This window comes from Dreissena polymorpha, chromosome 4, assembly GCF_020536995.1.
Source record: "Dreissena polymorpha isolate Duluth1 chromosome 4, UMN_Dpol_1.0, whole genome shotgun sequence".
Classification (NCBI taxonomy): Eukaryota; Metazoa; Mollusca; class Bivalvia; order Myida; family Dreissenidae; genus Dreissena; species Dreissena polymorpha.
In genome coordinates, this window is record NC_068358.1 from 77,029,564 (window position 1) to 77,162,382 (window position 132,819).

At 34.6% G+C, this 132,819-nt stretch overlaps 2 protein-coding genes across 3 annotated transcripts; both read left to right on the plus strand.

Annotated features, from left to right (window-relative positions):
- The first annotated feature begins 37,773 nt into the window (after positions 1 to 37,773).
- LOC127879460 (lysozyme-like) lies at positions 37,774 to 40,343 on the plus strand. The gene is made up of 3 exons (XM_052426311.1): positions 37,774 to 37,947; positions 38,809 to 38,920; positions 40,085 to 40,343. The coding sequence occupies exons 1-3, from the start codon at positions 37,789 to 37,791 to the stop codon at positions 40,291 to 40,293; spliced, it is 480 nt and encodes a 159-aa protein (XP_052282271.1). The 5' UTR covers positions 37,774 to 37,788; the 3' UTR covers positions 40,294 to 40,343.
- Positions 40,344 to 69,571: 29,228 nt separating this feature from the next.
- On the plus strand, positions 69,572 to 121,655 carry LOC127880082 (limbic system-associated membrane protein-like). 2 transcript variants are annotated; one of them, XM_052427309.1, is made up of 11 exons: positions 69,572 to 69,788; positions 76,068 to 76,370; positions 96,295 to 96,401; positions 103,197 to 103,401; positions 105,382 to 105,531; positions 105,967 to 106,032; positions 113,665 to 113,793; positions 116,239 to 116,396; positions 119,196 to 119,340; positions 120,417 to 120,644; positions 121,288 to 121,655. In XM_052427309.1, exons 2-11 carry the CDS (start codon positions 76,316 to 76,318, stop codon positions 121,392 to 121,394), a joined length of 1,350 nt encoding a protein of 449 aa, XP_052283269.1. In that variant the 5' UTR covers positions 69,572 to 69,788; positions 76,068 to 76,315; the 3' UTR covers positions 121,395 to 121,655. The 2 variants fall into 2 exon arrangements, with proteins under 2 accessions (XP_052283269.1, XP_052283270.1); XM_052427310.1 differs by lacking the exons at positions 69,572 to 69,788; positions 105,967 to 106,032 and having other exon boundaries at positions 75,793 to 76,370; positions 121,288 to 121,654.
- The last annotated feature ends 11,164 nt before the right edge of the window (positions 121,656 to 132,819 follow it).

Genomic DNA, 132,819 nt, shown 5'->3' on the forward strand with positions numbered 1-132,819 from the left:
TTCCATAAATCTTCACAGTCCACGGTGTTGTGCGATTTTCATTCGTCATATCTTATTACATAACAACTTGCATTTATGACTTCCATTGGAAGCAAAACATCTGTTAGTAACTGCCATTGGAAACCATGAATTATTTTTTTGCGTCCTAATGTAACCATAACTATATTTTGGTTCGGCGCTACGTATTTCCGGTTGTTAAAATAATGGCGACTTTGAGTGATGGCCGCCTTCGAACGTTTTCTTAAATACGGGTAATCGCAGATTTTTGCCTTGTGACTAGATACGCATTTCCGAATACAGTCTTCAATATAATGGTCAACACATTTTTTGTTAATTAAACGGTAACTTACCAACGCCTAACTATATGGTATTTATTCAGATATAAGTTAAAACAAAGGCTCTATTCAGCACCCACACTTGTACTCAAGCAATTAAAGTGCTTTGTAACTTCGTTCTTACGACACTGACTCATTTCATGACTCCAAGCCATACACGATTTTACTGCTCTTATATTGTTTGGTAGATATTTAAGCATGTACTTATATTGGAACATTACTTAGTTTTGGGTATGGCCTTTTCAGCCGTGACTATAATTAAATTTTGAACTCAAAAGGTCGATTTAAACAATTGCGTTTGCCCCGATGATAGTTTTGTACTTACTGACTGATGGTTCAATGTAAATAATAACATCTTTCATAGGTAAAGTATATTATGTTTGTGTCAAATATAGAATCGATGACTAACATATTTGACGTTGTCCCATCCACAGGAGGAAAAAAATGCTGATTACCGTAATTACTCTAAGTTTCGGACACTCTAAGTTTTTGGACACCCTCTTTTAGCACAAATAGTTTTTTTCTGACTCTTAATTTTCGGACATATGGGTGTTTGTCCATAATTAATGTCTCTTAATTTTCGGACAATATATTTTACCGCGCTTTTCTACAGACTTCGGCTCTGTTTTCACTTATCTTGCGACACTTCGATCGTAGATTTTTATAGCGGGATCAAGGTCATAAAACCTTGCAGATTCATGCCTGAGGGCAATGGACCATTTAATTCGCGTAATTTTGTAAATAACCATGTATACCGGAAGAAAGTAATGGATTCAACAAACAACATTTGAAACAGTGTCGTCCTATTAAGGAAGCAGAACGTTTTCTGTTTTTACGTTTTGTTTAATAGCATTTCAGGCAAGAGTCAGCAAATTAATTTTCTTTTATAAAATTGCCATTCTCACTCTAGATTTCATTGTGATTCTGCACCAATATAGAATTAATGATTATCTGCAACCAACACTGTAACAATTTCCATCTATCTTCACAGTCCGCGGTGTTGTGCGATTTCCGTTGGTCATATCTTATTACATAACAACTTGCATTATGACTTCAGTTGGAAGCAAAAAATCTGTAAGTAATTGACTTTGGAAACAAAGAATTGTTTATTTGCGTCCTAATGTTACCATAACGATATTTTGATTCGGCGTTACGTATTTCCGGTTGTTGCAATAATGGTGACATTGAGTGATGGCCGCCTTCGAACGTTTCCTTTAATACGGGAAATCGCAGATTTCTGTCTTGTAACTAGATACGGATGCCCGAATAACGTCTTCAATATAATGGTCAACACATTTTATTTTATTTTTACTTAAATGTTAACTTAGCAACGCCTTACTATATGGTATTTATTAAGATATAATTTTAAGCAAATGCTCTATTCAGCACCCACACTTGTACCCAAGTAACTAAGAGCAATTAAAGGGTTTGTAACTTCGTTCTTACGACATTAACTTATTACATGTCTCCAAGCCATACACATGATTTTACTGCTCTTAAAGTGTTTGGAAGATATTTAAACGTGTACTTATATTGGAAGATTACCTAGTTTTGGGTATTGCCTTTTCAACCGTCACTATAATTCAATTTTTGAACTCAAAAAGTCGATTAAAACAATTGAGTTTGCCCCGATAATAGTTGTGTACTTTCTGACTGCTGGTTCAATGTAAATAATATCTTTCATAGGTAAAGTATGCTATTTTTGTGTCGAATATAGTATCGATAACTAACGTAGTCAATGTTGCCCCATCCACAGGAGAAAAAGATTGCTGATTACCGGTATATTAATAATACAAATAATAAAACATAAGAATATATATTACTGCATGGTGGTGTATTATAATATAACTGTCTGATGGTGTAATATATTTTTTCATGGTGGTGAATACTCTTTCTTCATTGTTGTGTATTATTTAATGTATGTTTTTTTAATTAAATATTTGCATGGCGGTGTATTATATAAATGCATGGTGGTTTATTATATTAATGCATGTTGGTGTAATTTGTTACTGTATGGGGTTATATCATCCATTGTTGCATGTCTATCTTTATTCCAAGACGTCAATGATGTGTAGCCTTGCTGAAAATGACCATTTAGATTCTACATTAATTTGTAAACATTGATTGCATTATACTCTCATGTGTAAGTTATTTTTATTTTCTTTACGAATGATACAGTCAAGAAATGAAGAGTATTCGTTGGTTTTGTCATATCATATAGCTATTAAAAATCAGTTGACAAGCGTTTTATACTATGTTCATTAAGTTTCAGACAGAAGAGCATCATTGATTGTATTGTGTATCCGTTGGTTGACATGGATTAACAAATAACGCCCGAACAGCGGGCTATCTATAATATGTCAATACCAGTTACAGAATACTGAAATGAAAATCAGACAAAGCTGCTCCTGTCCATACACTTATAACCAAAGATTTTTTTTTTTAAATAACATTAACCTTCCAGTAAACACGGATAAAGAATCAGTACCTGGTCATCTTAAGGAAACGTACCCTTAACGCAGACTGAACGTTTCCACGCAATTGTAAGGCGGACTCCAAATCCACTTCCACCATGACCATAGACTTGCTTAGCAATGTCCCCAGACAGTTGCTAAACTTCCGTTCTGTTTTGACACGGGTACAATGTCAACACAATAACAGTTCTATTGACACAATTTGTCAACATTTCAAAAATGTTAATCAACCCACCTCATTTTTTAAGAGACGTGTTTAATCACAGTATCATTTTCGGAGCAATCATCATGTGCTTTCACACGCAATGCGAGGAGCTGTAGGAATATCATATGTGTCGGCAACGACAAGAAATAGAGTAAAAATTTTGACAAATATTTAACTTCATGTATTATATAAAGTAAAGACCATCTTGTTTATTTTTATCTGATCATTAGTTACGCAGTATGCATTGATATTGTTGATGTTCTTGTATACTACAAATTAGATCACATCGGAAGACTCTGACATGCATGCAGTATATCGAAATAACGAAAACATAATTATTTGAAAGAAATATACATTTTTACAAGTCTAGCATATGAGTAATTTTATTATAAAACAAAAATGGTGGTATACATTTCAAACATTTCACCAGTATTGATCGTTGTTTATCTTAAATAAATAATTTTCCTGACCGAGTCTTTTTCTTAAATATCTAAACTATTTGGTCAAAGGGGTACCCTGTAACATTATTTTTGCAGAAAATGTAAGCAGCAATACTTTGTGGATGAAGAGTTAAATTATCTGCAATCACCATTCAGCCATGTTTGTTGAAAACCTGGTAAATAATGTGCAAATGCGTATCAATTGAACAACACTCTTTCATATTGCACAGGGAACTTAAAAGTAAATTCAAATATATTTCACAACTGAATCATTGTCTGTACAGTATCAAATTTAGAATATTAATAATTCACCATTTTGCAAACGATTGGTATAGTGTAAAATGAAACCGTCTGATAGATGCATTAAAAATGATAGATATGCTAAAAGCATGTTGTCAACTCATATCATTATCAAGCTTAGAATATTAATAGTGAAAGCCATATATCATATAATGATGATTTTTATTGTTGATAAACATTCCAAGGCCAACAATTGTTTGTTTGGAACTCAGAAACTTGTAAGACCACAGTTGAATCTTTCCGCCCATTCAGACTTATAAAATCGTTTGTTTCATTGTGTTTTCTGTAACTTTCTCCAACGGACCCATTCTTCGTAAGCTGAAATACGCAACAATCATGCTCTTGTTTTGGCGTTGATTTGGAGTGCCTTGTACAACGAATAATTCCTGTGTCGGAATATTTTTAAGCTATGTATAAGCGACCATTATGTCAACGAATTCAGGAAAAGCCAAACCATAACCTATCAATGTCGTCGTATATCGTAACCGGTTGAAATTCAAATATATATGTACAACTGCCCAACTGAACGATCAGCGAAGTCATCCAACGTAACCAGTGAACAACATTTTCCTCGTACACGCGAGCGTGCTGTTTGATGTTTTGCGAAAGGAAGCCACTGTATTGCTCATTATTTACGCATAATTATTAGCGAATTAATTAGTTTTTTTTCTCAAAATACTGCGTCCTCCTCTTCCTCATCCTTACTCAAATCATTGTTATCATTGTAAGTCTAACCGATATTCTTTTCTTATAAATAATAAAACACAGACAAATTAGGCAAAGGCGATTGTATTTGACGCAGTTTTCTACAGATCAATGCAAATACAACTCTTCTGCCACTCTCATGTATTTAATGTTCAACAGCGATCAGCCCCCATGTCACCGCTCAGTTGAAGAATCTTCAATATTTCCGTAAATGTTCCGATGCCACCTAAAGCAATGTACCCGGATCGGGTTAGAGTCTCATCTGACATGGGCTTGTTACTAAACTGAACATTAAATAATACGCAATTTTATTGACAATCCACACTGAAGTACATGTGACCGATTAGTATAACACAATAATTTATAAATAAGTGGGAGGGTGGGTTTTCTTTCTCTTTGTCCTCATCCTATTGCCGTTAAATATACACCTTCAAACGGAGAATGACTAGATTTATAACGCATATAAATGAGAAAACAAAACGAGGAACTCGTCTATATTTTGCAATTAACAAAAACCGTACTGTCTAAATAAAATGCACAATACCAAAACAAAACAGTATATTTCATTTGTACACAATACCTTACGATTTGTATTTGTGATATAAGTCGGATAGACCCGCCAGTAAAATATATCAATAATATTATAATTATAAATGGATTTGAAACAATTTAATTTGTATTTCTTTATTTGGATATAGGTTAGCATACACACCTTAACTTTGCACTCAGTTCTTTATAACATTATTGCGGCGTTTTCTTGTAAACTGCGACAGTGATGTCACGTAACACGGCCTAACATGACAACTGTGGTTCACTTTTTGTTATGCTATTCTTCATATGTCCATCGATATTTAAAAAAGAGTGGTGTTTTGACTTTCTGGAAAGGACCGACAGTTTTGCAGCATTTATATATTATACATGTTTCTTTTGATTCTGTCTCATGAGTTCTTTTCTTTTTGTCCTATGTAATTATCAGTTATCAACAGTATTGTTTGGTCCCGTCATATCATTCAGCTACGAAAGAGACTTATTTCAATATTATATCATATGTTAAAAGCAGCAGAGCATCATTGATTTATCTATTGTGTAATCGTTTGTAGATATGAATAAGTAATTAAACTTCATAAGAACGATCTTTAAAACGACTTAATATATGAATAAAAGAAGACTGAACACTACCACTTAGACATGTTCCTTTTACTCACGATTTGTTCCAAGGTGTTCATAAACATTTACCCGCCGTTCTTGTGAACACTTTTGCGGATCAAACATGTTACTTCGCGGACGCAAGGGAGGCACCAAATCTACTTCGACAAAAACCATGTAATTGATGAATTAAAATTAACAGGAATGTAAAAAAAATGTTTGCATAAATACGGTGCTAGGATGAAACGTTACAATATCACCACAGGATGTCAAAATAAAAGAGGTAACATTTTATGTTCGGATGTAAAAAAATCGACAAAAATACGTGTCTATCATCCTGACTCTAAGAGAAATATGACATGATAGATCGCATCACCCATCGTTGACATTGTGGTTTCACACGTTGAGCGAGGATCTTCGGGACAACGGGGGAGCAAGTATACATAAAATATGCATAACTAAATCCCAGTATACACCTTCTCGCTAATGGGTCTCTTGTGGAGAACTCCGCACGAAACACGTCGACATAGACGGGAATTAGCGGAAATGAAATAAAACGAAATTGAAGCTAATATTAAACTATTATTCAGAATCTACAGTTACAACATAATTATTAGTTGAAAATATAGCCTTTGTTGTATTTTACAAGTTTATATTAAACGTATAATACACGCAATTAATAAGACTTATGTTAATTACTACACATACATTGAATGTGTTCCATGTAATACATAAAGTATTTTACTTAGTAAAGTGTCGGCTGCATTCTAATAAATTTTTTTTATAGTAAACACTTTTTGTTCTGACTTAAAAAAAATTCAATTGAACTTATAACCGTCAGTGATTTTATTTATCCTAGTAGCACGGCGATCGCTTATTTAAACACAAAGTCCCTAACGAGACGGCAGTGTATGGCGAGCGGTTCGACGCATAATCCCAAGAAACCAGGTTTCCAATGAAAACATAGGTTATCAGAATGAGAACTATGGTTCCCAAATGAAATCTTTGGTTCTCATGAAAACCTAGGATATCAGAGAGAACGACGCGAAAAGCTGTCGAGAACGTTGTTCTTGTGAAAACCTTGATTATCAAACGAGAACTTAAGTTCTCAGAATGAGAACATAGGTTCTCATGAAAAACCTAGTTTCTCATGAAAACCTAAGGTATGTGTCTATGAGAACCTAGGTTCTCATGAAAAACCTAGTTTCTCATGAGAACCTAGGTTCTCTAGCGTAAACTAAGGTTTTCAAATGAGAACCTAGGTTCTCATGAAAACCTAGGTTCTCATGAAAAACCTAGTTTCTCATGAGAACCCAAGTTCTCATGAAAAACCTGGTTTCTTGGGATTTCATAAACATAGTTTCTCATGAGAACCTAGGTTCTCATGAAAAACCTGGTTTCTTGGGATTATACAACAGGCATAAGCCGTCGGTGACCGCCTATTGTTCATATGTACGACGTTTTCCGTGCATGGGTGTTCTTGAGGAATGAAATTAGTAACGAAATCGGTCGACATTGGTCTGAACACATTAATAAAAAATTAAACTGTATATGAATTACATCTTGAATTGTAAATATCATTTTGAGACTAAAAATTGAAACAAATTCAGATCAATCGTTACATAGGTCATTGTTACAGCATTAAATAAGTTTCAGATATTCAGTTTCCTTGTTCGGGCTTCAAACGACTATACGGTACAGTAATGGGCTATTTTTTAGTTTTCTATTTTAAGTATGTCTGTGATATATTTAAGCAATCATTATGGTATTAATAGAAGTTTAATCTTTATTGATAATGTGTAATAATGTATTATTCAATCTTTAGATATCGGCCCACTCTGCAAGAAAAACTTATGCACTAAAGACTTTGCAAACATATTTCAATAACTTGAGATATCTGCAAAAATAAAGTTCTTAACGGCATGTTTTCATTCTGTCCAGCCCGTGTGTAATCATATGTGAACCCCATTGATCATGTGCTCTGAATAATATGTGTCCGGTATTTCAAATGAGCAAGTTTACGCCGTCCGATGCGTAATTCTGAAAACCTAGTTTCTCATGAGAACCTATGGTTCCCAAATGAAAACCACGGATTTAGTATTAAAGACGCGTAATTCTCGAAACCTATGTTCTCATGAGAACTATGGTTCCCAAATGAAAGCCACGGTTATGGCAAGCAGTTCGACGCATAATCCCAATACACTAGGTTTTTCATGAGAACCTAGGTTCTCATTCTGAGAACCTGAACCTAGGTTCTCATTCTGAGAACCTATGTTCTTACCAGAACCTTGGTTTTCAAATGAGAACCTAGGTTTTCATTTGAAAACTTGGATTCTGGAAGACATGTGCAATCTTCAATCGAGAACCTAGGTTCTCATTCTGAGAACCTAGGTTCTCATTCCGAGAACCTAGGTTCTCATGAGAAACCTAGTTCCTTGGGATTATGCGTCGAACCGCTTGCCATAGCAGTGCAACACTATAATTATTGCTCTTGAATTTTGTTCAAGCTACTAAAATGACAAAATTGATAATTCTTGATACGCAAGTATTGATGAGTATTCACACAAAAATCGGCTCACTGGGAAATCCTTGGACACTTAGACATTCTGGAAGTATATTTAAGATAAACATGCGGATAATTTATTATGCCGGACACAAGAAGCGCTCGGTAATCAATTCAACCGTCACTATAATTGAATCTTGAATTCAGTTCGTCGACGGTAACAATAGGGGTTTACCCCGAAGATTGTCGTGTAAATACTGATGATTCACTGTAAATAATAGCCCATTTCAAATGGATAGTCTATCTATTCTATATTGATTACAATACTGAAATACTAGATTATATAACTACAAAGATGATTTATAAAATCAAACTTGATTTACGTTTATATACAAACAGCAAAAGAACCTGTAAATATTTTGCGCACAAATATTTTATTTCATTAGTTTTAATTTAACGTTCACAAACTTGTAACTTTAAACTTGTTCAAAACTAAACAAGAAATATCTTTAGAAAAGATATACGGCGTTAATTGTGGTTGGAGTTTATGAAAGGTTGAATGAATGAGATCAAGGATAGCGAATGTCTTTTTCTGTGCAGTTCTTAGCTGCATCACACGCAGTACGGGATGTTACGCGGAGTTTTTGCGGCTTATTTAACATTATTACATATTGCTGGTCATAAACCTATAGATACAAAACAACAACAAAGAATAATGGAAGTGAAATTAAAACATATGAGACAACCGGCCACACGCGAATTATCCGTACATATTTTAAATATTTATACGCGCGTTCTTTAAACAAACCTGTTTTAGTGGTTTGTCGGGCATTGCTATTTGATTCGAGTATTAACAGTATCGAGAATCATCGCGCTCATGCTTAATACATTAGTCAATATGGTGGAATAATTCTTGTTAAATTAATTAAAATTAATGTTAATCATGGTATTGTTGAAAACACATTAAGAATATAATTATTGACATTCCACAATTATATCGCCTGACGAAGGTGTAGAATCTACGCACCAATTGTATTAATGTGACGAGTTGAGTGTAAAACTGTTTTATCTATCATGCCTTTTCATAAGAGATCAAATTGTTTCATGCTGAACACGCAGTAAAACAGTGTTAGAAAGACATGTTTCCAATGTTCTGGTGGAATTATCAAATCAGCCAATGGACTAAATGAAGTGTATTCATTCGTGTGTAGCCGCGGGCATTTTTATGAATGTAACCTATAGGTCACCTAAGGTCAAAAGTGACGTTAAACAGCTACGCCGAAAAAAGTTCAATGTTTATATATAAATGTTAAGAAGTCCAACGTCTCTAGAGTATGTTCTTTACATTCTTTACATAAACGCTGTGTTTATTCACTGAATTATTGTGTGATCATTTCGTAACAACGTTTAGTTATTTATTTTAAACACCTTTATTTAGATAATATTTTGCATATTGCACCATCTTTTGGAACAATTGTTCATCATGTTAATTATAATGTTTCTTGTTGATTTAAACGTGTTTTATTCAGCCCAGTTTCAGCACAAGCCAAAGGCTAAAAGAATACTAACTATCACTGTGCAATTCTTGTGAATAACCAGTACTTAGTGTCTGTTTGTAATCGCTACCTGAGGCTTGATGGTAACTGGCGCGTCTTGGTCGCCAGGCGGAAACCATGACCACAATACCAAAGATTCAGTGCTCCATAGTTAAATCCTTATTGAAATAAAATGTTGCATGATAAAAATGCAAGGTGAATTAAACTGTTATTGAAAATATACAGACCGTAGTAATACGAATATTGATTGCTTGCGATTGAATCGAGGTCAACATGATAGCTCCGTAACTGCATGGCAGTATGACACATACTAGTAGTTCGTTATTTCTTATTTACTTTATCATAATCACTTTATTAGGTAATATCCGTGTACAATATTATAATTAATTTGTCCTATCTGATTAAAAATATTTTTAGCAACAAATTATATTTTTGTTTTTAAATCATGGTAAAATGTCATTTTTAATCGAATTAAAATCAACCGTTTCTGTCGATTATTAAAAACTGTGGTTGATACGAGGACAAAGAGATATTTCTTATTTATTACAGAAGCGCTGTTTATTGTACGCAAAACATTAAACAAACATAAGTTTTAAGTAACTTTTGGTTGTTTCTTAAAACTAAGATAAATGATTAATTTGATTTTATTAAACTTTGTACATGACATACTAACCGGACGGACAATACGGACGGTATCCAATTAACTGTGATAACAACTCCTGACGTTCTATTTTACTGCTCGCTCTAGTCTCTATTACACAAAATTGTCTTTCTTTATGAGGTAAATGTATAATCAAGCTTAGATAATTAGACACGAGCATCTGCCTGTTAATACCTTGACCCAGTGTGCCCGCAGCAACTATAGAGGACACTACACACGAACTGTACTAATTTTCAAGACAAGTGTTACCATAATATCCACCAGTCGTGAGATGACAATAAGTGCAACAGACTGACTCGGTACTCAACTGAACTTCCGTGTGGTTTGATGTAGGAATGTATTAATGTCATATGATATATTTTGGTGACTACGTCACATATACGATAAGCCAATGTTTTGTAACAATTAATTCAATGACTGATTGTGTGTTGTTAAAACCCTTGTAAATTAAATGAGTCGCGTTCTGAGAAAACTGGGCATAATGCATGTGCGTAAAGTGTCGTCCCAGATTAGCCTGTGCAGTTCGCACAGGCTAATCAGGGACGACACTTTCCACTTTTATGACATTTTATGTTTAAATGAAGTCTCTTCTTAGCAAAAATCCAATTTAAGATTGAGGCCAATAAATACTCCCTTAGCTAAATCTTCAGATTTAAGTAACAGTTTATTTCTACCCAATAATTGACTGCGTCATATGAGACAGTTGATCTAAATACTGGAGCCTATCATTTTTTAAGAATCAATTTACCAAACTAGAATTTGGTGGACAGTTTGAAAAGGGTTGCTAAGGCGTCTCCTCGTTGATGGTTACGCACTAGTTGGAGGTTTACCAATGATGTTTTTCAATTCAATCAAACTTGTTCAATCGTGTTTTCCAAGCATGTCCACCAATGTTGGTAAAACAGAGACATTGTTAAAAGAACTCCGAGACGTGAATCATATATTCTCAAACACACTTTACTTGACGTTCTTTTTATGGGAACGACATATGATTGATATACGTCTATATAAATTGTACAACACTGTCTGGGCCTAACGAGATCCTCAATTGATACACATGACGAATATTAGCAGAAACATGTTTCATAAAACCAACCGATGTAATTGAAATAAAATGACCGACCGAAACAGACATGTCTTGCATAACAAGACGAATTTTATTTACGCTCGTATTTGAGATTGCACACAGTTTATGTATGGAATGTTGTATTAACTGTTTCAAAGACGTTGCGTAGACGATTCTCCATTTCTGATTATAACGAGGACAATACTGATTTTATGTTAACTTAACCCACCTATGCCTAATGGACTCTCCCATCCTTCTAAAATTGGAGCAATTCATTTCCAAAATAAGGGATGTCTAGTATATTTATTTCTATATTAAGAACATTTCTTACAGAAATACCTTTAAGCAAACAGCACAGACCCTGATGAGACGCCGCATCATGCCAAGGCCCTTTTTCAAGACGCTAGGCATAAATGGGTTAACTTCATTATTATCAAAACAATTAGAACATGAAAAATACAACTGTTCCCATGGACAAAGTTGCTCAACCATTGATTTTAATCTTGTCTGTGAACTAAATCGCGTTGGAGAATTGAACTTAAAAGTTAAACGTTTAAAAGCTATTTTTTTCTGCAGATACAATGGTCAGAAAAAAAGAGTTTATATGTCGGTATATTTATATTTAGCAAATACCAATATGACGTCCACAAAACTACTGTAATTGTCTCTAATATCCTTAAAAAAAGGAATGCGGGGTAACATATAAGATCAATTAATAAACCACACACTGCTTTATTAAAATATTAACGAACAGAAAATATCAATAAATGATTCCATGAAATAACATGAGGTCGGTATTTAAGGGTAGGTCGTGTAACAAACTCAATTGTAAGCTGAATAATATAAATTTACAATATGTTTGATAGCAAATGCAATATTTTGCTATTTTTGTAAAAGCCTACAGCGTCATGCGAAAATGGATCGTATGCCAAATGTGGCCAGCGATAAAGCGATCCTGTCCGCTATAAAGATACGCAATGCTTTGTGTTCTCATAAGCGAACAGGATAGCTTTTTACCAGCCTGTGCGAAGGATAGTCTGGATTTTACGATTGTTGCATTTGGCATAAAACCTATTATTTCTCGTGATGCGGATATCATAAAGTCGTTTAAAAGGCAACACACTAGAACCTACGATTAAAAAATATTTAGGCCGTTTGTTATATGAACATGAAAAGTGTTGTCCGCAAACTATACTGTGTATTTAAGTGAAATGTATCCATGATTTTGCGTGCATTTAATATTACATAGCAAAAACGAAGCGTGTACAAGCAAAAGACAATTTAAGTGTTGCTCAGTACAAAAGGATGTGGCATTTAGCAATAATTCTAACTGCCCACCATATCTTTCATTACCTACTACTGATTCAGTTTTTAGTTGGTCGCGTAGCGACAAGCTAATGTTGTTACTCAAAATTGTGTGTGTATCAGAGTTTATTTACAGGTCCTACCGGCCTCTTCACGAGGTCTTTGAGGTCCGACCAGGTATCGTTACTCAAAATTTCAAGTCGGTTCGGCTTATCTACGGAGAGCCTACTACCTGCCACATCCGCGCGAGAAAGAGTTGTATAATTTATGCAACAGGTTTGAGTTCTCCAACTATATTCATTCACAAATGGAAACATTTTATGAATATCGTGTTAAATGTAATAGTTTCGAACGGAGCTTATAGGAAAGAATCAATAAACAATGATTGTATTATACATGTCGCGGAAGAGATTGTTTATGAATGATTAAGATTGTTTATGAATTATTAAAAAAGCCCACTTTCTTCTGCGTCTTCATGACGTAGTATTTTTGCTCAGCCCATTCATATTCCGAGGCTATTAATAGATGCGGCTGCTGATAAACAAGGGAGAGTCCAATTGCACGGGTGATAACTGGGCAATAGTATAAGGTTACGCTTGTTAATCTGAGGCTATTAATAGATTCGGGAAAAAACAACGCAATTGTATAAGGTTACGCTTTTTTATATTTTCAATTTATAAAACGTTGATCAGGGATACGATAGACAACAACAAAAATGCTTCATAATCGCTAAAACCGAATATAAAAAACAATTAAATATAACACGAATGATCTGTTTTGTAACCTCGTTCATGCTTCTACAGCTGGTATTTATGGGAAACGTTCTTTTGTTCTCAACAGATAGCGGCGATCGCTTGTATTTACGGGTGCTAACAACGCAATAGTAGAAGGTTAAGCTTGTTTATATTCACGGTTCTCAATTTATAAAACGTTAGAAATGAGTTCACCAATTACTACAGGTATACTATAGACAACCTCAAAAATGCTTTATAATCGCTAAAACCGAAAACGACTAAATAGAACAAGAAATATTTTTTTTAAATGTAGTCGGCGTAAACGCTGACTTTGAAATAAAGTTTGCAATTTACTTTTTCTAAATAAATAAATTAAATGAATACAAAAGTGTAACTATGGTGTTTTTTTCACTTATAAGTTGCATATTCGCCGCATGAAATGTGTGTTTTCAGTGTAAAACCACACATTAGTGTAAGAAGATAAAAAATATACAACGGGAGTGCACATCATATGTGTCTTCACATGCCTTATTATGAGTATATTTCTTCACTATCGAAATATATCGTATGTTAATTTTTTTATTTAAACGCAGTTTTCTTTCGACACATTTAAATCACACTTTCATAGCCGCGCCATGCGAAAATGGGTCTTATGCGTTTCGACCAGCGTTTCTTAACCCAACATGTGCATTTGCGCAGTCTGGTCAGAGGCTATGCTGTTCGCTATAATTCACTCAATATGTTATGGTCTCAGTATGTATTTCCTGACCAGACTGAGAGATGAGCAGGCTGAGTGGGATATATATATATATATATATATATATATATATATATATATATATGGGCGCATATGGAATAAGACCCACTTTCGCATGACGAAGGTCATTAAAAATCTCATTTCAAATAGTAATGGCACATTTTAGCACAATACTTTTTGATACAAAATTGAATTCAAAATAGCAAACTTGTAAATAAGGGCAGCCTATCCAGGCGTTCAGGAACGATTTCCAGACGTGCTGAAGGAGTACGGCAAACATTGTGGTTGGATAATTAAACGATTTTTTTCTTATCGTGACACTATACTATTTTGGTAATGATTGTTTTCTCATCTGGAAAGCAAAACTGAAATTCTGCGAAAAAGATATTAACGCGTAATTGTAACTGGGCCACAATTTGTGTAGTTTGAACATTCAAAGAGTAGTCCGGAATTCCTTACACAGAACAGTGCTACATCCTTTGCGCTGAGCACAGACACAGTGATGTAGCCAAAGTTCAGAGGTTTTATCTCGAATCAGCCTATGAAATATTCGAAAATATTCGTGCATGTCTGCTGGCGTTATGTAAAAGTCATTAAGATGAAAAGCTGAGTAAAACAGCTATGCCGAAAAAGCGCATGAGTGCTCTATACCTATGTTTAGGTAAGAGTTGTTGACACCGTGTGAACTGCTAGGGTTAGAAGTAATGCATAAACAACAATGTACGGGTCAACAGGGCTGTCTTGATGACTACCTAATTCGTGAGTAAAAAGTATTGCTCGCATATTTATTATTTATTTATTTTCATCAATGATCTTCTTGTATATTTTGAATTTGTATATGGTGTCAAAACTCAAAAGTTTTGTAAAGTGAATTTTCACCATGAAATTATATTTTTAGTGAGATAGGTATTCGATATTCCAGCAATATTTATTTAATATGATGGTGAATGCACATTGTCTTTATACGCAGTTCTCACTGCCATTTTCATCATACTTTCTATGCTTTCAGAACGTCCAAAAAAAGCCATGTTGTTTTTATTTTGTTTAAGTTGTCTATGTAATAAATAGGATGCTAAAAAGTGCACACAAAGCTCGACACGTGTGTTATGACACACTCTTCATAAATGTGAATGGTTAATTTTGAAAAATGAATTACGTCTTAAATTATGCAATAGCGAACAACTTCAGTGCCTTCAGCGCTTTGATAATATAAAGATAACATGTCGTTTATGTACGAGTATTTGCCAATATTCAACAATATGAAAGGGACCTTTCACAAATATGGGCATGTATTGCAGTTTGTCATTTAATGCTTTATATTGATAAATGTAAACATTGATTTTGAAAAGCTCCAGTAAACAATAAGAATACAATTAAAGAAAGAAAAAATAGTAACCCCAACTGGGCTCGAACAACTGACCCCTGAAGTAAAAGGCTATCGCTTAGACCACTCGGTCATCCGTGCTCATAACGTGAGGGATGTATATTATACTTTATATAAGCAATCCTCGTAGTGTCACAAAATATAACGGCAACAACAAAACTCTCCACATTATTCAATCGTTTCGCGATGCAACGCTTTATAATTTTCAGGTTATTAAATCCCCAGAAGATGCATATAATGGGTATTTTAGAGCATGATAAATGTTCTGCATTACTGTTTCCTCACAAATATTAACTAAACGAAAACTTGCGAATCTGAAACAATTTTGTCAATTTACCCAAAACGTGAAAAGGTCCCTTTAAATGATGAATAGAGTAAAAGGAGCCATATACATGTTTATTATCAATGTTTCGGTAGAGAATAAATACATTAATTAAGTATTCTCCAAATATGAACAAAATGACGTTCTCATCAAATGTCAGTTAACTTGATATTGCGAAACTTTTTTACCTATTGGTCTACTTAACAAACACAGATATTTAAGCATGATTAGGTAATATGCAATCGAATCTAATACCTTTTATTGAACATACGTCGAGATTGTTCATGGTGATACTCATCAACGTATCATGTTTCAACTATCATTAAATGTGCATCATTCAACAGTTTAGTTGATAAAATTCTTCTATAAAGAGACAATAGGTAAATTGTTGAATACCCGTGTCGATCATCTTCAATAATATAAGTACGACGAATGTTATCAGTAAACTTAAATGTACCGTAACCGAGTGCTACTGTGCACGGTAAACGTTGATTACATTAAAATGATATTGTAAGCATATCTGATACTGTGTGATTGTGTTACGCAAAGGAAATGTCAATTGGGAGCAAAATCACAGGAATATTTGGTGTGATTGGAAAATGGGGAATGAAAACCTGTAGCACCTTTTGACCAAAATAATCACTGACATTATGCTCGTTAAATTGATATTATGGGCATCTAACAGTTTATAGGTGTCTATCGCAACCGTTGTTTATTTGTGGTGTTTTTACTTCATATACACATGATATCACTTTAATAAGCCTAGCGTTTCCGGTCAAAACTGAAAGTAGGCTTATTTAATATTTTAGAGATTTTTATTTTATTTGTGGCATTCAATAAAAATGACACCATATCTGGATATGGTGGGCGGAGTCTGTTTTAACGCATCATAATGCTAGCGTGGAAATAAGTTGTCATTTATACGCAAACCACATATGTCACGAAGGGACTTCTCTAAGTGGAGTCATTTTACATGAATTGCCAAGCCTATCAGGAACTATACGGCTATTTATAAAGTTCTTGTGCGATTATTAAATATGTATGATAGTTAAATAGCGAAAATATTTTGAGCAAAGTGTACAATAATTATTTCATCACGAAAACTACAACTTATTTAAAAAACAATGATCTCAAATACAATGAGCTCAACTACGTCTTATTAACGTTAAGGGTATTGCTCAAGGAACGGTAAGCTCTAAACAGAAGATCGTGGAACATTTATCAAAGTTTCTAGCAGAGACGTAGTCTGGAATTTTCAAAAAAACAGTTTCTATTGCGATCCTAAATCATGTTCAACTGTTTGGATTTACAATGCACTAAAAACAAATATGCATGAGGTTTATAATATGGCGTATTTCGGCGGAATAACGACGCACAGAAATAGAAAAACTGTTCACTGAAATGTATTCTTATTTTTAACACAACTGTTCCATGACCATAAGATATTTTAATGAAATAAGGGATACGAGTAAGACTCCCTTACAAAAGATTCCATAAGAAACAACTACAATGACTTATACTTGCTCTGGTGTGCTGGATGCCACCGGAATGCAATATATAATTTATGTGTACAATCTATAGCAAAACAAATCAAGTAATAAATGCATTCCTGTCTGTCAACCATATGTTCGCCCAAAATGCAGACTGGCGGTATATACTGGACATTAAAAACATTCCTGGCGCATTTGCACGGTTTTCTATCGGTTTTCTGTCCTGTGATGTTCCCAAAGCGATTGAATTGGCTCTTCATTCCTGAAATTGGTAAGTAGAACTTCATTTTGCACCAGCTACATTTCGTTTCGGTTTCGTACTAAGCACCTTTTTGGTGCTTTGTTGCCGAACAATTCTTTGAGTTCACCTGTTGTAGCACGTAATAACATATCAATAGTTATGTACTGTTCAAAATTTTATTTTCACAATGGACATTCATGTTATGACTGAAAAGGTACGAGTAAAAAATTAAATACTAAGGTTTCATTCAATTATAATGTTGTTTACATATAGTGAGCAGTCTCAGTTTAAAATTTAAGGAAACAAACCAATACATTAGCAATTCTGTAACTTATTTGACAATGATTTTTATTTAACACAAGAATAACGAAATTTCAGAGATATCAATATGAGAAACTTAAAAATATGTCCACGTAAATGGTAATAACTCGTCTACGTGTTGCGGGATTCTATTCCGTCAAAAGGATAAACCAACCACTGTAACACATGAAGATCACTTGATTCCCAAACTTCACACTAAGTGTGATGAAAGTGTTATCTCTATATATTTATATTTATATATAAAATCTATACATTTCATATTGTAATTTATAATCCATAGCTAGATAGCAACTATTCATACATTTATACATGATGACTGGTAATAAACAATTAAAAGCTAGTTGTTATGGTAATTTAACAACATATTAAATAAACATTTCTGAAAGATATGATAACTAATTATAACAAGAGCTGTCAGAGGACAGCGCGCTCGACTATTCGAGTGCTTGACAGTATAACGTAAGCCATCATGGGGAAATTGTTCATATTCAATAATTTATTAGACGTTCTTTCAAAAATACAAAAAGGAAAAACATTGTGGTTTTTTTTAGGGGGGGGGGGGTAGGGGGGTGACAGGGGATATAATGTGGGGTGTGGTAATTTATACGATGATGTTTAAAAAATAATATTTTTTTTTGGGGGGGGGGGGTAGGGGGGTAGAGGGGTGGGGGGGTGAGAGGGGGTATAATGTGGGGTGGGGTTATTTATTAGATGATGTTTAAAAAAAAATTGGGGAGGTCGGGGGTTGAGAGGGGGTATAATTTGGGGTGTGGTCATTTATAAGACGATTTAAAAATAAAAAAAGAAAAAACATTTTTTTTTTTTGGGGGGGGGGGGGTAGGGGGTACGGGGGTGAGAGGGGGATATAATGTGGGGTGTGGTAATTTATACGATGATGTTTAAAAAAAATTGGGGGGGGGTAGGGGGGTATGGGGTGGGTGAGAGGGGGGTATAATGTGGGGTATGGTAATTTATTAGATGATGTTTAAAAAAAAATTAGGGGGGGGTGGGGGGAAGGGATGTGGGTAAGGGCGTGGGGTATTGTTTGGATGGAATCCATTGTGGTATTCAGATAAGTGTTGTTTTGTCAAAGTAATAAAAAATGTGATCATAAATAAAGAAGGTATGGCAATTTAAGCAAAATGTTTAATTATCTAAGTGTAAAAGGGGCCAAAATTATGTCAAAATGCTTGATACAGTGGTTTGCTCTTGTTATTAGGTTGGGGTCATGTTGGTAAACAAGTATACAACATATTCAAGCAATATGTCAAAGGATATAGGGAATATTTGGGGTAGTACGCAAACTTTAATATACATTTATCAATAATATGCATTTTCTAAGTATAAAAGGGGCAATAATTATGGCAAAATGCTTGATAGAGTTGTCTGCTCTTGTTTATAGGTTGGGGTGATGTTTGTTAACAAGTATGCAAAATATGAAAGCAATATGTCAAGGGACAATGAAAATAAATGGGGTAGTACGAAAACTTTAACATTTCTGCATAAAATTATTCTAAGTGGAAAAGGGGTCATACTTATGACAAAATGCTTGATAGAGTTGTCTGCTCTTGGTTATAGGTTGGGGTTATGTTGGTAAAAAGTATGCAAAATATGAAAGCAATATGTCAAGGGACAATGAAAATAATTGGGGTAGTACGTCAACAATTTATATAAACATGAATCAGGTTTAACAAAACAAACAATTTGATACCAAGAACGTACATATTTTATTCTTGTTTAAAGTCATAAATCACAAAAACGTTTATTTAAAAAAAAATCACCACAGCAAGCACTACAATAGTAAAATGACGTCATAAATGGGACATTAAATCTTAAATATCGATATAGTCATTGCACATTGCACAGAAAGTCAAGACAACTGATAACTGTATGCTAATCCTTAACTATTTAAACAAACAATTTAACACGCTTATGTCATTATTGACACCATCATCAAAATGTCAATTTCAATACACATCTCCAAAATGGCGTCTCCAAACTATTCGGTGAAGTGTATTCTTCGATTAAAATTGTCGCTGCTGTCCATTACTGATATCCAATTTAGACGTTTATAATTAAAGCGGGTGTACTCTTCCCATTCGTAGTACAAGCAACTTTTCTTCTCTATACGATGTTTAAAATAAGCGATTATTCGTGTTGTCTTTTCGAACGCCGTTGCTACATGGTTGTCAACGTGTAAAAGCCGGATCAGCAAAATTAGCGGGGATTCCGTACATTTTAAATACAAAAATTGGATTGTTTTGCGGATTTTTAGAAAAATGTGGTATGATAAACAAAAAAACAAGGTTACTGTCCCATCGTTTTGTAATATATCAGGCTCGGCACGAATAAAATAACGGCTCGGCAAGCCTCGCCGTTATATTTTTCTAAGCCTCGCCTCATATATTAAAAAACGATGGAACAGTAACCTGTTATTCTCTATATATAATAGTCGAGCCGAAAAGTTAAACTACCCTGTAACACATGAAGATCACTTTTTATTCTCAATTTCACACTAAGTGTGATGAAAGTGTTATGAAGAATAGTGGTCATGGTATGTTCACTCATTCGTTACAAGCTGATCAAAATGGGATTAGTACTGGGGAATGATGATTTATTAAATTGATTGAAAGCCTTTATCGACGGACTATAAAAACACTGTAACGGTAAATGTTACCCTATTACATACACCCCCGCTTTAAAACAAAAGGCTCCTGACTTTTTCTTAATATATAATTATGTTTTTTAATAATGTTAATGAAAAATTATTTCATTAGATACAATCAGGCAAACATAATAACCATTATTTCAAAACCAAATGAACGTATCGTAAGGCTACAACAACAGAGTGCCCCCATCTTAGATAAACAATTCACAGCAACGTACGACAGTATAAAATATTGTTTCGAACGTATCAGCACTTTACTTAATTGGTTTCAATTAAGTAACACAACAACATCATTACTGTAGTAACATAAACCGCTTCATGAAAGCTGTACATAAGAGTATTAAATATCTCATATTCTACAGAAGTCATTATAAATAACTTCAATAAAAGCATTCTATAAAGAAGCTGCAGTAAGCCGTACTAAGTATGCAAAACTGCTAATAATCAACTATAACAACAAAAACCTGACAAAACATTTTTGTTTTGTCATAATTCAAAAGCATGGGCCATGATACATGTTGCAATTTCTATAAAACATGTGATGTCTATTTTGGCAACAACTTTAAGAATATTGTTAATTAAAATACACTCACTTAGACATGTACATGTTAATACTTGTATAATGCATGCAATTCACAATACCCCACAGTTAAATATTCACCCACAACTTTGCAGTAACAGTCACTTAATGTCAATTCACACACAAGGCGATGGATATCACATAATGCAAGTTATGTACCCAAAGTCCAATCTCCAGATACCATTAACTTAGGAGGTTTTCGTTGTCTGTTAGATCTGACCCCTTTCAATACATCCAAACTCTCTTGACTAGATGCTGCGGCACTTTTATCTTCCGAGTTGTTTAGTACACCAGACGTAATTTCCTCTTCAGATGAACTTTCGTTATCGTTTACCGCCACCTCTGTTTCCTCTTCTGTGCTTGTTATGGTCATAAACGGGAGACGTAGGTGACGATGCAAAGTCCCAGACTTTTTGTATCGTGTTCCCTCCCTTTTGACCTCATACACTGGGATGTCTTCCACTGGTTGCCGAAGAACAATGTAGGGGTGTGGTTCCCAACGGTCAGCTATCTTCTGTTTACCTCTTATTGAAACGTTCCTGAAAAGTACCCTATCTCCTGGTTGTAACATCGAACTTCTTGCCTTACTATCATACTTGCGATTGTTGTAAGCCGATGCTTTCTTTGCTACCTCTCCAGCTTTTTCGTATGCCTAATTTAGGCGGTCTTTCAACTTCAAGACGTATTCAGAGTGTATGCTGGACGACACACTGTCGTTGGGGAGGCCAAGTAAAGCGTCTATTGCCAAACGAGGTTGTCTACCAAACATCAAGAAGAAAGGAGAATATCCAGTGCTTTCATGTCGAGTGGCATTATATACATGGATCAACACAGGTATATATGACTACCAGTCTGTTTTCTTGTCTTCCTCCAATGTGCCTAGCATCTTAAGCAAGATCTGGTTGAAACGTTCAACCATACCATTCCCCATGGGCAGGTACGGTGTGGTCCTTGTTTTCTCAACAGCAGCTAAGCGACACAATTCCTTAATAACATGCAATTCGAAATTAGCTCCTTGATCGCTGTGTATTCTTGCAGGAAACCCGTAATGCACCACAAAGTTATCAAACAGGATGCGGACTGTTGTTTTAGCGGCCTGATTACGGGTCGCATACGCCTGGGAATATCTTGTAAAATGGTCTGTTAGCACTAGCACATTTTCGTAACCGCCTTTAGACTGTTCTTACGATAGAAAATCAAAACATATTATTTCCATGAGTGTTGTTGATATTATCGATGTCATTTCGGTGACGATGCCTTAAGACTTTCGGTATATGCAACGTTTACAGTTCCGAACTTGTTCTGCAATGAATGTGTCCATTCCTGGCCAATAGAAACGCTCCTTGAACAGAGCCGTAATACGGTCTCTTCCTTGATGACCAAGGTCTGTGTGCATAGCGTAAAACACTTCACATCAAAGATTCTCTGGAAGCAACAGCTGAAGTCGTTCTTCACCAGGTGTTCGTGTTTTCTTATATAACACTCCTTGTATACTTACTATGTTAGGCAATTCCTTTAGGTACGCTTTCAATTCGCGGTTCATAGGCTTAGCCAGTATGGTACCGTTGTTAAGTTTATCAGCTACCTGTGACATATCTGGATCCTGGTTCAGTGCATCATGCCAGTCTTTAGAAGACAAACTGTTGGACCGAATAACATCCTCTGGAATATGTAGTGCGGGGTTTGCCGGCACTGTGTGTGGGTCTCGCACTGTGGCTGACAAAAGATTCGTTTCTGTCATTGCTGACTGTGTATCAGCTTCAATCACGACAAATTGAATGAATCTACTCAACCCATCAGCATCCGCATTGTTTTTTACATTTCCTGTAGGTAATAGTATAGTTGCAGTTGGATATAGCTGCAAGCCATTGTTGGTCAGTGGCATCCACTTTGGCTGCACTTTTGATATAAGTGAGGGGGTTGTTATCCGTCACAACCTTTTCTTTGGGTCAGCCTTTATTCCGTCAGCCGATACTACATGCCCGAGATAGGAAGTCTCTGTTTTGAAGAATTCGCATTTACTGGGTTTGATCTTGAGGTTGAATTCTGCTTACCGCTGGAATACGTTATCTAATCTTTCAAGATGGCTGCTCATGTCACTGCTAAAAATGATGACATCAGATAGATTATGCAGTCTCTGAGGTTAAGGTTGCACATACAACGCTCCATCAGCCTCTGAAACGTCACAACCCAAATGGTATGCGGTTGCATTGATAAAAGCCCAAACCCCATACTTGAAAGGCTGTCTTTTCCTTATCTTCTTCTTCAAGTTCAACCTGCCAGTACCCTGCCTTAAGGTCAATCTTCGAGAAATATTTGGCTCCGGATAATATATGCAAAGTATCTTCAACCCTCGGGATAACATAAGCATCTTTCTTTGTGCGGTTGTTTAACTTTCTGAAATCTATGCAGAACCTTATTGAACCATCTGCTGGTTTCCTCACAATCACCACATTCGACGAAAATGGACTTTTTGACTCTTGTTTTTCTCCAATTGCAAGCATATCCTGTAGATGTCGCTTAACTTCTTGAAATAAGGCTGGTGGTATCTTCCTGTACATCGTCGGTTACCCACGACTAATTCATTCCGTTACTCTCCAGCAACCCACGACTAATTCATTCCGTTACTCTCCAGCTAATGCTGGAGAGTAACGGAATGAATTAGTCGTGGGTAACCGACGATGCTTCCGGTACGGTTCTTTGAATGGTTGCGGATTAAGTAGTTCAATCTTATGCTTCACTGCTGTTGTGTGTCCTAAATCCAGTGGCGAAGTCGGAAATATACATTTCCATTTATCAAACACTTTTAATAGTTCCACATTCTGTTCAGTACTTAGTCCAGATGTACTCACATCCACACCATATTTCGACTTGATTTCTGCTTCAGTTGTTTCAGGGTCTTTCTGTTCAGCTTCCGATGCTACATGCTGTTTGACTGATGCCGATGGACATCCTGAGGTAAATAGTTCAGAGTGTTCTGTTTTAGATTCAAAAATAGGTCAAGAGCATAAAACATTGACTTCCTGCAGTTGACATATTGAAGATTTCGCGTGTATTTTTATAACCTTGGCCAAAGGTTGCAAACCCTCACAGAAACCCGCGTTGTTTTTCCTGGCTAATCTAACGACACCACTCGTGGACACACTGTAGGTTGATGTGGACCTGCACTTTCAGTGTCTTTTGTAACAGCTGCTTCTACATGCCGATATTTTCTAACTATTCCTGTAATAGTTTTAATTTCCATAGGTTGTAAAGTAATGTCTTTTGTTGCCTTTACTAACCCCACATTGACACGTTTTGTCATTTCAAACGCGGTATTCCATTCATTTGATATGTATGTCATGTCATCTTCTTCATACAAATGAGCACATTCTCTGATAATGTTCCCATATATATCACTAAGTTTATTTATAATTTCCTCTGGTCTAGCTGATGGTTCCATTGTTTATAATACTAGTTTGGTATCACCCTTTAATGAGTTCCGTATTGCTTGTATTATGGTGTATTCAGGATAGACATTACTTTTCATACCACATTTGACCTCCATCATCCATCGATCAAAATGATGACCATCAAAGGTAGGTATCTTTTGAAAGCTGCCTTTATAAACAGAGGGATTATCACAAACAACCGTGTCTCTAATTGTTCGTTCCTGTGGAGGTTCAAGTTCATATCCAGAATTCTTCTCTGGCGTATAAAAGGATGGATTGTGTTTTCTACCCAGGTCTCTTAATCTGCGTTCCTCTCGTGGTTCAATGTCATCTTTAAAACGCTTGTCTTCTTCTACTGTTCTCATCAATTTTATTTCCTTTTCTCGAAGTAATTCTAATCGCTTGTTCAATTTCTCTTTCACTATCTGTTTTGAGAGAATTCTTTTTCAAAGCTTTTCATTCTCATTTCTTGTTCTACTAAGCAAAAGTTCCTGTGCCTCAAGAAGTTTAATTCTATTCATTAGTTCCTCTTCTGCTCTTCTTTTCATTTCAAGTTCACGTTTGAGAGTTCTTTCAGCCTCTAACATAAATTGCTTCCTCTTTTCTTCCTATAGTTGAAACTTTCTTAATTTCAAACTCTCTCTTTCATATTTTCTTGATTGACTTCTTAGTTCGACCTGTTCCAATTATATCTTTATCAGTTCATTGTCTACTTCATTCTCTCTGCCTCGAAAAGAATTGTCCGCAATTCCATGAGTTTGACTGTGTCTGTTAAATGGTGTGTATTCATAATTTTTCCAATGGAATGTTGTGACACATCTGATACATTATCTGTATGTATTTCTCTCAATGTGTTTTCTAAAATCTAAATATGATCATCGATGAATTTAAAGGGTGTGTTTTCTACGTGTTCACGTGTTGTTGAACCTCTTTCATCTGACATTTCTATGACTTTTCTTGATGTACTTTCATTAAGAAATTTGTCAATAGTGTTCAGTTCAGATAAGTCACTAAAGCGTTCCGATTCATCTGTGTAATCGCGCTCATACTGTTGAATTATTCTTGCAGAATCTTCTCTGGCATCATTATTATCTAGTGCTCTTCTATTCCTCAGTTCACGTTCAATCCTTTTCTTTTCCTTGTTGTCCTCATCTATCCTCATTTGAATCTCTGTTATCTGTTCTCTCCTTCTTCTTCGTATTTCTCTATCGTTAAAAGACTCCGTTATGACCAAGTGTTATATTCACTACACAATATGCACGTAAATATTTTTTAAACTAAAAACCACATTGATGCATGCTATGATATATCATAAGTATAACCCATATCACACACAAATGTCTTTATACTCATTGAAATACCAGTAAAAAAACGCACACTGAAATTATAACACAAATTTGATATCAATGGTACATTATATAAGTGTAATGAAGTTTGTTCACCATTATTTAAAAAAAATGTAATAACTAACAACAATGAAAAATTTAAACATGTTCAAAATAACAAATGGTTCAGTGAAGAGTGTAAATCAGCAAAAACGGAGTTTTATAACTATTGAACATATATAGGAATGACAGGTCTGACGAAAGTAGACTTCTCATGACCAGTGCACGTAGTGTATACAAATGCCTTGTTAGAAAAAATAAATATCAATATGATTCGGAACAGACACAAATTCTAGAACAAAATAGATATTCAGATGCAAAGAGATATTGGAATATGTTAAAATGATCGGTAATCCAATTAAATCAAGCAAATTGCATACAGATGACTTTGTAAGATATTTTAAATCAATAAATGATCCAAATTCACACTTCTACCAACCAGATGAAGACATAGTTTATTTTAATGAGCGGTATTTAATTGAAGAATTACACGTTATGTTTGAAGAGTTAAATATTGAGATTACACGTGAAGAAATAAAATAAAAGCATGCATTTGTTTAAAAGCTGGTAAGTCGGCTGGTCCGGATTATGTATTAAATGAGTTTTTAAAACATGGTGTTTCCGAAATTCATTTTTTGGAGGTTTTGTTTGTATTTTTTAATAAAATGTTCAACTTAAGTTATTTTCCAGAGCCATGGAGCGAAGGGTTAATTGTCCCTATACATAAGAAAGGCGATTTAGACGACACGGCAAATTGCAGAGGAATAACATTGTTTAGCACTATAGGAAAATTATTTAGTAAAATTATTAACAATCGATTGAGTATCTGGGAGGGGGGAAATATAATGTTTACCTAGAAGCCCAAGCCGGATTTCGGAAAAGCATGGGAACGGTTGATTATATATTTGTCTTACAAGGTATTATTTCTTATATTTTAAATCAAAATAAGAAACTATATACGGCATTTATTGATTTTACAAAGGCATTTGATTTTGATGTGAGAGATATTATATGGTACAAACTAATAAAACTAGGCATAAGAGGTAAAATTTTGAATATAGTAAGATCAATGTATATTGTGGTTAAATCAAAAATAAAATATAATAACGAAATCAGTAATGAATCGTTTACATGCTTTTTAGGGGTAAAGCAAGGGGAGTCATTATCGCCCTTTTTATTTTCAATGTATCTTAATGATATCGAGGAATATTTTATTCTAAACAAATCTGAAGGCGTTGATATTGGCATGTTAAAATTATTTTTATGTTGTATGCTGACGACATTGTTATCTTTGCAGAATCAGAAGCTGGTTTACAACATGGGTTAGATTTATTAGATGAGCATTGTGCAAAAAGGAAACTCTGTGTAAATATCAATAAAACAAAGATAATGATTTTTAAAAAAGGGGGACAAAATAGAAGAAATTTGAAGTTTATATATCAAGGAAATGAGCTTGAAATTGTAAATAAATTTACACATCTTGGAATAGTGTTCACAACGGGTGGACGTTTTCAGCAACATATGATGCGCTTTTGGGGCAGGCCCTAAAAGCAATTTTTAAGTTAAAATCAAATTTGATAAAATTTACAAATATCTCTGTAAGCCATAGTCTCGAATTATTTGATAAGCTTATTGAACCAATTTTAAGTTATGGCTGTGAAGTTTGGGGATTAAACAATAGCATCCAAATTGAACGAATACACCTACATTATTGTTAACAGTTGCTAGGTGTCCGATCTTAAACACAAAATAATTTCATTTACGGGGAACATGGACGTAAACCCCTAATAAATCAACGGATCGTTTATGTTTTAAAATATTGGTTAAACATATTACAATATGATGATGTTAAATATACTAAAATTGTTTATAGTATGTTATAACATGATCTTGAACTTCATCCCGAAAACAATTCTTGGGTAAAATCTGTATAACATATATTAAATACTCTAGGTTTCGGTGAGGCATGGTATTTTAAGGGAGTAGGAGACGTTACTTGTTTTATATCTATTGTAAAACAACGCATATCTGATATTTACGTTCAAGGTTGAATAACCGAGTTACAACAAACTACAAGGGGTAAAAACTATTGCATTTACGGAAATTTTAGATTTAAGCCTTATCTCAATGTTGTAAATATTTCAAAATTTAGATTCAAGTTAACGCGACTAAGAGTATCTGCTCACAGACTTGAAATCGAAGCAGGGCGATGGCACAAGCCTGAAAAGACACCGTATGATAACAGAAAATGTAAACACTGTTACGTTCTCGAAGATGAGTTTCATTTCTTACTCGAATTTCCAGTTTTTAATAGTCTTAGAAAACAATATATACAAAGATATTATTGGAATCACAAAAATATGTTAAAATTAATCGAACTCTTACAAACTGACAACGCAAAAAAAATAAAAATCTTGCATCATTTATTTTTAAAGCAGCTAAATTACGAACAGAATTGTATTATCAATAGTTTCTCTCCATGTAGTACTGTCTATTTGTAGTCATAGCAATAAACGCATTATGTATAGACTTTCTTAGAACATTCAATTATATTTGAATAAGATATGACTCTACAATATGCATATTTATATACTTACCTTAAATAACTTCGTAACGGTAAACGTTGTTATACATTTACATACCTGTTTAAAATAGCTGTTTATTTCAATATGCATGTCTTTAGAGTTGCAAATTCATGTATTGTTAAATCTAAATTTACATTGCTAAAAATTATATATGTATATGCCTGTATGTCATTAACCAATGTTGACTACATTGTGTGTTATATGTATGTATACTCATGGGCTTCAAGCCTAATGTATTTTGCAAATCAAAATTAAAAAAAAAAAACATTTATAATTCAACACTATAACCTTCAGTGAAAAACGCAAACTAAAAGTCTAACACAAATTTGACATCAATGGTACACCATAAAATTAGACACTATAACCTTCAGTAAAAAACACAAACTAAAAGTCTTACACAAATTTGGCATCAATGGTACACCATATAATTCAGCACTATAACCTTCAGTAAAAAAAGACACAAACTAAAAGTCTAACACAAATTTGGCATCAATGGGACACCATATGATTAAACACTATAACCTTAAGTAAAAAAACACAATATAAAAGTCTAACACAAATTTGGCATCAATGCTACACCATATAATTCAACACTATAACCTTCAGTAAAAAAATACTAACTAAAAGTCTAACACAAATTTGGCATCAATGGTACACCATATAATTCAACTCTATAACCGTCAGTAAAAAAAAAACACCACAAACTAAAAGTCTGACACAAATTTGGCTTCAATGGTACACCATATAATTCAACACTATAACCTTCATTAAAAAAAACACACACTAAAAGTCTAACACAAATTTGGCATCAATGGTACACCAAATAATTCAACACTATAACCTTCAGTAAAAAAAAAACACAAACTAAAAGTCTAACACAAATTTGGCATCAATGGTACACCATATAATTCAACATTATAACCTTCAGTAAAAAACACAAACTAAAAGTCTAACACAAATTTGGCTTCAATGGAACACCATATAATTCAACACTATAACCTTCATTAAAAAAAACACAAACTAAACGTCTAACACAAATTTGGCATCAATGGTATACCATATAATTCAACAATATAACCGTCAGTAAAAAAACACAAACTAAAAGCCTAACACAAATATGGCTTCAATGGTAATCCATATAATTCAATACTATATAGGTTATAAAAAAACAATTATTCAAAAAATTGGCTTATAAACTAAATACGTTATTGTTTGTGATTACATTTGTATATATTACTTACCAACACTGTTTGTCAACATAACAATCTTTTTTTCCCAATCACTTATTAAAGTTACTAGATACGATTTAATTTATCATATTGAAAAACCATTACACCGTACAAAAGATACTTAGCTATGGCATGGTTTTAAAATCGGACAAAGCTATGTACACAATCAATCAGTGTAAGATTTACTATGTAAGCACTATTTCACTTAACTGCGTACTCAATGTAAATCTTCATCTACCCTTATATTTCTAGTTGTTAACAATACACGATTGTCATTCTATGAACTTAAAGGGGCCTTTTCACAGATTTTGGCATTTTTTAACTTATTCATTAAATGCTTTATATTGATAAATGTAAACATTGGATCGTAAAAGCTCCAGTAAAAAATCAAGAATAAAATTAAAAAAAGGAAAAGAACATTGCCCGGAGCAGGTTTCGAACCAGTGACCCCTGGAGTCCTGCCAGAGTCCTGAAGTAAAAACGCTTTAGCCTACTGAGCTATTCCGCCGAGTACACATACTTGACGTATTTTATACCTTATATAAGCAATCTTTGTATTTTCACAAAATTTAACGACAAAAACAGAACTCTCCAAATTATTCAATCGTTTCGCGTTGCAACGCTTTATAATTTTTAGGTTTTAAAATCGTCAAAAGATGCATATAATGGCTATATTAGACCATGGTATATGTTCAGTAATACTGTTTCCTCACAAATATCATAACTAAAACGAAAATTTGCGAATCTGAAACAACTTTTTTCAATTTTGTCAATTTACCAAAGCGTGAAAAGATCCCTTTAAGCATGTCAACCGTGCTTGTATGTTCTAATTTAACATATTATGCTTAATAATCAACACAATATTTATATTGGGCACACAGTGTATATAATACTTAAGCCCTATAACTGTAATTATATTCGCAGCAACAATTGATACGACTTTCAAAGTTAATACATGTAAAATAATGGGAAAATTTAACATGCCTTACCAGTGATCCAAAATGTCATAAATCACACAATTATATACACTTAAAAAATAACATAAAATAAAAATTGCTACACAAGTATAGTAACGAAATTTCCACAATGTACAATTCCACTTTAAGTGTAATATTTCACAAGTTTGCACCGGTAACTGGATATCGAGTCCACGACGGTCAAAATGAGGATCACTTAACGTCGAGACTAGCCCTCCGTGCGAAAACGATCACAATTTCCACTCAATGTACATGTTCCGTCAGAGACTTCTAGGCTTCATATGTAGTAGGGCTGCAACGAATAAAAAAAAATGTTCGGATCCGAATCCGAATATGGTTTCTTCGGATTTTTTCGGATCCGGATACCTCAAATAAGAGTATAATATAATTTTCTGTCTTAATTAAAGAAATCTATGTTTTAGAAGTATAATTTGACTAAAAACATAAAACATTTTTTTAACAAAAAATATAACACATTTCTCATTCAACATTGTAGCAACGTCAAAATAAAACGAAACCTTAACACTTATTCACTTAATAGTTTGCTCGTTAACATACACTTCTCTTTGTTCATACAGTTTGATGTTTGTTTTCACAAAAAATAACATATCAACACTGTCCGGGTCCAGGCAAGCCCTATGAGCACTGACGTGGTCTCCTGCTGTGAAGAAGATTCTCTCACTGGGCACTGAAGTTCCTTGCATCACAAGATAGCATTTAAACTAAGTAAATGACGAAATATGCTTTCAAGACAAATTTACATTATGCAGGAACACAATTTGACAGGTCGCGAAATTAGGCAAAATTTACCGTAATAACATTCCAGCCACACTGAATTCACTACCGTTGATTTTTAATTCAACTCAGATAGACAATAAGGATTAAAAACGTACTTATTGCCATTCTGAATTGCATTTGTTATGTGTAAATCCTCCATGATTTCGAATTTTTTTTGCTTTCGGCGCTCATTTTAATGTCCAATGCCACTCTTATAAAATAAAAGTCGAAGGATCTCGAATGATCTGCTATATAGAGAATAACAGGTTACTGTCCCATCGTTTTGTAATATATCAGGCGAGGCTTAGAATAATATAATGGCGAGGCTTGCCGAGGGACAGTAACCTGTTTTTTATATTTATCATACCACACTTTCCTCAAAATCTGCAAGACAATCCATTTTTAATATTTAAAATGTACGCTGATTTTACTAATCCGGCTTTTACACGTTGACACACATGTAGCAACGGCGTTCGAAAGGACGACACGAACAATCGCTTATTTTTAACATCGTATGGAGAAAAAAGTTGTTTGCACTACGAATTGGAAGAGTACACCCGCTTTAATTATAAACATCTTGAATCGGAGATCAGGAATGGACTGCAGCGACAAATTTAATCGAAGAATACACTTCACCGAATAGTTTGGAGACGCCATTTTGGAGATGTGTATTGAAATTGACATTTTGATGATGGTGTCAATCTTGACATAAGCGTGTTAAATCGTTTCTTTAAATAGTTGAGGATTAGCATACAGTTATCATTCGTCTTGACTTTCTGTGCAACACTTTCGAGTGCAATAACTATATCGATATTTAAGATGTTTTGTCTCATTGATGACGTCATTTAACTTCCGTATTGCGGGCTGTGGTGATTTTTTAAAAATAAACGTTTTTGTGATTTATGACTTTAAACTAGAATAAAATATGTAGGTTCTTGGTATCAAATTTTTTGTTTTGTTGAACCTGATTCATGTTGATAGAAATTGTTGACTTTATTGCAAATTCCATGTAACTCCAAACATTGACTGATATAAGAACTTCCTGGTGACTATGATATAAAAAAATATATCAGGCAACGTTATATCAGGCAGATATCACGGCGGTGGTATGATAAATGACTGTCACACGTTTACAAATATCGACTATTATACGTATCATTTATCTTTTAAACAGAATCAGTCTGTATAAAAAACAAATCAGCGCTAGGTTACATACAACTATGAAAATAAATATTCGGAACCGAAATATCAAGGGGTTGATCCATACCCGCGAATCTGAAGTTGGATCCGATATCATCGGATATTTCGGGTACCCGTTGCAGCCATAATATGTAGAGGCAATCCTCTCCGAGTTAGTATAAGCCTTGAAGACAGAACCCACACGTTTGGCGCCAATGTCCACGTAAATGGTATTAACTCGTCTACGTGTTGCGGGATTCTATTCCATCAAAGGGATTTACCAACCACTGTAACACATGAATATCACTTTTTTCCTCAACATCACACTAAGTGTGATGAAAGTGTTATCTCTATATATTTTTATATAAAATCTTTACATTTCATTTTGTTATTTATAATCCATTGCTAGATAGCAACTATTCATACATTTATACATGATGACTGGTAATAAACACTTTAAAGCTAGTTGTAATACGATAATATAACAACATATTTAATAAACATTTCTGAAAGATATGATAACTAATTATGAAAAGTAAAACTAACCTGTAACACATGAAGATCACTTTATTCCTCAACTTCACACTAACTGTGATGAAAGTGTTATGAAGAATAGTGGTCATGGTATGTTCACTCATGCGTTACAGGCTGATCACAATGGGATTAGTACTGGGGAATGATGATTTGTTAAATTGATTGAAAGCCTTGATCGACGGACTATAAAAACACTGTAACTGTAAATGTTACCTTATGACAAATATACGTGTAGTTTTTGAGACCTAAAACTTGCAATCAATTACCAGTCTAGGAATTCTAGACTAGCTATTGGTCAAGATGAACATTCACACACAAATTTGCTCACCCGGGAATCCGAGTTCTATAATCCGTTCGGTAAATATGTTAGAAATACGGATAATTGACAATTTAGGCAAGAAGATGCACTGCATAATCAATTTTTACCGTGGCTATAATTGAATTTGGAATATTATAAGTTGACAATAACAATAGGGATTAGTCGTGTAATAACTGGTGATTTAGTATAAATAGCGACCCCTTTCGAATTGATAGTCTTTTTCTTGTGCAATGTGTAACAGATCTTACATTGCGAGCATAGTGTCTACATATGACGACAGATATAAATTATTGATAATAAAGTAATATATCAACATCGGTACTCATATCCAATTTTATACATAATCAAAACATTAAAAACATTTTACATACTAAATATTTATGTGTGAACATACGCATCTTAAGTCAGTCCGATATTTTGAATGAATGTGATCACTTTATGATAGAAGTAAAGCAATATGTATGTTATATGGAGTCTGTAATTAACCATCTACCAACGAGGTTATTAACCATAATACAATCAGTGGTAAATTCAAATAGGATGGGTCGGATATGTGTAATTTGGGTAGTATTGGTTAAACATGAATGAAAATAAAACATTCTTCTCGATAATGACGTTTTTCTTGCATTACTTTAGACAAAACATGACCCTTTCTGACCCTTCTCTGATCTTGTTTAGATTGGCATTCTAGTCAAACATTGTATAAATGCATATTTGAGGGTAAAAGGATCGAACAGAAAAATCTTACTCTTTTACAGGGGCCTTTTTACGTTTTGGTGAATTGACAAAATAAAAAAAGGGTTTTATTTTCGCAAATTTTCGTTGAAGTTATGATATTTGTGATGAAACACTAACAATTTATATTAACCATGCTTTAAAATATACATTATATGCATCTTTTGACAATTTGAAAACCTTCAAATAAAAAAGCGTTGCAACGCGAAGCGATTACAAAATTTGGAGAGTTCTGTTGTTGTCGTTATATTTTGGGATACTAAGGGGGATTGCTTATATGAAGTATAAAATATATCCATCATTCTATGGGCACGGATGGCCGAGTGGTCTAAGCGATAGACTTTTAATCCAGTGATGATTGGTTCGAGCCCAGTTAAGGGTTACTTTTTCTTCTCTCTTGAATTTCATTCTTGTTTTCTACTGTGGCGTTGTGGATCCAATGTTTTCATTTATCAATATAAAGCATTTAATGACAAACGTCAATACCTGCCAAAATCTGTGCAAAGGCCCCTTTAAATATTGTTTTTCATAATGAGAAGGGACGACACAAATTATGCGGAGCCAAAGCTATGATATTTTTATTAGTAGCATCTCTTATATAACATTTATACCATGCCGTTAGTAGTTTGGTCAATATTAGTAAGATATTGTACAAACATTAAAACAAAATGTCGATTATTCAATATTTCTTCAGCAAACAGCGCATTAATATAGTCCCCCATTATTTTATATTGAGAATGTTTGTAAAATTCAAGTTATATGGATATTCAGATGTGTAATTGGTCAATATTGAATCCAAAATAAAGTATCATGACAACAACACCTCAAAGTGTTGACACTATATGGATGTATGACCCACTCAAATGTTAGATAACTGACGAAAATATTCAACACATATTGTGTTGTAAATCTGCAAATAATAATGAACGTGTAACTTTCCGAAAAAAACAACACCATATATATGTTCCAAAATAATGCTTTGTTTAAGGAAGTGAAGATCACAGAAGCCAGCTGCCTCACTTTTGTTATAGGCTTTTGAAAGAAAATAGGACATTATCTAAATAGCAGAAGTCCAGTTTGGTATCCGCGATATCCAATATATAATGGTTATGCAATTTTGGCTCGATGATTGAGTTATACCCTTTTTACACTTTACAGTTTCATGTTATGTATTTCAACTCTAGCTAGTTGGCCAAGTACAGTATCGTTACTATCGAATGTGTTTTGCAAATCACGAACCATGAACCAACATTCACATTTAAGGAAAGATTCTTGTTGTTCCAAATACCATCGAAAAATTGGTGTATATATATATATATATATATATATATATATATATATATATATATATATATATATATATATGCGCATAGTCAAACTGTAACATCAATTACTAAAAATAAATTTGTCAAAACTTTAACATATGGAACCAATTACACATCTGTGTTGTGTATTTTTTAAAGATAAAAAGTGTTTTCGTAAAAAAAATCACAATTCTTGCAAAAAAGAAACGGGAACAAAATTCATAACAGTTGTCAACAATAACCGATACGCGATATAATTTCTTCAAAACAGGATCACAAACAAACTAGATTCGACGATAAGAACGCTGCCGTTTGATTATATGGTGGAATAGATACAGGCCAAGCCATTTATATTATGTAACATTCCGCTGCTTCTAGCGGTGGACCATATACAAATATCGGACGGTATGTGGAGCAAATTTACATAATGGATAGTTTAAGGCTAATATGTTTTTGAAATATTACCAGCGTATGTCTTGATCCCCTCTTCTTTGCGCGTTCATAGCCGACAAAGTTTGGGAATACATGCTTAATGATGCTTAAAGTAACATTTAATATTGTCCGAGGTATAGTGTTCCTAAAGAGTACAACACGAAAGCCTTCAGATCTTTGTCACTTAAGTATGGGAGGCCTTGAATGCCTGGCCCACAGATATGGTGCCCCATAAATGCATGCTGTTTCTTTGCCTGGTGACTTCTGCTCTATTGATTTTTCTGCCCGATTGTCCACAAATAAGACTCACTAAAACTATATGGTGTGTGCTCGATTGCAAAAATTTCATGCAAACGAGTGAGTTTACTTATTTTGCTCAAAACTGTTCCGACGGTAATTAATATAACGAATGCTTATCAAACACCTTCCAGCGATTACATGGCAAAGGCTGATCTCACTACATGACAATCGCCGTTGATGTGTCACATTTTATATCTGTGTCAATTACAAATATTTGAATATGTATCATCTTTGTGTAAGTAAAAGGGTCTGCTGTAAAAGTAATACAAGTTTTCGTGACAACGATAATTCGGTTATCAAGCATGGGAAATTACACCTGCCCTAATTACAGTTCCAAATGAGATAAGACTCGATGGTGTAAGTAATTTTAACTACATGGGTCATAAACGTGTTAACAAGTGCGGCGCGGCCTACTCGATCTTAATTCTCAAACAAGGAATCTGGAATTTCAAACAAAAATAGCCAACATCAACACGTTTTTCATAAAATGATTTCAATAGGAACGGACCCAGTTCAATTAAAAAAAAACAACACAAACGATAATGATAAACGATAGCGATAATGCGAAACTTAAATAATTGTTAAATGTTTTGATAATTATTTGCAATCGATATGATAATTTGTGTTATTATAAAAAACTGGGCATAAAATCATGATGTCTTTTGCGTTTTGATGTAAGTATTTATTTGAAATTCGATCTGTCCTTTTTTTGTTATTCTCAGACTAAAGTTGTACGCAATTTTTCTATGAAAACAAATAATACTTTAACTCCCTAGGCTGGTAAAGCGCGCGGGGGGGGGGGGGAACAATTGTAGGGTTTGCGTCTAGGCGAAAGCCAGCCTGGACAGTAGATTCGTAAGGAAATTAAAACCTTTCTAAAGAATGACAAATGAAAATCTAGGACTGGAACAATTTTTTATCATTATTGCAACTATTTCACCAACCTTCATGAGTGACCGTGTATTGCATTGAGGACAGAAATTCGCACAAAAAGTAAACGTGTATTATATGAAAATAGAGATGTATTTACTTATTTGACCTGTAACACATATTACCGTTAACAAAAACTTCTTATGGTCATTAAGTTCGTGTTTTTAAACAAATATCGGATATTTCATTTGAAAAATATTGTAAAGAGGCTTTGCGAACAGCGTGTTAATAGAAACAATTTTATAAGTATCCAATACAGTCATCGACAATATAAGTTGTATAAAGCGATCCCATACAGTCCTTGACAATATAAGTTGTATAAAGCGATATGTAGCCATGAACTTTGTAAACTCACGACGCTTCGTTACTAACCAACTATAGCACGTCTGTCACGACAATCTCCTTATGAACGTGTGTTTGACACAAATTGAAGACATTTCAAATGTGGTGATAAGAAGTTCAAACTGGACATGAGTATATGAGACATGAGTATATAAAGACCGAACAGCCGAAAGAAAATAAGGAACACCATCTCACAATGCTCGGACTTGTTATCTTCGCCAGTGTAGCCTGTGTGGCCGTGAATGGCTGGGCGACGGGTCTAGTGTCGCAGGAATGCATGCAGTGTATTTGTCTGGTGAGAAGCGCTTTATGGAATAATGCAAATGTGTGTCGAGCAAACCGTAAAAAACAGCATATTCTTTATCAATTTGGTACAGATAGTTTTAACAGTTTTTATACACTGAATACATTATTCATCACTGACCAAAGACAAAAAGAGTTTATTATAAAAGTCAGATATACTAAAAGTAAAATGCAACTGATATCATTATATATGTGTCTATAAGTCAAACATTCCAACGGAATTGTTGTCTATGATTTTATCCTAGTTTAAAAATTTACAAACTACATTGGCAAGAAATAATTCTTGTTATACAAAGAGAACCTTTAATTTTTCACAAAATCGTTCATTTCTGACTTCAGACCTAACTTTGTATAATTAAAAAATATCTTCAAAATAAATCAATTGAAATTAAACCAGGTTTACTTGCGTCTAAATTGATGTTTTTAAGCATTTGTTGTAAAAGTGAAATTGTTACAGGTTTTGATTCATTACACACTGAGGTTGTACCAATGTTCGCGTTGCTCTTTCGTTTTGCACTTTTGAGGTTTGACCTGTACTTTAAGTAAAAATAACTAATATAATGGCTGTGTGTCCTTGAAATACTTCTAGTTACGAATACTTTGGCATTATACAAACCAAACCTAGCGGAACTGTCTTAATTATTTACATAGACGTAGATCTAAATCTACGTCTCTGTTATTTAGTATAAAGTTGGTATGTTTGTACTCATTGAACCTTCGCAACGAATACTGATATAAAACACAAACAGATCAATATAGCATGCATTTGTATTGCTAACGCCATGCATTACTAGATTTACATTAACAATATACTGAATGCACTCGCAGCACGTATTCCTTCTCTTGATTTCAGCAAGAGTCCGGATGCGTTGACCCAGGCTGTAAGATGGACGTGGGCTCGCTATCATGCGGATACTTCCAGATAAAGGAGGCCTACTGGATTGACTGCGGTCGCCCTGGTGGAAGTAAGTTCAATTCAATCACTTATTTCTGTCAATCGTTTTTTATCAGAGGATCTATCTAGTGACAGACAAGATGGCGACGTCCATGCCGAGACAGTTATTTTCCGCCGTTTTATACCCTTTATTACTGTTTAATTTTTAAATGACGCTCACTGACCAGCCATATCAGTTAAAATTTGATTAGCGTTTATTTCGTATTAAAATTCGCTGTTTCTCTACCTAACTCAACGAAGTTGCCATCTTGACTAGAACGTGATTTCCCAATCTGTTAATCATAATCAACATATTTTTGTTCACGAGCATTTGAACCGTAGCAAGAGTGGGTTCAAACAACGCGAACCTGTGTTATGTACGAATTATATTTGCAGTCAAAAACGTATTATTCATAAAGGACGTGATTTTGAAAAGTTTTTATTGCGCCAGTTTGGTTTGCACACACAAATTAGTATTTGTAATCCAACAGTAGGGATTTTTACCTATGTGGGTTTTTACTATAAGATCAATATGGTACATCAGCCAATCTATATCACATGTCATACTCCTGCATGGGGTTTTCTTTTATTTGCTGGATAGAAAAGGAATATTGATTTGAGATAATAATATTGTAAAATATTGTTTTGTATGTGATAAACAGCAAAAATAAATAAAAACGTGCATGTACACGTCAGCGAGGCCTTTATCTCCAGGCAGGTGTAGATTGGATTCAATGAAAATATTCGGTCATTAAAGCTAATTATGGTGTAAAGGGAGTTCGGGTATTAGTATTAGGAAAGTTCTTGAAATAGACGTGTGCTACGGGCAGTACGTATAGATGTACCATCTTCATTTTCAGATACAATATGGATTTCAAACGCTTGTTTGTAAACGCTTAAGTCGTGTCCTGAGAAAACTGGGCTTAATGCATGTGCGTAAAGTGTCGTCCCAGATTAGCCTATGCAGTCCGCACAGGCTAATCAGGGACGACACTTTCCGCCTAAACTTGATTTCGGTAAGGAGGGACTTTCTTGAAAGTCAAAATACCATAAAAGCGGAAAGTGTCATCCCAGATTCGCCTGTGCGGACTGCACAGGCTAATCTGGGACGACACTTTACGCACATGTATTATGCCCAGTTTTCTCAGAATACGACTCAAATCTCAAACATGTCATGCCTATACCCTTTTTCCAGGCTGGAAGACGTGCGCCAGTGACAAGACGTGCGCGTCCCAGTGCGTGCAGGCTTACATGGCGAGATACGTCGACCACTTCCACTGCCCCCACACATGCGAATCGTACGCCCGTGAGCACAACGGCGGACCGAACGGCTGCCATTCTGCCAGCACCGTCGATTACTGGCACAGGCTGTTGACCAAGCCAGGATGTGCTCATGTGCATTAAATAATACAAATATCTATGCCGAATATCAAATAAAAAAGACGCGTGATGAATGTAATAGCGTTGCTGCTTTTATGTTACTCTCACGTTTAATTGAGCAATTATAACTTCAATGCCATGATCACACACCCGAGACCAAAAAAGAACTGAACGTTTGTGTGCAGATTCACTTAGAGTCTTTACTATGTATATAAGCGCAACAGATAAAACCAAGGCAACGCCATTTTTGATCAAATGGAAATTATTTGAACAAATTCGGTAGATGCCTATCATAGAAAGTTACATTGCAAAAACCAAACGTCAGTACCCTGTGGTTTCAGATAGGATTTTTCAATATTCTCATCATTTTCATATTGGTAGATGATAACGGTACGATGTAACACGCCTAAACCAAAACCTGTGTTCACTGTGATATCAGATAAAAATGTGTTTAAGTGTTTCAATATATACATTGAAGACACACAATATGCCTTAGGGCGGGGACACTTTTGACCCTGGGGGCATGATTTGTACAATTTTTGCAGAGGACAAATAGTCTATGTTATGTGCTAAATATAATACATTTCTGACCCTTTTTGTTTGAGATATTTTGAAAGTTATCATTTCAGATCATGTTGACCCCAGGGGCGTGATTTGAAACAAAATTTGTTAGTGTCCCTAAACGATGCAAAACTCCAGTCACAAAGGGATTGCATTCCTACTGCGTTCTTACGGCGACCCAGAACGATGTAGGATTGCTAAGGACATATTTGGTCGTCGTCATACGCATACATTCAGTTTGAATTTCAACATTCGACAATATTTGAGAATTACGGCGACTTCTTTTGACATGATCAAAAGAAGCGGCGAAGATTTGCGTTAAAACGGCATCCTTACTGGTTGCTCAATGGTCGCCCTATGAGACTGAAGCAAATCAGTAGCGTAGTGTTTACTTCGTCAGGTCACGGATGATCGATTTCGACTATGACCTTTACATTCAATATGTATTTCGTGCATATAAGCCGCCACACAACCAGTAGTATAAAGACGACCATGTCCGGAACTCACCTTCCTTGGTCCAAAGGGCATCTTTTCCCCGTTTTTCTTTCACAAAGATAGCTTTGGTATTGTGTGATGTGGGTGTTTTCCGGGGCACTCAATCATAATGACTTATTTGGTCCGTTTACTTTTGCTCATGATCATTTTGGTTCCATATTTATTTTTCAGTTTTAATTGTAAAAACTATTTGAGCTCTGGATGTATACATATGAATTGGATCGATTCAAACACATTTGAAAAAGGTCACTTAAGAATAATTTCTGTAATTTTCTGTAAAGTTTCAATATAATTATCCAGAGGTACGGAAGGAGACGTCGTTTGTTGAAATTTTACCCACTCACGAGTCACTGACGGATGACGGACATCACGTAATCCAAAACGCACGCCATTAGCATGAAGTGCATACACTGCAGTTTATATCAATACCAACTCAATACACAATCATTTGAAAGGACATCATTTCAAAGGACATGTGTTGACATTCCGTCCAATGCTGGTACTAAAAGCTATCACATGGCTAGTCAATACTGTGCTCTCAAGGTTAAACAAATCGTACGCTCTTTATTTACTTTTGGCAAGTACTAGATGTCAACCCGAAATTGTTACCATAATATTCACTATATCAGTACGTAAGAGGTCAGGGCCTGCTTCCTTATCACGCCTAGCTCGACAACACTTTTGCTTTCTGACACATACAATCAGGCGTTCTTGAGTCTAAATTCATTAAATAGTGATAATAAAAGTGACAGTCTTGAACAAAGTGTCAATTATTTTTTGTATTAATTACATATTAATAAAAAAGAATGTATACATTACATTCAAACAAGCATATGAACACTCATGTTCATCATTTGTGTTCTATAGTAAAGAAGTCACCTATCGTACTCGCCAAAATAACAAAAGCGTGTGTAACACTTTTCATCGATATTTAAAAAAGCGTGTATAACCGACATGGCGTTTAATACCATTCAAATTAAAAAAAACGTGTTTGAGTCGTAGCTCGTAGGCTTTTGCTCGAGAGGTCCCGGGTAAGAGCCGCAGGGAAGCTTTTTAAAAACATATTTTAAACAGAGAGAAATAGGGAGAGGGAGAGAGAGGGAGATGGAAGGGAGATGAGGAGGGAGAGTGCGAGGATGAGGAGGGATGTGTGGGATAGAGATGCTAACATCTTGCAGTGCGGGGGGTTCGGGTTTTCGTGAGGATAGAGCTCTCGCGCTATCTGCGAGCTCTCGACCCGCTCTCTCGTCCTCGCTCGCGTCTCTCGCTCCGCTCTCTCTCTCCTCTCTCGCTCTCTCTCTCTCTCTTTTCTTTCTTTCTCTCTCTCTCTCTTTCTCTCTCTCTCTTTTCTTCTTCCTCTCTTTCTCTCGCCTTCCTTCCTTCCTTGCTCCCCTTTCTTTCGTCGTTTTTTTTTCCCTATTCTATATTTGTATCAGGTTCGTTTTCACATTCGTGTAAAGAGTTAATACCTTACTTTACGATCAATGTCTACCTTATTGGCTTATCGAACTGTGGGTATGAGTTGAATTTGTCCTCGTGTTTATTTGACTTATTATAAAGGAAGACAGCTTAATACATTTGAATATATTTTTTTTTTTAAAGAAAATGTGTTATGCCTCTTAAAGTGTATTTTGAAATGCTTGCACGATCCATAGCTAGTTGATTTCTACATACAGCTTCCTGCGAACTGAATGAAACCAATATTATAAACATTCAACACAATTCTTGAATAAGTAAATTTGATTGCCTTACAGAATCAAAGTACTGACAGTACTGGTGTGACGATGCTTTTGAAGAGGATTGATATAAAAGCAGCTATTTAAGTTTATTTCATCACCACAATTGTGTATGTGGATACGAAAATTTTGGGTAGGTAAAAAAAAGAGTACGAAAATTTTGGGTACAAAAAAGATATAAAAAAAATTGGGTACGAAAAACGATTTGGTTACGAAAAAAAAATTGTGTAGGAAAAAAAATGGGTACGAAAATTTTTTTGGGTACGAGCAAAAATTTGGGTACGAAAAAAAATTGGGTACGAAAAAAAATTGGGTACGAAAAATGTAGGGTACGAAAACAAGGGGTACGGGGATGTAGTACCCGTGGGGAACTTGTTCCATTCAGCGAAACTGGGAGGCGGGTTACATTCTCGATCAAATATAACAAGAAATATTTTTAAAAAGATATTCGACGTGTATTTTCTGTAACACTTATCTTAAAAAAACGTTGTGTTACAGTAAAACGTGTGTGGGTTATAACATTAAGTTTCAGCATATAAATTCAAAACTTGGTATGCTTTAATTACACCATGCTCTTTAATTTCACGTATATCATACCAAACTTTATATTTCGTTGTTTCCTTTCCTAAGTTAATGATGCTATGTTGACGTGATTTGACATGCCCATGAGCGTGAACATATGATTTTTCTCTTTTAATATTTGTTTTTTTTCTCTAATTCAATAAGCTTAGGCATGTTTGTTCGTTAAGTACGGCAATAATTTCATGATGATTCCCGAAAGTAGGTTTGAGCACATAGTCGTAAGAGAACTTGAATACTTGAGTTCGCCCATGAACACATGGTAAGGTTAACTTAATCTCCGCGATATGAACTAATATGTGTTTAAAACAGCAAACAATATCCAACAAACGAATGAACTATCAAACATAGTATGTGCACTGATGTGGCTCTGTAATTTCTGTTTGAAAAGTTTATTAAATATGCAAAATGAAAGCACGCATAAGAGCGACTTTCTCATATGTCATGAGTGTGTGTATCCGAGTTTATTTACAGGTTCTACTGGCCTCTTCACGAGGTTTTTGTAGCCCGACCTGTCACAAATGTCATAGGGCTATTATGCTGTTTATATACCATAGTCGCTACAACGTTTACAAATGGCAGGTTCGAACTAATTCGTTTTCTTTACACTCGCGTTGAAAGTTAATTATACACGTTTTAATTCGCAACTAATATACTGAATCGCGACAAATTTCAAATACAATACAGAAAATGCATAGTTGTTTCATTGATCTATAAACATATAATGGATTGAATATAACTGATTTAAAATTAACGTTTTCAAATTATTATTAAATCTTTTTCACCGAATATGCTGTCCTATTTATAGCTGAGCTTCCTATACCTTTATCAACGATAATCAGCGAGGTATGCCGATTAGAAAAATCGAGCTATCGCAATCGGACTGGCTCGGTCTTTTACATGGGTCGCCATTGTGAAGACTTTTTCATGATATGATAACTTAGACGAGCAGCTTCGCAGCATCGTCAAAAAGCCTTGTAGATTCGAGACAGTTGTATGGAACGGTCTGCTGTCTACTGCTATCAAGTTTACCGCATGTTCTCATAAATATCAGGTGATGGCAGTGCAAAAAAACCTAAACAATACATGACAATTAGAACTAAACTCGTTTGATAGTATGCTTATCGGTTACTTATATATGTGTGATTGATAACCGCAAAATAAACTGTTTCAAATATTGATAATAGCAGCAAAACGAATCGATAGTATTCACTGTTTTCATTGTAAATACATGTACATAATAAGTTTAACGTTATGAATACACTTTTACTCGGAATTCCCCAGTGTACCATGAAAGAAAATGACGTGGCAAGGTCGGAATTCTGCTTTAGTGTACCTTTTTTTATGCCCCCGATAGGGTGACATATAGCAGTTGAGCTGTCCGTCAGTTCGTCTGTCCGTCAGTCCGTCCGTCCGAAATTTTTAACATTTGCCATTAATTTTGCAATATTGAAGATAGCAACTTGATATTTGGCAGGTATGTGTATCTCATGGAGCTGCACATTCGAGTATTGAAAGGTCAATGTCATTCTGCAAGATAAAAGGTTAAAAAAACAAATCCAAGGGAAGTAAAAAGTTTTAAAGGGAGATCATTTCTATTTATCATTTGTTTGGCAGGTATAGTTCATTTTTACAAGAGAAGTAATATTTGCTAAAGAGATATAATCAAAAACAAAACTAAATAATTCAAAGCGGCGCAGTAGGGGGCATTGTGTTTCTGACAAACACATCTCTTGTTGATCACTTTTTTTTTTAACACAATTATTTTTATATACATTCATTGAGATTCATTTTCGCTTTAACCGGTTTATCTTTAGAAGATATACCGGTTATCTTGCAAACTGATTTGTAACTTGTATTTTTTACGGCGTAATTGTTCTTATTCTAAAGCACTCATTTTATTTGATTAATTTGATAAACTCCAAACAGTGGTCCATCTTCAATGATTTATGGTCCGAATGAAAAACTTAAATATCTCTATTGTGTTAATTACCCGCCACTCATACGGCATATTTATCATAATGACATATCAGTATATAACCAGTTCACCTTCAATGTTAACACGAATCAGCTATGAATGGTGCGGACATGATATGATGATCATGCTTAAAGCTTTGTGTGCACCTATTCATTAAATCCAAGTTTACACTAGGTCGGTATACAAAACATTGTGTACCATAGATTGCATGCTCCCCAGAAATAAGAACACTAAATATTCATTGAACAAGGGCATGAACAAACGGAAATATTCGGTTGAAAATACCGCTCTGTAAGAATTATGGAGGGCATGCAAATACTCTCTTTAGTTATTTTATTTAAATTGTTAAATGTTTTTTAAATATCATTGAGTTTGTACCAAACGACCCAGCGGTAGAATTTCACAACCTGCTTATCCAGTTCATAGTTCTCATTTGCATGAGTCTTTTTCTAAAATGTATGTATAAGAGCAGTCCTGAAACAGTTAAGAACAATTGTTGCCCATCACACGTTGTGGATGAACGGAACCGGGAAATGTGATTGCAGTTAAGAAAAAGAATGCTGGTAAACCCGTGATACATGTTTATATTAACAGTGAATAACTATCTGTCGGGAGATTTATCAATTGAATACTAAACAAAAACTTATATATTAAACATTGCCATTTAAGAAAACTAATTGTATTTTGCAAATAAAACCATACAACATTTCATATAGATACATATAATAACTTACCATTTAAAGAAGATTGAAAAAATTAAAATACACAATTGTATTATTAAAACAACTCATGACACGAAATTAACATTTTATCACGTTGTCAAATCATAATATTATGAACTTTATACTACATGAATTATATAAAAAAATAAAGTGGTGAAACTAAAAAGACAAAGGACGAACTAAAGACGAAGGCTACTAGGTTGATAAACATGCAAACATTGGATCACTAGAACCAATCTTTAATTGATCCCTTTTTGTTTGTACATAAACGTGTAACAATGTGGGACAATTTACAAATGAGGGAATCACACGGTTTTCTCAACCTAACACTGTTCTCATTTTATAATCAATTCAGGGGCGTATTTAGGTGGGGGGCTAGGGGGCTAAAGCCCCCCCCAGCTGGCTGGCTAGACACGATTTGTAATAAAAATGAGCCCCTTACAGTTTCAATCCACTTGTCTTTTTCCTGTCATATGTCCCTAATTAAGCCATAAACAGCTGTCGATTTGTGTGATTTGCCCCCAGGCATGTGTACAGACGATCTAACCTTCGTCAGCTAAACGCTTCATCGACTGTAAGTAATAAACTGCGCTATTTGATTGGCTGAAGAAGATACATTCAACTAATGAAATTCATCCATACATTTAAGCTATAGATAAATGTTTACAAATGGCTGCCGCATGAGACTTGTAAAAAACAATATTTCAATTTGTAGCAATTAAAGAGTTTAGACGAACGCAATGGACAATCATAATTATTTTTTCGGTAATATCTTTGATGAATTTAATTGGTATAAGTTCTTTAGAGTGATAATCCTTTTGAGTAACAAGTTATTGCCAGTGAAATTCAACTGCACACTTAATGAATGGTAAATAATTTTTTTTATTTTATTTTTTTTACAAATCGGGCTAACTGCTTTGATGTACATCCATACTTTTTAAAATTAAAAAAGACTCGAAAATGAAGAATTACTTTGCTATATGAAACTAAATCATTTTCTTCAAGCGTGACAACATCGAGGCAGCAACACCCGAATTAAAGTACACAGAAACCTAACGACTCCCTTTGTTAACACTTTTGTGAACGAAATGGACACCCGATTCAGTGATTTGCAGACTAAAGCAGCCATGTGATTGAAGTTAATACCTGAACAAATGTGCGCCTCTCCTGTCAGTGCTAGTGACCTTAAATGGTTCATTGATGATCTCCCTTCCTCTCAGTCCCTCTCTGCTGAGTTGCACTTTATATGGCAGGCTAGGTGGAAAGGTGTACCCAACCCACCTACTACCCTTCAGGGCTCTGTTGCACATTGTTATTCCCAGCTGTACCCCACCATTTACACTGTTTTGTCCATATAATGTGTGTTCCCTGTTACATCATGCGAGTGTGAAAGGAGTATCAGTGCCCAAGGACTTGTTAAGACAAAACTAAGATCATCAATGGGTCAGAACAGGTTATCCGCTGTGTGCCTGCTTTCCATTCATAGGGACATGGACATAAACATTTTAATGTTGTACCTAAGTTGACCTAGTAGGATATCCAGCATGGTTAAATAGGAGGTCCACCCATCTTACTCTGTTAAAAAAGTTATGGATAAAGATAATGTCTCCCATCACTTAAGTGGTTTGAGAGACATTTGATTTACCCATGTGTGTCTGTCTGTCCGTGTGTCTGTCACACTTGATGTGTGAACTCAAGTTCTTATTTGTTTTACATGCACTTTTATCAATCAAAATGCTGATTAGATAGCAGGAAATCGCATTATTTCAAGGTGCCAATTAAAAAAAAATTCGTCGACGGAAGGGGACACCTCCTATCGCACCCTCCCCTGTTGAGCCCCCCCCCCTCTAAAAATTTTCTGGATACGCCTCTGTAATCTGCATAATGATTTAACACTTTTGCATTGAATTGAAGTCAGGTAACTTAAGCATAGATAATCCCATAAGTGTATCACAAAGTTGTTTATGTGAATGATTAATCACTGTTAATTGTTTTTATTTTTATTTTTCAGTTTTAAATTTTTCAATGGGCATTTTGGAAATTCACATATGTTTGTATAGACTAATAATGAATCTTCAAATACATCATAAGGGTGAAACTCTCGTCCCTATGTTATGGTGAAGACTTTTACTTGTACATTGGAGCTCATTAACAGTTACTGTATGAGCCTTTTAAGATTATGGGTGTCAACTCATGTTCAGGGGCGTAGATAATGGGGAGGCAGGGGAGGCGGCCGCCTCCCCAATATTTCGGCTAGTCGTCGTTATATAAATTAAACGTAAAATCCCCCAAAATCGCCGCCCCAAAACCAGTATTTTTGTAATCACGTGCCGTCAGTGCAGAAGCCACGTGTCCCCTCTCCGTCTGCTCCGAGGTTGCCAATAGTGATGTGTCAAAAAATCCCTTGTTATGTGTCATAAAACAGTGTCCCGGGTAAATGTCATTGCGTTTATTGTTTTATTGTTCTTTTCCGTGATTGAACTGTCGGTGTTTTGATTTAGAACAGGCTTTTCTTTTAATTTTAATTGATCGCTTTAATTCAAAGGTAACTGCCACTTAATTTTGAGTAAATATACGCGTAAAAAACATTAAATTGATTGAAAATATTTTTGTTCTCTAAGTATAACAGTTATTAATTGATTAGAAATCATTGGAACAATATGATATATGTAATTGTTTAATGTTCAAAATGAGTATTCCTAATCAGCCTTGAAATTTTGCCTTTCCTAAGCGTACATTCGGGAAGAAAAAGCCAGAACAGCGTTCATTCCAATCTAGTTGGTTTGATTCGTTCACATGGCTCCACTACGATGAGGTATGTATATAAGTGTTAAATTTTAATTTGCGACCGTTCTTACCTTTTGTGAACCTAACGTCGATCTAAATACAAAAGAAATTTAGAAAAAAAACACAACATTCAAATAATACTCGTATTGTTGCTTAATAATGTTTTTTATTATTATCATAAATATTCAACACAAAATTTATTACATTAACAATGTTATTCTTTTCAGAGCCGGGACCTTGCGTCCGCCTCCCCAATGTTTGGAGGTTATCTACGCCCCTGATGTTGATAGATATCATGTGTTTCTTTAATAAAAAAAACAATACGACGAGTAGATTACACATAATAAACCAGACAGTATGTTATAACATAGCATATGTCTATTCTAACAATTGATATCCCCCAAACAAAACTATAAGAACACATTTCAACAAGGGTAGCAAAGTTCTGCAACTACAACAGTATATATTAAAACAAAAAATATTGTAAGGTATTACATTTTATTCGAGTAGCCGAAAGAAGTATATAGCATTGTTAAGTACAACGTCTGTCTTGGTACACTCGAGGTTTGCTTGGTATTCAAAATCATTAGCAGTTCAGTTTAACCCTTTGAATGCTGGGAAATTTGTCGTCTGCTAAAATGTCGTCTGCTGAATTTCTAAAATTAGCATTTTCTTCGATTTTTTTCAAAGAATACTATCAGAATAGCAAACAGTTTGGATCCTGATGAGACGCCACGTTCTGTGGCGTCTCATCTGGATCCAAACTGTTTGCAAAGGCCTTCAAAATTCTGTTCCCGCACTGAAAGGGTTAACCGGCGGTCAGCCCAATTGTGACTAAGAGAACAAAAATTCCCTCTCGTGTTCAAATGCCCACATGGGTGCTTGCTCGTTATTATTTATTGTGTATTATCTATTGTGGCATGCTAAGAATGTCCATCGTTACTCTAGCAGGCGTGGAATGTGTTTGAGAAGGGAACATACTAACACGGAATTGTTTTGGTACGTATTACTAACGGCTGATTGATAGTCTCAATTTTATTAAAAGAAAAACACAACTAACAGTTCGGACTTGGTTGTTTTTGAAATATTGCGTTCATACAATTATAAATAACCAGTATTTTAAATAATATTCAATACTTAATTTTATACTATTTTTTGCATCTTTTTAGGCGCTTTCGAAACTACCTGGTCTCTTAAAACAATAAATTGTTCATTAAGGTCATTTATATCATTTCTCGTCATATTATCTGATGTTTATTATATAAAGAAAGTTAACCAATCGGCTCAGTTCATGATAAGTCACTTGTTCAATTAATGTACAACTGAGTTCTGACTTAGCCAATAAGTGATGTGTTTGTTGCAGTTAAAAGAAACACACAACAAACTTAACACATTTTAAATACATGTACTTCCATCCATTAATGAATCGTTTAACCTGACATAGGATTAATTCTGGTTTTTGTTTTCAAAAGTTTACCTTCAATAAGATTGCAAGATCGGTGCTTATAAATTCTCATTTGGGTTGCTTGGCAATAAACTTTACTCGATTTAATAAACCCTCCCTCATAGGGGAGCTAATCTGAAACATAATTGTTGCGAAGCCACTACGACTGCTACCTTGACACTCGGACCGTCATTATCGATTCGATCATCAGTCTTCAAACAATTATCATCGGAAATTCCCTTTTTAAATGCCTTATTTATTATCTCCTCAATTGTGATAAAAAAGAAATATGATTATACGCTGTGTAATTGGTCGTTAAATAATGTACTGTGTTATAGGTAGATGACTTAAAGGGACTGTCAACCACGAATGACGAAAAAAAGAAAAGTTCTAAAATACCGTATTTTTTTACAATTATTAGTTTATATTGATTAAAATATCACGACTGGAATATTACATTACTTGAACAAAGTTCATATTTTCAGTATATTTGGTAATAAAATTCGCTATGTGAAATATAAAGTACATCGCGAAAATAGGTGACATAACGATTTACACACTATAAATAACGTTAGTAGATTGATCATTTTATATATTAGATATATACAATTCACTTCGCATGCACAATTTGCATTCCTGGGGTTACCACGTGACGGTGATGGCTTTATTTATAGTTTACTGGTATAGTTACCTGGTAGACATACCCAGTAAAATGTATTACCAAATACACCGAAAATATGAAAACATAACAACTTTTTTCAATTTATGTTATATATCACTCGTATTATTTTAATCAATATAAACTAATAATTGAAAAAAATACAGTATTTTACAACTTTTCTTTTCTACGTCGTCGTGGTTGACAGTCCCTTTAAAGCATGAGTATAATGATTACACATACATGTATTGTGTTCGTTGGGAATCAAATTGAACGTATTGCACATCTGTTCAAAATTCATGCGAACCTTGACAAAGTGTGTGATTATACATCTGTCACACATGCGGTACATCCAACTTAAAGTTCCGATGACCAAGATTCGGTATAATCTTGATATATACTTCTCAGACGAGTCAGCCAATGCACTAATGCATGCGATAGACAATAAATTGTGCAGTTGGGGATGCCATGATGGACAATTACTGCCGGTAATGCAAATTTTTTTATGACTGAATCCAGCTCGACGTGATTGCATGACGGTGTAACTAATAGCTGATTACGGCAACGTTAAAAAGTAGTAATTGTTGTACAATCCGTTATGGTATTGTAGTTTTACTTTATGAATGAGCACAAAATGTGTGTACTTTGTAGCTTTATTATTTATCAACCCATTAATCTCATACTATTGTGTTGTGTAAGCCTTATCACATATCATTCTTACCTATTTTTTTCATATTGATTTTGTTTTGTCGACTATTGGAACATATTTTGAATATGAAATCAAATATATATATATATATATATATATATATATATATATATATATATATATATATATATATATATATATATATATATATATATATATATATATATATATATATATATATATATATATATATATATACAAGTTTGAATCAATAACTTTAATATTGCACAATAAGTAACTGTTTCAATTATCATATTATCATATATATATATATATATATATATATATATGATAATTGAAACAGTTACTTATTGTGCAATATTAAAGTTATTAATTCAAACTTGTTAAACCTCCGCATCGCATAATTTTAAAAAACGTTGCCACGATGTGTTGCATGATAATAAGAAAGAACCAAAATAAGGTGTGTTTGCCCAAAATGTTAACTGTATTCGCGCATATATTCTCCACTTATTGTTATACAAGAAGCTCTCCTATTTAACATAACATTATTTATGGGTATAAAATAATAATTTACTGCAAATACCTGAATAAAAATGTCACGCAAAGCTTAAAGAATTTTTTTTTTTCGGTTTTAAACCATAATAACTACATCTAGACAATAATGGTCAAAAACAAGAAGTTGTTAAACGCCATTGCATGTATGTTTAAGCACACTTAATGCGTCGTTCATTTTCTTGAAGCACGATGTAATCGACAGAAGACTCTGTAAATGTCCCACACTGCCTGATTCCTGACGAGATCTTCGATAGATACACGTGGCGAACATTGGCAGTTACAGTATGTCATTATCACAGTCGATGAAATAGAAGTGCATTGGTCGAGCGAAACACAAGAAAGATGTTTTGAATTACAAAACAGTTTCCACCGGAATTTAGTTTTCTGACGTTGATTGTTTTTTACCGAACTTATTCTAGATTTTCATGTGGTTTCGTTTCACGATTTTTGCATGAAGACACAGACTTGTTAATTAAAATCTTCTGAAAAATAAATTATTGACGATTTAATAACATTCAATGAAATAAGCCTCGCCCCTAATTTAACATGTAGGACTGTTGTATGACAATAACTATTTTTCGTTAATTTTATTGCGGTTGAGCACTGAACTTAAATTGAGACTGGTACAATCAGATTTGTGAATTGCTACATGTCCTTAAAATATGGAAAAGTGGATTTGTGTTAAGGTTAATATAAAAATTACATTTCTATACCAATTAAATCATCAGAACATTGAGTAAATTTTATGTAATGTTGCTATTCTATTATCGCTCAAATACAATGCTTTTTAAACCTTAAATTATCCATTACAAAGTCAGAACTGAAGTCTGAGCTCAGTGCTTACGTGTAAGATGTGTAACAATAAACCGTCCTTCTTATATGCTTTATGTATTTAGTGGTAATAGTTGTATGCCATTTGCTGTACAATATGTGTGTGTACATTGTAATGTCTTAAATAAATATCGAAAAATGTGGGTGGCACACTAGCTTGAATAATAACATCATGGACACATATTTCAAAATGATTTAATTACGTTTTACATTATAATAACGCTATGGTTATGAGTAGTGAAGAAACCCGAATTTGTAAATACTTACACCAATGAAAATTGTTGGAACAAGTACAACATTACAACATAATAAATAGGTATAGTTGGTACAAAGTCATTCATTAATAGAATTTAAGGATCGGTAAAACGACTCTTTCATTCCTTAATCATGAAGATACTATTTTAAAATGTGATGTACATTTTCGGCCCGATGTCAGCACAATCCGACTTTAGTATCCAACTTCGTTATATGTTACCGGAATGTATTATACGAAGAAAGATCCCATATGCATGTGTCGTTTACTAATTTGTCAGCTCCAAGTTAAACCGCATTACATTAATTAATGGGGTTACTAGTAATGTCCACCACATGCTGGCGATGAAAGGACGAGCAAAGGTAGAGGCTGTTAATATACAGTTTGAACTGCATATATAATAGGTTATAATTAATTATTATTGAAAAGTTTATTTAAGATTCTGATTTAATACATAGCTAACACATAATTCATATGTTTTATCCATGCAATATAAAAATTAACTATTAAATAGTTTTTTCTTTCAATTAATTCATTTTTTATTCAATTATCACCATATACTCTGCAATTTTGTTTATAAAACCGTACTTATCGTCGTACTGAAACGCACAAAATGTAAAGAAAAACATAGCATATGACACCATACCCGTTTTTATTTTGGTAAAAGTCGAGATAACCATATTTTTGTAATTTTATTAAAATTATAATTCATTTTTCTCTAGTATCAGTATCATACCTAGTTTAAAGATTTTTTTAAATGTTATGTATGTATTTAAGTTGAAAGTGTTCATTTGTCCTGTTAAAGTGTTTTGTCTTTAATTTTGACAAGTTTAGACTAAAATATGAAGTTTAATATATTATTGAATAATTAATTTGAAATCAATTTGAACAAAGCTTTTAAATACATAGTCGCAAATAATTTATGTGTGTTTTTTTCTTCAAGGGGGTATTGATATATTAAAACCATTTATAACATTTTTTTCCTAAAAAATGTAACCTGACTGTGGTGTGCCGGTTGATTTTATTGCACAAGTTTATTTTGTTATGTATTGAACAAGCCCGCATTGCGCGTTAAATTGGATGGCGCACAATCAATGAGTGCGATACAACTTAAAAGACCACCACTGTTTTGTATCTATATCTGCTTACAATAAAACAAATTCCGAATAAACTGGCAAACAAAAAGTTGACAAGCATGAACAATACTAAGACGTACATGAGTAATATATGTTTAATATGTGTCTTAATATACAATGTTAATGTTCCAGGTCGCTTAGAACGTTAAATATATAAATAGGTACATAACACAAAAAAGTAGTCCGCTTTCACAGTTTTTGAATGTTGAAAAACTTCATCATTTTACTAGTAAAATTATGTTTTGGTAGGTAATAACATTTTAACGGTCTACGATACAAGTGTGAATAAAACATGACGAATTTATATGCTTAAAACACGTGTTCAACTTGTATTTTATTAGGCTTATAACTTTTAGATTGCAAATGAAGTTTTTTTTGTAACAGATACATACAGGACCATTACAAAACGCCATTTATTGTCGATAAATAAACAAACACCGGTTAATTACCTGTGTTTACCTTTATGCGAATGTAATTATCTGCCGTGGGGTAACATGGATGGCTTTCCGGACCTGTGTCCGAGGGGTTGCTGATTCAGTCGAGGCTATGCTCCAGTGCCAGAACTGCTTCCAAACTACAGCAGCCCGTCGTGATATTGAAATCATGGCCATAGCCACTGCATTTGCCGCTTTGGTCGTGACACATATTATGGCCTTGTGTAATAACTACCTCTATGCCTTGTAACAAATAACCGGCAACATCACATTAACACCAGGCCCGGTCACCGACATGAATTATTCTAACTCGCATCAGACATACTCTATATTAATTAACAACGGCCTCAGTATTAGGCATCCTTATATTCAGAGTCTACTGTTAACATTTTATTGTCTATTGGTATCGTCTTATTATTTGCAACGCCTGAACATCTAACCTAGATGCGCCGTATTTGGTTGTAAGAAAAGGGGAACTACATTACTACATCTGGAAATAATTTTGAGTACGATAATAGGAAGACAATCATGCAGTACCTGTATTTTCATGGAAAAGCTGACTGGGTGTTGGTTAGAATTCGAAAAATAAACAATTGCCAAATATCTTTAAAATAAATTATTACATTCCACTATTCCAACATTTGTAGATAACGACATTGTAGCACCAACAAACAGATAAAAAGCCGAAATCCTACACACTTTCTGTTCCAGTCAGTCAAACGTGGATGACAGCATCATACCTTACCTGCATAGAATGTATTGCTAGCACAGTCCTGTCAGATTTAGCACATGCTGCTCGGGGTGTAGCAGCAGTAATTGATCTTTGAAAGGCATGTGAACCTGGTTGTGTTTTGACAAAGACCTACTAAAGTTGCCATCCAAGAACTTCTGTTTCGCTATCGGCTATTTTTGAAACAGGCCATTTCATTTCAGTACTTCCAACTTAATGGGAATATTTTAATGTTACCCCGTCTTATAAATATCCGCCCCTCATTGACTGCTTAATATCGTTCGATTTCTCTTATGAATTGTCATGAGCAACTTAAAGAACATTGGGTCCGGACTATCTGTTATCCAAGCATCTGATTAGGATTAAATACAGATGATTCAACAGGCATTCAGATCACCTATAAACACAACTATCGACCAATCTAATGTTGTTCGAGGCATATTATGTTATATCTCAAACGTTTTTGACAGGGTATGACATCGTGGTCTCCTCCTCGGCTGCAGGCATTAAGGAGAACCTTATACATTGGCTTGGTTCTTATTTTTAAAATGCATTGTGTTGTTGGTGGAAATTCTTCGTAGGGTTGGTCTCCTGTCAATGCTGGAAACGAAAAGAGGTCTATTCTTTGCCCATATATTTTCTCATTTCACGCAAATGACGATGATGCCGACATACAGGGTAATACACGAATATTAGCAGAATGTATCCTAGCTCGTCATTACCTCCCTTTGTGTACAGTGTATTAAAGCATTGCATCTTATTAAAGAAATAACGCGGCGGGAATATGTATAACCATTTTATGTTTCGTTTCTTAATTTCTATACATGCAAACTGTAGCGTAACATCTAGGCCACACTCATGTGCAGTCGATCTTTTTGTCACAATCGCAAATATACTTTTTGTAAATTAGCCTATGTTTTTTATTGTTTGCATATTATATGTTCATACAAAGAATACATATATGCTTTACAAAACTTACACTAGTTAATTTACAAAATTATAAGTCGTTCCAGGGCTGTGACCTTTGTTTTTGCACTTTGGTTGAATGCATTTAGTTCGGTGACTTGCCTGAAACTAAGAACCATTCAGTGATGCAACTTGAGTTTCGCTTTGTGTATGCTTGGACGGATACTCTTGTTTACGATCATATCTGTAAATTGCCTATTACTTTGTATAGATTTTTGTTGTGTGCGCGTATTTTGTTCCGATGTATATTCTTTTCTACTTTAGAGGTGTTCAAAATACTGAAATACTAAGTTTAAAACAGGCTGATTGTTTAAAATTGCGTAGATCTACTATTTCTCACGTTCTCTCTTAATCATGAAACTAACACGATAACCTTAATAGTTGCATGGTATTTAACTCACCTGAGCATGCATGTTTAAATATGAGCTTTTGTGATCAGATGATATCTGACGTAAGTTGTTGAGTCGTCAACTTTCGTCAATCTAGAGTCAACATTTTTTTAAACTACTTTCACTTTAGCCGAATAGCAGAATGTTTCTAAGAAAATCTAGACCAAAGTTTAATCTTTGCCACGTGCGTCTTTAAATTAGGTCGCCGGCAAGTCTTAACAAAAACTCACTGACAAGTAAAAACAATTGGCACGTTCAATGCTATGTTATGCGTTTGTAAAGCCGCTTTAAAGGACAACTGTTGCTAAAATAAAAATTATCATTACGAAAGATTTATGAAAGGACAATTTATGGTTAAAAAATAAGCCAATGATTAAACTATAGTCTATATGATACCATATACACTACAGTTCTTACATATAGTTCTAGATACACTATAATTGCGGATGAATATTTACACACAAATTGGCTCACTCGGGAATTCTAAGACGATTATTCGTTCAGTATGTTTCGTGAAAATAAGAATTATTTACTGCGTCGGCTGGAAGAAACGCTCGGTGATCAATTCAACCGTCTTACTAATTGAATATACAACTCAATTTGTCGACGGCAACAATGGGGGTTTGCCCCAAAAATAGTCCTAAAATAACAGATGTGTATAGCGCTACCTTTCATATGTATAGTGTATTTCGTTTTATTGATCACAGTATCGGAATTTAATGTTGATATGCAAATATAGATGGATACATTGAATGAGCGTTTATTGTATTAACATATAACAACGCGATTATACTTTGAAAAAAATAATGACTACTATGAGTATAGCGTATGGTTATGTTCAAAATTCCATTTCTCTTATGCAACGAACGTTAATAGTAACAACGAGATTTGATTTTGTAATACCAAAGTAAAACACAGAAAATATTATGATTACTTAAGGCATACTTTTTTTTAAGAAAACAATTTGCTGACAACATCTTACGCTATCGAATCAGAGTCAAATTAGATCATTCATTAAAAAGGAATGAAACTACATTTCTATAGAGCGTTAGCGTTTTCTTTCTCATCCATGTTGGACTAACACAAACATTAACCTTCTACTTTACGCTCAGCCCAAAGGAGCTAAACTAAGAAAAAAATAATTCATTTAACAAAGACCATGTGTTCCAATGCCCACATCGGTGCCTGCTCGTAATTAATGATGGTGTATAATCTATTGTGGCATGCTGAGTTAGTCCATCGCTATACAGTGAACAGAGGGATGTGGGATGTGGGGAATGGACAAGGCTAGTAGCAGAAATTATTGATTATTTGGCGTACATATGTTCATACCATAAGTGCCTGATGCATTTTGTTTACAGAAGGAAAACGATCAATTTATTCCTTTGTCATATCAAATTTATTACGGCGTAGACATAATTTAACAATATGTTTGTTTAGTTGACTCTGAACATCCTTATCTACATGATATTTACAAATAATATTAACAGCGAAGTCCGTTAAAACGATAGTATTCATAATAGGAATAACATATGAAAACAATATCATTTTATTTACACACATTCCATTTTTTTAAACACAAATACTTTAATAGCCAATAATGTAATTGTATTGTCATGGAAGCAACACACACTAAACCATCAAACCTGATCTCTCGTTAAACAAACTTCAAAGGAGTTTACATTATGCACTGAGCCATATTTCAGCATTCACTGTCGCAACATTGTATAGTGTATTTTCAACAGTTATTTACTTATTATATGCATATTAATGTAGTATTCAGAGCACATATGGCCACAATGTGTATGTTTATAAGCACTTGATTCATAAGGGGTCGGGATCGTTCGACGCAAGGGTACACAATATAAACAAAGCAATTAGCACCGTGATGGTTAATTTGACAGCCAATCTCCAAAGAAATGTCGTAAAAAAATGCTTTTAAAATATCTATAATATAATATTAAATGTGTTTTACATTTTTTAAACGTTGATATTTGTTGCAAAATATAAGCATGAGTGTAAGAGAAAAAAACGCGTGTTTTGTTACACTAGGATGAATTCGAACGGTATCTGTTTATTGAAATAAACGTTATAATAAAAAGGTCCCACGTATGTTTTATCAAAATTGAGTTTATTATGGCAAACATTCGGGTCATCTTGGTACAGTCATTTCGTACGTGGTTATTGGCCAAATATCGACGGACTGTCTTCACTATGAATGCTTCACTTGACCATGATCATTAATTGCGTTTGTAATTACAATGCTCATGATTGAATCAAGATCTGCATAATTTTTCTGCAATTTTCATTCACATGAAGACAAATAACACCACCTTATAACACAGTTAAATAATTGTAATTATTCTATCGGATAACATCCGTTCATAATACTGTATGATGCAAAATAATACAAAATATCGTCCTTTATGTATTTAGCACATAGAACTTATTTCGTTTTAAACAATCTGGTCCATATCAGTTATAAAACAATGGACTGCCAAGAAGGTAAAAATGTCGCAGGTGTAATTAAGTTTCTGGGTATTATGTGCAAGTCGTTTTTTCTCCTATAGTAAAGGTAGTATTTCGTTTCCACCTACTATGCTTATTACATTGTCTTTGTATGTCACAGTTTTCAAATATATAGATAACGTATGACTTGAAATATGTTGCATATGCATTTCTTTTTATGTCACTGTCTATAATTATATGGTATATTGTATTGCATATACATTTACATATTTATCTGTTTCCAGTCTTGTAATTAAACGTGTTGGAAGTTTGTTTTAAAGATAGATACACTAAATAGCACATATGTTGCATAATTATGTTAATTGATAATATATTGTTGTACATCATATTCAAATAAAAAATAGTTAATGATGCTCGGCCCAAAGCAGTGGTTATTATAGAATTGTTCAGACATGTTATACATAAGTATAATAAAGCTTTAGGTGTCTTCTATATTTTGCTTTACTTCACAATAATATTTTACTAAACAAAAAATAAAATTATTCAGACTTATCGCCACAAAGTGAAAAAACAACTAAAAATTAATGAATTTCATTGTGCCTGAAGGAATAATTCATTTTTGGTTCAACCTTAACTTCTCTACCCCTGTTTTCCAACCAAATGCCTACATTTCGCCAACAATGGTGAAGGAGAAACGTTGTTAAACGGCCTATAAGACACTTTTAATTATCAGATATTCTTAAACACACAGTATTCGATGTTCATTTTCTGGGAGCGAGATATGATCGACAATCGTCTCTGTAAATGGTTTTCACTGCCTGGCCCCGATGAAATCCTCTATAGATACACGTGGCGAGTATTGGCAGATACAGTGTGTCATGACTGCAGGCAACGTGGACTTGAAATATACAAACCGAACGAAACAGAGGGTGCGTTGAAATAAGATATTAACCCCTTTATGCCTAGTGGACTCTCCCATCCTTCTAAATTTGATCAATTTATTTCCAAAATTAGGGACGTCTAGTGTATTTATTTAGTTCTATATTTAGAATATTTCTTACAAAAATTCCTTTAGGCAAACAGCTCAGATCCTGATGAGACGCCGCATCATGCGGGTCTATGCTGTTTGCCAAGGCCTTTTTTCTAGACGCTAGGCATAATTGGGTTAAAGTGTACAAACCGGACGAAACAGAGGATGCGTTGACATAAGATATTAATTGTGTTTACCGGCTTGTTTAAAACACATACATATTTTATATAAAAGGTTTTTTGATATCAACACACGGTCTATCTTAGAAACAATATATAACTTGATATGTAAACTAAAGAACTGATCTTAATAGTTTGTTTGTACGTATTGTTTCCGGTTCAATTCCCACTAAAATATAGTATGGAGGCCGAGACACATTCAAGTCAATGGTCAAACTTACAGTTCCAACTAAATAATAATATCACGTGCTTAATATATTTAACAATAATTTCTAGCAAATACTATCATATATAACACAAACATTTGCTTTATGAAAATAACAAAAAGTGAAAAATACCGGTAACAAACTTATACCATTTTCCGAGGCATATACTTAAATAGACCTTTTCACTGATTTTGTCTTTTATGCACTTAAGATTTTTGCATATGTATTTCATTTTAACTTGTGATATTTGCAAAAATAAAGTTCTTAACGATGTGCTTACATTCTGTACAGTCCGTGTGTACATCCCTGAAAACCCCATTGATTCTGCACCCTGATAGGGATTAATTCTATAAAAACGACTGTTACATGTGTGCAAGTGCAAGGATATTTCGATCACAACAGTATTGTTTCACAGCAAAGATTTTCGCATTTAACAACTCACAGTTCATCGTCTATAACATGGCTATGATCATTTTTTTTTACATAAAGATTTCAATACATGTATGAATGAGTATTTGTCAATAATATATTCCCTTATTCTGAAATCCGGCAAATGAAAAGCCTCTGATATGGATATTTTAAAACATTTTTTCAGTACACAATAACAAACTTCTGTATTAGCAATTATCATAATATGAACAATAGGTAATTGCTTAAAATTTAAGATTATCACTCGAAATAAACTGCCATCGATAACCATCCATTGATATCCAAACATGACAAGTAGATATGCAATCATATCGATTATGTATTATTAAACATACATCTGCCATGGTGATTCCCTTCAATGCATCATATTACCACAAGCATTTAATGGGATTCGTTTAACGCATTATTTGATCAGGGCATTTTGAAATAATTGTTATCACGAGACAATAGGTTTGCTGTTCGATTTCCATATCGGATGTCTTTCATTCCTTCAGTGCGACGCATATGTCGATAATTAAAACATTTGTTGTTTTTCTGATTGCGTTTTTTTAAAATTATCTTAATGACACTAAAAACGACCACTCACAACAATGATGTACTTTTATTGGTCAGGCGTTTTTGTGAGTTTTCTTTGATTACACCAGTTTAATATTTTGTTCAGGAACAGAAACAAATAGGCGGAGCCTCAACGCACTTTTAGCGTAAGATTTGCAACAAACGGTATTTTGGAATAGATTATTTTTTATTTTAAAACATATTACTATGCCCGGTAAATTTCCACATTCGGTATGGCTAACTCTGAAATTCCACGCATATCATCCCGAGACGCAAAAAAACCCTGTACATTTCACGAACATGTTTTGCTTTGAAAGGTTAATTTGGTATAATAACTTGTACCACTTGTGTACCCAATGCTCGATTGATGTAATCTCTATCCGTCTTATGGTAACATACACGGAACGAAATTGTAGTCAAATTGTTTTCATGTTTGGTCAGATTAAAATATTAGTCATGAACAGTTATAAATAAATAACATTGCTGTGTTTTATTATGTAGAATTATAGAAGTGTGCATATATGAGTCGCGTTCTGAGAAAACTGGGCATAATGCTTGTGCAGGCTAATCAGGGACGACACTTTGCGCTTTAATGGCATTTTTCGTTTTAATGAAGTCTCTTCTTAGTAAAAATCCTATTTAGGTGGAAAGTGTCGTCCCTGATTAGCGAGTGCGGACTGCATAAACTAATCTGGGACGACACTTTACGCACTAGCATTATGCCCAGTTTTCTCAGAACACGACTCATATATCCCCAGCATATGTCATTACTCATGTTGCACATTAAAGATTGGCCTATAACTGTAAGGCGTTGCGATGATATGGACTTTACTATGTTGTACAAGGTTCTAAAATATTTCAAGAAGTCATGCAGAAGATGGCTAATGGTATTTAAATATTTCAGCCTGCCTCAGTGAGCTGCAATTCTATTGCTCTTGTGAATATTCAACCATTTACATTAATATTTTTTGATTGCTATTTAATAAGGCTTAGGTTTATTTTCACGTATGTGTCTTGCTTAAATCATGTGCTAGAGCTTTGAAATTCTCGATACTCTTAACTGGGACCAATTAGCAGCATGCAAATTTTTGTTATTGACATTTGAATGACCATTGGTGCATGCCTGCCAGAGTCAAGTGTTCCCAATACCACATGTTAATGATGATCAAGATGCAATCAAATTGAGTATGGAAATGATGAGATGCAAGCGCTGTATTACTCGTTTCGATAAACCTATCATGCTGACGAAATACCAGAAACTACAGACTGGTCGGCATGCGGTCACCGACAGGTCCACATGCGTTTTCTTGATCAAGCATCATTTCTGCTCAGTAAGTTAGTCGTTGCCATTATGCGTTTTAAATTGGAATAAGTTCAGGGCAATGCTATCGACGTTTATTTCATCCTCAAATATTAATTCGAAACAACATGGTAAAGACCTAATATACAGCAATGAATTTATAAATTTACTAAGTAATGATTTATATGTTCGTGAATATCTGCAGGCTCATTCCCGTAAATTATTTATTATAGACTGCTTTGCTGATGTTACATTTACATTAAACAATTGATATTAATTTGATAACACGTAAATGACTTCCTCTTTTTAGACATAAAATGGTTCGAGCTCACTTTGACAGGGACAGTACGTTCATATTGTTTGTCACATCCAAAAATGGACAAGATGTAGTTTTGACATATCTACATGGATAACATATTCAAAAATCGATGAAACCACGTGTTAGTAACGTAAGACGAATTAATACTATACACTTTTGCATGTAAATGAGCTGTGCTTTGTGAAAAGGGGGTTTAATGTATTTGTGTAAAATGTTGTCTCAGATTAGCCTATGAAGTCCGCACAGGCTGATCAGGGAAGGCACTTTCCGCCTTAACTGGATTTTTGCTAAGAAGAGACTTTCTTTAACCGGAAAAATCATAAAAGCGGAAAGTGTCGTCCCTGATTAGCCTGTGTGGACTGCACAGGCTAATCGGGTACAACACTTAACGCACATAAATGCAAACCTCTTTTAACAGAGCACAACACATATTTGTCTCGGACACAATTCAAACAATGAATATCCCATTCGAAATCAAAGTTTATCAGCAGTTACGATATTTCAGTGTGTACATATGATTTTATGATATCCACTCTTAAACGAACACTTGATTATGAGTAAAAAATGTTCAAAAAATTGAATAATAAACCATTTATATGTCGTAAATCAATATGTGTTGACTTCTATGAAATTCATTACGTCAAAATTATCTTAAGTATGCCACGATTACTTTTTTGTTGTTGCAGAACAAAAAAAAACTTGTGTATGAACAAATATGAGTCGCGTTCTGAGAAAAATGGTCATAATGCATACATGTGCGAAAAGTGTCGTCCCAGATTAGCCTGTGCAGTTCGCACAGGCTAATCAGGGACGACATTTTCCGCCTAAACAAGATTTTCTTTAAGAAGGGACTTCCTTGAAACGAAAATACCATAAAAGCGGAAAGTGTCGTCCCTGATTAGCCTGTGCGGAATGCACAGGCTAATCTTTGACGAAGCTTTACGCACATGCATTATGCCCAGTTTTCTCAGAACTCGACTCATGTAATGTTCAGATTATTAGAGTTTTGACTGTACAAACAAATGTTTGTTGCCACAGAATAAAACCTTTATTTTGCTGATGTTCTTGTACCTTTTGTGACAGTTTATATCTCGTTTTGTTTTTCATCAATTCTCGATCAATTTTGAAAGAAAAACACATGTAGGAATGTATAGATCTACTCATTCTTTAAACGAAACTGTTAGCCTAAAATTTACAAACGACGTATAGAACCTTACCGTTTGGGACACAAAACTTTATTGACGTGAATTAAATAAACTGGTATTATCTTAAAATTACACATACAACAATTTTCTCCCAAATACTTGATTTGAGTAATGAAACCATTCAGTGATAAGTAAATTGACTGGCATTGGCAGGACGCGAATAGTTTACACTTACTTCCGGTGCTTTTAAAATATCGGTTTCTACGAATTATTGAAATGGCATTCGCGAAATAAAACCAATGCACTTAAAATAAGGAATCCACACTTTTATAGATGATCGAAACTGGATTTCTCTTGCCCAGTAAAGAAATAGATGAATTAAAAATATTGTGCTTAACTGCCTCTGCTCGGTAACGAGATTTCTTTATTACCAGCGGCCAGTGACAATGTGCATCCCAGTGATCAGATTTCAGGCTCAGCAGCACACGAACTATAGCCTTCCCGCGGAATCAGGTTTTATTGATGTCCACTTGTATTTATTGCTGGTTTTGATGTAAGTTAGCTCTACACTGCCTCTAATTAGGTATGGACTTGGCATTTATGACAAGATCGATGAGTATACGAGTTTAAGCGAACAAGACTAGTAAATATAATGAACATATTTTAGTTGGAATGCTTTTAAAGTATTTTAATAAACAAATAATTGTTTTCAATCATTATATATGTCTAGCCTATTTTGTGAATAAAGTTCATTACCAGTTTGACCTTTAAATGGTTAATAATTGTGCTTTGGTCAAGATGAGATATTCAGATAGATATGTCATGGGCCGTTATTATAATTCCTACTAAATAACTGGTGTGATATTCCAAGATGTAAAATGCAGAGACAGTAACATTACAATAAGCCGTAAATCATTCTATCTTAGATTGATTCCCGGTATCAATATAGAGGATCACGCATAAGCACTCTGCGATGAACGAGCAGCCATTTTTGGACATTGGTCGGCATTACAAGTGCTACTCAGCAATCCAGAAAGACGATCCTAGACCATCTTTGGTCCGCGGCGGTGTCTAGCGACTCCCCGGGGGAATAGCCTCATGATCATCCCTCGTTTACTATCTATTGTAGCATGACCGCTGAACATTCCGTCGAAATGTTTGGGATTAGCGAAAGTGGAATGATTAATATGTTGCCATTTCAACCACACTGTGAGGCGGTCAGCAGAGAATGGTCTAAACAGACCGATACTCGCCACGATGCTAGGTCCATTTAAGGGCTTCTCTTGGTGACAAAATTAATTATCTGGCCTTTGTATGGACTGGTTATGTGGAAATGAGCGAATAAAACAACGGAAATAATGCTTTCTATAAAGCTAACTACTGTTATTCAATATTTACTAAAATGTGTCGGAAGGTAACACTCGAAACCCAAAGTGTTTGAATAAGTTTATAGATATTTGTGAATGCGATTATCGAATATATCGTGAGCTTTTATACTTTCTGGCAACGAATTCGTACAAACTGTTTTAATCAATGTAGATGCTTTGCAAATATTGTAATAATCGCTGAACACGTAATTCTCGCATGTTAATAGTCAATTTGGATACAGCATGTGAACAGATAACGGTATTGTGCTAAACAAATGAATTTGACATTTGCATTAACACCTGCATAACACTTGTGAAACGGGGAGACCGATTTGTTACGCCAGTATAAAACACGACAATTATTTAAAATGGATTTTTTCACAGTTGAACAAAACTGCTAATTTCTTAGACGCAAATGCCACACAGTAAAATAATGATTTATTTAGTAAAATTAAGCAAGCAAACTAGAACATTTGAATACAAATTATGTTTACATATCGGTGAGTTTATGGATCATCATTTATCAAAATCGGTAAAAAGTAAAACATATATAATGCTTTTCATCGATATTTGGAGAAAAAAAAACGCGTTTTGTTTACTTAACGTTTGGCATGCGCTGATAATAACAAAAGTGTGTGTTGTGCAATGGTAGCACGATATAATTGTTTTCGTATCGAATATTAATACCTATGTATAATATTCAGAGCTCCAGATAAGGTTTTGTGAAATTCTTAAATTACAACCAGATTTTCAAAAAGAATTCTTAACTCTGAAATTTTATTCTTAACGTTACTACTAAGTTTTGGAAAATAATTCTTATTTTTTCTAAATGACCTAAAAATAAATAATAATGGTTATTTTCATGCAAAATAATACAAATAAACATACTAGCAACTTTATTTATACGAGTCCAACAGTGTCTTTTCAGTATTATACAATTTTATTTTTCAAATACCTTCATATGCCCAAACTATGCTTAGATTGCATGCCTTAGATGAATTTTTACATATTTCACAATTAAAACGGGTCTCCCCTTCAATCTTTTCAACGATTAGCCACGGGACTAGTCCCTTCCACTCGTTCAATGTTTTTTTGTGTGTTTAAGTTTGGACCCGTCGTGTCGCGTTTTTGTTTAGCTTTTCCGACTGTGTCGGCAACTGAACATACAACATCGTATAAGATCTTTTCTATAATGTCTTTCTAAACATTAAACTTCGGCTCACTTTCCGTACAATATGTTAAAAGCGTGTTTTTGGACGCTTTGCAGTTTTTTAGGACGCTATCTGGGCGCCGCCATTGTTTTTTGACAGATAGACTGTAAACGCCGCTTTTATTGGAAAAAAATGCGCTTTGTTAAACAAACCCAATAACCATTCTATATAATCACCGCAAAGATCTTCAATACGCGAAAAGAACTCAATAAAAATCGATACGAACCGATGTAAAAATAATATTCGTAACTTGATTTTGTAATTCTTAATGGTACGACAAGATTTTAAAATAAATACGTAACTGACTTGAAAATAATTCGTAATAACGAAAATACGACCCTTATCTGGAGCTCTGAATATTAATACACGTTATTAAAAATGGCGTACGATCAATCAGTGCGAGATTAAACATTCATTATTTACGTAATATTAACAAGCATTATGTACCTGTTTTATTTTGCGATCTCAACATTTTTGAAACCGATCACAACAGGCGGTTCCTTTAGAAGTCGTTTTGTCAAGTCTGACAATATAAGCATGCTAGCGCCGAAATGTGTACCCAGTGTTTTTCAGTGCAATGAATGCGTGCATATAAGTACCCACTCAATTTAATTCTCAAACACAAATTTCTTTCTTCGGGGCAAGTATGCATATTAGGCTTCACCCATATTTACAAATGTTATGTCGTAATTGATGTAGCATTCCTTTACCGAAATATAACATTATTGAGAGTGGACATAACACGTTGAGATACAAGAAAGCTACACAAGTTTAGATTACATTAAGGGTGCAATAAATTGAAATTATGTTTTAATGTATATGCGCGCACGTATTGAACTGAGTTACACTCAAAGTGCATGGTGATGGTCCGACCGTTAGGGATGTCACTAATAATTAAGTTATTGCAAACCGCTAAACAAATAAATCCTATTAATGATGAAATATATCACTAAATCCCAGTGATGAAAGCCTTGGCCCGGTAAATACGATCTTAGAATTATTTTTTTTCAAAAACCGATAAAAAAAGTTGATGAATAAACGTTATAAAGAAGGGACACACAAGGTAAACGGAATTAAAGTTTTTTTCTTGTGCAAATTAAACAGCTAATTAATGTACACACCCAGTTGTGAAGCCCTCAGTATTTGTGCAGATTCTTCCTACGATACCTACGCACAATTGTTGGTTGAACAACACGTTCAGTAGAAGTATCATTTGAGTCGAGGTCTGAAAAACTGGGCATAATGCATGTGCGTAAAGTGTCGTCTCAGATTAGCCTGTGCAGTTTGCACAGGCTAATCAGGGACGACACTTTCCGCTTTTATGGTATATTTCGTTTTAAGGAAGTCTCTTCTACACGAAATAAAAATCCAGTTAAGGCGGAAAGTGTCGTCCCTGATTAGCCTGTGCGAAATGCACAAGCTAATCTAGGACGAAACTTCACGCACATACTTAATGCCCAGTTTTTTTTCTGAACACGACTCATTTGTTTGATATTTCTTACATAAAATACCACACAATTTACATTCCTCGGTCATATTCATATATTGGTTTAAGATTTAGAAACTAAACAGTTGACACTAAATCGTGTATGACACGTTAGAAACAAAAACAAATTCTTCACTATAACACATAATATATTATTTTACTGCATTGTATATTGGTCTGCAATTGGCTGATCTATCAAAGTGAATTATAAAATACAACGATTTGAATTGAATTTAAGTTCCGTACTGCCAGCTAATACAATTGCGCGATCGATCATATCAACATTACAACGTGTGTTGTGCATTTTTTTTTAAAAACATTCCTCATACGGTAAATCCGAACAAGTGGGTAAAATTGAGTGTGCATTTGCATTATTTTCAGTCATGTTGTGATTTCAAAAATAAAAGACTTTTTGTCAGATTGTGTATTCGCCGTTGTGAGAGTAATTAATCTACTTTTTATCAAAGGGGAATATCAGAAAGGGTTAATTGTCGAAATACAAGAACCATTGAGAAATAAACGAATGGACATATGATAAATATTGCCAGAACTATCAAGCGAGTTTGCACAGCAAATATTTACATCAGAAGTCGATATTGGTGAAGCTTCTGATCTTGTCGTTACTTGTGGCCCTTTTCGCATTATCTTTCGCCTCATTTAACAGACTGTGGCTCGAAGCTAGATCGCCACACGACAAAATTGCTCCTTCAATAATTTTATTGAATTACAGAATATTTCGGAAATAAATGGTAAAATTATACATAATTTCGCTGCTGTTGGTGGCAATTTCTGACTGGAAAGCATCATTGAGTGTGTTTTTTTCTGGAAATTGCGGTGATTTATTAAATTTTTTTTCATTGTTGAAGGTTAACGGAATGTGAATTAAGTTCACAGTGCTGGTATGTATATTTTATTTGTTAGATATATTTGTTAGATTTGATATATATCTCAATGCAGTAAATCATTTTATCGCGCACGTGCTTTGTCTTCTGCTTTTCAATTATGATCCGAGTTCTTGTAAATTAATGAAACGATTTTTTTTAATTAAATATTTACTTTGGCAGATAATCAACTGAAAAAGTGAATAATCCGAAGAAGTTCTTGGAATTTAATTACTTATGATCATCAGAGAGGATACTTTTATATTTAAACTGAACAGTTTTTGTGGATTTACTATCATTAATTGCCAATCGCTTTTAATTTGAGTAATACACGTACTGAAAGAGTAAAAGGGTACGTACACTTATTAGATTAAACAACACATTTCATTATATGTATTTGCAATTGTTTTTAAATATGATTGCCATGCATATTTAAATACTACTATCTATTCCACCGTTTGAACATTTACACGCAAGGAACAATCACATACAATTCACAAACGAATTGTTTTGAAAGGTTGACGTGTGTTTTGTTTGAAATGCATTTAATACAAGTTTTGTAACTTTTGCATTTTTTTTAAATAAATGCTCATACATTCCTTTACATTAAGAACTAATTGTGATATTATTTACTGCAATCGTTTGATTTTGGTTTAGTTAAAAATAGTAACATGATAAAAATGTTAACAATATAATTTTTATTAAGGCATTACATGAGATCTATATTTATAGAACATTTACCCACGTGTATTCCGTTTAAAATAAAACTGTATACATGGAAGATTTTAAGAAGAATATCATGTCCTTTTTTAATGTTTGCTCTGACACCATTGAAAACTTACATTAATTATTCATTTAATTTAACTGTATTTTGTCTGGCAGAAACAATAGCCATTGTAGAATGAAGTGCACTGCGTGTCAGCGTGCTCATTCAACCGTGCTGTAGTAGTCTATGAATGAACCCACGGCCATAACTTTACGTCGATATGTTTTACCTAAGCGAGCATTCCTAGCGGCGAAACCGGAAGCTCTAATCCAAGCATCCATTAGCGTCCCGTTGTCAGAACTGTGATTCTTCCATAGTTTATACAACTTGCGATTTTTATGAAACAGGAAAGCTTTAAACACCGCTAATCACTGTCAATACTTATAAATATGCATTTTCTCGAGCAATCAATATTTCTAATCAACTGCCATCATTCCGCTTAATAAAGGATGCATCGTATGTTGTAATATCGCTTTTATCAAAGCGTTAACGTCTCTTAAATGGAATTTTCTCATTTCCTGCCAGAGGCCATATTACTCTTAGCTTTTTTTCAACTATATTCTTAGACTAGAAATAATCTGGGTAAATACGACCCTGAATTTTCGTCCTGTTTGATTTTAATTTTCATCTCCTCTTCCTTGAAATTCCTATTGCCTGCCAACCGCTCATATAATACTGAGGACACTTGAATAATTCTGCGGATTAATTAAATGAATAATTTTGATCAACATGACAGACGGAATGTAAATACTTGAAGCGACGTGGACTGTTTGATTCGCACAGTTCCGCCCGTTTCATTCACGAAACCAGATCGAATACAAGCTTATTATTTCTCTCAGAAATTCATTGCCGTGCTTAACTTAAATTAGCAATAGCCCATTGATCAAGTTTTGAATTGTTGAATATACATACAGGAATGGCATATTCAGTATTTATTTACAAATGCAGCACTTTAATAAATGGATACACATTAACGGCGTATGCCTATTTTTTCAACAGTAATTTTTCCATTCTTTATTTATGTTGGATGTTTAAATTCGTTGAGATACGTCATATGTTGAGAATTATTATTTCATGTTCATATCTGCTTTAGCATAACCCTTTCAGATCAAACTACCTGTTTTATCATTGGAAACATGCTCACGTTGATCTGCTAAGTTGTTCGATATATCTGCAATTTCAATAACCGTTTTAAGCCTGTATAAATATATACCGTAAACAAATAAACTTCGAAATTCATGTGAAACTTATTACAAGTAAATTTAGTTCAAATCGCCGTGAATATTGTATAGTTCAGAACACAAGCCAGCTCACGTATCAGACCTCAGTATCAACTGTCCAGTAAGAGAGGAATGCAGTGTTTTTAATTTCCGCACAATGTTATGTGACAGAAGTTCAAGTTACGACAGGTTTTGCTCAGAAGCACGATGACTTAAATGGTTTCTACAAAGTAATTCACGTTGTATTGGTCGTGCATTGTTTAAGCCATAACGGTTTAAAGTGTACAAGTGGATAATATATAATAAGTAAGAATACGTTTTATGTATTACATATTTTTTTTTAATGTTTCATGTTGCAAATCTATGCTTGTTAAACAAATTCATAAATAATCTAATCTATAATTTCTTATTTCAAATTATCAATATATATCAAATATTACTATGAGCCGCGATCTGAGAAAGAGGTTTCATACTTGTGTGTAAAATATTTTATCAGATTAGCCTTTAGAATCCGCTTTTATGGACTTTTTCGTTTAAACGCAGCATTTCTTAATGAAATCCATATCTAGACGGGACATATAGTTTCCTAATTAGCCTGTTCGGACTGAATTTTATAATGATACTCTTCCGTACGTTTTTTTAAGATGAAAATTCCGACTTAGCTCAAATCCATTCTAAGTCTCTGATACCATCTAGAAAGTTTGATCTTCCATTTCACGGTAAAACAAATAATAATTTATAATGCATTTGTTCTTAATCGTTCTTGAATTTTTTACTCACGTCCGTCTTTACCGTTTTCGTTTTTATTTATTTGTATATCAAGTTACTTAGGACACTCAGGGCCATAGAATCATATTAAATGTTTAAAGTCCTTAGAGTTTACACCAAACCAACATCTTACTTACACTGACAGAAGAGAGATACAGCATAGTCCTTTACATGTTTTCTATATAATGTGCATTTTCCTCCGATTTATTCTAAGGCATTTTTGAAACGTTTTGTTGTAGACACGTCTGTCAGAAGGAGTATGCATATTACCTATGAGCTGCGTTATGAGAAAATGGGTCTTTTGTCATATACGACCAGCGTGACACAGAACAGCAAACGCATCCGCACAATCTGGTCAGAAGCTACCATGTCCGCTGATGAGAAAACGAACCTCGCGTGATCATTTTGCGAACACCATTCGAGCACATTATGAAGTAGCTACGTTGGCCGCAAAATACATTAGACCTATTTTTGCAAAACGCGGCTCCTATACGAATGATAAAATAAAATTTAGAATATTATTTAAAAAGTTAAATTGACATGATTCTCGCTGATTTTCCTGTAGACGTAAAGACAATTTTCATCGTAAAACTCGCAATTTACACCTAACACAGCAAAAACAAAATACACTTGAAGTCTAGTTCTCATTTCAATAGAACTGATAATTGTCAGGTCATCTTGAAGTTAGACACCTCAGTAATTAATATGCGTAATAAACATACAAGAGATTTAAAAACAAACACTATGTCACACAAAGAACAAAATTATTAAAACATAATAAAACAATTAAAAGGGGCATTTTCACGTTTTGGTAAATTGACAAAATTAAAAAAAGTTTTTTCAGATTGGCAAATTTTCGTTTTAGTTATGATATTTGTGAGGAAATAGTAATACTGAACATTAACCATGCTCTCAAATATCCATTATATGCATCTTTTGACGATCTGAAAACCTGAAAATTATTCACGTTGCAACGTGAAACGTTTGAATAATTTTGAAAGTTCTGTTGTTTTCGTTGTATTTTGTGAAACTACGAGGATTGCGTATAAAAGTAAAAAATACATCCATTCATAACATGAGCACGGATGGTCGAGTGGTCTTATCGGGCGACTTTTCCTTGCGGGACTCCAGTGGTCAGTGGTTCGAGCCCAGTTAAGGGTTACTTATTTTTCTATTTTAAATTGTATTCTTGTTGTTTTTTTACTGGAGATTTTCAGGTCAAATGTTTAAATTTATCAATATCAAGCATTTAATGACAAGCTTCAATACATGCCAACATCTGTAAACAGACCCCTTCAAAGTGATATTATGGGCATCTAACAGTATATAGGTATCTATCGCAACCGTTGTTTATTGTCCCCTACCGGTTGCACCGGAGGGGACTTATGGTTTGCGCTCTGTGAGTCTGTGAGTCTGTCTGTAACATATTTCTGGATCCTGCGATAACTTTAAAGGTTATTCATATTTTTTCATGAAACTTGATACATGGATAGATGGTAATATGGACATTATGCACATCATTTCATTTTGTTCCTACGTCAAAAATTCTGGTTGCTATGGCAACAAATAGACTAGAAATACTGCTGAAAATGGGGTTTTTCTGGATCCTGCGATATCTTTAAAAGTTCTTAATATTTTTTCATGAAACTTGCAAAATAGATAGATGGCAATATGGACATTATGCACGTCATTTCATTTTGTTCCTTCGTCAAAAATTGTGGTTGCTATGGCAACAAAAAGACTAGAAATACTGCTGAAAATGGTGGTTTTCTGGATCCTGCGATATCTTTAAAAGTTCTTAATATTTTTTCATGAAACTTGCAACATAGATAGATGGCAATATGGACATTATGCACGTCATTTCATTTTGTTCCTACGTCAAAAAATGTGGTTGCTATGGCAACCATTTTTTTTCTTCTAAAAATGGTGGAATTTCTGACAATGGTGGAGCCGGTTGGGGACCATATTGCTTGACAATTGCCTTGTTTTATGTGTTTTCACTTCATATACACTTATATTTGTAAATGCAGCATCAACATACTAAAACAATATCACAGAAAGAGAAAAATAATGCATTTGAATATCAACCGTACTTTCGTGTTAACAACTGACGACAGAAATGATTCGAAGAACGATGTGAATCTAAATTAAGTTTTAGTGCAGATTCGGTCATACAACACAAAGACTCTATTTTGTTTTACGGATCATTTCGGCTTAGAGGACTGTAATGTAAATATTAAATATATTATATATATTTTTTATAAACAACTGGTAGCAAGACGAGTTGCAGATACTTACTCAGTTACCACATTTTAACTAACTCTTTTGACCTGTTAATTCTTTTCAGCTCAATTCAACAGTGACAAATGCCCATAATATCACTTTAAAGTAACTCACAATCAACGAAAAGTTCGTACAATAGTTCGTAAAATAAACTTAACCAATTAAAAATCAGTGCCTTATAGAAATTGCCGAAATTTCAACGCCAGATGTAGTCTGGTAAAATAGATGTTTGTAGATACAAAATGCTCGTTTTTATTATTGTTTTGCATATTTAATTTCATTTTAATTTCCGCAACACTAACATGGTGTTCGTGTGTCGTATGAATAGATATATTCGCGGGAAATTAACATGGAATTAATTGTGTCACAAATAAATAAAAACGAGCATTTTGTATCTACACAAATCTATGTAATCTTCCACATCTAGCGTTGAAATTGTGGCTTTTGCTATAAAGAACACTGATTGTTTAGGTGTTAACTTTATTTTACGAAATACTTTACGAAATCATTCAGCATATCCAATTATTTAAGCAGTTTGTGTTGTCCACGACGCATTATTCGGGGAAGAGCATTTTGTTGAAATTAATGATTTCTAACAAAATTATGTGCTCACGAATACGCAGTAGAAAATAAACACTCTGTATGCTCATATTACCTTAAAATGAATTCAAAGATTGTGTGTGTGTGGGGGTGAGGGGGATTACACAAAGTGTGTTAAGGTATATTGAAGAATAGTAAAACGTAAATCAAACTACATGTTATTCTATTGTTTCGTTAAGATTACCGATGTAAGTAACACAAGTCAGTTATGTAGCCTTCTAATTCTTGAAATCGGAATTCCCTGTGTGTGCTCCACATGCGGTTTCACGGCTGCCATGTGCTTGTCTTGAAATAAAGAAATATTGGGACGTCTACATTAGGTACTTGTGTGACGGAAATTAGGGAACAAATTACACCAATTATGTATGGTCTACTTCAGTGTGTAGTGTTATTTGGTGGTCGCAAACGGAGTGTTGTTTTTCAGACACCGTGCCGCACAATTACACGTAATTCACGAATTGTTGGCTAGCAGAGTGAAATGAAATTCTTGACTGTTGTCAACATTTTCAATAGATTTGTTTCAATGAAAACAGTGTATTTCCAGTGTGCAAATCATTGTAAAGACGCGTTTAATTAAACTAGGAAAAATAATCAGTGATTTGATGTTTATTTATACTGCGTATGTGGTTTATGTAGTGAAATAACGTGTTTTCTTTACAGGTTTTAACAGTAAAGACGGACTCGAAATGAAACCCAATCCACAGTGGACGTGGATTTAAAGGCTGGTGCATTAAATTTCAGTACGGATAACCTATATTTTATCCCGAATGGACTGAAATTCGTCGGAGTATTTGTGGAATATAACAAAACAGCTATAATATTAAAGTCTCGGAAATATATAATCGGCAAAGCAAGACGCGAGTGTCATTTCCGCGCTGAAGAGCAAGAGCAGACAAGATCGACCAAACATGCAAGATTACCGAATGATTCAAGTCGGCTTCGTGATAGCCAGTATTGCGGGAGGTAAGAATTTTGGGCGTTGGTTTGCTTTGAATTTCACGCGTCAGTGGAAAAGATAAATATGATCAATGTTTTAGCAGGAAAACAAAACAGCCGTTGTTTTTATAAAGATAAATTTGTTAACGCTCAAATAGCAACAAATTCAAACGCACTTTGTATTAATTCATGTACTAGAAAGAGTCGCTAATTACCAAAGTTGTTTAGAATTGTTTGTATGTAACGTTTTTTTATTTAAAGAATAGAAAAACTACCTTCAAAGTTGTGTGCTATCCAAAAAGGACTCTATACATGATATGTGCATGAAACCTTTTGCTTACACATCGTCTATCACAGGCAGGATAAGTCGATAAGTTAATTTCACTCTCTGATAACAAAGTGGCAACAATAGCACTATTAATGTCATGACGTCTGAAGTTTATTACCATCTTATCGTTAAGGTAACATCCTTCATTATATTCTGTTTCTATTTCTACATATATATCCAGGCTAACAATAAACACACTTGCGGAATTTAAAAATGCATACATATATTAATAACTCGATGATTTAATGTTATCGCAGATTGTTTCCATATACAATGCATTTATGACTATACAATACACGTTTAGCCTAATTTGTGGCTATAATAACTTTTGCATGATTAATTACTTGCTACATATACATATCTACATAGGTGTTCATTTGCAATTTCTGTATGTATAGTTAATTCACCGAAACTGCGTTCTTATTTAATTCTAAATATAAACATGTTCTAGTCCAGCATTTTATATGCACATATGGAACACTTAATGTATTCGTTACTGAAAATACAGATGTAAATATTTTTCAAAAATACAATAAGACAGTGGCTTAAGTCAAGTGGGCGTTTCAGAGGTATTCAATTAGATTCCGAAATGTTTTTGCGAGATTTTCGATTCCGATCTTTAATTAACTATTTAAGTTAAAATGGAGTGATAACTCAAAACTAGCTCGGAGATTAAATGAATTCTTTATACTTATAATGAATACATCAACTATTGGTTATGTTAAACATCGAATACCTATATCTGAGCAGCGTTAATTCATGTTAGTAGGTTTCAATCTGTAATTCGTGTAAATTTTTCTGCTGTAATGATTGATAACATAGCTCTGTTATTTACTCATATCTTTTTTTAGTTTATAATTCAGACATTAATTATACAATATAGTATGTAATTTCTTTTGAAGTAAATATAATGCCACTTAATATTACTTCTCACTAAATACAATCCGATTCAAAATTGTTTGTGTCTGCTAAGTTGCTAGAAAAAAATCTAAGACTTTTACTCTCGCTGAATATTAAATAAAGCTTTGAGGAATTACTACATCACCACATGATCATTGATAAATGGAGACTTTTATGGAGTATATGTTAACGTACAAAATTATAGTATCTGAAGTACAGTATGTGATTTAACACAACAACAACAACTACAATCAGGCCTTTTTCTGTCTATTTTGGGGTAAAGTACCTAGCAAAATAGGGATTTTTGAGTCGCGAAATCTTCCAAATTGGGAAGAATTTTCATCGACAAAAGCATTATTTGGGAAATAATTTTTGTTGATGTTTTCTTATAAAATATAATGTTTTCATACATTGTATTGCCCAAAAATGGTGAGAACATATTAAACTGTTTTTTTTTTACCATGTAACAGTCATTGTCCACTGCTAACGTAAGTATGTGTACCATAAAAAAACCCAGACTTTGTTATGCTTGAAGTTCAAATAAAATACATAGCTTGATATGTCATTAAGGATTTTTATGAATATTCACAGTTGAAGGACCTGCATGAGTGCATACAACATATTTTTATTCAAAATTCAAGTTGCCAAATGTCTGAAGGCAACCATTTGTTGAAACACAAAAGTAAAGCTGAACATCATAAATGTACAGTATTGAAATGTTAAGAAGCTACAAAGGGTAGTGGCTCTGAATCTGGAAGTGACAAATGTTCATCACTTGCTTGCTAATGGGCGAGTCAGATTCTGGGTTAACCGTAGACTGACTGGCGGTTTTATTTCCCCACAAACAGTTCAGTTTGTGTGTGCCCTTCGAGTCAAGTTTTCGTATTTTACTTCGATAGTACTTCGTATAATGCGACATTTTTAGACTGCGTCCGATTTCCGTAGTTTTTTACCAAAATTTACTCTTTCGAACCACAGTAACGTTGAAAGTGAAACATGCGTAACAGCGTTTCGCGTCAAGAATTAAGGTAGAAAAACCAAACTTGATTACATCATACATGCAGCACTTAGACTCCATACAAGGCATCACTTTCGATTCTAATAGGCAAAGCTGATGTAACATATGACTTAATAAGTGAAAAAAATCATCAATGGAAATATTGGTGCATCAAAGCAGGTTTTGAACCGGATTTGAACAAAATTGTAAAAACATTTTGGCACATTTTAGGTAAAATCCATGTAGAAGCAGCATTTTTAATTTCATTTGACCCAACAAAAGGGCTTGTTTGCATGAAAAAACAACACACTTGACTTCCTGACTAAAAAAGTCATCGTCAGACATGAGCTTAAAGTCTTTTGTCACACCTGGACCTATGATTCCTCGGCTCGCGTTCCGTCTCGGACAGGCTCCGGAAAGTGTCAGTTTGGCCTGGGTGCTCAATTCCGTGTAATCTGAGAAAACAAAAAGTATTTTGTGCACAATTACCCATTACGGTGCCAACTCATGTAAGTGAGATACAATTAGAGTAAGCTTTCAATAGTCTTTGTTGCTTTATTTGCTGCAAATGAATAACTCACCTCGCCGGCATCACATTGTCTGGCACACTGGCAAAGTTATCGCCACAAAATGTGGTTTAAGAGCTGCAGTAAATGTAAAACACCCAATTTTCCTAATTTTGGTGACAAAAGTGTGCCAGGATAAAAAAATCATATTACAATAGATTTAATTGAAAATAACGCCGTACTAACCTGCAAAGACACCGATCCTCTCGACACGACTGGGCGAGTGTTGAGGGCCATCTTCGAATCGGTCATGCTGTACAGTTTTTGATGGCCTGTCACTTCAGCCGGACTTGTTAACCAATTGTACGACAGTTCAGGCAGAGCTAAAGACCCATTTCGACACCGCCTACAAATGCACACTTAGGTTTTCGCATACATGTTATATTGAGGTCACTTAAATACAGATTCCCTGGTGTTTTTCACGCAGGGTCTATCACAACAACATTCTTCCAGGAAAGAAAGCATAATATTATAATCATTTTTTTGTTTTCAGCTGAATACTTGATTTTGCTTAAACTCTGCAAGATATCCAAACAGGAAAAATAAGGCAAAGTAGTGTTATTCTGAGTAGATCTGCCTGACGGGGTTGAAGGCGAAGGCAGATAGCAGTGTCGGTCAAAAATTGGCAGGCATTTTTAACAGTAAAATGCTCAAAAAGTAAACAATAATAATAAATACAGATGAAATAAAGACATGCATTAGGTTCATTCTTGAGATTGATGCAAATTAATGTCAAAACGTAACTGAAAAACAATACCGAGCGTTTAAGTAGTCTTAGAATATGTCTCCGGAACAGGTTTCGGTGTGATTTTCCAGCATTTACCCCCCTCCCCCCCTTATAACCCCAAGTGCAACAGCCCTATTGCAAACAGCCCTAATTTGGGTCAAAATGACATCTGGCAGTTATGTTTGGCAATACAGAGAGTTTTTGATGGTCAATTCTCAAAATTTTGGCAGACGACTTACTTGGTCGGATATGCTTAAAGGTTACGCATGCGCAATTAATTTCCTTCTATATTACAGATAAAATAGTTGAAGTTCGATATCAATTTTTACCATGATCAAGCGCATACCCACTATATCATCATACATCATTGGAAAGATAAATGCATAATCTTTTGAAAAAAATGCATGTCATTCAATTTTATACGCGCGAACTCAAAATATTTACCTTAGAATAGGCAAACCGGTTTTGACAGCTGTGCAGACTACCATTGAGCTCAAATAGTATGACCTACTTTCAAAGCCGGGAACCATCAACACAAAAAGTAGAGCACACAAATGGCTTATTTTCTTATTGCTTACAAATATACCTTCAAGTTGATACCAAAACTAATCATTTTCAATGTATTTTACAAATCCTAGGCAGCATGCACTCAACAATGTGTGCTAAGTATCAAACTGACTGCATGTAACATTAAAAACAGGAGTTCCGGTTTGGGGTTATGTGACCTAGACACAAGCGGCCGCCATTTGTCTGAAGTCTAAAGATCGCAAATTGCATTATGGAACACTCGATACGATGACGTTCGGTTGGAATTTTCTTTGGAAATTGAGATTTTTTTTTGAGAATTGGGAAAAATATGAATACATGTATTTGGCATTGGCAATGGGTCCGACTATCGGACCCGTGAGATAGGCAGAAAAGGCCTTAACAACAACATATTTTAAAACAAATGAATGAAAGTTAAACCATTCCATGAAGTAATACTTTGAAGATTAGAAATCGTTTGCTATGACTTTGTGTTTGAACTATAAATATAATGATAATGAATTACAATAAAAAATGATACCAAGAATGCACGTGATATTCAAGCACCGATTAGCATTGCGAAAATATGTTTCTAAGATACTTATCAAACGAAAAGCACAAATATTAAAGGTTGTTGAAAAAATAGATGATATGTTTTGTTAGAAAACAAAGATGGTAAGTCGTTTTCAATACACGTCACTCGCAAGCAACGCGTAATGATCCTATTGTTTAGAAGTCCCATGGTTTTCAACTGTCACAGACGATTGTCGCTAGAGTCACCACTTGCCAGTAATGTTCGGCATAAAAAGGTGGTGTGCACTAATTATCTGATTATTTGCTGCCGCTATAATACAATTTCATTTCGGAAATGGTACTTTACTTTATTAAGTATAATTCGATCCTCATACTGACGTAGTAAAAAACATCCAGTCTATTAGTTATGCATTATTTTCAAAGATAGTAAACTGTATGCTCGGATCTTTTTAAATAAAAAAAGTTTGTTTTAAACGATTCAACTGAACTTGATACATAATCATAGTTATAATAATGTATACAAGTAACTGTCATGAACCATGTGAATTTATCAGCTCAAAGGGGTATTCATAGATTTTACGCACTTTCACTTTTTTCGAATAATTGTAGTTATCAGTAATATTCTAGTCCTGCATTAAGGTTGAATACAATATTATCAACACAGTATATGTATTTGAATATTATCATGAATAAACGTCTTAAGACGACTTTTTTAATATTCATAAAACCACTGGCATCAGGGTCGTAATTGATGTTTTATTGGTATCTGGCAACAAGTTAAACAATGTCTCATTAAAACAAAAACAAAAAACTCAAGGAAGAAAAACACATTATTTCCTCTCACTGAAATTATAATAACTGTTCAAACTATGTAAGCATACCAAGAAACGAATTCCCTGAACGACGTAATGGGTGTTACGTTGGTATAGAACATATTGTGCAGAAATTACCTGAAAAAAATAAATAAAGAAACACAAATATTAACTATCATAGTTTAAAAAATAATTATTTAAACATTTTCGATAAAACCCCTGGTATCAGGGTTGTTATGGGTGTTTTATTGTTCCCTACCGGTTTCACCAGAGGGGACTAATGGTTTGCGCTCTGTGTGTCTGTCAGTCCGTCAGTCTGTCACACTTTTCTGGAGCCTGCGATCATTTAAAAAGTTCTAAATATTTTTTTCATGAAGCTTGAAACATGGATAGATCATGATGGGTTTTCGCAATATGGACATTATGCACGTCATTTAATGTCGTTCGTACGCCAAAAATTCTGGTTGATATGGCAACAGATAAACACAATCTGACAATGGTGGAGTCAGTAGGGTACATATATTGCTTGGCAATAGTCTTGTTGGTATGTAACACTTTGTGTTCAAAAATAAATAAAACAATATCACCTTTTTAGGAAAAAACTGAAGTGAAGGAACAAAGTACTATAATATAATTAATAATGAATCGTTCAATCTTGCCGGACATTTCGACTATCTTTTGGTTCAAAAATTATTTAAAAGTGTTATTTAAATGAGTGCAAAAATTACGACGGTAAAATTCAATTGTACATACATCTGTTAAATATCTATCATAGCCTCCCAGTAGTCATTCTGTTTTTGGTGCCAGGAAACGATCGTGAAACAATGGGCAGCTGCCGGTGTAAGTGGTTCCCAAGACAAACATGATTATATAGATTATAGCCACTGGCTCGGACAGGCAGAAATACTTCGAGAACTATATTAATGAGCATAGTTACTATTCGAGGCATTGTTTTATCGCTGGAAGTAGATAGTCCATAGTTAAGTTAAACCGATTCGCTCATGGTCCTTATTAACAATTACTTAACGGATTATTTTGCGCACGGGTATTTATTTTTATCCTGTCACATGCCTTTAAATCAGCCCGATAACCAGGTAACCTAATATCCCAAAAGATATTAGGCTAGATGACCACGTGACCTCGAATATTCGTCAGTTGCTCAGCGCATGCGCACGCCTGTACTATTTTCTATTGATAAAATATACTTGTTTTCAATTAAAAAACAACAAAATACATGTAAAGCTCTGTTTGTTCAAACATAATTATTTTAACAGCATAATTTCGTCTTTGTGTATTGAATTAATAACGATCGACTCGATTTCTGTGTTGTTTAGCACGATGAAAGCTAGCCTTAGCGTTTTGCATGACGTGACGTAACACTGTTTTTGTTTGCGCGGGTTTTTTTTCCCATATTAAATATTTAAACACAAAATACTCGTAAACTAGATATTTTAGAAACATATCAACGAATGTTGTAAATGTGACAGGATAAATAGAATGGTTATCTGGCAATGGTTATCTAGCAAGTCAGAGGAAGTTATCGGCTCACCCGATAAGATCCTCCGACGAGCCAGATAACCATTCTTCATCCACGTCACCAGATGTATTTCCATAATATTTGCCACGTCGTGGGAAAATGGAACACATTATAAACAATAGACTTTCATCTATACACCAGTATAACACATGATTCAACGTTCATTAAAATAAAATATACTATTAGCCCGCAAATCTAAATGATAGTCAGTGCGTGCCGTATGAAACTATTTTTGCAAAGAACGTTAAAAAATGACTTCACATTTTTGTCCATGTTCTCTATTTGTATACAAATACATGTAACTTTTGTTGTTTTCCTTTCACTGTTTAGTTGGCACCAATACTCAACAAACAAGTAATAAAAGTACTTACAACTTAAAAACAACAACATGTTTTAAACCACATGCCCATACAAATAAATAAGTGTATACAATTAACAGATGTTTGAACTACTTTTTATCACATGTAGTTCTGCACTGATAATGGCACGTGACTTATCATTTCCAGCCTATCTTCTAAGATAGCTTCAACTACAAAGTTTACACCTCGGTTGAATTCAGATCAAAACACACCATACACATATATCTTTTTGTTTTTAATTATTGATAATTTGCCGGTTTTCGTTCCGGTTTACCGGTAGATCCATCGAAGACGATGTAAAATCTGAACGACTGATAAACCAATCGTCCATATCCATCAAACATAATGTGGGTGTATTGTACTCTCTTATTTCACAGCATGCTCTTAAATCACACGCGTCGGACAACGATGCGAATGCGCAGTATTTAACCTGTATTTAAATGCTGACGATATAATTTTAAGCGGTATTCTCACGTTTGCTTATGAACATTATGTTTTGATAAGCTGTTTTTGAGCAAGAGACGTGATGATACAATCTCACCCACATAAACTACATAGCATTTCTGTTATTACAGATGTCCACATACACATCCTTTCTGAAAACACAAACATGTCACTCTTTAAATAATTCTATGCATTATTTTTTTCGGACCTGTTTTGCATGAATTAGTATGCAACTATAGACGATGGCTTATGAGATTAAACGACGCAGATGTACGCTTATTAAGTTCACCCTGCGGGTCTTATACATGTATTAATATTTGCCCTAATAACATTATGTACCCTGTACTCAAAAGCATTATCAAAGTCGCGTCTTCGACAATTTTTGTTGAGAGTTCAGCTGACTTAAGAATATGTTGTTTAAATAATAGCACTTATTTCAAGGTCAGACTGTTAATAACTTCAATAGCACCGCAAGCAATCGCTCCCGTTTTTAAGACCAGTGATTTCGATCAATGAAACAATGGTCTTTAAATATTACGAGAATCGCATCAATGCGTTTTCTGCAATATTTAATTTTATTTTTAGTTGTTTAAAGATGGCAATTTACTAAGCTTAATAGGCTTATAAGAGGTAACTTAAATACCACAATCATGTGAAGAAACATTCTCGCAAAATAGTCAGCGTGTTTTGTTCATCATGAAGGGTAATATCTCTTTAAACGTTTTATTGGTGGATAGCATTAGCACTGTTAAAATAACAACTTATTTAATGCATTTGTGTTGCATACAAACTCTTAGAGTCGGGCAATTATAAATGCATGCATATACCACTTATATACCGGTGATGGCAACATGTCCTTCAAGCAACAAAGAGACAAACATTCTTTACATTTTTCATAATCAATGAATTCATCAAAACCATAATACAGATTTCCGGTTGATATATACTTAAATGATCAACATTAATATATTTAAAGAAATGCAAATATGGTCTCTTTAATGAATAACGTTGAACTTAGGAGTGATAAAAGCGCCTTCCCTTGGCATCCATTAGCTGTCAATATAATTTGCTAGTCACGCCTAAGCAGACAGCAAAGTTTTTTCAATTGCTATCAAGCTGCGCATGCCCAGGGGAATGCGCCTCCTTGCGGAGAGCCTCGTTTCCAATCAATATACGTCAGTAAATGAGACCCTCACGGTTGCAATTTAACTTTCAAATTCGTCAACTAACTCCATATCAGTAAACATCAACGGTAATTAGCATTGTTTTTATCGATGTTCCTTTCTTGTCGTATTACCAGTTATCAAATGAAATCTGTAATATTTGTCAGAATATTGGACAATGTCTGCGGTGCATGTTCGATGGACATAATGCAATATGTGACTATCTCAATTTGTTGGTATAACAACTTGTCGCCCACAGTTGAATGTTAACTCATTTTTAACAATATGTAATTTTGTGTTTAATTTTGTGTTAGCTTATGCATCTCTAGAGAATATTTAGGACCTAAACCTTAATTATACGAATTATTGCTTGTAACACACATAAATAGCGTGAGTGTGCACGTTCTGATTTAACAAGAACATAATTGTTTTGTCATTTTTGAAAATTTGTATTGTGGTTTTAAAGAAAAAAGACTATTGTCTACAGGCGACTTCATTAAAATTTATGTTACATTAGTTACAATGCGCCCGAAAGTAGCTTGCTTTAAGTTTCTTTCCTTGCCTACTCGCTTTCTGCGCTGTCTGCTATTTTATTTTGGCTCGAACGTGGAGTGTGTAGGATACGCTGAATTATCATTAAGCTATGCAATACAACGTGAAGATCATAGTATTATTCGCAATAGGAGCATAACATTGATATGTATGTGGCATAAAATGATTTTGTTCTTTTTTCAGCGATTCAATGCGCAGAAAGCATACCCAACTTTGAGACCATAGGTAGCGGCGTTTAGGAATAATATTTGGCCACGAGATCGCAGAATCTGCTTTTCGATGTTAATGAGATAAAGAAGTGCAATTCCTATTCCAAGAGATTCCCCTTATTTCCATTTCTATGGCATTGTATTTAATACGGTATAAGAGGCGGAACTGATTCCACCAAATCAATGATGAAAAACTAGGACATGTCCATTCGCTTTATTAACTTAATGCACATGAAAAATGCTATCTGCTGTCTCTTGGTCATTCCACTACAAATAATTAAAAGCAGATTCTGTAAGCGTGGTCATATTTAACCCTCAGCACGCTTTATGACGAATTGTATCAAGTGTATGGTTGTATCTAAAAATGTTCCGAAACTACGAAAAAAGCTCACGTTAAACGTGTAAGCATCCTTGTCGATAGCTTTTCAAGCAACATGAAGACATTGATATGTAGATCGGACAATGTTGTTGTCTAACGCGCTGAGGGTTAAATAATCGCCAATGCGTATGTCGATGCAGGCGCTATTTTTTCTAAGGTGTTTCACGGTATTTATGCATGTCATACAGACAAAGGTACCCCAAGAGTCCTTATTGCTCACATATTTATGGGGTTTTACGACATGTTTTTGACACTTTTTTACCTTCACGTATTTTAATATATATGGACACAAATTTTGTTGCATTGTATATAACCATTTATGCGTGTTTTGTTTTTTTAAATTTAACATGTATATAAATGTTTTTGGATCAAATGTTTTATTTTGCACACTTAAATTAGTACTTAAACTTACAAACGTATCATGTTGTACATTTTTTGAATTGGTAATAAACTTTTTTCCCGAATTCTACGTATATTACAATATTATTTCATATAAATGTGTTATTTATGTCGTACCTCACACGTATACCTACATTATATTATATTCCATGATGTATACATGTCTGTATTGCGCACATTTACTATTTCTCGTGTAACATGTACTGTTTAAGCCTAAATATGCTGACCCATGTTAACAATTATAACGTGTTCAAGGTAAGTACAGTGTATACAAATTGTTGGTTACACATGCAAAAATTGAATGAGGCCAAATGTGTGTACTGAAATTATGTCGTGTAATCGTTGATTTGCTAAAACATGTATTAATTTTACTTAGAAAGGACTTGAAAAGTAGTAAGTGTAGGCGAAACAAATTCTCATAACAGTTCTTGACACGTATTTGAAACACACTTTTTCAGAACTTGCATAATGCATATACCGTGTTTGTCAAAAATAGCTTCTAGATGATCTTAAGGCCAAGTTCGAACATGGGCCTTACCGGGTCAAAAACTAGATCACGGGGTCACTTAGTGCGTTTTTAAATATTCAGCATGGTGTCAGCTCTCTAATTCAAGTAGTTTCCATCCGATATTCACTAATCTTGGTCAGAAGTTTTATCTAGATAATCTGAAGGCCAAGTTCGAACATGGGCCATGACAGATCAAAAACTAGGTCACAGGGTCGCTTAGAACGTTTTACACATTGAGCATGGTGTCCGCTTTCTAATTCAAGTAGTTTAAATCCGATCTTCACCACACTTGGTCAGAAGTTGTAACTAGATTATGTGTAGGTCAAGTTCGAACATGGGCCATGCCGGGTCAAAAACTAGGTCACGGGGTCACTTAGTGTGTTTTAAACCTCACCATGTTGTCCGCTCTCTAGTTCAAGTAGTTTTTATCAAATCTTCACCAAAATTGGTCAGAAGTTGTATCTTGATAATGTCCAGGGCAAGTTTGAATATGGGTCATGCCGGGTCAAAAACTAGGTCACAGGGTCACTTAGTGCGCTTTAAACATCACAATATTGTCCGCTCTCTAATTCAAGTAGTTTTCATCCAATCTTCACCAAACATGTCAGAAGTTGTATCTAGATGATGTCTAGGTCAAGTTTGAATATGGGTCATTCCGGGTCAAAAACTAGGTCACGGGGTATTTTAGTGCGTTTTAAACCACACCATGTTGTCCGCTCTCTAATTCAAGTAGTTTTCATCCAATCATCACCACACTTGGTCACAAGTTTTATCTTAAATGATCTCTAGGACAAGTTTGAACATGGGCCATTTCGGACCTTAAACTAGGTCACGGGGCCACTTAGTGCATTTTTTTAACATTCAGCATGGTGTACGCTCTCTAAGGCAAGTAGTTTACATCCGATCTTCACCAAACTTGGTCAGAAGTTTTATGGAGATGATCTTAAGGCCAAGTTAGAACATGGGCCTTTCTGGGTCAAAAACTAGTTCAAGAGGTCACTTAGTGCGTTTTAAAAATTGAGCATGGTGTCCGCTGCTTTTTGTGAAGACGACATGCAAAATATTATGTGCCAATGCCGCATGTGGGGGTATTCGTCACGTCTGTGACAAAGCTCTAGTTACCGTTTCTCATAGCGCCTTCAATACTTTACCAATCTCTTTCATATTTGGCATGTAGGTACCTTGCATGGACCTCTACCTTTTGATGAGGTTTGAGGTCACTGGGTTCAAGGTATAGGTCACCGAGGCTAATAATAGATTTTCCGTCACACTTTTGTTACAGTTTCTCATAGCGCCTTCAATACTCTACCGATCTCTTTCAGATATGGCATGTAGGTACCTTGCATGGACCTCTACCTTTTGGTGAGGTTTGAGATCACTGGATTCAAGGTTAAGGTCACCGAGGCTAATAATAAATTTCTGTCACACTTTTGTTACAGTTTATCATAGCGCCGTCAATACTTTACCGATCTCTTTCATATTTGGCATGTAGGTACCTTGCATGGACCTCTACCTTTTGATGAAGTTTGAGGTCACTGGGGTCAAGGTAAAGGTCACATAGGCTAATAATAGTTTCTTTTATGTGGTTATGAACACATAGATTGACAAAGCGCATCATCGGGGAACATCCATCAGTTTCATTCTTGTTTAAGTAGTAATGATTTTCGGTAATATGTTAAACAAGTATTTGGTCCCCTGCTGAAATACGCCTTTTGTTGTCGATAAACACAGTTTGGATCAATAATTTAAATAAAAAATAGGAGTCTCAGGGATTATCATTAATGTATTATTAAAGAGCCTCATTTGTGAGACTCTCGTGAGCTGCACGACTCGTCCCGAAAATAATCCTTATTGCTCCAGCAAGCAAAATTAAAGGCCGTCAATCTACTGCCTTGTAATAAAACGCGAGAAATCAATTATAATTATGTGAAAACATGTTCTTCTGTTTGAGAGACACAGCGACACTGCTTGATGTCTGTTTACTCGGTTTTATAGGAAATTGTTTAAGAAACGTTAAACAAAACGGACCAAGCAAATAAAGTTCAACGTAGTCCAGCTCACGTTGTGTGTGCTGGCATGTAATCGAAACTAATTCTTAAGGGACTATTTGTATAAAATATTCCATATTCAAAACTATATCTTTAGAGTAACATTTGTTTGCGCCCTTTGAAACAACGGTTGGAACTTGGAAATATGAGAACACACGTGACGTGCGGTGGGCGTTCGGTAGAATTGTCCGCTTAATTTCTTAAAACGTTTACATTGTGTTATCATTTAACTTGGTGATAATGTTTCTGGACATAATGTCTCGGCCAAGTTTTGTAGCCAGTAATATCACATAAAGCACTTAACACATCTTTTGAAAAAGAAAAAATGCCCAAATAAACAAATGTCCGCTAACTTGTCCACTCTCTAAGTTAACTCAACGAATATTAATCGTATCATCGTAGACTTGGTGACATTAATGGTAGACACAATTGTATGTTTCCAGATCGCTTGAAGACAGAGTCATTGGCAATATTCCATATTTGCGGATGTAATATTGTCTCCTCTCAAAGAGGTGGTATGTCGGTCAATATCTTAAGTTTTCATTACCCAATCATGATTTTATATGGATAAATTGTGTTCGCATTATGTGTGTATTTCTCTTAAATGATACAGTTTTTAAAAGCGACCTAGACTCAATAGCTTTAGTTTTGAAAGATTAGTTACAAGGGAATTATGTGTGCATTCAGCTTTCCAGTGGATCTAGTTTGGGATTGCTTTTTGAACAGTTACGTTAAGGTCATTAGTCACTATTACTAAAATTATTAAATAAAAGTTTCTGCTTTATGCCTAAGTTTCGAGATATTCCACTGAAACTATGTGTGTATGTAACTTTCAATTTAACATAGCTCGCTATCGAATATTGACCAGGTGGATACAGGTCAAGGTCACTATTGCTGAAATATAGAAACACGTTTCTGCTCATGGACGTGACTTTGGATGTATGTTTTATTCTCGTGTTTGTGTGAAGGTTGCTTTCTTTCAGGCAAACTAGAAATACATATCAATTTGTAAAATATTATAAGATTTATATATTAAACGCTTACACCTTGGTTTCTTGCTGTTTCATTATTTGTGCCATAATTTCTACTAGAAATTAAGATATCCTTCGGTGTAACACGTCTTCAAACTGGTGAATTTTAATACAGGTTGCCACTTTTGTTAGAGTTGTAATAAGTGTCGTAGGTCACAGTGTGAACTTTAACAATGATTGGCCGTTTTCTTTTTTATCACGTGCTATACCCTGTTTCCCATGTTATATAACCATGGCGAATATTTTTATCTTACACATATGTAATATAATTTTTAAGCGTTTTCATTGGCTTATGTTCGTTCGATTGACCAATCGCATTTTCTTATTTTGCTGAAATGACGTTGCAACGTCAAATGACGTCACGAAATGCAAACAATATTCGGGATTTATCATTATGTTTGCGTAAATATTTATTAAATGTGCTCATTTAAAAGCATCTGATAAAAAAAGATCTGACATTCGTTGTAATTTCATACCATTGTTTACTAAACTCGTCCAGGAAATTCGTTAGTAAGCTCGCCAAAGGCTCGCTTACTAACAAAATTCCTGAACTCGTATAATAAAGTATGGTATGATATGACAAGATCGTGCCAGATCCTATATATATTAATCAGCTCAATCGTTAAACGTAATACGACGAATAACCATGGTCTTAAAAATCATTTTTTTATGAGGTATAACATATGTTACGTTATTTTTTAATAAATAAGCTAACTTGTTTATAAATGTTAGAAAATATACTGCCTCATGAACGCCTATAACATTAATTAGTAAATAAATCCAGTTGAATGGAAATAAATTATAAAATGTTAGCAGTAGTATGCCATCAACGTGGTTTATCTGTTTTTGTAACATAGACTGTCCCTTTGGGAACGTTTGCATGCACGTCTGTTCCCACTCGACTTATGGCGTTAATTTATTTTTAAATGCCCCATTGGATCAGTTCGTGTGCTTGTTGTCCCGTTAGACTTTTTGAATCGATTTTCGTTATGTATCGACGACTGTATGACTAACTATAATTTACATCGTTCCCAAAAAGCGTGATTGCAGCCATTTGTCATCCTGTAAATACATATGATTTCTTACCTACCATGCGCTAAATTGCATTACAATCGTTTGTACTGTCATAATTAATGACGATGTCGGAATTTGTAGATTAAGTACCGATTAAGTTGCGCGTTATTTTGTTTTTAAAACGCGGGAGCAAGAAAATGACAGACATTACTAATGACTTCGTAGGTTGTTATTAAATCACTGTTCGTTTATACTGTTTTATTTCAAAATGCAATATAAAAATTGAAAGTCGAATGACAATAGGCAGTAAATCATTAAGGTATATTTGAACGGCGACCTAACCTGCTTGAAATTAAAAGGAATAGATGTATCACCGTAGAAGTCGAATGTGTTTTGTGTTTTGGCATAATATTTTCTTGGTTGATTAAAACGATTCATAATCGTTATTGTTGAATAATTGGACGTTATTTTGTTTTGTAAGATAATTAAACCAATTATAAGTCTTTTTATACCGTTTGATGGATATCATTACAATAAAAACACGTTCATTTCACGATTAAATACGGTAATCCTGACAAGTGTTTACGTAGGTGCGAAACATGCATCGATATATACGCCAATAAGCAGCGCACGATATAAAACGCCTTTGTCTTCCTCTTCACGAGAAGCTTCATGAGAAGCGTTAGAGTGTGGGTGACATTAGGAAATTATTTAAGCGCTCTTTACGTCTGAAAGCGCGATCTTCAATTGCTGATCTCGCAGGCGCTTGCATTCACAATACATGATCAATATATGTGAAGAGATCATTAAGGGAACAAATACCTCTTCAAACACTAAAGATATACGGATGAAAGGCACCGTAGAAGAAATGAGAAAGTTAACGCTCTTTCAATTCTGAACCGTGCTTTTCTTAAAAATTGAAGGGGCCGTCTTTTATTGGTTTGTGAAGCAATCTTCGAGAACGCTCAAGTAGTTGATTAAATGGACTTTGCTTTGGTACAGTTTTGCTAAATGGTATTTCTGCGCTCCTAAATGTTAGCTGACATTACTTTCTGAATAAACCGAGTCGAAACTAGTTCATTTTGATAAATTTTGCCATTCCTAACATATTGCTGTTATTTTTTCTGTTTGCACTTGAGGAGTAATTTTCTTGAATATCATGTTAATAATATATACGTAATACAGTCCTGATACAATATTGTTGAACCAATAAATTAGATTATATTTGATTAGATTCTTGAATCAGTAAACTGTCGCATGTTTAAGTCGAGACCTTACGTCTCAATCAAACGTGGCTGGTTTGTTGCCAAATCTTTGAATTTACTCCTAGAACCACAACGTCCCAAACAAAAATGTAGATCATTTTACATACAGTTATTTCCGAAATCAATGTATACATTTTCTCAAAGTGCTCGATATTTATTGTTTTTTTTTATCGGGAATGAGCTGAGTAAATACACACATATTGATGTTAACGATAAGGTCTCAACCGTGTGCAAGATATCATCAAATGTGGAGAATGACAAGAGTTTGCAAGAGTTAAAATGCAAAATCTGACGCAATATAATAAAATCTACTGCTATAGTTGACGCGTCTCTGGACAATGTCATTTCACATGTCAAAATTGCAGCACCTCAAACATACTTGACAACGCAGTTTCAAGATGTTGGTACTAAAGACCGTACATTTATATGAATATTCACCATATACCAATATGAATTGGTGCGCTCGACAAATCGGATTGAAGGAAGGATCGCATTAATAATGCGTGTAGATCGAGGAAAACGCGTGCACAAAACTACATAGTTCGGTCGGATGCCCACGGAAGTCTTTGAAACGAAATAACGGGTTTGCAAACTGCTCTGGAATTCACTGACAATAATGGGCATACAATATTTATATAATGCGCCTAATAGCAATACTGTCAATTATGAACATTCCAAGATGAGACATTTTTGTTAAAATGTTTAATGAGTATCTATATAAATAAGGTTGATATTTCTATTTCACTTTTATAGAATTGAACTTATGACACTTTATCTGGGCAATGATCGTTTTGTTAATTATTCATATTCCATTGTAAATTTCACTTCAACTTGATACACATCCTCGAATAATGTGCATGGAACTCTTCTAGATAAATCAAGGTACACGGTGTCGAGAAAATTGTATTTCGGGGAGTTCGTTCGTGCATAATTTATAATACTGTCAACATATCCGAGATTTGTTTTATTGATACCATGCTGTTTTGTCTGAAAAAAACGTCATTAATTCGTATTGTCGGTACTAGGAAGTAATTCATATGAGCCGCGTTCTGAGAAAACTGGGCTTAATGCATGTGCGTAAAGTGTCGTCCCAGATTAGCCTGTGCAGTCCGCACAGGCTAATCAGGGACGAAACTTTACGCTTTTATGGTATTTTTTGTTTCAAGGAAGTCCCTACTTATGGAAAATCAAGTTAAGGCGGAAAGTGTCGTCCCTGATTAGCCGATGCGGACTGCACAGGCTAATCTGGGATGACACTTAACGCACATGCATTAAGCCCAGTTTTCTCAGAACAAGACTCAGATGAATATTTGAAGCATCAGAATTACACAAAAGTTTACTTACACTTAGCTTGTCTGTATTTAAGATATTAGTCTGGTTTTTGTAGGCTCGAAACTGATCTTGTAATCGGAGTGTATTTTCAGCATTATTTTTGTGATTTAATTTGATTATTGATGTCTTTATCAATATATAATTGTATTTCTCAACCTACAAAAATGGCGTAATGATTCACGAGGGAAAATATTGATCCTTTATTTGTTGATATTTGTGTCTGTTTTTCCCTTCATTCGTTGATACCACACATTCTTTCTTCTTAAAGCCACTAGTCATTATTAATATTGATGTAGGTAATATGGCTAATTGAATATTGTTATTGCAAAATTAAATTGGTACTGTTTCTTATGCCATGTGTTTTACAATACTTAATTTCGATGTTCTATATTATTGTAATATTGTTACAAATTAACTATTTAACGTCCTTACAGTCAGACGTTTGTATATGCTGTCTTTCTTACGTACATGTATATACACAAATTGATGAAGCTATGGGTGAAGTAATATAAAGGTTGTGCACATGTAACTATGTATCCACACCATTTTACTTTACACTTTAATGCATGTACAAATCATTTGTGCATATGGTATTAGAATTGCCGTTTTTTTCTACCATTGTGTATTTTTACAATTTTAAAAGAGTGTTATCAATATAATGTTGTCATTCCATATAATTCAGCATATATATGAGCCGTACTCTGTCAAAAGTGGATTTAATGCATGTGCGTAAAGTGTCAGGGGCGACACTACGCTTTTATGATATTTTTTGTTTAAAGAAAGTGTCTTCTAAAGAAAAGTCTTGCTTAGGCGGAAAGTGTCATCCCTGATTAGCCTGTGCGGACTACACAGGCTAATATTGGACGACACTTTACGCACATTGATTAAACCCCCTTTTTACAGAGCACGGACCATATGTAGAGTAACACGTCAACGGGACACGTTGAATGTAAAATCAGTGCCTTCCGCTGAATGCATCTCAACGTACGTGTACAATTTGCGAATTATAAGCCAAGATAAGTTCCAAAGAATGTGGCAATTATCGAGCAGTTCATTGACTAATATTGGTGCACATATACCCGGGATTTATTTGCGCCTTGTCTTCCAGTGGGCAAACCTTTAACTTTCAGTGAACAGTTTGCACTCCTCTATTGTATTAATACTTCTCTTTTTAAGCCGGGAGAAAAATAAATGACGCGACGTTTGGCATCATAAAACCTATTTATTCCATTGTTATTAAGATTATCAATATAGTGTATTTCTTTTAAACTACTGTATATTTATTACTTTCCCTTGCTCGAGACATTCGTGAATTGGATGGGAAATACGCAAATTGATGTATGGTTATAAGGTCTGACCCATGAGATATCGTTCATGATCCGCACAGACATCCCCAACATTTTGAGCACGATTTTGAAAAATAAAAAAAAACAGCGTAAGGGGAATGGGAACAATTACTTACGAAGTCAACAAGAGTCTGCCTAATCGCGATGAAAAATTAATGCGAAATTACGGGTCTTGCCCTATGGTTTTCGATTCATATTCGTAATGTGTATATAATCGTAGGATAACAAACGTAATCTCAAATGACAGACACATGGCAGCGTTGCATTCAGGTCTGAATTACCGTGGAATACAAACATGTACATACAGATCAGTATTTAATGGGGAAAAACATCATAACACAACATTTGTATGTAAACTGTATAGTCAGTTATTTGTTTTGTTATTGCGACAATGTTCTTAGCATCACGTGCTACTTAAAGTCTATCGTGTTGGTTTAAGAATTTAATGGCGATTTATGGACACTATCTCTTTTGAAAATTTCGGGATTTCCATTTATTTGAAATGAAACACTTTCATTGTAATACATATAACCATCTGTATGTCATGCAAGACATACGTGACACGCTTGCGGCATAGCAAATAATGCAATGCAAAGCCACCTGAAATCACCTTAACACGCGCTAATAATTATATGGTACTTCGATGGATGTTTGTATTGTATGTACAACATTGAAGTATTTCTTCTACCTGTTCGCCCATTCCTTATGTTCCATGGTTGTTCATTTAGGTTTGTTTAGTCAAATGATTATTAATATCTTAACAAGTCATACATTGATCAGAGCTTTCCTGCGTGCGTATTTGTAATTCGGGCATGTATTTACAGATTTTAAGATCGACGAATATCTGTTGCGCTTATTTTGACGAATATTCCATTATGCCATTGTTGGTAAATTTACTATATGTTTAGCATACAGACGGCTACCCTATAGTGATTCACATTTACCGATTGCACAATATACCATGCCCTCCTTACAGTGTTTGGCGTGGAGCCTAGTTTCGACGTACCTGTTATAAACGTGACGGTACAGGAGGGAGACATGGCCGTGCTACCGTGCTCCGTGGACTTTCTCGGAGAACATAAGGTAAGCAGTGTCCAAAGTTAGTGGCGATCATGTAGAATAGACTCGTCCGGATTTTGTCAAGAATTGTTTTAATACCTCCCCTTCTTTTTTAAACAAGAGTATAGTCTCATAAATCCGAATCATATATTTGAATTATTAGCGTTGAATTGCAGTACCAGTTATGTAACTTTTAACACTAAATGGCAGAGACCTGCGACGGGAAGTCCTAAAGCCACATTTTAACGCCCAGCTAACCAGCGACGATACGTTTCATGCCTTAACTTGATTTTCATTTGAAGAGACTACCATTAAGCGTGAAATTCATAACAGCGAGGCCATTGCGGACTGCACAAACTTATCGTGGACCACATTTTACGCATTTTCGCTTAGCCCGGTTGATCTTAAGCAAGACTATATTATTCGACGATTTTATTAATGCGTTTAGTAATTTATAGTAAAAATTTGCATCGTCAATAAGAATAAGCAAAAGTTACGAATTTTCATTTATTATTTCAAGTTATATATTCAAATTGAGAACATGTCAATATCTGATATTGCTGAAATGTAAATACTTATAAAAACACCCATCAGCACGTGCACTTGTTTGCATTATCAATAATGAGCCCAGCGATCGCATACTATTTTATTCCTCGTTAAAATACGAGTGGAATAACGGACATTTCCTCCACAAGACTACAATAAACATGTTTTGAAATAACATAAGTCAACAAGCCAATTAGCGGCCGCGCTTCTTTCACGACAAGACATTTGTTGTGGAAATATTAACGAGAAAACGACAGCAAAAGCGGCAAGCGCTCATCTGTTTTTTGTCTTCAATTTTGGGAGAAATGAAAGATATGTCAATTTACCAGTTTCGACAGATACCACGACGAGCTGTAAATACTTCTTAGCAATATGTATACTTGGATTTTTCGGATGCAGGTTTCTATATTCTCCGAGCCATATTGCTCGATGGCATATTTGCCTACAAGACGCTCGTGTTTCCCAGAAATGAGCCTCGCTCTGGGAAGTTTCTGGTTTAATGTGTGTGCTATGTACGTAAATTGTCGACCCAGATTAGCCGTTGCAGTCCGCACAGGCTAATTAGGGACACCACTTCTCGCTTTTATTGTATTGTCCGTTTAAAGAAAGTCTCCTTTTATATCACACGCCGTAAGCCTGGATTTCCCAGTTCAAGACGCATTGGTGCCTGCATATCTGTTGTTCTTATAGCGAACAATACACGTGATATTCGAAAATTATGTTAAAACTGAATAATTCTTTTTAGCAATTTTTGTAAACTATTCACCATCGTACTTACAAAGCGAGTTGAAAATTGGGCCGAAAAAAAAACTAAAAACACTGATGTGCAGTTCGGTTTTCGGCCGGGCGTAAGAATTGTCGACGCCATTTTCACACTACATTCTATAGTTGTATAAATGTTATCTAATAAATCACGCCTGTATTGCACATTCATAGACCTTAAAAAGCATTCGATTCCGTAATGCTCTCATCGTCGGACACCCCCGGTCTATTCATTACGTTACTCTCCATTCCTAAATGATGTATGAGCGGAGCGTAATCAGCAGCCGTGGGTATCCGACGATGTAATACTCTATGGTTTAAACTTTTCAATATGGGTTAAGATGGTAAACTTCTGTCCATTTCCAAAGACATTTATTCTACAGTAAAATCTTGCATAAAGCACTGTAATACCTTTTTCTGATTTCTTTGATATGTCCGTAAGTTTAAGACAATGACAAAACAACTCACCGATCATATTCTAATTTTTTTTGAAAGACATTGAAAAAAAAAACATGATACGGTTGGCGGCTTTGGTATTAACTTGTTTGATTTGTCATTTTGAGCTCCACTGGCCAAAGGCCAGCGGGGCTTATGTCATGGTCCTGTGTCCGTCGTGCGTGCGTGCATCCGTCCGTGCGTTAACTTTTCCTTTAATCGTCTTCTCCTAAACTACTGGTCCAATTCTGATGAAATTTCTCAGGAATGTTCCTGGGGTAAATCTCTTTCAAATTTGTTCAAATTATGGCCCTGGGGTCAAATTGGACCCTGTCCCGGGGGTCACAAAATTGAACATATGCTTATATAAGGTCTATTTTGTAAAAACTTTGAAAATCTTCTCGTCCATAACCATTGGGCCTATGGCTACCAAATTTGGTATGTACTGGCATCTTATAGTCCTCTACCAAGTTTGTTCAAATTATGCCCCTGAGGTCTAGTTTGACACTGCCCCGAGGGTCATAAAATAGAACATATGCTTAAATAAGGCCTTTTTGTGAAAACTTTAAAAATCTTCTTGCCCATAACCGTATGGCATAGGGCTACCAAATTTGGTACAAAGTGACATGTAATAGTTCTCTTCTTAGTTTGTTCAAATAATGCACCTGGGTTCAAATTTGAAACTGCCCGGGGGTCACACAATTGAATATATGCTTATAAAGCGCTTATTTTGTAAAAAAAATACAAATCTTCTTGTCTACATCAATTGGGCCTAGGGCTACCAAATCTGGTATGTAGTGACATCTTATAGTCCTCTACCAAGTGCCCCGAGGGTCACAAAATTGAACATATGCTTATATAAGGCCTATTTTGTGAAAACTTTAAAAATCATCCTGTCCATAACTGTATGGCATAGGGCTACCAAATTTGGTATGTAGTGACATGTATTAGTTCTCTTCTTAGTTTGTTCAAATTATGCCCCTGGGTTCAAATTTGAAACTGCCCCGGGGGTCACAAAATTGAATTATCCATTATGCTTATAAAGGACTTACTGGTATTTTTGAAAACTTTAAAAATCTTCTTGTCCATAACCATTTTGCCTAGGGCTACCAAATTTGGTATGTAGTGACATCTTATAGTTCTCTACCAAGTTTGTTCAAATTATGCCCCTGGGGCCTAATTTGACCATGCCCTGGGGGTCACAAAATTGAACATATGCTTATATAAGGCCTATTTTGTGAAAACTTTAAAAATTTGCTTGTCCATAACCATTGGGCCTAGGGCTATCAAATTTGGTATGTAGTGATATCTAATAGTCCTCTCCCAAATTTGTTCAAATTTTATCCCAGGGGTCAAATCTTACCCTGCCCCGGGGGGGGGGGGGGTCACAAAATTGAACATATGCTTATATAAGGCCTATTTTGTGAAAACTTTAAAAATCTTCTTGTCCATAACCATCCGGCCGGCTAGGGCTATCAAATTTGGTATGTAGTGACATCTTATAGTCTTCTACCAATTTTGTTCAAATTTTATCCCTGGGGTCAAATTTGACCCTGCCCCGGGGGTCACACATATGCTTATATAATGCCTATTTTGTAAAAATAAAAAAAAATCTTGTCCCTTACCATTAGGCCTAGGGCTACCAATTTGGTATGTAGTGACATTGTATAGTCCTCTACTTAGTTCGTTCAAATTATGCCCCAGGGGTCATATTTAACCCTGCCCTGGGGCCCGCAAAATAGATTTTTTGCTTATATATTGCCTATTTTGAGAAAACTTTTAAAATCTTCTTGTCCTTAACCATAAGGCATAGGGCTACCAAATTTGGTATGTAGTGACAGCTAATAGTTCTCTACCAAGTGCGTTCAAATTATGCCACTTAGATCAAATTTGACCCTGCCCCGGGGGGGGGGGGGGTCACAAAACTGAACATACGGGGTCTATTTTGTGAAAATTTAAAAAAAATCTGCTTGTCCATAACCATTTGGCCAAATTTGGTATGTAGTGACATCTAATAACCCTCTACCAAATTTGTTCAAATAATGCCTCTGGAGTCAACTTTGACCCTGCCCTTGGGGTCACACCATTGAATAAACGCTTATAAAGCGCCTTATAGTCCTCTACCAAGTTTGTTCAAATTATGCCTTTTGGGTCAAATTTGACCCTGACCCGCGGGTCACAAAATTGAACATTATATACGCTTATATCTTATTCATTTTGTGAAAACTTTAAAAATATTATTGTCCTTAACTCTAGGACCTAGGGCTACCACATTTTGTATGTAGTGAGATATAGTAGTCCTCTACAAAGTTTGCTCAAATTATGCCCCTGGGGTTAAATTTGACCCAGCCCAGGGGGTCTCAAAAGTGTACATGTGCTTAAATAGGGCCTATATTTAGGTATTTGCACATGCCAAGAATATTTGTTTCAGCCTTTTTTCAGCAGTGGAGCGATACAGGGCCATTATGGCCCTCTTGTTCATTTTACTCATTGCCGATGACATGGTCTTGATCGGAAAGTCAGTTTAGGAGTTGCAAACAAGTCTTTAAAATCTATTCACCTATTGCGAACAATAGGGCTTATAAGTAAATATCGAGAAAAAAGAACTATGGTCTTTAGAAAACGAGGCCAAATAAAAAATACCGAAAAACGGTCTTACAATCATATAGAAATACAAAATGTTAATAACTATCTCGAAGAAGCATTTCAATATACATAAGGTTTTCAACTGAATAGTCAGCATGTGATCAGAAAGGGTAGTAAAGGCGCAAAACGTTTGGTTACTTAATGTAAATAAAATATAACATAAAATATCACTCCTCGCATTGTTTTGCAGTTGTTTGACGCCTTTGTATCAGCGACTTTAAATTACTCTTGTGCGGTTTGGGGTTTTCATAATCCAATGAAATCGAAAGGGTACACCTTAAATATTGCAAATCATTATTAGGCGTGAAACAAAGTACTTGTACTGAAGCTGTTTATTCGGAATTAGGGCGGTATCCTTTATTTATACAGGTACAACAGTATGTCAATATAATTAAATTCTGGTGACATATTTTGTATTAAAAAATGTGTGCATTTAAATTGCATATTACAAATCATTAGATTTACACGAGGAAGGATACAAGTCATGGGCCTCGAAGGTGCATACACTCTTAAATGAGTTTGGTTTTAGCGACGTTTGGGCAAATCCGTTTAAATATAGCATAAACGAATGATCACAAATAAAAAAAAAATTAAATGTAGAACTATATACCTTGTCTGCTGAAGTTTGTTGTCGTTGTTTGTATCTGATAATACGAATGGTAAAATGCTATTAAATAGTTTTAGTACTAATTATTATAATTTCCATCTTGTTTCAGTAATACATAGACTTCAAATATTAAACTCACATCGATTATGTGAAAAACTCTCTCCGCAAGTAAACTTGTATATCAAACACATTCCATTGACATGCTATTTTATTGAAATATTTGGTATGGCTGTGTACCGATTGTATTCGCCAATAAAATTGTCTGTCTTTAAACGAAAGGGAGTCTATCATATTTCAGAATTGCCTTTATATAATAATCACATCGTGTCAGGTCGAAAGTCCCTTAGTCAATAAGACATCAATGATTTGAAATTAAGTATACGAGGGGTGATCTAGAATTAACAGAACTAGTGTAATACATTTTAAACATGTATGACATATTAATCTCTTCTTAAAATATATGGAAATAAAAATATAGATTAAATATTTCTATATTTCATTTTATTGTTTATGTGTGTTTGCTTCTGTTTCATATTTATAGGCAGTAAAGGTACGGACACAATCCTTATTGTTTTTATATTTCATATTTTATTATTCATTTTAACAATTATTATTTTAAAGTTTCGCATCATGCATATTGTACATGAGTTATGAATGAGTAATATTAAATGTTCGTTTTCTTTTTTATGATATTTTCTTTTTTACAAGCTTATCAGGTATGTTTCTTGTTCTATCGAAATTGAACATCCTAATTGTACGAACTTTCGTATATCAGTCGATTATATTCTAAGAAGATAATATTCAAATCGCGTTGCCTTATTGAACGCGATGACGAACACACAGTGTCGTAATGAATATTTGTTTAAACAACAGAGCTTTTTCATGAAACAAACCTGAATGTAAAGCGCAAACTCATTAAGGAAACCAATTATCTTTTGTATTCACTTTTAACGATTTGCACACTACAATTATTTTGCATCTGGCTGAGATGCGATTGTTTTTAAAGCGGTACAAACCATTTTCATCCGCTGCAATTCTAATTGATACTGCATACACAGCTACATGTCTTTTAAGTATAAGTATATATACTTATATTTTGTATTTTCTTGTTTGTTATGCTTAACCTTTTAACAACAACTCTTAAATCTAAACAGCAAGTAATTTTGATCAGTAACTTGCTGCTAATGACGACATTCGTCGTTTGTTATTTCACTTATATTATGACTATCAAATTTAAAAAGGCGAGTATTGATGCTCTTATAATCATAGTAACTATTTATTATACCAATGATAATAATCCGTTCTTTGGTAATCGACTTTTATAATAAATATATGAATATCATTATTATTATTATATCAGATGCATCTGCATTGCTTTCGCATAATCAAGGCAATAAAATATCATGTTATGCCTGCGTTATTTATATCTCAAATATGTTATATTTTACCATTTTGCACAAATGTCCATTTATCCGTATATGCGTATGCAGCACCTTCATCTAATCAAGCATAAACATAGATAATATAATAGTGGATTTTATTCAAATTTAAGAAATATTGGCTGATTTAACATTAACAAAATATGCATTCATACAATAATAGAACGACATGTGCTAAAGCGTTAAATCGTGAGTAATCTACGCAAGCATAGTGCTGATGCATTTTATTATAATCGCCGTTATCATTAGTTCATATTGCATAATTATACTATCTTGAGTAGATCTGTCATGAAAGCAGCGACCATTTAGAAATAGAGACCGTGCGTTCTATATACGTAGTATACCCTCGATTCCATTTTATCAGTCAGTAATCGTCCATTGAAGGTGGTCTGGACGGACCAATGGTCGACGCTGCTGACCTTGGATGACCGGCGGATAATAGACGATCCCCGTATCAGCATCGAGCGGCCGTACACGCGCGACTGGAATCTGCACATCCGGAAGGCACTGTACGGCGACAGGGGCCAGTACACGTGTCAGATTAACACGAACCCCGTGAAGACCAAGACTGTCATGCTGTTTGTTCTGGGTAGGCTGACCATTCCTCACGGTGGTATCCCCCGCACGACGTCACTTTTGCATATTATATACCTTTACCGTGATACTGTTTATTCTAAGTTTGTCATTAGATGCCTTTAAATTGAAGAATAATTCCATTGTGTTTTTTTAATATTGTGCAAAGGTTTAATTTGAAAAGATCATATCTCATTATTTTATGCCCTGCTTCGAAGAGGGGTATATTGTTTTGCTGGATGTTGGTCGGTCTGTCGGTCTGTCGGTAGAACAGTTCGTTTCCGATCAAAAACTCGCAAACGAATTTACCGATTGGCCTATTACTCCACATGTGCATTGTCCTTGAACAGTAGATGACCTTTATCGAAATTGGGGTCACTATGTCAAAGGACTGGGTCACTGTCACAATAAGTATGATAATCTTTTCCGATCAATAACTCGTCAACGAATTGACTGATTGGCTTGATAATCAACATGTCCATTGGCTTTAAACAGTAGATGACCTTTATCGGAATTGGGGTCATTATAAGTCGAATGTCAAGGTCACTGTCACAATAAATCTGAAAAAAATGTCAGATCAATAACTTGTCAACGTATTGACCGATTGACTTGATACTTCCCATGTACATTGCCTTTGGTCAGTGAACAAACCCTATTGAAATTGGGTTCACTTGGTGAAAGGCCAAGGTCACTGTTTCAATAAGTGTGAAAATCGTTTCCGATCAATCACTCATCAACGAATTAACCGATTGGCTTAATACTTAACATGTGAATTGACCATTGGAAGTAGATGGCCCCTATTGACATTTGGGTCACATGGTCATAGGTCAAGGTCATTGTCACGACAAGTATAAACATGATTTCAGATCAATAACTCGTCAACGAATTGACCGATTTGCTTGATACTTCGGCATCGGCGTTCCACAATATATGACTCTTTTGATATCGGGATCACTAGGTCAAAGGTGAAAGTCGCTGTCGCAATAAGTATGATATTCGTTTCCGATCAATAACTTGTCAACGAATTTACCGATTGGCTTGATACTTCACATGCGCCTTGACCGATATTGAAATTGTGTCACTAAGTCAAAGGTCAAGGTCACTGTCTAAATAAGTGTGAAGATCGTTTCCAATCAATAACTCGTCAAGGAATTGACTGATTGGCTTGAAAATTTCCATGTGAATGGGCCTCAGCCTGTAGATGGCCCCTATTGAAATTAGAGTCACTATGTTAAAGGTCATGGTCACTGTCGCAATAAGTGTGAAAATCGTTTCCGATCAATAACTCGTCAACGAATTGAACAATTGGCTTGATACTTCGCATGTGCATTAGCCTTGGACAGTAGATGACACCTATTGAAATTGGGGATACTAGTTCAAAGGTCAATGCCGCTGTGGCATTAAGTGTTAAATTGGTTTCCGTTCGATATGTCATCTAAGGTTTGAGTGATAGGTGTCAAAGCTGATGTGAGGGGCATTTGTCTCCGACCGCAGAGCTCTTGTTAATGTTTGTTTTTGTCCATAATATTTTTACGTCTCAAAGTGTTTAGTGAATTGCTTGAATTGCTTGAAGTTATGGCAAAGCGTTTAAAAAGGTCATGTCATTAATCTCACAGAAGGTCCCTATAAGAAGGATCACTTCAAACAGTTGTGGTGGTGCAAGTCAACGTGGATGTGTAGTAAAAGTTACATAAGAGCAACTTATGAAATTGCTGTAGTGGTTGAATATGTCATATGATTCGCTATTAAAGTTGCTAAAAGGTTGTACAATAAGCCTTAATAATGTGATGATATGGTTGCACGTTGCTGGATGCTGAGTGATTATGGTTAAGCGCGGCTATTTAGTCTCCGAAGATTGTGGAGTAATGGTGAGAGCAAATTTTGAAGTAAGGATTTTTTTACGGGAGAATATATTAAATTCAATATTAAATCATTAGTTTGTTTAAAGAATATGTGGTGTGTTACGTGATTGTATTTATGTGACCTGCTATTGTAGTGCCATCTAAAATAGTTGATCACCTTTCCACCCGAGATGCGACGGCGAAGGAAGGGGAAACCGTAACTCTCGTCTGCAACGTCACCGGTGTACCCACACCAGAAGTAACGTGGTACAAACTTCCCAACGAGGGACTGCAGACAAGAGAACGTAAGCGGTCCATTACTCGTGCGTTGTGCTTTAAAAAATATTGTGCAATGTATTGAATATGTACGGGATAGTAAATACAATTGATACTTAAGTTAATAAACAAAATGAAAGGAATTTAGTACTTTATTCAAGAATTTATATCGTATAGCGTTGACATACAGACTTCGTCATTAGTGCAACACGTTTTTATTTTTGACCATTGTTTCAATCTGAAAAAGACCCCTCAGTGCGTCATGTTTTTATTTCCCAATTTGACGTTTAAATTGTATGCTTATTGATAAAAAGTAGGATTTCTGTCCCCTTTTAACCGTCACCCTACCGCTTAATAGACGTGCATGTTGTACCCCCAAAACTATTCCCGCATGCGTATTCCCCTGATTAATCATCGGTTATGTACCCGTATAATTGATCTTCTATGTTTGTTATGTCCCTCAGGCCTAGATTTGGAACCCGGTATATTTTCCGACATTGGAGCCTGTGCTTACACACTACAGCAAACAGGTATAAAATCCGCGTTACGTAGGCTTGTTTGTCGTTTGCCATGTTGAGTGTGAATAATGGAATATAATTTGTAACGTATTCGGAAATTGGTGATGTTTGAGTGAGCAAGTGACCTGATCAGTATTTGAAATATAGTATAAATATAATTCTTTAGCACCATGAAATGGCTGACGCTTCCATTGTACGTACCATGTTTTACTCTTTCCTGCAAGTAAGTGAATCGTCCATCTTAAAATTGCCACAAGATTAAGGCTATAATATTAATCACTATGTCCGCCGGCCGGGTCTTTAACTTATCTGCCCTTAAACTTCGTCATTAAGTAAAGGATTGCTAGCGGAATATTAAAATATAGTTGGAGCTGTGTTGTGCAAAGACCAAAGCACTTTTTGTCCTACCAAGACGTTGCGATCTCTCATACTGACATGTGCATTATATATTTAGCCGGATTTTTTTCGAAAAAATCTCGGCTTATAGATTGATGTTGTCGGGCGGGCGGGGGGGGGGGGGGGGGGGGGGGCGGGCGGGCGGGCGGGGTGGCGGCGTGCTCGAAAATGTTAAAGTTCTTATTTCATGGTATAACTTTGGTATGCTTGGACCTAGAGTCTTCAAACTTGACATGAAGGTTGGCCAGGATTAACAGATGACCACTGGTCATTTCAAGGTCATTCATTTGAAGGTCAAGGTCACTGTGACCTTCAATATAAAAAATGTTAAAGTTGTTATAACTTTGGTATGCTTGGACCTAGAGTCTTGAAACTTGACATGAAGGTTGGCCATAACTAGTTAGTAACCACTGGTCATTTCAAGGTCATTCATTTGAAGGTCAAGGTCACTGTGACCTTGAATGTAAAAATGTTAAAGTTCTTATTTCATGGTATAACTTTGGTATGCTTGGACCTAGAGTCTTGAAACTTGACATGAAGGTTGGCCAGAACTAGTAAGTAACCACTGGTCATTTCAAGGTCATTCATTCTAAGGTCAAGGTCACTGTGACCTTGAATGTAAAAATGTTAAAGTTCTTATAACTTTGGTAGGTAAAAATGTTAAAGTTCTTATTCCATGTTTTAACTTTGGTATGCTTGTACCTAGAGTCTTCAAACTTGACATAAAGGTTGGCCAGTACTAGAAGATCACCACTGCTCATTTCAATGTCATTCATTTGAAGGTCAAGGTCACTGTGACCTTCAATGTTAAAATGTTAAAATTGTTATAACTTTGGTATGCTTGGACCTAGAATCTCAAACTTGACGTAAAGGCTGTCTGGATTTCTGTGTAGGTATGTGAAAGCAAAACAATAAATAGTATTATTTCATCTAAGTTTATTTTCTTACATTTGATAATGAAATTGATGGAAACTTCAAACAATATGTTACTAATTTGCTAATAAAAAAATTGAGATCAAACTTTCCTAATTGTCAATTCAAGTTCATATTTGTGACCTTAAATGTTATTGTTGTTCATGTATATGCATGCATTCAAAACATAACACAAGGTTTGCTCATGCCTTGAAAAGTACTTACATTTCATTTTGACCTTTGAACAATATTTCAGTAATTTAAGTATTGCATTGACAAAAACACGAAAGGTACTTTCCTGTCATTTAAATAAAAAATCCGGCTTCAATGCGGTCATCTCCGACCGCGGAACTCTTGTTTTGAAACAATTCGACACAATTGTTAACCGTTCACGATTAGTCGCGCACTTTATTTACATGGCCACATTCTATATTCGAAGTCATTCTTCTTCTTAAACATCAACTTTCAAAGAGCAGATTTTTTGTCGTTATAGGCGATTCTTCGCTTTCTAATTTCACCATGCAAAGAACGCTTTGTAAAGAACTGTGTTCAAACGTTAGCCTACATGAAATGATACATCTCTTATAACCTGCAGGTGAATAACTTAAAGTGATATTATGGGCATTTTTCGCTGTTGAATAGAACTGAAAAGAATTGACAGGTCAAAATAGTAAGTTAAAATGTGGTTACTGACCAATTATCTGCAACTCATCTTGCTACCAGTTGTTATTTCATATTCGATATCTTACATGACTCACCCAGTCCTCTAAGCCGAAATGATCCGTAAAACAAAATGGTGTCTTTGTGTCGTATGTACGAATCTGCACTAAAACTAAATTTAGGTTCACAACGTATATGCATGATTAGTTGTCAAACGAAAGTACGGTTGATATTCATATGCATTAATTTTCTCTTTCCGGGATATTGTTTTAGTATGTTGTTGTGGCATTAACATATATAAGTGTATATGAAGTGAAAACACCAAAAATAAACAACAGTTGCGATAGACACCTATAAACTGTTAGATGACCATGATATCACTTTAAAGGTGAAAGTCACATGTTGATGTCAATTATCGAACCGCTACAAATATGGCCCTTCCACTGTAAATATTGAACTATCGGACGGCTTCTTGGCAGGTTAGAGTCTCATTAAAGTTTTAACCTGAAATTAGAGGAATATCTATGTAACTGTAATAAATAACGCTTTAATTTCGTGTCATTAAAATATTAACCATTGTGTAAGATCATTAAAACGTCAACATCATGTGCAAGTAACTTTCAAACGTTTGATTTAGCACAATGTTTACACGTCAGAATATTTTATGTCTACAATATTCATGGTTTTGTATAATATTTAATGTAACGTTTCGTGTTAGTGTTGCGTTATGTTACGTATATCATACGATTTATATGAACTGTCCAGCTGCATGATTTATTGTCGGAACAAACACAGGTTTGCTTCTAACAAGGTTTGTTGTGTTGTGATTAACATGTCTACTACTAACTCATCGTTAAAACCAACAATTACATTAACAGTACTCAAACGAATCGTGTATGAAAACATGGTCACGTGACAAAATCATTTTGTACCTAGTAACATGCGATATTGAATTATAACGGATACCCATTTCGTATTAAAGGAAAGAAACAAACATAAGAAAACTCTAAAAACATGTTTAGCTCGGCTGTTTTCGGAGAGGTATTGTCATAGCCATCTCGTCGTTCGCCGGCGTCGTGCTAAAAACTTAACATTGGCTCTAAAATCAAAGTGTTTGCACCTACAACTTTGAAACTTTACATGTACCTTCACCGTGATGAGTTCTACACACCACACCCATTTTCAGGTCACAAGGTCAAAGGTCAAGGTCACTGTGACCAAGCTTTCATTTATTCAAAATTGCACCCACAGCCGAGCGTTGGCACCCATTATGCGGTGTTCTTGTTTTTTTAAATTATAAAAGATAAATCGAACTATTATTTAAACATTCATTAACTACATCGAATGGCTTGCTGGATATAAAAGCTTGTATCCAGATAACTGAATGCGAGGTACGTACTATTTTGAGTTTCCTATTTAAATTAAGTTTCCTTCAGCGTCAAAATTGTGTAAGTATTCCCATGCTTTCAAAGTCAAAAGTAGGTCACAGTATTTAAGCCATCGAATTCACACAACTTCCCTCTTGTGTTTTAATATCGAAATCTGTATTCTTTTTAATGTATTTGATTTTATAATTAATTTTGTGTGTCAACGGAAATAATACACCGTTTTGATTTGCCATTTTACAGTTCTATTACATTCATCCGCACAGTGTAGAGGTTTCACGTATGTTTGTGTTTTATGTATTCTGATATCTTTTTGTCAATATCATATAAATAACAAGTTTAAAAGACTTCATAAACTGATTTACCCAGTTAATGTTCGTTTTTTTCATATTATAATTCCGTTTGCCAACTGCTCGTTCGTTTATTTCCCTATTCCTATTATTTTAATCCAATGTTTTATTTGACTCGTAATTTTCCCACCGTTGCAGATTATGTTTTACCGGATAGCAGCGAGGCTCGCAATATCATTGGTTACTTAGAGTCGGACGGTATTGATCTATGTTGCACACTAGAGTGTTGCTGTAGAAACAAAATCTGCTTTGATCACGTGTTTATATGACGTCACAACTTTGTAGTTTGAGCAGGGGACCGTTTAGAAATGTAAATATGTTGAATATGCTTTTACATTTTGCTATCAGTTGTGTGAATATCGTTGATTATTGAATGAGTAAAATGTGTGGATGGTACTATTTAAGCATTTAAGCCCAGATTTTCCAGGTAAGTAGATTAAAATAATTCTCGCGGAAACCATTTCTAGTGGACATCTTACAAATAAAATCAAATCAATGCATTTAAATTGGATGAACCTCATCAAATAAGAACGATTTGGAAATTTTCATTCCAGTGTGGATAGTATGTATTGAATTTTTGTTTCAAACATAAACATAATATTTGCATTTTAAATATAGAATATGGTTTAAATAGAATAAACGCCATTTGGAATTAAACACTTGTTGGTGGACTGGGGTTTTCAATCATGATTGACGTCTTTTGTTAAACATTCATTTTGAGGAGAAACGGTATTATTCCGTGCACAAAAAAGACGCCAAACGCATATCGAGAAATGAAGGCACAACAATTTAAAATATTGCGTATGCTTGTTATATAAAATATATTTTATCGAATGGCTTTGGAGAAACATCAATATGGTATCCATGTCCCATACTTAAATCAGCCCTCATGAAAGAAGTATTATTTCAGCAAATGATAGGAGGAAGTCTGTATGTCTACGTTATAGCTACAACGATGCGTTGCAATGTGCAATGTCTACGTTATTGCTACAATGATGCGTTGCAATGTGCAATGTCTACGTTATAGCTACAATGATGCGTTGCAATGTGCAATGCATTTGACTTACCCGAGTTTTAATTGTTAATACGTATGTATTGTTTTTCTCTCATACGTATATACAATTTAAAATTTACCCGGGATAGGCGGATAATATTATACTGTTTGTCACATGTATATTGTATATCTTACGTGTGTTTATTGCGCATTAAGTACTTAAATTAGTTTACCCCATCTCTTAAATTGTTTTGAAGATTAATTCGACGACCAATGGCATACAGGCTGACTCAGCAAATGTTTTGCAAAATTAAAACATAGAAATATAATGGCTTGTCCTTGTGTAACAAATTAATATACAATATTTGGAACGTGTCGCTCGACATCTAGTCACAAGTCCCTCAGCTTGCTGTCTTTTCGCAATGGATAGGCATTTTATAGTGCAAATAGCTTAGCGAGTGAAACTTGTTGTCACATTGTTCGTAGTTGTGAGAGACTTTTGAAATTATAAAATGTTGGATCCTACTTTCGGACGATTACATTTCCCTATTACTTTTGACAAACACAGTACGGCGAATGCTATATTATATTACATTATGGGGCTCAATAGAATTTTTTTCGTACTAGAAGCCAATTTGAATCTTAGTTTAAATGACAATTTTTAAAGAGAAATTAATTTTTTTTCGAACTCATTTAACTATTTCATAATGAAACTATAAATAAATTGAGATCGTAATGTTAACAATTGTGTCTTGTTCTGTGAAAGCTGGTCATAATGCATGTGCGTAAAGTGTCGTCCCAGATTAGCCTGTGCAGACCGCGCAGGCTAATCAGGGACGACACTTTCCGCTTAAACTTGATTTTCGGTAAGAAGGGACTTCCTTCAAACTTAAAATACCATAAAAGCGGAAAGTGTCGTCCCTGATTAGCCTATGCGGACTGCACAGGCTAATCTGGGACGACACTTTACGCACATGAATTAAGCCCAGTTTTCTCAGAACAAGACACAATTTGTTAACTTCATCATTTACATGTAAGCTGCTCTCAGAAATAGATGTTAGATAATTGATGTGTAACAGGTTATGCTTTTAGAAATTCCAATTGTGCAAACAGCTGTATGAATGAACTTGCAAATATAATTTAGCCACGTTACGGAAAATCCGGTCTTGATGCATGTGCGTAAAGTGTCGTTCCAGAATATCAAGTACATTCCGCACAGGCCTATCATGGGCGGCACTCTTCGCCAAGACTGGATTTTCGTTTAAAAAGAGAATATCTGAACAAAAGATTCCATAAAAGCGAACGAATTTTTTAATACTCGAAAGTTCAATATACAACTTTGGTTTTATATACAGCAAACTATTTCTTATCGTAAAATTAATATATATTTCCTCGTTATAACTTGTAAACGTGTAATAGATATGTTAGATTAGTTAGACTTAGGTATGTTAGGTTAGACATGTGTGAATTGTGAAGTCTGTGTTTGTTTGCGACACGAATATTTCTACACCAATATCTTCTCAGCTAAAAATTATTGGTTTGATTTTCCTGTATATTTGCCTAAATTTATAATATATTAGACATGCTATTATATTTATTTTAATATATCAATGTAATTTTGCTTATTTGGTTCATGTTACTATTTTATATTTTATAACAATTCCAATCGTATTACTTTATCCTTCCCGTTTCCTTTTGATTTCGTGGTATCTTAAGTTTACTATATAACCTAAACTGCGTGCCCGATCTTTGTTTGGGACAATATGGGTGACCTTCGCTGCCCTCGAAAACATGTTTAGAAGTGATGATTAATAAATCATTGTTTTCCAAATTTATCAAGTTGATTACGCATTTATGTAAGAATATTTATGTTGAACAAAGGTCGGGCATGTCGAAACTTACACCGTAATACCTCAGTACCCTTTCGGTGTTGCTATCATATGCTACAATATGCACGTGGAAATATATATAAATGGAATGTACAGGAAATTCTTTTTACCAAGTGCCATAAATGTAAGACTCATTAAGCACCATTTCATTGACTGCCAACTAAGGGCGCAGAAACTTAGTTAATTAAAGTAAGTCACGAAATATCGCCAATTTTTTAAAATTCAAATTTCAAATGCATTTCATGAAAAAACAAACAAATATGTTTAAGTTCAATTACGTATATAACCAAGTATCACGTGCTATACTCTGGTTCCAATCTAATACAACCATTATATATTTTTATATTTCATATGTGTAATACAACATTTTTAAGCGTTTTCATTGGCTTAGTTTTCGTTTATTGACCAATCGCATTTTGTTATTTTGCTTTGTAAAAGCCGAGGCATTCCAAATGACGTCAGGAAATGTAAACAATATTCGAGATTTGTCATTATGTTTGCGTAAATATTTATTTAATTTGCTCATTTAAAAGCATGTGATAAAAACGATCTGACATTCGTTGTCATATCATACCATATTTTGTTAAACTCGTCCTGGAAATTTGTTAGAAAGCTCGCCAAAGGCTCGCTTACTAACAAAATTCCTGAACTCGTTTAATAAAATATGGTATGATATGACAACTCGTGCCAGATCCTATATGTATCCTTATTAATAAGCCATGCAGGTAATTAGCAAGTGTGAGTAAAAAGCCCAATAGAAACATCATTACAGGGACCATCTAGTCAGTATGATATCATAGGTAAATCCAAACCAAATTAAACGAAAAATGTCATAAGAGCGGAAAGTGTTGTCCCTGATAAGCCTGTGCGGATTGCGCACTTTACGCACATGCATTATGCATTATGCCCAGTTTACTCAGACCACGACTCATTTATTTAAACCAAACCAATTTTGTGCACACGTACACATGTGGCACATGGTACCAAGTATCCTGTACGCCCCAACCCACATAAACTACGTGAGAGCCCGCTCATGCCCGTGTTACCCGTGCTTGTAGGTATCGGAACTGCGGGCGAGGTTCTGATCATCCATAACGTGTCGCGCTACTGTGACGGCTCTTACGAGTGCGTCGCCTACAACAATGTGGACCCTGCCGTCACTCGAAAGATCAAGGTGTTCGTGGAATGTGAGTATAGCAACTTACAAACAGCAACAGTAGATTTTAGTATTCGTGGAATGCGACTACATGTATATTAATAGGGATTAATAGCAATAGTAGATTATGGTGGTCGTGAAATTGAGAATAGCAATGGGGAATCTATAACAACAGTAGATGGTGTTGATCGTGGAATCTAGTATGGCAAGTGGTATCTATAACGACAAAATATGATGGTTGTCGTTGAATATGAGTTTAACGTGGAACTATACACACGGTAGATGATAGTTGTGTAGAATTTAAGTATCGCATCTGAGAGTCATGTCAGAATTCGAGGAGTGTTGTTGTGGAATGTGTGGTAAATAACCACGGTAGTTGATGATGTTAGTACAATGTAAGTTTAGAAACAGGAATCCATAACAACCGTAGTAATTGGTATAAGTGGAAGTTTAAAATAAATGTTGTATACAATCAACAGAAGATCAAAGTATTCGTGGAATGCGATTATAGTAACAGGATTTCATCGTTTATTTATTTAATTTTGGATTTAAAGGGATCTTTTCACGCTTTGGTAAATTGACAAAATTGAAAAAAGTTGTTTCAGATTCGCAAATTTTCGTTTTAGTTATGATATTTGTGAGGAAACAGTAATACTGAACATTTACCATGGTCTAATAGAGCCATTATATGCATCTTTTGACGATTTTAAAACCTAAAAATTTTAAAGCGTTGCAACGCGAAACGATTGAATAATTTGGAGAGTTCTGTTTTTGTCGTTAAATTTTGTGAAACTACGAAGATTGCTTATATAAGGTATAAAATACGTTCAACATGTGCACTCGGCGGAATAGCTCAGTAGGCTAAAGCATTTTTACTTCAGGACTCTGGCAGCACTCCAGGGGTCACTGGTTCGAAACCTGGTCCGGGCAATGTTCTTTTCCTTTTTTTAATTTTATTCTTGATTTTTTACTGGAGCTTTTACAATCCAATTTTTACATTTATCGATATAAAGCATTTAATGAATAAGTTAAAAAATGCCAAAATCTGTGAAAAGGCCCCTTTAAAGAATAACAAGAGGGTTTCATACCAGTAGAGCAGGTATTCTTGGAATGCGACAGAATGGAGTTTCGTATCAACAGCAGAGTAATGTATTCCTGGAAATGTGAGTGAAGACAAGGAGATCAATAGCAAAAGTCGTTAATGGCGGTCGTTTGATATAAGTATCGAGCAGTAGGATTTTATAGCAAGAATAGATCAAGGTATTCGTGGAATATAGGTATCGCTACATATATCATAGCAAGAATAGATCAAGGTATTCGTGGAATATGGGTATCGCTACAGGATATCATAGCAAGAATAGATCAAGGTATTCCTGGAATATGGGTATCGCTACAGGATATCATAGCAATAATTGATCAAGGTATCCTTGTAATATGGGTATCGCTACATGATATCATAGCAACAATAGATCAACGTATTCTTGGAATATGGGTATCGCTACATGATATCATAGCAATAATAGATCAAGGTATTCGTGGAATATGGGTATCGCTACAGGATATCATAGCAAGAATAGATCAAGGTATTCTTGGAATTAGAGTTAAGCAACTGGGTTTCATACTAACATCAGATCAAGGTTTTCGTGGAACGTGACGACAGTAACATGCTTTCATCGCAAATGTAGATCAAGGTATTCATGGAATCGGACTATAGCAACAGAGTTTCATAACAACCGTAGATCAATGTAGTTCTGTTATGTGAGTATAGCTACAGGGTTTCAGGGCAATTATCCAAACAAATTTATTGCTGGAATATGAGTCAAGCAACAGGAATTCATAGGAAATTTAACCCATTTATGTCTCGTGGACTCTCCCATCCTTCTAAATTGGATCAATTTATTTCCAAAATTAGGGATGTCTAGTATATTTATTTCTATATTTTGAATATTTCATATAAAAATTCCTTTAAGCAAAATGAGCAGACCCTGATGAGACGCCGCATCATGCGGCGTCTCATCTGGGTCTACGCTGTTTGCCTATGCCTTTTTTCTAGACGCTAGGCACAAAAAGGTTAACATAACCAGTCAGTAGAAGATCAAGTAATTCGTGGAATGTGAGTACATGAGGGTTTCATAGCAATAATAGAAATGTGATCCTTGATATTAAGTATAATAACGGGAAATTATATAAGACTTTAATAAAACTTGCAAGTTTTTATAATTTGCGTATTATGACTTTTTAAACAGTATTACATATTGCTCCCCCAGAAAAATAAGAAAATATCATGCGAACTCTAAAGAGTTTGATGTTTGAAAAAAAAATAAGTGTAGCATCTAATTCCTTTCACAAAGCAAAATGTTGTTTGTTTTGTTTGTGATTTTTAACTTGATTGTTTAAATGTATAAAATAAATAGAAATCCAATGACTTTCGCATGTAATTGATCTTTTTGCTCTTCATTTCCGCATAACCCTTCAGTCGCACCGGAAGTTACGTTGCCGACGAAACGAATCGGCCAATTATCGGGCCGCGAGACTATACTAGACTGCGAGATCACGGCATACCCGCACGGCCTCGCTTACTGGATGAAGGATAACGACGAGATTGACCTCACACGGAAGGAGAAAAAATACGAGGTGAGTTACCCGGGTCTGTGAATACGTTTAAAACACAAGCTCTCGGCCGGATAAGCAAAACTTCAGAGACAAACCGATCAAATACTAGTACGTGATTCAAGCAATCCTGGAAGTTTTATTCTAATAATTCCAATCAATTATGCATATTAAAACTGTCAAAATGGTACATTGGATGTAATTTTCATTTGTATTTTAATGTATTTTGGTTCTTAACTTTGTTTTGATCTACATTGGTTTGTGATACCACACTGATTTTTTTTTCACATCAAACATGAAAGTGATAATCTATTAAATAATTTACAGAGGGATAACAACACACCTAAAATGAGCGCAAAGAGACATGTTAAATACGCCTTGAAAACGGTATATAGCAGCCTTTATGATTTCTGCCTCTAGAAATGGAAAGCATCCTATAAGCAGAATGCGTGATCTGCTAAATCTAAAGCCTTTGATAAGTATGATGAAATTGTTATCCTCGTGAATTAATTCCTTTCATCCAGCTCGTGGATTGTGCACATTTATGCCGTGACAACGATCGAAATACTACTTTTTTTAAAAAGGAAACATTGCATATTTTCGCTATTTCTGTCCGTCCATATTCTTATTCGAGATAATTTGTTTCGGATGGCAATCGAATTGCCATATCGTCGCTGTTCTTCGAAAACCGCGTAAGTTAAATTTTACAACTTTTCAATAGGCAAAAAAAACATTTAAAAAAAAATAATTTAGATAGTCTAAAAAAGGAACCAAATATTAAAGAGAAAACTGAGTAAGTCCATTTTTAGAATTAAGAACAACTACAGGCTTTTATATTTTCATAAATAAAAAGTATGCCCATTTTAATTAAGACTATCTAAATTAATATATTATAAAACTTAAAAATATTTAAAAAATGTTTTTTGAAAAGTTGGAAAAATTGACTTACGCAGTTTTTGCAGAAACAATTAGTGCACCAATGAGTGTTCAGGATTTTCTCACGTGCTCATAACTATGCCTTCCAATTGGATATGAAATCCAGTATTTTCGCAGAAAATGACCCGTGAACCCGCCGCTCTTATAAAAACAAATAACATTTTGCGCCAAATTTGACTTAGTACGCGGTTTTCGAAGAACAACGACGATATGTATTCGATAATGATGACAATCATACGTACGTTTGTCCGTCTGCCAATCTATCCATTGGACGCGAACATTTGAACGGGACATATACGAATTGTTAACACAACATCCCATGATGTATATGCCATTTTGTTCTGGTTTGCTGTCATTTGTTTTTTATGTTGCGTATCATAATCTTTCATTCATTCATAAAAGTAACTTTCTAATAACACTTATAGCCTTTAAACTGTATGCAATGCTTTGAGTGATTGCTTTTCAGAATTCTTCAATACACTAGCTATGTATTCATTTTCCGTAGCACCTTTAAACGCATTTTGCTATTGTAAATCAAAATGCCGGAGTTAAATTATGTAACTGATGCGTGCAAGTATACCTTAATTTACAAGAACATAACGCAGTTTGAATGACACTAGGATGTTTAACAGCGATTATACTTTTAAGAACGAATAAGATTAACTGCTAATGAGACACGTCAATTATTCTTAACAGCCATGTATCATGGGCGAGGTGTGAACCATACCAAGACGAACTTAATTAGATTTAAATTGATATTTATTATCTACAATTGGTTTCAACCTCTAGCATGAATCGTTGAAGTTGGAATCAAAGGTGGTCATTTGCAAAATGTGCAATTGTATTTTAATTTGTGGAACATTAATTGATTGGAGGTCCATCAAAAAACGTTTGGCAATGTTACAAGTCGTTAGAATTAAATTTGATTCGTCATGTAATTTAGTTTTGCAACAAAACGTTTAAGCTCTTTTTAATTATTTAGTCAATAATAAGTTTTCAATTATCTGACATAAAATACTTGACCACTAGCGCCTTGAAAAACAACGACATTTTTTTGGACATGGTCTTTTGTTACACTCGTTTAACAGCAAATCACGTGAAGTGCTTTACCTTGTCCCAATGTCCGTGCATCCTGTATGTCCATGTGCCTGTCCGTCCGCAAAAAAGGACCCTTCGATAACTAAGAACTGAAAGTGTTTAAAACGCATATGGTATATATACATATAAAAGAAAATGTGAGGACTACGCACGATCTTCTATTTTTTGCCAGAAGTCAATGTTAAGGTCAATCATTGCACAACCGTTTTTCTATCATCCGCCAAACATAACGCGATCTTTAAGATATTAAACAAAAGAAGGTATACATTTGGGTTGCGATGACATTATAAATCTCAGGAGGCCAAATGTTTTGTGAAAGTTACTTATATATTACGCAATATACTACAATTACTAAATATTTACAAAGGTCAAATAAAATGTTTTCTGTGCCACTGTACAACCTTACGATGCATAAAGCCTTTGTCAGTTTCGAAAGCAATGCAGGAGTCATCACGGCTAAATTTCCTTAAAGTGATTTTGTAACCTTTACATCTCCCGTTATATGTTAACGTGTAATCTAATAAAATGTAATGTGCGTATGTCCGTGTAAAATAGCTTAGTATAGACTACATCAATTGTAGACTTAATAACTTTTTCGTTGTCTTTATTCATACGGAGGCTGTTTTGTTGTACAGTGAACTACGATTTGGCTTGTGTCAACGGTTGGTCGTACAGACACCTTTTCTGTGTTGATATTTTTTTATGAGAGCTAGTTTCATTTAATTGGAATGGTTTCTGATGATCATTGCATAGTAATACAGAGGGCTACTTTTTCTTATACCATTTCAGGTGGAGATGTATAGTGGTACAGAGGACAGCACAAAGAAAACACTCAGTCTGCGAGTAAAAAATATTGAACACGGTGACTATGGCGAATACACTTGCTATGCGCAAAATAGAATTGGAAGAGACCAAGACTCCATGATTCTATATGGTGAGTTTTCATTTAAGTCGTTATTCCATACTTGTTTGTTTTCTTACGTTACTATTACCCACATAATACATGAAAACGAATTCATTTACTATAAATATATTTATGGTTAATTGTACAAAAAGTTACTCGTAATAAATATATTTCTCCGAACATGTATCGACTACTTGCTATCTCACGTTTGATCGTGATATATTAACCCATGTATGCCTAGTGGACTCTCTCATCCTTCTAAATTGGATCAATTTATTTCCAAAATTAGGGATGTCTAGTATATTTATTTCTATATTTAGAATATTTCTTACAGAAATTTCTGTAAGCAAACAGCGCAAACCCTGATGAGACGCCGCATCATGCGGCGTCTCATCTGGGTCTACGCTGTTTGCCAACGCTTTTTTTCTAGACACTAGGCATAAATGGGTTATCTATTAAACATAGCTTTATGCATTTTTTAAATCTATGAATACGCACGTGTCTTGTGGACCTGTATGCCAATACATTGCAATCAGAAGGTTCGAATTTTTTGCAATTTCCAATTTGTATCATGCAATAAATGTACTATAAAAGTACCATCTTTGTTTAAAAGCAGCAGAGACTCTCTTTGTGAACCGCTGATTTATTGCTAGGTCATGATTGTGACAAATACTTGTCTATGGTTAAGGTAAAATAGATAATCTACGAGTATTTCGCAAAATATTTCATAAAATAAAATTTACCCATAAAAAAAAACATAGCAAAAATTTCAACGCTAGCTGCGGTATGGTAACGAAATGCTCGTTTTTGTGTGGCACAATATATTCAATTTAAATTTCCTGCAATTATATATATTCATAAGACACGCGAACACTAACATCATAGTACATGGATATGTGTTGAATGTATTGTCATACAAAGAAAAAAAAAGCTTTTTGTATCTTATTAAATTTATGTTATCAGACCATATCTAGCGTTGAAATGTTTGCTATTACTATAAGGAACATGGATTCTTTATGTGTATTTCTATTATTCTGATATTCTAGTATGTATATTTATTCTATATTACTTTTTAAATTCTCTCAAACATACTATTATAATTGCAGATTATTCGATAAATACGAAGCCGAAAACCACTACGCAACAGCCTCGATTGATTTATCCTACTCCCCAAATAACGAACAATATCCCACTTAAGCCCGGCCAACAACAAATCTTTAGCGTGAATGGACCCGGAACCAGCTCCGGCAATACGGGCTTTAACGGCGGCGATCGGAAAGGGAGCCAGCATCCCAGACCTGTGGATAAAGGCCCTAACAATCACTATCAACCTAGTAAGACATTTATTGTTGGACACAACAACGTGTTGTCTTGCGTGTTTAAGGCGGATCACGACTATACCGTTTTACAACAGTTTTAGTTAAAGCATGTTTTTTGGTTTGTGGTTATTATGCAAACTTGGTGAATCTATTTTTAAATATGCATGTGAAAATAACTTGATGATTAAATCATATCAACTTCATTGGAGTATTACACGTACGCTTTTGAGATTAGACTGTGTAAAATATTGTAATGAGCTAAAATGCTATCTATCATCGCAGTGTACTTACTAGAGCCGGTATTCATGTATACCAACGGCCATAAAGCCTAAAGTAAGGAAAATAGAGAAACTATCAAACTAGAGAAAAAACTTACTGATTGTAATCTAAAAACTGCAAAATACTATTAGTCTAAATCGGTTAATCGAGTAAACGTTTTCCATTTCACGGTTTCCACGACAAAAAAGTTTCCGTATTATACCTCTTTAATTCAGCAATTATGAAATTCCTATGGGAACTGCATTTGTTATAATGAATTAAGTATATCCATAACATTTTGCAATGTCGCAGTACTTATGCTCATAATAATTTGCAACTATACAATAATTATGCCCATTATAAATCGGAACCATGATATAATGGTTACATTGCATTGCAGGCGAGGAAACGTTACCGTTGGGATCAAGAACAGGATCCACTAGTGTGACGTCACGCGTTCATGTCATCGGCCTTATAACGTCATTGTTTCTAACCCTTCTTCGATAGTTGAGACGAAGTCGCCACATTCTTACTTCTAAAAATCATTGAAATTGATGTACTTTTTAAATCAAATTTATTTGAAGTTATTCGACCGTTCTAAACTTTAGACGTTATTTACCTTTTGCTCAACGTGTCCGCTAATTCAAGCGTAACTGACATGTAAACTGCATAAAACCAAAAACATATGTGACGCGTTTTGAGAAAACTGGGCTTAATGCATGTGCGTAAAGTGTCGTCCCAGATTAGCCTGTGCAATCAGCACAGGCTAATCCGGGACGACACTTTTCGCTTTAACGGTATTTTTCGTTTAAGGAAAGTCCCTTTTTGCCGAAAATCTAGTTTAAGCGGAAAGTGTCGTACCTGATTAGCCTGTGTGGACTGCATAGGCTAATCTGGGACGACACTTTACGCACATGCATTATGCCCATTTTTCTTAGAACAAAAACACATGTTTACGGGATTGTTCTATTTAATATTTAGCTGTACTTACTATGACTACAATTCACACCGTGCAATCGACTAACGCATCGTCTGCGGTTCATCCATCGGCTGCGGTACTGTATACATGTCGGGTAAAAGCGGAGTGTAAGTATTTCCCTATTCTTTATATTTTACGTATTGAATTGAGCAGATTTGAGTGTGCTCTTTCAGAGCCTAAGTAAGAATGACTTTGTGAACGTAATCTTTACCTTCCTAGCTGCTTACTTGAAAAGAAATCCGTTAGAATGTGGTCAAAAATTAAACTAAATTCACCACTCTTTCTGTCAAACTCTAATTACACAGGATTTAGACCAATGATAAATATGAACAACATTTTATTGAAATATTTAATCATTTTTCTTCGGTTATTCCAAATTACAGCATCCAACATGAACACTCAACATTTTTATCAACGTTTAAATTCGAGTGGGGTTGGAAAAACGGCTTAAGACAACGGCCGCGGCTACTTATTAGATGGTCATGACATCAGCTGCGAAAATAAAATTATGCTCAAGCTATCGGCTGCGGCAATAAAAATTGGCATTATGAGATGTGGACGTTACTCATTGACCAAATTCGATAGAACTATCAGATATTTTGATCACAAAAACAGTTTTAAGATTTACATTATTGCGTGTAAATGACTTGTTTCAATAATATCAAAGTATGAATTATTTTAAACGAAATCCACTCGCCCATCCCATTTTATTTCAAAATACGAATGAAAATCTTAAAACTGTTTTTGTGATCAAAATATCTGATAGTTCTATCGAATATGGGCAATGAGTTACGTCCACATCTCATCATGTCAATTTTGATTGCCGCAGCCGATGGCCTGAGCATAATTTATTTTCGTAGCCGATGTCATGACCATCTAATAAGTAGCCGCGGCCGTTGTCTTGAGCCGTTTTTCCAACCCCACTCGAATTTAAACGTTGATAAAAATGTTGTGTGTTCATGTTGGATGCTGTAATTTGGAATAACCGAAGAGAAATTATTAAATATTTCAATAAAATGTTGTTCATATTTATCTTTGGTCTAAATCCTGTGTAATTAGAGTTTGACAGAAAGATAGGTGAATTTTGTTTGATTTTTGTCCACATTCTAACGGATTTCTTTTTAAGTAAGCAGCTAGGAAGGTAAGGATTACGTTCACAAAGTCATTCTTACTTAGGCTCTGAAAGATTTAAGCAAATCTGCTCCATTCAATACGTAAAATATAAAGAATAGGGAAATACTTACACTCCGCTTTCACCCGACATGTATACACTTCCGCAGCCGATGGATGATCCGCAGACGATGCGTTAGTCGATTGCACGGTTTTCAATAGTGTTAATTGGTTTACATTTACCGATTTGGAAATACGTTGCATTACAAAATCTACAACTCGTACTTTTTTAAAGAAGCAGTCATATTTCCGATGATAAATATGAACACACGGTGTGTTGACAGAGAAAGTATAAAGTGCGTTGGACTGATCCTGAATTCAATATAGAGAATTCAATCCTGAATTTTATACATAACACAAAGGTATCCAGGCATGTGTTTAAAAGACGTATGACCTCTTCGCCTGCGGAAAGCAAGCAAGTGACACTGTTGGTGTTTGTTTGATTATACTGTACACTTTTGTAAATAGCAATTGTAAAATGTGTTATTTGCAGATACACAATATTGTATGCGAATAGCCTCAACATGTTTCTGTAAAAAGATTAGCGTATGATAATGATGTTGCTGATCAAAAGCTATAAACATAGCAATTCGGTATGTATGTTTGATTCTGGTTTTATATCTGTAGAATATAAATGGGCCACGTCATCCGAAAACGGGTCTCCTGATGAACGCAGCTTCATATCATACCATGCTGCGTATGTTTCTTTCATGATGTTTGCGATGAAGATGTTTCGTCAGGTTGTTTTCGTGCTTTTTTTGCGACGTAGATGTTTCGTTTGGTTTCTTTCGTTTTTTTTCGACGCAGATGTTCCGTCAGGTTTCTTTCTCTTTTTTTTGCGACGTAGATGTTTCGTCATGTTTCTTTCGTGTTTTTTTTGCGACGTAGATGTTTCGTCAAGTTTCTTTCGTGTTATTTTTTCGACGTAGATGTTTCGTCATGTTTCTTTCGTTTTTTTTGCGACGTAGATGTTTCGTCAGGTTTCTTTCGTTTTTTTGCGACGTAGATGTTTGGTCAGGTTTCTTTCATGGTGTTTGCAACGTAGATGTTTGGTCAGGTTTCTTTAATGGTGTTTGTGACGTTGATGTTGGGTCAGGAGCTTTCCAGTCCTCCATTACGAAAGGTTTCATGGTATCATTTTCAGTTGCCGTTCAAACGTTAACCGGTTTTCGTCAATTCCTCAATATAGTGTCAAGCATTAAGGCAAAGTTTTAAACGACACAACACGTTGTTTACAGCTTGGAGTGGGGCTTTACATTTTCTTATCTAGCATGGTTCTTAATATTTCGTTTTATCAAGTTATGCTTGAAGAATACAATTTTTTGCAGTGTAAAATCATCTAAAATTTAGATATTTAGACAAAGCATGTCATTACAATAAAATGGCTATGTTTCAATCATTACACATATGTTCAATCCATTAAAATACAACTTAAAACTCGGTTTGAACTGCGTTGATAATGACGTATATTAGATTTCCGTCAGGTTGTTGAACTTAAGTTTTTGCCAAATTTGTAAATAAACAGCGTGATACAAATGCGACATTTACCATTTATTCTCATTTTAAGTTAACCATGTCCGAGTGTTTATAAATATTGTTGTTATCATGTTACTATAAAAAGGTTGGTTTAGTTTATTTTATGTCATTTCTGTTTGTGATTGTAAAATATGCAGAAACGAGAAGCGATATTCCAAAAAAGATCTTTGTTAACAAAAACATCAATAAATTTCTGCTTTCAACCTGCTCTTAATAAAAATACAATAAATCGTACTATTTATTTACAATTATTATGAAATGCACGATGTTCATAATATGTCTATTTGAGTATACTTATATTGTCTTTCGTGCAATTATACACGTTCCTATTTGTTCGTTTGTGAGTTCAAAATATGTTTAAATTTTCGTTGCTTTTGGCTAAAGACTGAACATTCATGTTCATATATTATTGTTATAAATATGCTTTCGATGGACAAGGTTCTTCTTTTGTCGTGCAATAAGCACGCACAGTTTGACTGTTGTTGTACAGAGTATTTATATGCAAATGACCATTTATGTTCCAAATATATAAATATATATTACAAGTATTATACAAACTGGTTTTGTGTTTGTTTTTCAATAACATGGACCATATTATTTGCGTCAAATTCGCATGATACGTTTACCAAGCGTTGTACATTTTTCTTTCCTCTAAAATAAAGTTTTAATATAATTAATATTATAATTAATATTTAAAATTTCTTCAAGTCGTCCTGCATCATTGTACAAGTTATGAGTATGACCTGTTCAGAAAAAGACCAGAGGTGGTTGAGCTTTAAACCATTAGTGGGAACATATCGGCTATGTTCTTCCGTAATAATATTCACGCCATCTCATAAAACAAGGCTTATCCATTATATTTAAAAGATATGTATCTTATATCACTTTTAATAAGGAAACAGTTAAAAATATTTACCAATCGATTTTTTTTTCGCTACAATCTTTAACAGCGTAATTCCAAAGCGCTGAATGCGCACTTTCAAAATTAAATTGTTTAAATCAAACGCACAAAAATCTAATGTTTATGAATGTAAAAGCCAATCATTACACAAATAACTAAGCTCAAATATAACAAACAGGTTCGTTTTTTTAATGGCAAAAAGTATTAAAAATGTTATGAAAATTATAACAAAGATCAGTTAATATTAAATACAGAAAATTTATGAAATCACCAAAAATATATTGGAGGTATTTTAGAGAATGTATGCAATTACCTGAAACGTTTGAATTACTATCCAAAATCTCTACTAGGAGTATAATATGCATAAAGATTATTGATAAACCACGAATCTTTTTTTTCCCAACACATTTTATTTCCTATTGCAAACCAGTACATATACAATATTAATTGTAACAATAATGAGTTGCAATACGACACAACAAAAAAAAAACAAGCATAGAATGCAACCAACTCATATTTTATGTTATATAAAGTAGTAGTCAACAACAGGCAAAAACATATAAGTTAGTGAAGTCTCTTGAAAACTTTACAATTACTAGTATATGAAGTTGTGTGTTGGAAAGAAAGAAAAACATGTACAAAGAGAAAAAACATCATCTTCCAGTTTGAAAGAACAACAAAGCAAGTGTACAATGTTATAACGGATGAAAAAGCATAGATAAGCAATAGTAGGTACATATAGTTATATTATATATCACAAAGTACATAAAAAGGAAAAAAACAACATCGTTCAGTGTGAAAAGACAAAAAAGAATGGATCTATTTTTAATATATTAGGCGTTTTTGTCTGGATTTTGAAAAGAAAAGTTGTAAAATTACGTTTCTGAATAATGTAAGTTTTTTTTATTCAGTTGTGTAGTGCTTATCGACCGCATGAAATGCTTGTTATGTATTGTATATTTATGAATACAATTTTTGATCTGTTGTTATCGGCAAACAAATCAGTGCTTTTATTCTAAGCATTATCTGATGTATTACGCAACGATAGTGCAGTAACCTGTTATACTCTATATTAACGGTTGACCATTAGTTGATCGCGAGTGTTCTTCAAATAAATATACCGCGTTATCGATAGTTCGCATGCGTATAGATGAATATCTTGTGCTGTTCATTACTTCTCCTACTGATTTTTCAGAGAATGCTTTAAGTATTACAAGATCCGTTTTTAAATTGTGAAGATCAAAAATGTGTTGAGTGTTTATACGAAAGAGACAACGCTGTGACGTAACCAATTAATGCATTGTTTTTTAAAGATAAAAGGAATATTTTAAATAAATATATATTACTGATAATGTATCCATTCAACAATGTTTTTATCAATAAAATCCCGTTGTCGTGTTTACTTATTGTATATAACCGTAATTTCTGTAAATGCCCGGACGCTATTTTTTGTGGGGCGGGGGGGGGGGGGCGAACATAAGTTTGTATATGGCGAACAGTTTGGTATGAATTATTCAGGATATGTTTACAAAGAATAAGAATCGTGCGTATAGCTTGGTTTCACCAAAATATATTTCAAGTTGTATTTTGGCCACAGATTACTATAATGCGCATTTGATAGACCGTAATACAAATTGTTAGTTTGCACCGAAACACACAGTGGAAGTTCTGATTGCGTTTTCTTACTGATCGAAGTAAAATGTATGCCATTTCTTTCGCACATGCATAACACCAACAAATCGAGCTGTTGACGGTTATCAGGTTGCCATTCAGATGTAAAATGTGTCAGCCGATAAAAAAGGTTGTTTTCTTCCCAAGCAATTATTATTTTGGGTTTAACAGACTGTTTTCCAAAAACTCGGAATGTAAGAAAACTTAAGATTTCTTATGGTTTAACGGTAATTCACTCATTTACATTACGTCATATTCATGAGTAACCGTTTATTTTCCCGTAAAACTTAAGTGTGTTCGTAATAAAACATAATTCTTTCACCATAATAGTTATCAATTTGACTTGATTTAAGGTGTTATAACAATACGAAACGGCACGGTGAGACGAAATATTCTATTAGCGCTTTTTCCATCATAACCTTAGATGCCGGCCTCATTCAAATCTAAGCTCTTTAACAGCCATTTGCATTGACAAACCCGAAGTCAATTTAGATAATAGCTGCTGTAAACTTGTCTTTTTGTACTAGATTGTCTCATACCCCGTGATTTTCTTGTGTTTCATCGTCTAAACACGCGATATATGAGAAGGAATTTATAGATGCATTATTGTATTTTCGTTCCCCCATACAGTCGTCTAAACTTCGAATTATGTAGGCAGAAAAAAAGGTACAGACCAAATATGTATTAACAGTTTTGTGTGAATGCATTTATCATATTCATTTAGTAAAGCTCTGACATTGAAGAAAATGAAAAATAAATCTAGTTACATTCTAAGTATAACTTGACGTATCCCCATGCATCACATAGTATTTCTCCGCTTTATGACAGCAACGCTGCTGATTGAACTTGTGAAGATTAGTTGTGTCAAATGGTAAAAAACAAATGCATGTAGCACACAATTATGTTCATTTCATCTTTTTCTTTGTAAACTGAAAACATCAACATGTTATAACGCCCATTTCGGACGAATTACAGTTAAATAGCTTCTATGTTTACAAACTTATGACTTTCAGAAATTATATTTTGATAATATCGCCTCGTCATAATTGTTGCGGGTGTTTCTGGTTCCCATCAATTTCTGCCAGAGAACATTTCGATAAACACATAGATTATCTAGTAGCATGTGTTAATCCTCTCTTGAAATCGTTTGCAAATCAAATATTCTTTAGTATTTGTAAAAGTAGAAAATTTCATCCTTCGATGGCGTGAATACTAGCCTGTTAAAGTAGGAAGATATCAAAATAAATTCGTAGCAATTAAAAGAGACAGTTGCCTTAATGAGAGGGAGTATGTTGTCTGAATAACAACCGACTTGCCAAAATCAGATGATTTACAATTGCTGCAGTTATTTCAATACTCCATTTCTTGTTAGCAATTTTCCAATTAATCCTCCAAGCATAAACACAACGGCGTTGTCGGTTTGTACAGACGTACACACAATTGTGTAGGCGAAATACTATGTGTTTTTTTTATGGATATGCATGTTAAGAATGGATCAATACGAGTTGAATGTGACGTAACACTGCATTGTCGTCGTCCGTTAATATGGAACATTTTTTTTAAGTCATTTAAATATTTTGTTTTCCGCATAAATGTATTAAATGCTTTTTAAGAATTGCATTCTTATTTGAACTTCCTGGTGCTTGTTTGCTTGTTTATTCGGATTTCATGTACAACATTTAGTCCAAGTTAAGATCGTTCTATGCATGTTATGCTTTCGCAATATGCTTCCTGTCGACCGTCTCGCGTGAATGATTATTTTTTTCAGTTAAGAGATCATTCTTATATTTTAAAAAGAACATAACTAGGTCACTTATATTCGTCGTTTACTACACTGAATACAATGCAATGTGGATTATTTGTAGGATTCACGCGGGATTCATAATGTGTTCAGACATATTCATTAATGATTAGCTTGTGCTTAGACATATTCATTAATGATTAACTACCATGTCATTTCAAGTTCCTCAAGTGTGCCTCTTGGAAAATATGTTAAACGAGCGATAAAAGTTAGTAACCTTTTGCAAAAGCCCATGAATAGACCGTGCTGTACGCACAGTATCAACACACAAAATACAATCATTCAATAGTAATACCATATAATATGTAATGACTGTATATGTATTATTTTCACATTAGAGTTGTCTACATTTTGCAATGTTACAAAAAAACTATGGCAAATATTTCACAAAAGGCATTTTCATGGCATTGGTAACTTAATTGTGTTTTATTTAAACGCCATGCGGAGAAGAGTGTTACTAAAGAGTCGAGAGAGAGAGAGAGAGAGAGAGAGAGAGAGAGAAAATCGACAATATTGTGCGTGATAATTTTTCTGCCTATAAATTACCCAAAGATAAACACGCTGAATTCAAGCTGATTACCTTCATTATGATACTTAAATATGCTGAAGCAATTTGAATAATGAATGAATCTTGGTTGGTAAATCATCTTTTGATTTCCGCGATGATGTGACATTGAGTTTGTGCCATAACATGGAGTTACTTTAAACAGCCTGAGTAACGCAAAGTATTTTAATCTGAGTCACTATGCTTATTTTCACACACGTTAAGTATAAAGAGTCGGGGACCATACCGTAACAAAACAATTGACGTAAAATGGTAAGCTTCGTATCACCAAATAGAATCGTGAAGTTTTCACATTGTTAAACTCAGATCCCTATTTTCCCATAAGCACATCGAAAGTTTCATATAATACTTCATACACGTAGGTTCGTCTGGCTCTGAAAAGAACACTTTTACTACAACATTGCTTTCCACCGTTGTTACCTTTGATCACTCTCAATACAATGATATCAACCAACATCACGATATGTTTGACCTTTACCTTTTTGTGGGCTTTGGAATGAGTTCACTGTGTGTCTTGGCTTCCTAAATGAGCTTCCTCTCGGAAAACGGGACTTAATGCGTGCGCATAAGGTGTTTTCTCAGATTAGCATGTTCTGTTCGCAAAGGGTTAACCAGGTACGTTTTTCTTCTTTTTGATGGAGTTTTCCGTATAAATGAAGTCCTATCAAAACATGAAAATCCAAATTAAGCGAAAAGGGTCGTCCCTGATCAGCATTTGTAACTGTATAGGCTTATCTGTGTCGACATATTAAGCAAATGAATGGAGCCCCGTTTCCCAGAACGAAGCTAATATATATACATTTTCGTCTAGCCACTTGCTAAACCTCTTCATTACAGTCGGTCGGATAGTTCCGGATCTCGGGCAATTCCGAATAAACTCTATAATTTTATTAAAATATTTGTCTAAAAGCTATTGACTATTGAGTGATCAATTTCAAGCAATAACAAAGTTTTGCTTCTTAATTTCAACGGTGTTTTCATTGAAAATCACCCTGTGGTAACTATTACAGTCGTGTCATTTTTACCGTTACACCGACTTATTTCCTTGGTGAATGCTAGTAAATTTGGTATGACTTTGTTTATTTATTATTATTTTTTAAATTTCTTTGAGTGATTTTAGTATATGTTAATGATTAATGGAAATAAAGGCATGGAAATTGCACCTCGTGTACATGTCAGTTGCTGATCAGCTGATTGGGGAAAATCTCACAACAGTTGTGTATTGTTTAAATACTGTGTTTGTAATATTTTAAAGCTCCTGCTACCACTAAAGTTTTTTTTATATGAGAAAGTGCCATGTTTCTCATAAATTTGATATATTGTTTTATTGGAATTATTTAATTATAAAACTATTTTGTGACTTAAATGAGGAATACAGAGAATAAGATTGATTTTTGTTTATTCTGTCTGTCTGTCCCAAAACTTTAACCTTGCTCATTAAATGAAACTTTTTGGATCTGGTTCTCCAAATTTTACATGTGCATGCATCTGATTGAGATCTATTATGCAAACCAGTTACGAGGCATTAGGTCAAAGTCACAAGGTCAAGGCTAAAACATACAGTAAGAATTTGTTGCATGCATCTTGGTTTGTTTTTAAAGTATATTTATGCGTGTAGTAATTTGTTGTAATATTTAAAGGTATACCAGCGGAGTAACAAAAAACAAGAGGAGTACTCAAAACTGTAATATTGAAAAATATATGGATTAATAATTAATAGTAAGATGTAGTGCTGGAAGGAGATTGGACATATTTTAAACATTTATCCTATTGTAAATGTGTATTTATACTGTACTTTTGCATTTCAGACAATTGTCAAGTCGACTCATGGGTCCTAAAAAGCCAGGGAGCCCTGCACAGTCAGTGGGAAAGAGGCTGAAGCGAAAATACTCCAGAAAATCTCCCGACAATACGTATCGTGTCAAACGTGCATTACGAATGATAGAGAGTGACAGGGTATCAATACGTAAAGCTGCTGAGCAGTTTGGTGTTTCTTATGGGTACCTTTATCGTAGGCTTAGTGGTGAAGCTAATGTTGATAGTAGGAATGGACCAAGGCCAATATTTTCTGACGAAGATGGAGCTGCAATGGCGCGATGGCTAAAGGAAATGAGTGCCCGAGGAATGGGTTTGAAACCCGGTGAATTCCTTGACTTTGTACAAAAAGTGGTGAAGGAAGTAAATAAAAGTACACCTTTTAAGGACGACCGTTTCAGGCTATGACTGGTATAATGCATAATGCATAATGCATTCATAAGAAGAAATAGCAACATAATTTAAATAAGACAAGAAACACCTTTAGAATAGTGTAGAGCCAAATTAAGTAAGGAGTCCATTGACAATTGGTACTCGCGTTACAAGAATTTTGTAATGAACCTTGGGTTAATAGATAAACCAAAACAAATATTCAACGCTGATGAATACGGATTTTCTATGGGCAGCAAATCTGGTAAAGTGATAGGACCACTGAAAGCTGATTTAGGTCAAGTTTCCCATGATGTTGGTGGCAATAGCAAACAAAGATTGACTGTCATGTTCTAATGGTTCAGCAGATGGAACCATTATCCCTCCGTTCTTCATCTATCCATTACTAGTTCCAAGGGGATACAATCCATTATCTGGTTCATTAGAAACAGTGGAATTGCCTACACAAAGAAGGTATGGATTGGACGCGGCAGCATTCACGAAGTTCCCTTGAACATTTTGATAAGAATTGTGGTCTGAATAGGTCAGTTGTGCTTCTCATCGATAGTGTGAGCAGTCATCTTGAAATGAAAGTCTTTGAGTATGCTTCAGCAAAAGGTATTGCACTATACAGGTTACACCCAAATGCCACTCACATCATGCAGCCCTTGGACGTGGAGTCTTTGGTCCGATGAAAAAAAGGTGGCATGAATCGCTGCGGCGTTACAGCAGAGACAATCCGGGTAATCCTGTAGGAAAAGAAAACTTTCCTGAACTACTTAAGGAGGCTTTCCTGCTTTTTTATAAACCACGTACTGTAATCAAAAGCTTCAAGAGTGCTGGTATCTATCCAGTAGACGGCACTGTGATCACATCAGAGAGGCTGAAACCTTGCGTAACCTTTAATGCAGAAGACCATGTAGAATACACGTCTGAAAATAAAAAAAAAGATGGCACCGACAGTGCTTCTTTATCAGCATTTCATTCGCTTCAAAGTGCACTTGACACACTCATTCGTAACAAATACCAGAAACGAATAGAAGAGAGCTATGATGTACAAGATGCTTCACCCTGTTTTAAAGTGTACAAGACCCTGTATTTGAGATCAATGGAAATACATCAGGT

What these genes read in the sequence shown, in the direction of transcription:
- LOC127880082 (XM_052427309.1), top strand. Translation starts at nt 76,316, where the DNA reads ATGCAAGATTACCGAATGATTCAAGTCGGCTTCGTGATAGCCAGTATT. An exon ending in GATAGCCAGTATTGCGGGAG is followed by an intron (nt 76,371 to 96,294) that starts GTAAGAATTTTG and finishes CCCTCCTTACAG; the next exon opens with TGTTTGGCGTGGAGCCTAGT. An exon ending in TAACAATCACTATCAACCTA is followed by an intron (nt 120,645 to 121,287) that starts GTAAGACATTTA and finishes ATTGCATTGCAG; the next exon opens with GCGAGGAAACGTTACCGTTG.
- LOC127879460 (XM_052426311.1), top strand. Translation starts at nt 37,789, where the DNA reads ATGAGACATGAGTATATAAAGACCGAACAGCCGAAAGAAAATAAGGAA. An exon ending in GCATGCAGTGTATTTGTCTG is followed by an intron (nt 37,948 to 38,808) that starts GTGAGAAGCGCT and finishes TCTTGATTTCAG; the next exon opens with CAAGAGTCCGGATGCGTTGA. An exon ending in CTGCGGTCGCCCTGGTGGAA is followed by an intron (nt 38,921 to 40,084) that starts GTAAGTTCAATT and finishes CCCTTTTTCCAG; the next exon opens with GCTGGAAGACGTGCGCCAGT.